This window comes from Sinohyriopsis cumingii, unplaced genomic scaffold (genome assembly GCF_028554795.1).
Source record: "Sinohyriopsis cumingii isolate HCF-2022 unplaced genomic scaffold, ASM2855479v2 utg000229l, whole genome shotgun sequence".
Classification (NCBI taxonomy): Eukaryota; Metazoa; Mollusca; class Bivalvia; order Unionida; family Unionidae; genus Sinohyriopsis; species Sinohyriopsis cumingii.
Genome location: NW_028315879.1, coordinates 3,310,567 through 3,454,745, shown reverse-complemented (window position 1 = coordinate 3,454,745; position 144,179 = coordinate 3,310,567). Strand labels below are relative to the sequence as shown.

The window sequence follows — 144,179 nt, the reverse complement described above, 5'->3', positions numbered from 1 at the left end:
GTGCAATTGTCAATGTTGCTGGTAAGGCGTTCTCGGCGATCAAGGAAAGACTAGCACGATTATTGCGACGAAAACAACAACCACCGGTGAAACTGGCAAGTACTGAGGTGATGCCCGCAGACGTAAGTAAAATAATAAATCAGGCTGCAAATCAAAAACTAGCGGCGATATCTGAAGAAGCAGAAAAAAATATAACAGCAAATTTAATAGCAGGAAGTGGTCTTCGTCGACGATGATCATCATTTGGAAAAATGGTAACTATAATAAAAATGTTCAGGCGCGAATCAGACCCAGCATTTGATATGGAGGCACCTGTCCTTAAGTACGAGTCGGTACGTGATTATCAATTTTATTCTTATGACGCAAGACTACCAAATCAGCGGGGGAGAATCGAATTACAGGTTCATGATACAAGTAGATATTTCTTGCCCGCTGAAGCGTTTATTGAAGTAGAAGGTAGACTTGTAACGAATGTTGTAGCTAATACGCCATATGCTGCTAATTTGCGTGTTGGTTTTGTCAACAACGGGATCATGGCATTATTTAGTGGCGCCACATACATGATTGATGGAAAAAATATTGAATCAGTTCAGAATGATGTTGACGTTGCTACAACAATAATTGGTCTGGCGAGATATTCTGACGACTTTACAAGATCGGCTGGTCCAACAATGATGTTTGCTAAGGATATTACTGACAACGCTGATCATGTTCAGTATACCAAAATACGGACACCACAAGATACTGCATCTGATCCACAGCCAGTTGACTTTGAACACGCAGCCAGACCAGCTGCTGCTTTTGATATTATAGGAACCGTTAATGCGACTTACAACCTGGGATTTGCAACACGCCGATCAGCTCTGTCGGGAGGTGATAGAAATTTTTCGTGTGCAATTCCATTATCTCACATCTTTGGATTCTGCAGAAATGTTAGAAAAGTCATCTTTGGAGCTAAACACACAATTGTGCTCGTAAGAAAAGGTGATGATAATGATGCAATCTGGCGAGGTGCTGGTGTTGCTGAGGGTAAAGTAAATATATCAAAACTTTCACTATGGATGCCAGTAATGACTCCATCTATTACTGAGGAACAAAAATTACTATCTTTTATGGATCAAGGCGGTAAATCATTGCTATCATGGTTAACAGTAACCACAGATGCTGCTCAAAGCAATATTAATGGTTTATTTACATGGCATATAGCATCACAACAGGGTGTTTCTGCACCACGACATATTTTTATTGCATTGCAAAATATTAACCGGATAAATGATCAAGAACAATCACATATGATATTTGATAACCTTGGAGTTAGTGAAGTATCCTTACGGATAAATGGACATCAAGAACCATCCGAGGATATATTGTTAAATTATGCACACAATCATGTAGCGCGCGCATATCATCGTTTAATGTCATTCATGGGACGTGATCAAAATATAGATACCGGGTTGCAAATATCACAACTAGATTTTACAGGTCTATATCCGATTTATTATTTTTCACTAGAACATCTTGATTTATCCAAACAATCTGTTGTTGATATACACTTTCGAGCTCATGTTACTAACCCACCAGCTGGTGGTGCCTTTTACAGAGCGATCGCGGTCATACTTAGCGACAAGGCCATGTTACTTGAAGGTGGTAGTGGTCGAATGAGGGTCGTTGATGCACCGGTGCAAAATCTTTAATCGTGTTATTTAGAAAAACATATTTTATATAAAAATGTCGTATAGTCATGTTAATGTTACTCTGACCCCGGGTCAGGTAAAAAAGCTTCAATCAAAAACCGCCAACAAATGCGGAACTAAAATATCACTAAAACGAGATCATATTAGTGGTGGTCCAAACAAATTATCGTTGACAAATAATCAGATTAAACATTTCAATAAAGCCCTAGAATCAAAAACTGGAGTTCAATTCCATCTCTCCCCGAGCGCCATCAAAGACATGGTTAAAACGGGTGGTATATTCCCACTACTTGCGGCCATTCCGGCATTAATAGCTGCAGCTGCTCCAGCCGTAGCAAAAGCGGCCGCGTTAGGTGCTGTTGGAACAGCCGCTGGAATGGCACTAAAGAAGGCAACAGGGCGAGGATACAAAAAAAAGGGACGCGGCTTAAGATTACCGGGATCTCGTTGGGGGAGAGGCCTAAGGCTTCCAGGGTCATTTCGTTAGACGTTCCAGCATCAAATTTTGATTTACTTAATGCCGCTAAAAAATTAAAAATATCTGCCTTTAGAGGTGTTTTTATGCGAGATCAATTACCGAAACAACCAAACAAACTAGAAACAGGTATTATTAATCTTGACAAACGTTCCGGACCCGGTACTCATTGGGTATCATACGCGGTTGATCCGCGTGGAATTGTTTATTTTGATTCGTACGGGTTAGCTCCACCTGTTGAATTTATCAAGTATGTCGCACCACTCCACGCAACAACCAGAGGTTCCAAAGTTTGGTATTCAACGCTACCCACACAAACAATGACAGATCCGCCAATATGCGGCCGTGAAGTAATTAATGTACTCGACGCTATATCAAAATCATCCAAGCCGCCACATAAAGTCGTGCACGATTATACAAGCAACCGATTTGTTGCGCGTAAAGCATTTTAAACAACGGATCTTATTATAATGGTTGACATTTACGGAAGATCTTCTTCACGCGTTAAGAAAAAGCCCGGCGACGTTGATCTGTCGAAGTATGCGACTAAGGATGACCTCGCTGATATCATGAACCTGGCTGGAGTTGACCCAGATGAAGTTGTTATTTTTCAAGATCGATATGGTAAACTAAAAACCAGCAATATCAAATGGAATGATATAGTCCGGCGAGTACTTGGTGCAGTTACAGATAATATTCCCGTGTTTACTGATAGCGGCAAAATCAGAGATTCAAGTATGTCACTTAAAACCATCAGAGATGAAATTGCAAAAAGTGTTGCTAATCGCGTGAGAAACACCGGTGACACAATGATGGGTGAACTTAGCATGAACGGGAACAAAATAGTAGTTTTAAGAGATCCAACATCTGACGAAGACGCAGCAACAAAAAAATACGTCGATGTCAACTATGGCACCGTAGACGGTAAATTATCCACGTTACGGGCTGAGTATGACGTTCACGCAGGAGCTTTTGGAAGATTTCGAAGAAATTTTCAAAAAATCGATGATACCATAGATAAATTCTTCGGTACTCCACGCGCCATTGACATGAAACTCGTTGATATCAAAACTGACCTAGACACGATCAAACAAAAACAGCAAGACATCGTAGCGGGAATTCCTGAGATTGTCAGCAAAACCAATTTGATTAAAATTCCAGCTGGAATAACTCCCGGGCATATCACAAACATCGTATGCACGGTATCATCGGGATTTGCAACATGGTCGCAGCAAAATAATACCATCAAATATACCGCAACAGTCACTGGCGTGTACAGGCTGTCTGTGTTTAGTGCTGCAAAATTTGAAATATTTACAACGTTTCCATGGCGTCATTCCACCGACAGGTTTTCCGGGGTTGTATCTGTTGTATTAAATAGCGGAACCGAAGAAATATTTATTCTGGAAGCAGCTGATAAGAAATTAACCGCAACATCCTTCTGGTGGTGTTTGGAATTTGTAGCTGAAACACCTCAATTGGTTACTGCATAAAAATATATATGGACGGTGCACAATACAGATACAATCAAGCGCGTGAATGGCAGGCGGCGCTAAAAGATCAAGTTGATCAATATACAGTAAAAGTAAAAAAATATCGACGACGATTGGTTATCGTTGATGTGATTGTTTATTCAGTATCCGCTGTTGTTGCTGGAACCGGTGTAATATTATCAGCGTTGACAACGATGGCACCAGTAGCTGTAACTATTTGTATTTCAGCAGCAACAACTATTGCAGGTGTGCTTGGTATCATCACAAAAAAAATATGTACTTGTACGAACGAAAAATTATCCGATTACAAAATAAAATTACATACAGCGACGGTAGCATACTCGAAATTATCCTCGTTGTTATCAGCGAGTCTCAGTGATGGAATTATATCTGATTTCGAATTTTCAATGATAACCAAAATATACGACGAAGGTATCGGTATTAAAGATACAAGTATCAATAATGACAGAATTACTCCAGCAGATCGTGACCAACACAACTCCGCCAAAGATAACGATGATCTCGGTAAGTTCAATTAATCCTGAATTTAGTATTAACTTTCCCACTGCAATTCCAGTAAAAGAAATAGCACTAGCACAACTACGAGTATATTACAGCTGGCCAAATATCAGATCAAAATCATTTAATGGTACACCAGCAAATAATTCGCTCGTATTTACTAACAACAACAAACCCGATGGAACACCTGACTGGGTTGTTGTTGGAATACCAACTGGCAGTTACGAGATTGAAGAGATCAGTGAGGAATTTGCGCGTAGAATAAAATCAATAACGGGAAAAGATTCAAAAATATCAATTAATGTTCATGAACCCACCCTGTCCTCGACGATTGAAATAAACTCGCCTGATTATGCCGTTGATATTTATCAATCCACGATAAGATCCGTACTAGGTTGGCCTGAAATATCACCACCGATAACACCGATACCACCAGAACCGAAAAAGTCTGATTATGTCACGGATAGACAATCATATCATGAAATTAATCCATCATACGGGGAAAAACTACGTATTATAAAAAATAAATCAATGCTTCACATTTTTTCCTTCTTCGGTGAAATTGAGGCATGGGCTTTTAAAAATCCGGGGGAAACAGGACATTTTAAGGGTTTTTATCGAGATGATATTATTAAATATTTTCAGGAAATCAATCAAGAGTGTAAAAAACAACTAGATCAACTAAATCAATATTTTAACGAACATATTTTTGACATATCAGCGTCATCGCGTGAAAAAATCATCACGCGTGTGGAAATATTAAATCAGCTTATATCAGATATGGAATATATTAATAACCGAATAGTTCAGGCGATGCTTAGTCTTTTAGAATCACCTAAAAATCCTGATGCATATAAATGGTTAGAAAAATATAAATTAACAGAAGCCGATGTACCAAATTATAAATTTCCCGGGTATAGTGTAACCGAGTTAAGAAAATCTATCAATGATGTCATTGATGAGTTTTTTCCTAAACTACTCGATGCATGGAGAAAATTAATTCCACCAGCAGCTGTTCTTAGACATGATAATGATCCACACGGCGGCGGAAAACACGTATCTCCGGGAATCGTTAATATAACACCGACTGTCGCGGTCAATCTGGTTTGTGACGTAATCGATGGCAGCTATCAAATAGATCTCGGAAGATCAAATCAAGCTCAACAAGGATACATCCTGTACACGTTCACACCACAAGTTCCCCCTGGAAGTTTAATCGTGCAAGAACCAACTAATCCTGTGTATTTACGGTGTCACAATAATATGTTAACGCGAATCAATTTTAAACTCACAGACCACCTTAATCGCTTAATTGACATACGTGAAGAAGAGCTTGTAATAAATCTGTATGTGAAATCTTAAGGATTTCTGTCCTAAGGACTTCCGTCGTAAGACTTCCGTCGTAAGGATTTCTGTCTAAGGACTTTTGTCGTAGATCTTTATGTAATGGAGGGTTTTTACACGCGAGGATTTCTTAACAGTTAAAAGAACATTTGTAACAGAGATCAGAATCAAATTCGATCAACTTAAAAAAATAAATAAAAAAATATTTTATTATTACTGGCACAAATTTGTGTTTGGTACAAATTAATCGGCCCGGGCAACTAAAAAAGCTGGTCGATGAAAGTAAAATTAAAATTTCTATCACAAAAAAAATAGGATTTATTAATTTTCCTGATTTTTACTGAAATTGTACAAATTACTTGATTTTGACTACCAACTACCCCGTCAGAAACATAAAAATGCACGAATTACTTGATTTTGACTACCAACTACCCCGTCAGAAACATAAAAATGCACGAATTAGTTGATTTTGACTACCATCTACCCCGTCAAAATCAAGAAAGTTCTAACCTTGTCAAATTGTTCCTAATAAATTTTATTTATTATAAATTAATTTTATTTATTAATAATATTATTTTTACTGAGATTTTTATTTTTTTTTTACTAAAATACAACGAAATTGCTCAATTTTCCTGATTTTGACTACCAACTACCCCGTCAGAAATCAAGTAATTCGTGCATTTTTCTTTGATTTTGACTACCAACTACCCCGTCAGAATCAAGTAATTCGTGCATTTTTCTTGATTTTAGTAAAAAAAAAATAAATCCTCAGTAAAAATAATATTATTAATAAATAAAATTTATAATAAATAAAATTTATAATAAATAAAATTTATTAGGAACAATTTGACAAGGTTAGAACTTTCTTGATTTTGACTACCAGTACACGTGGTCAGCGTTGACATGGACCCCAGTTACCAAAACTTTCATTTTCATTATCACCAGTAACGAGGTTACTCTGGACCGTTTCACCAGTAACGAGGTTACTCTGGACCGTTTCACCAGTAACGAAGTTACTTTGGATCGTTTCACGATCTAACATTATTTTTCTTAATAGTCTTATGCGAGTACTAATCGTTTTCTTTGCCTCATACTCGTGGGATAATAACGATTTAATTCTTTCTACGGCGGTAGAAAGAGGAACGAACTCCTTCACATGATCATCTTCTACGGTAGCTAGCGACTGAAACATTGCCGATTGAATCCGTTTCATGAGCCTGTATTCAGATGATAGTGTGTGTGTCCCCATGGTTTTACGTTCTTGTAAAATCTCAAAGTCAGAAACTATTTTTTCAGGATTAAGTTCATCAGATATATTAATTCCATCTTTTTTTCAATTTTTTAATAGCGACAATTACATCATTGATATTTTCATGGTTCATTATATAATATATGAATCTTTAAAATAAAAAAATATCCCTAGAACACCTATCGAGTGTATTAGCGAGTTCGTCGGGATGTTTCAGGGACAGCACAACCAAGAACTCGTAGCTTGCCACCGCAATCTACCAAGTTCATTAGGCAAATATTCCCTCTACGAGAGCCCCTAACCCGCCAAACAACGGTCTAGAGGCCCAAGAGGGAGGACAGCACAATCCTCATTAAACTCGTAGCTTGCCACCGCAATCTACCAAGTTTAGAGGATATACATATAACATATAACTAACTAAGGACAGCACAAGGACAGCACAATCCTCATTAAACTCGTAGCTTGCCACCGCAATCTACCAAGTTTAGAGGATATACATATAACATATAACTAACTAAGGACAGCACAAGGACAGCACAGTCCTCATTAAACTCGTAGCTTGCCACCGCAATCTACCAAGTTTAGAGGATATACATATAACATATATACAATGAAATGGTTATATACAATGAATGAAGAGCCCCTATCGAGTGTATTAGCGAGCTCAGATTATGAATGAAACGGCACTAACTAAGGACAGTACAAACATGTACGCTCAGCAAAATCCCACCCACAATAATTAATCCAGTGGGTGATACGAAAATATGTATCAACCACAAGTCAATATTGTGGTTGGGAATTTTGCTGAGCGGGGGGGTTTTTGCGGTTCCCCCCACTATTATAAAAATCGCAATTATGCGTACACCACCGACAAATTGTCAGCCATGGGGGTTTGATCCTGGACCGCGAGCGTCACAGTCCAATACCATACTGATTGAGCTATCAAACATTGTTACGAACATATGTTTCGGAAGTTAATATATAGCTAGCTATATAGCTAAGGAACCAATATTTACAGTAAACAGCGGTTTCTGAATAATAACAGTTTCTGTATTTATAACAGTTTCTGTATTTATAACAGCGGTTTCTGAATAGTAACAGTTTCTGTATTTATAACAGTTTCTGAATAATAGTTTCTGAATAATAACAGTTTCTGTATTTATAACAGCGGTTTCTGAATAATAACAGTTTCTGTATTTATAACAGCGGTTTCTGAATAAATACAGTTTCTGTATTTATAACAGTTTCTGAATAATAGTTTCTGTATTTGTAGCGGTTTTCCTAAGCAGACTGAGAATCAATAACAACAGTTTCTGTATTTGTGGCGGTTTTCCTAAGCAGACTGAGAATCAATAATAACAGTGGCATGAACACACAACTGCAGGTCGATTACCATGACAACGGTTTCTGTTCCCACACACAGCTTCCTACGGATCAATAACATTATCATGATCTCTCGTAATGTTGTATGATGGGGAAATATTTAAAAAACATAAATAATACTTCTACGAGTAATTAATTACGATGTAATTAGTTACGATGTAATTAGTTAAACTGACTAATTACGATCATAAAAAACCAACCATCTACGAAGAAAACTATATATTACAAAGTAATCTCCCCTTATATAATCAAAAATTCAGTAGTGTATGGAGGGCCTACTGTGACATAAATTAAAAAAATTAATTCAATGTGGTGATGATAGTTAATAATGTGGTGATGATAGTTAATAATGTGGTGATGATAGTTAATAATGTGGTGATGATAGTTATTGATACTTAAAGATAATTTTCTGTTTATATTTTTTCGAGAAAGTGGTTTTATATATATTTTCTGCTACTTTTTGTACTGAATGCGGGTGAATATCAAAATATTTCGCAGCAGAAGATATTGAACGCAATTTTATTTCTTCACCAGTTTCCATGTTTGTGGAAATTACCGCCCTCTTTCCGCTTGTCTTACATCTTCCTGTATTTCCACGTGTATTATTCTCGCTGTGAGAGATAGCTTGTAAATTGGATAAATTATTGTTTTGAGTGTCCCTGTCAATATGATCAATAACAAGACCGTCTTTGATCACTCCGAAGAAACATTCATACGTAAATCTATGACATAGATAATGTTTCTTTCCCCCCCCCCCCCGCATGTGAACATTAGATAACCAACATTAGTAATATAACCAACTTGTCTCTTCAACTTGCAGTGTCTGATGATACCATTAATATTTGATTCATAGTTTGTTATGACAGGATGTGGGACAAATATATTTTGCTCCATTATAATAATATTATGCGTTTAAATCATTGTTTGTCTGAAATCTTGATATATATAATCCCTCACGGATTTTATAGCGTTTTCACCGCTATTATTTTTTTTGTCATAATATCTTTTAAGCTCTCTGAACCGTTTCCCGCCGCACTTCCCACATAATTCTGTCTTTCCTCGCACTCCAATACCACACCGTAGACATGGTATTGGTCCTAGACTTCCTCGTCGTATGTTTTGTGAGTGCATCCAACAAAATTCCTTTCTACAGGATTTGTTGCATCGATTTACCGAGCCGATCATCAACCATCTGCATTGGGACATTGTATATATATATATAATTTTCTTTATTTAAATATTTGTTTTAATTATATGAACGAGTTTGAGAGATTATCCCAAACTAGGCCTGTTAAATATAAATTCAACCTTGACAGATTATCTTCTGACTTGCCAGTGCGAGATTTGGTTGATCCGAAAAATAAAAGTTTGATCTCGAAAATTCACGACGCCAAGAAAGAATTTTACACGGATGGTGCATCTCATACATGGTCAACGTTCAAGATTATACGCACTGACGTAGTCAAGGAAGCTGTCAAGGACGCTACAATGAATGACAAGCGAGCGGCAACTATCATTAACTACATCGCTGAATACGAAGGCAATCAAAAATATTTCTTCAGAGTAAAATTTATTGTATTAACAGAAACAGGTAGTTGGATTATCCGTGACAAATATGATCCTGTCCTTGGTAATAATAAAACTATCATATTAAGTAAAAATTCCAGACCGGGTCTACTGACGGGTATTGACAAACCGTATTATGAGCGAGCATATCCTGTAACGGCGGTTATTTATGGAATTTATGAGATAAATAAAAAACCCAACGTTGATAAACTAGCGCCGATGAAATTTTCAAGGTTAAATTGTGTGGCTGAACGAGTAATAGAACACTTTACAAACGCGATGCGTGGAAATGGATTAACCGATTTAAGGCGTGAAAAAATAAACTCGTGGGCTGATTCAGTTAAGGATACCGGTGCTACAATAAAAGATGTTGCTGAGTTAGGAAAAATATTAAAATTTCCAATAACTGTGGCGACAATAACGGGAGAAGTACTGTACCAGTCGAAATATAAATCGAAGGGAGCTCCAATAAATATTATCGATCATAACGCGCACGCATGGACTAACGCGGTAACAATATTTCCACGTGATCGTACTGTTAGATTTTACCCCCCGGATAATTCTGGGGCAGATAATTCTGGGGCAGATAGTATGTTTGATTTTATCAACGAAATAAGTAAAACCGATCCTGTATCGGTATGGTTATTTAAAAGTAATGAGGAGGGTGAATTTGATCAGTTTGTCAAACCGAACGGTGAAATATATCGCACAGAATCCCTCCATGACGAGATGAAAAATCTTGCGACGTTTTTACAGTGCAAGCACGCGGAAAATACTGACAAATTACTAACTAATTGTTTTACCGTTCCATCTGTTGCGGCTCATTTCGCCAGAGAACGAAATTCATGGAAACCAACACGATTTGATTTACTCGAGGACGTACGCGCAAGTTGCGTCGAATATGGACATGGCGGATTATGGAATACCAAATACAATTACAATGATGTTATTTCGGTTGATATGGTTGCATGTTATCCAGGAAGTTTTCTGGGATACGGAGATTGTTCTACGTACTTTGAAAGATTCGGTCATCCTACAAACGAGATGACGCGAGTGGCAATTAATGGACCATTACCTGCTTTTGATCTAACTGGATTCGCCTGTATTGAGTCGTTCGAGTTTAACGAAAATCTTCACAAGATTTGTTATGTTTGGTTTGGCAGACATTTTTGTGAAAAGCGTTGGGTGCCTATAGTTTTGTTGCGATATATGCTAGATTGTATGATACTGACATCGTTGGTGGTCAGTGAGGCAATTATATCATATCATGCACAGACCAAAGTTTGGTTGCCCATGTCAGATTCTGAAGTTATCAGCGAGTTTAAGGAAAAATATCCTGATATTTCCGAAGATGATATTCCTAATAAACTCAAAACCGCAAAAGATCTCGGTAGAAAAATTATAGGAAAATTTACTCAAGGTGGTGCATATGATTATAAAAGACATCACGCACGATTAATTCTAGATGATGCCGAGTACGATTTTATAATCGCTGATACAACGGCGAAAAATACGTTTGTAAATCGAGAGAGTGTTTATTTATCCGACGGAACAAAATTAGGTACGATCGTTAGTTACATAAATGACGTATCCCCACAATATACTCATCTAAGATCTTCCATGTTGGCTTATGTTTCTATAAATTTATTATCGATGATTAATAGATTTCCTGAGACCGCAGTCAGAGTCGCAACGGACTCATTTTATATTTCAAGTAAATATTTAGAACCTGTTATGAAATTTACAAGTAATGATGAACGATGGGGTTCGTGGAGAATAAAAAAGGAACTATTACACAATTATGTAGAATCAGCAGATGTTCCAATGAGAGATTTTTATCGTGAGGGTAATAAAATATCAGAACTGTCGAAGGCACCATCGTTGAGTGATCCAATAACGAGATATAAGACAGTATATCTCAATGGACCTGGTGGATGCGGCAAAACAACTCGAACGATTAATGTTTTTAGAAATTCAGATATAATCGTGCTGACACCCACACATAGACTTGCACGTGAGATGAAACAGCGGCAAGTACAATCGTGCACGTATCATAGTTTCTTTCGGTGGCGCGGAGATACATGGACTCCTGAACGGATGGGAGAAAAATATATACCTAAAATAATTATTTGGGATGAGATATGCACGGTGTCATTGGATACATTAAAAATGTTTCTTGATTGGTTGTTGACGAAAAATACCGCCATAATAATGTGTGGCGATCATGGTCAACCGCCGCCCTTTGTTGGACCATCTCCACATGATTGGTTAAAAAATTTCGTTGATTATTACGAAGAAATAGATGATGATCATAGAGCTCTTGATGCAAATTTGAAGGAGTTTAAAAAATTAATCAGATTACAATCAAACAAAATTCAGTGTGAAATAATACGTGGAGTGATCTCAGAGACATCAATGAGTGATTTTTTGAACTCATGGAGACCCAACGATTTGATCGTAGCAAGTAGAAAAATAATCAGAGACGCTTTACAACAACAGTTATTTCAACTACATAAAGAACAATATTCAGAATTACCCGTTCCGTTGTGTTATAGACCATCAGATACACGAAAACAGAATATTAATGTTGATATTCCAGGACCCTTGACAGAGTCAAGGAAACAGAATCTCGTATTAAATGATATTGTCGCCGTTGATATCAGTGTGGTCGAAGATGCAATACACGCTGACAAATCTCCATGGGTGTTGGGATACGCTATGACGATCCACTCGTCTCAGGGATTAACTATTTCTGACACACGAGTCTGGATTGTAGACGATCACATCGAGTGGTCAAATTTAGTTTATTTGGCGGTATCGAGGGTCAGAAATATATCTCAATTACGTAGAATTATAATTCCTGAAATTGCTGATAAATTTAACATCATCGATGATGATATAATAAGAAAAAAATTAATCGGATACAAACAATCTGATAAAAAAAAATAAACGTGACTTTGATCTTGATGTTGAATTTATTATTGAGTTAAAACAGCAGCAGAACAATCATTGCACCAGTTGTAATTGTATAATGTTATGGCGGTATTCGAGTAATGATTCAAGACAATTCACCGTAGATAGAAAAGATAATAGTCGCGGTCATACACGAGAAAATACCATGTTAACCTGTCTTGAGTGTAATCGACGTCGGGGTGCAGGCACCCTTGGCGCTAACGCCTTGGGTGCTAGTTAAGTGATCGAAATCACCGGAGTGATCGCGGTGGTAGTTGTGTATCCGCGGGAATTATTTGTAGTTGTTCACGTGTAAATCCACGTTGAGGAGCGGCCGAATCTAATCTGTAGATTGCGGGTCTGGAAACGCCTACATTTCTTCCAGTGGATCTTGTCACGGTAGATATTTTGTGTGTGGTAACACTCCAAATAGGATCAGTTGCTCTCGCTTTACCACCTTCAAGTTCACCAGGCTCATATAAATATCTGACTGTGACATCACCTAATATTTTTTGTTTTCCAGCATCTTTTCGTTGTGTTGGTATATTTTTTTTGTGACCGCGCTAATGGGTTTCATGTTGGTTGTTCGTGTGATCTCATTATTTAATGCAGCTATCACGCCTGGTAATCTTGCCACCCATTCGCGAGATCTTTTATCCTGAATAAATTCCCTCGCGTATTGATATCCAAATAACCGTTCAGCAAGTGTTCGATTAAATCGCTCAACAATTGCCTGATCACGGTGAATTGCAGTATGACCTCGTCGTATTTTGGTATTATGTTGTTTCATCAACGATGATACTGGACCAAGAAATTCCTTGCCAGGATCAACCTGTAGTAGCTGTGGCCATCGTAGACCACCTTGTGGTCCGAGTCCTCGTTGATAAATTCGTTCAAACGCATCGGCTACTTCAGATGATGTTTTCGCTGATAGCGGCTCTGCTTCTTTATATCTACTTGCAACATCAACTACGGTTAGCGCGTATTTGTACGTTTTTCCACGCACAGTATCATGCGGTAAAAACAGAATATCAGCTTGATGAACTTCATTAGGAACACTGACATCGAAATACGAGTACTGAATTTGTTTAGGACGTGGTAGATAAATTTGCCATATTGCCTGCCTGGACAACCACGCGCTAGCAGTAGAATGTTTAACCGCCGCTGCATCAGCGAGTTTACCAATTGCTGCTTTGCCTCTCCAGTATCCTCTCGGTGAATAATAAATTGATTCCATTATTAATTACCAGCCCCAATCGCTAATTTACCTTTCATCGAGGATCTTACTAACCAATTAGCTAATGATTCTCTAATATTTTTATTTTTTATAGAATTTAATGAATGAATTAATTTTACATCTGCAATATGCCTATCTTGTAGATTTTGACTTTTATAAGCTACATCATGAGCATGACAAGCTCGATCAATAGCGTTTACTGGTTCCTCGCCTGGTTTTGGTTGATCTTGATCATCGAGCCTGATATCGAGTCGAGTACCAGGACCGCAATAATTATATCCTGGTAGATGTTTTTCTCCGCTGTATTTAGCCCATGGAGCACCTGGAAACTTTGACATCAAATTAGCAATATCACCCCCCCCCCCCGCTTATTAGGTAAAAACGAAAATTTCTTTCTACCGCATATAGAACATTTTCCACCGTACGCTATTTTTTTGTTTTTTGTTATAACTGTGGCTAAATCAGTGGTTGGAGTTTTAACTTTACAGCGTAAACAATATAAATTCATATTATAATATATATGGATATAATTGATTTCTCAGCAACTCGGCAACGAGAGCCAGTTAAGCATCATCCTGCGCTACCGAACTCCATCAGAATGATTATCATAGGACCATCTGGATCGGGTAAGACGCAATTATTACTTAATCTGATAATGAGATGGTTGAAATGGGATAAATTATATTTAGTAGCACCATCCGTTGATGATCAGCGATGTTATGATGTACTTAAAGATTTCAATGAAAACGCGCGATTACTGGATGAAGATAATGATGTTATAGAGTTTATAACCGACATTGATGAAGCACCATCCGTAGATTCCATAGACGGATTTATTAATAATTTAGTTGTATACGACGATGTGATGCTAGATAAACAATCAAATCCAGCCAGAATATTTTCCCGAGGGAGACACAAAAATACAGACGTGATCTATGTTACTCAACGATATACACAAATTCCGAAGGTGATCAGAGACAACTGCAACATTTTAGTTGTGTTTAATGGCGTAGACACACACACGTTGCGAAATATTCATCAAACTTGGTGTGGTGGTGACATGGATATAATTAAATTCAAAAATTTCTTCTCACGAGCGCAAGCTACTCCGCATGGATTTATAACAATAAATTTACATGATCCAAGAACAAGATATCGTGTGGGTATTGATAAAATATTTGGGTAACAGGGGGAGCAGCAGAGAGGGTGCCTACCAATGTTGGTCGTCAAAAAAATAAACAAGAAATAAATAAACACGTAGAGTACTTTATTTTTTCAGCTACTATTTCGAACTGAGGTTTTATTAGTACAATCGGTCATTACAGAAATAAAACATCTCAAGGAAAAGTTTATTTGTAAAATCTTGACCTTTCTACGAGATGATTTTATTTGTTTGTTTTATTTGTTTTGTCGGAATTCTATGGTCTGTTCACCCTCTCTGCTGCTATTTGTATCGCCCCCATATGATGTATATTGTTCTTGATCCAAGCACTTCATACATATATCTTGGTGATCTATAACTTTTTTTAGATATACACCAGACGGTGCGAAAAGATTTATCCCTGGGACCGAAAGATAATGTAAAAGGGAAATTATTTATGAAGAAAGAATATCATCATGCAAGTTCGAGAAATTTTCATTCGTTCTCTACTAAGAATAGAACCCGGGTCTCTGCCGGTTATGGCTCCATTGCCTTGCCTGAAGGTACCTACCCCCATACCGTCTTGATTAAACCCATATCAATAACACGAATGTAAGCTAGTTGTAAGTGTAAGCATTTATTAACTTTCATCTTAAAACACTGTTGCTGCGGATTCCTCTGCCAGAAATCAAGACGTACAGAAATAAATATTGTACAAATACACACCAGACAAATCAGAGACTGCTATCCCATAATACTATCAGAGGATGTGTGATAATACAAAAGTAACATTACCTAAAGAGATGGATCCAAATCATACAGATTCAACAAAACTAGGGGGATGGGTGAAGGTTGGCGTGTGCAGGCACGGCGATGGTTGCCGTAAACCGCTTACATTTTCAGTATTGGACGAATTGCAAATTACCCAGCTTGTATGATATCACTTCCCCTTCTCTCTCTCTCTCTCTCTCTCTCTCTCTCTCTCTCTCTCTCTCTCTCTCTCTCTTATATCACTTGTTTAGGCTCGAATAAACGGTAACACAAGAAAGAGTGAAAACGACAAGCTTTTAAAAATACAATAATTTGTTTCCCTGGAAAAATTCTGTAAAAATAACAAAAATATGAACTTACGGTTTTGTAGAATCAGATCCAAAAATTATCGAAAAATAATCTGAGAATAAAATATCCGTAGTTCTAATAACAAAATGTTCAAATGATTTCACGTTCGAATCCGGACGAAGAATCCAAGATGGAAGACGATGACGTATGCTACAATCTGTAGTGTTGAAGTCTACACTTCCTTGTAGAAATAAGAATTATCACTCCGGTTTCTGATAGCTGAATAAATTTTTTATAATAAAAAACTGTTCTTGTTCCACAATATTAAATGAGAACACGTATTTTCCAGAAAATTAACAGAATTAATCCTTTTAAATCCAAGTAATTTGAAACAACTCCAAACCAAGTAATTTGAAATAACTCCATCACAACATACAACGAACAGCTTAACGGCCCAACTTCTACTGATTAATTCTCCAAAATATGGGTTATATGCGCTTTCTAAAACGTAAACAAGGGTCACGTTTTCAACTTCTGGAAGTTTATTGAAATAAGTACTTGTTACAGCTCACGTTTACCCAGTGTGACCCTGATGAAAACCAATCATTTTTACTCAAAGAAATAAAAAATAATAATAAAAATTGTTTATATCTTACAGACAAGGTCCCATCATCACACTGGCAACAACCAATCATTTTAAAATAAAACAGAACTTGTTTACGAAGGTTTCTGCAAATTCTGAAACAAGGTCAGGATTTAGATCAACACCTGGTGTTTATAAATTAACAGTCAAGGTCAAACTATTTTCTAAAAATTTTTTTATCTCTAGTGAATAAATTTACATTAAAATATCAGGTAATGAAAAATAAAAAAATTAAAACTGACACACAATTAGATTGAAATAAATATATATTAACTCAGATATAAATAATTCAAATATACATAAATCTCTCTGTCTGTCTCTCTCTCTCTCTCTCTCTCTCTCTCTCTCTCTCAAAAGACAATTACATCCCAAATAATCTTAAGTGTCCTATCACAAGTCCAAAAGAGAAGAATGTTCTAAAAAAAACTCCAATATTTTGAATGTGCTGTTATGCCAATAGTCTTGATGTATCCAAGTGAAATAATCCAGACTATCTTGAGACGAATTCGCAATAATCCCAAAGTAGTGTTTTAGTTCAATTCCAATGAATAATTTAAATAAATGATTGCTCTCAAATTATATCTGAACAAGAGACTAAACGATTCCACAAAATGAACTTAAAAGAAGAATGAACAAATATTTACTTAAACTTCTTTACATACAGGCTGTCGCCTAACCTATGACGCAGTAGTATTTTCTGGTTTTGTCCATTTTCGCTTCTACAATTCCTAAAGCCTTGTTGATATACCTCATATACCAACTCATATGCCTTCAAGATATATTCCTTACCCACAATAAATTTTCTACAATTTTCTCAAAGTGGATAAATTATTTAGCTACTTTACTTTTTAAAAGGGAGCACCATCCTAATATATCTTTATATTTCTGGTAACATCAAAGCATGAAATTGCGCATAAAGAGGGCAGGGGGAGGGGGAGGGGTATGTGCTCCGCCTGCCATCTATATTGCATTTCCCTTTGTTCTCTCTCTCTCTCTCTCTCTCTCTCTCTCTCTCTCTCTGCTTTTGCCTCTCCTCTTCCTCGTTCTGAATTTGCATTTTTCTCTAAATCTCTATTTCCTTTAATTTCCTGACAAGACCAGAGACACTCCTATTAATCAAACCCAAAGCACTATCGTCCAAACTTTCATTTCACCCCAAATACTGAACCGTTCTAGAATTTCCAAGATGTAAATCATTCCTAATCGAACATTCAATCAAATTCTTAACCAGCTCGCTTACAGAACATTCTACGCTCGTAAACAAGCTTAGGCCTTGAACTCAGATTTAGTAAATATCTTACAAACGGCTTGTTATTGAAATATCATCAGATAAAGCATTCCCCATTACAAAAGGGTTATAAAGCAACGAATATGAGCTACTCACTCGGGTACGCCATTCACGAACTTATATCCCATCTACTTACATATGTACACTTATTTATATAAAAGCCTGCCTGACCCTGTATGATATTACTTGAGCTGGATACCAAGACAAATGTTTGTATCGCGGTATTTCTGAACGTACCGCGATACGTACATGGCTATAACGCGGTATTTCTGATCATACGGCGATAAGTACCATGGTCTAGCACAAATGTGTTAGAGATCAACGATTTAATGTTCTGGGGAGGGGGCCTGGCACTTTTTCAAATCGTTTCGTCTTTCAGTTGCCGGAAAAATATCTTTCCTACGATTTATCTATTTATAGAAATTAACACTATAGTATATCCATTTAATAACTTGAAATCAAAGGAAACAGAATCTCACAGCTCAAAAGAAAATCGCATAACAACCCTGAAAATTAAATTTAGTGGATTTTCGAAATTATATAGTATATCCATTTAATAACTTGAAATCAAAGGAAACAGAATCTCACAGCTCAAAAGAAAATCGCATAACAACCCTGAAAATTAAATTTAGTGGATTTTCGAAATTACATAAAGTTCAAACAAAACACAACTGCTTTCCTGAAAATCTCATGGAATATATGTACTAAACACACTAACATACACCAGTAAATAACTATAATCCGAAATTTGTCCAGTGTTTGGATTTGGCCCAAAATATCTTTCATAACATGTTATTTGACCACATGTCATTAAAGGATTTTAAAAAATCCAACCCAAACTATATTTGCAATATTCTAAACTTAAGTTGTGATAAATACAACTCTTTAATAATAATAATAATAATAATAATAATAATAATATAATTTTAATAATAATAATAATAATAATAATAATAATATAATTTTAATAATAATAATAATAATAATAATAATAATATAATTTTAATAATAATAATAATAATAATAATAATAATAATAATAATAATAATTGTCAATGAAAATATGATGTTTATATTATTCAATTTGTAACAAGATTATTCTGGAATTTACGTACATTCCTTGCAGTCGGAAATTACCGAAGTACCAGTAGAGTGAAAAAGTTCGGTCGTATTGTGTACTACTGGGAAGAGAAAAAAAAAAAACCGCGGTAAACCGAGATATCAATAATACCGCGCACTTCTAAATTTTAGCATCATTGTGTCAAATCAGTGACCTAAATACATTAAGAATGTGTCAAGGTGCCCATGACCCAGTCTAAGTTATAAAAATAAGATAGGACTAAAGGTTTTCATGACACAATTAAGGCCATGTTTCCAGTTTCCACTACCCGTGGATCATCGGACCTCACATGCGTTTTTATGTCTTGCCTCATATTACAGCATGTTTGTGAGAGGGGGATCGAAACCTTCAGACAATATTTGTTTGGTCACAAATTCACGGTAGTCACAGATCACTGTCTATGAAAACTACTTATGGGAATGAAAAATTCCGAGTAGTAAGGCTAGCCAGATTGTCCTTGACCCTTCAGGAATATGACTTGCAGTTGACTACAGGGCTGGAAACATTCGTGGAAATGCATATGATCTTAGTCGTACAGAACATGGTGAGGGTGGCTATTTCAAAAGAAAGGACAAAGAATGCGAGGTACGAATGAACAATTACATGCCATTAAATCAGGCTTATAGTTAGAAAGAGTGCATGAATTACAGGATAACGATTAAATTTTAAAACCAGTGATGAGTTTCTTTTGTGAAAATATCTTACCGAGAATACAATACCGGTAAATGTCAAATGGCGGATGCCATGGCTCCTGATTACGAACTGATAGATGTTGTTTTGGTATCACCTATGACCACCATTGTTCAACACCTGTAAGAAAACAGCGATAACTGGTGTCATGATAACGTACTTGTTGGACATCTTTGATTCAATAAAACATACCAAAATGTACAGGATATGCTCCACCGGGTTGGTATGTTTATGATCAGATATGTGTAGATTGTATAAGCAGGTAAACTCCCAAAGGCAGGAAGCCAGTCCCATTACTCTCGATATCCGTAGGTGGACCTTTTGACCGTGTCGCCATGGACGTTGTAGACTCGTTAACACCGAGTGCAACATAGTGAATTCTACAGATGCCATTGTAAAATATAACAGTTTTAATTTGGTGTATGCGATTCTGTACAGAGATAAATCCCTGGAATGTTTAAGGGTGGGAGTACTCGAGTGCATCTGACTGGGACTTGACTGTCTATTAAAGAGATTCCGTTTGATACCTATGTCAGCAGAAACTGGACAGGGATGAAGATTGGGTTTTGTTTATCGAAATGGCCAAGAGTTGAAATGTTGCAGAAACAATGTTTGTACTTGTTGAAATATTTGCCATACGTTGAAACTTTGCAGAGACTAGTATACTAAGCAGCGGGAAATGTAAATTTTCTAAACCCTGGGGGGGGGGGTAATAATGGCGGTTAGATAAACCTGACATCTGATGAGGTAGCTAACGGTTGGGGCGTGTTTCCCAGGCGAAGTTTTATGTTTAAAAATGAGGTAGGCAGTCTAGTGTTTGCGCGAAGCTAAAAGGTCTTGACTCCGGGGGTGGGTGAGACCCTATGAAGGGTTGACCAAGGGACGAGTGGTTGAGATTGTATGAGATACACGTAACGAGAGGACGTAAGGAGACGGTTCTGCTAAAGGGAAAAGAGAGCTAACCTCAAAACAGGTAGGCAGTGTGTCTTAATTTCATACATAGTTTTTCCTTGGTAAGAATCAAAAGATAAGGGGTTAAATTGATTTGTGTTAAATGATATATGAATCATGTATGCTAAGAATTGATAATTATTCGGTTTTTATGATGCTTTCTGCCGAGGAATTGTTAGTATTTATTTGTTTAACTAAGATGTGAGTTCTTTTAATCTATGAATTGAATGTTTTAACATTTGAGCATCGTGTGTACTGATCAGCTGTATGTGAGCATTTGTCCGACATTTAGTTTAAGATAGTGATTAATAGTTCACACTGCAGGGGCTTGATTGTCATTAGGGGAGTGCAGTTAGCAACGGTAATTAGTTTTATTGGAGAAATCTATTAATTTTCCTTGACTCTGTTAATTGTCTCTGGAAGGAGATAAATCTCGAGTACATGTAGGCAAATACGAGATTGTTTATACTGGATGCAAGGTTATGATCTGAAGCCAATTGACATCAGAGAATCCGTTCTGAACATGATACAGGCTTTTCTGAATGTACCAGAGGAATGTGTGTTCAGCTCAGGAAGTAAGGAACGAACAAAGAATTAAGCCGCGTTTATTTTATTTACGACCAGTATAAGAGACTGGACGACCGAGAGAAGCCACTAAAGACGGTGTGACGCATAGGCCGGCCAAATGGAATACGAGACTGTTCCAGTTCAAGTCGACCCCAACCAACAAGCTATGTTGATTATGGGATGTGAACAGCAGCCAGTTATCAGGCTAAGGATACCGGACAAATAAAGTTCAAAACAGCCACTCGCTTTCGTGATAAAATTTGCCGAACAAATATTAATGGAACTGCTAATTGCATTTTAGAACTTTTGAGTTTTTTATTTTCTGGTGGAAGTGCATCCTGTATATGGTCATGTATAATTTTAATCTTGGTGTATCTAATTTATTAAATTGTTACATCCTATATAAGGTGGCTCGTGTTGTTCTATTCTATAGCTCTGCTCATGTTTCCATTTATTCTATCCATTAGTTTCATTGTAATATTCGCTCGATCCGGGCTATAATATCGTGGTCGATCATCCTCGAGGCATGGATAACCATCGAAAAGCCACGACAATAGATATTTTGGTTTTATTCAACAGACTATCTGACAAAGTATACAGAAGCATTTGCAGTGAAGAATGCTGATGCAAACAGAATCGGAAAACTTCGTTGAATAAATTGTGGTTCGTCGTGGGGCCAGCACGTGCCATCCATCCCACCATGGAATACATTTTGCAAGTCGACTGTTGAATGACATATGTGCATTAGTAAATACGAAGGGAACACAATGACGTTTGCCACCGTTTATCACCCTTCATTTGTAAATTTTGATAGATTGTATTAACATAATAAATACATGTATTCCTTTAGTGTCAAACAAAGATGGTGAAAATTCAACGACGAGCATATTTTGTACACGAACTGAATATTATTAAAGACACATTCCCTTAACCTCTGGACTTATCATCAAATCTTGGTTGTATAATAACGCATTATAGATATCACGAACTAATGCAAACTGATATTCGAAGTCGCCCACACAAAAGTGTAAATAAATATTTGGGAAAAACAAACAAACAAAATGGGATGTAAATTACATGTACAATGACAAAGGACAGTCATTTAGTTTGCTGTTTTTTGGGGTTTTTTGGGGTTGTTGTTGTTGTTGTTGTTGTTGTTTTATTTTTTTTAATTTTTTTTTTATTGGCAGTGGGATACATCACGGTGCCTCAGATCAAACCCATTTATGAAGTTTATGGGGGCATTATCTGAGATGAGAACGCAGTCACAAAGGGGGTGTGGGCAGGCAGTAGAGTTAGAGGAAAGCAGCGCTTAAGATGAGTTTTGGCTGTGAAAGAGAAAGGCGTATAGGTCCATGGTTAGATGCATAATTTTACAATAGCAAATAAAAGAATACGATAAATGTACTCGGCAATTTACTCTTACTACGATGAATAGCATCAATGAACAATGAGGCCAACTTGATATACGTATGTATGTTAATATATCGTTTCAAGCCAGCCATGCCGCTGGAAAATCGTTTGGCTTTTTTTAAATCATATAAAACAAGTGACCTCTCATTATATTATTAATTACTATGCCTTGTACGACCCGATATGAATCTACACCAAATTTTCCCAAACAGTGTGATCATCTAAATACACGTATGAATTTAGGTCACTGCGATATACATATACATACATGCCGGAAAAGGTATATGTAAAATAAAATTCCCACACTCGTCCTTTACCGTGATGTTTCAAGTTCAATAGACAATTATATATATATATATATATATATATATATATATATATATATATATATATATATATATATATATATATATATATATATAGGCTGGGATAATCTGCAGAGTGTTATGGGTCAGTAAAAAATTTCAATCACCGTCCATCTCCTCTTGTTTATATCAAACAAATGTCAAATTTATATGTACTATACCGATCAGATTACTTTTTGGCGCGAAATATGACATATTTCTGTCTGTTTCTCATACTGTCAGTGGCCCATTTAACTCGAAAACGTATTAATATTACGTATATACAGTATTCTGCATACGATGTTGAAAAAGGACTTGTTTCCACAAACAAGTAACTCCAACGGATATTCAAACAGAGCAATATTGTTCTTTTAACAAATTTGGATGGAAGAATGGATTGACGGAATAAATACACTTAGGTAGTGTGGTGGTTTATTAGATTTAAGTTGTGATTGTCGGTGTCTACAGGATGATCGACCACGGTGTTATAGCCCAGATCAAGTGAATATTAAAATATGAAATTAATGGATGGAATTAATGGAGATTTGAGCAGCGAAACAGAATAGAACAAAACGAGCCCCCGTACATACAATATAACAATTTAATTAATTAGATAAACAAAATATAAACTGAACGAGATGAAGTATAGAATGCACCTCTACCAGAAAAAACCAGCATAGCTTTAAAATGCAATTAACAATTCCGTTGACATAATACGGCAAGTTTCATCATGAAATCGATTGAGCGTTTCGAACCTTAAGTATCCGGCATGTCTGCACAACCTGGTAACTGGTTGCGGGTCACTCTCTATATTCAACACAGCTAGTAGGTCAGAGTCGACTAATACTCTGTGCCATTCTCATGTGCTGATGCTTTTAATGGCCCCTCTCTCTCTCTCTGTTTCTCGCTCTCTGAGTACGCGTTTTTCTTTCTCGGTTTTCCGAATAAGTTATATCATATTTCAAAACAGATATTAACTAATTTACTACTATATGATTTCAGGTCAAAGCCTTGCATTCCATACCGTATTTGTTTCCATGCTATCGATTTTGATAGACAATCAACATCAGTAACTATCTTAACTAAGTGTCAGACACATGCACAGATAGGGTTGATAATAAATAGCCGTATATCCTGCCATGCTGCTCAAAGATTAATACAACCGTTTCGTATGTTGAAAAATTCACGTGTTAGCTAAACAAATAGTTTTTTTTTAAAATCATTCGTCTTAATTAGTTTATATGCTAACTAACAATTTATCGGAATAAACATCTTACATACCTATTAATGAGCACTTTTTAGCATACATGATTCATATATCATTTAAGACAAATAAATTCAAACAATTAACTCAAGATTTGTGTATAGGAGCCAATACATTTTTGCATCACGCAAAAACTTTACCTGGTTGCTCTATTATTAGAATATGATACGTTGTCTGGGATACACCCCCAAACCATCAGCTTACCCTATTCAGGTTTATCTAACAGACATAATTAGAACATGCCAAACCGTCAGCTTACCCTATTCAGGTTTATCTAACAGACATAATTAGAACATGCCCATCCAGAATTTGGTGATTCCACATTTTCCCGCTCACATTAATATACAGATAACTGCAAAGTTTCGATTTATGACAAATACTTCAGTACGTACGAACGCTGTTTCCGTAACATTTCAATCCTTGGCATTTCGATAACCAAACAGATTATTCACCTCAATGCAATTTCGCATGATACAGTTATCAAACGGAACCGCATTAATAATCAATCATAGCCTACTAATAAGACTGAGGTACAAAAATGCCACGGATTCAACACCGTGCAAAATCACATACATCAATTTAAAATTGGCATGTGTTAAAATGACATCTGCATATTCATACTGTTATATACAGAATCAAAGGACTGGCGGAAGACACATACACAATAAATGAAAAAACGATAGAACAACACGTTTTATCCTTTTTTGTGCACGTAAGCACATAAGCTTTCTTAGCAACTTACCTATTGGTAGCCAAATATAATATAAAATGTAAATGCAGTGTACCGCATTCATTTTATAAAACATGATCGCGTGTTTCAAGTTTCATATAGAGATAAGAGCACGCACATTAAACAATTTAATCTGACTCGTGGGATTGTATTACTTACTTTGCCGATGTAAAAGTACACGTCCACTGTATCAAGATAATTGTCAATGGGGTGGAGTTTACAGTGAACTGTAACTCAAATAGTGGCGAAAGAGCGGAGAGTAAAGCTAAATCAGTAGTACTCGAAGTTCCAAAACCAGGAAACTGGAGTTCGGATTTAAGGCTTCGTCTCATAAGTTATTCCAAATTAAGCGATTTAACGAGGTCTCATCATTAAAGTAAAATTCAGTGACCGTAATTTAGATACTAGTGAAAGAGTCGAGATTAAAACTAAAGCATTAATTCACTCATAAGGTAAACGATAAATACATTTTAATAACGAAAATCGAGCTTTTACAATAACTCCAGCATCTTCCCCTACAAAATGGATCCAAATTAATACATTTAGACACTGACAAAGAAAGAGATGCATTAAGTAATAAAAGACAAAATACAAGAAAATACATGGCGTATCTTCATGCAAAACTTTTAGCGTCCACATCAAAATCACCGTGATTTCGAAAGCAATTGTGATGTACCGTGTAGTCATATAACGACAACATATCAGATTACATTTACACTGAATCCTCCGCTTAGATAGATCTAAACTGCCTTTAGAATAGTTCATAATAGCTAATTATTATATAAAAAAGTTTTTGTTCCAATCTCATTAAATCAGATCTCCGCTGTTACAAATGAAGATCTGACAGCGACCGCTTAGGGGACATGTTCTAGTAACCTATGTTATTACCATAATCGCTAATTTTACCAACCAATCAGATGAAGTCTAATATCTTCGCGTTTGGAGACAAAGCACTCTGGATGGAGAGCATGAATGTGTTCCGAACGATGATTTACTTTCAACTTTTTAAAGCTGCATTTCCATTGACTAATTCAAAGGTCACCAGAACATGACCCTTAAGCGGTCGTCGTCAGATCTTCACTTTGGACAGCAGACATCTAACTTTAATCAGATTGGCATCTGTTCTTACGTGCACTAGTAAGAACATAATGCCTGCAAAATTCCATACACAAATAATATCCCACAAAATTTTACATCTAATTATCAACAGACCAACTATTAAGGCAAAGACCATTATAATGAAAATTAATCCACAACTTGAAGGGCAACTGCATTTCCATTGACTAATTCTGCTTCGTCATTTCCATTTAAGCATATGTGTACATGCTTTGTCTTTCACTTTTTGGCTCCAATGTTATATTCCACAGTTCATGACCAATAAAGTATCCTCGAATTTCTCGACAAACTTTTCTCGTTGAAACAAGTGTACGTTAGACATGATGAATCTATGTAACATGATGAATAATGGGTTAATGTCAAAGGGATGCCTTCAGAATTATGAGCTCATATTTCGCGCCAAAACATCCGCTGATATATTGGATTGAATTACGACAATGGTTAAAATTAACAAAAGTTGATATGCAGAACTTGAAAGTTGCACTGAACCCAATACAAATCATATCATAGAGAAAAGAAAGTAACTCGAAGGATGCAACTGGATAATACACTTGCCTAGGTGTCTATATATAACACAGAAGGCGAATGTGGGAGATTTTGCTTGAATACTCACGAGAAACACGGGAAAAAATGGCGGTTGCTCGGAAAGAACTGAAAGAACTAGAGAAAATTTTCAAAACAACGAGAATAGAAACAAATGAAGGATTGCTCCTTGAATGTTGATACAGAGAATGGGCACAAGAATTATACATGACAAAAATCCCGAGCGAAAAGATACCAAGTTCATCAGCATTAATGATAGCGTTTAAGGCGCTGAATCCAGAATATATACAATAATTTTACTCCATCAATCCAAACGGATATAAAGGCTACATAATAGGACCTAGAGGAAAACAACCGATACTACAGCTTGGAGAAATAAACGTAGCAGGAGAGATAGTTACAGTAAAGGTTCCCACACCCATATTAAGGAAAACAAAAAACGAACTGGAGAGTTACATCTGTCAGATATCCCCCTTGAGATGCCTTTGGAAGCAATGGTTGAAAAGTTTGACAAGAAAGTTTAACATAACGGTGATATCATCAAGATTAGCAACTATTCCATTAACTACAATATACAATGGAATACGGATACTGGAAATAGAAAATAGCAAAATAAGAGGCATAAAATGCGCATTCTTTCTACACGGCTTCCTGACGAAATCGTGGTACAATGGATGTATTTATGATTGGAAGTGCAACGGATGTGGAGAGACTGGCCACACGCCACACAAATGCCCAACAAACCAAGAGACCCAAACAGAGACCAGAGGACCAAAAGCGACGAAACACACCACCACCACCAAAATCAACAACCGCAAGACAAACAAGACCCCAAACAGAAACAAAAAGAAGAACAACAAGGACTAATTCAAAAGCAAAGTCAACAACAACAAGAAAAACATGGGAATCAAAAGCAGCAAAGAAGAATGGAAGAAAGCAATCAAGAACAAATAAAAGTGCCGAAGAACAAACAACAGGGAGAACCAAATAAGCAAGAACAATTACCCAGAACACCACCAACAGTAACTGGGACCAAGACAACAAAATCACCACAAAGAGAACCAAAAACAGCAACAAAGAAGGGAGAAACAACAACGGTAGAAACTAACCAGAAACAAAAAATAATGCAAGAAAATCAACAAGAACATGTATCCAAAACAGCTACAACAACAGGGACAAAAACATCATAATCACCACCTAAAAATATAACGGTAGAAGAAGAACAAAAAAGAAGAACGAGAAAGGGTCAGACTCAGAAAGAAAGAAAAAATTCAAAAGAGAGAAGAGGATGGGCGAATGCTGGGAAAAAAACCTACTAGACCTTGATGATTGTTTCGAATATAAAAACAATTATATATAGGACAGGGGTGCCTCACAAAATGGTCTGAAAAGATCAACCAGGACATAGTACCACCCCAATTCCCAAGAAAAAGTAATTTGGCGGAAAAACTTAGCAACAAATTGTAAGGAAAGACAAAACTTCGAAAAGGTTAGTGAGTTATTTGCTCGATATTTGCAGAATATTACGGCATCGTAATTGTAATTATTTGTAAGTAGTGATAAGGGATACCGTAGGGACTATAGGGCATACCATTAAAAACACCCTTGGGTCAATATAGGGACAATGTAAATTTAACATGGGAAAAATGGCTGGGTCAATATAGGAACAAGGGGAATTGAACATGGGAAAAATGGCTGGGTCAATATGGGGACAAAGGGAATTGAACATGGGAATAGAGTGTGGGTCACTCTAGGGACAAGGGGAATTGAACATGGGAAAAAATCTTGGGCAAGTTGAGCCTCAAGGGAAATGGAACAGGGTCGGGACCCTATTTTAATATGGTCCCGACCTGATGGGTCTCTATTTTTTTGTTTTTTTAAAAAATAAAAAAATAAAAAAATGGGGCTAGGCAATTAAAAGTCTTATTTCGAGAGATTGGAGTGGCCCTGAAAAGGGCCTTTGGGTTTCTTCTTCTAACTCCTCCACTTCTTCCACCAAGTCATCACTTTTTCCATCATTCCTTTCTTCTTCTTCTTCTCCTCCTCCTCTGGCATCCAGTCAGGATGACTCAAGGCTCTGAACTTTTCCTGGACTTTGATCCAATTCTGATTGAGTCTCTCAAACTCTGCCTGTTTCTTTTTGTTTTCCTGATCTTTTCTTTCTTTATTCCATCTCTCTTTAATCTTCTTTACCTCTACCTCCATCACTTTTCTTATTAACTCCTCTCCTTTCTTCAGTCTGTCCAGACCTCTCTCCACAAAATAGCACTCCGTCCCATGCGACATATTTTCAAGAAAGCACCTGACTTTGCTTGCATTGTCAAGTGCTTCCTTTAGGCTTCCCACTCTGACATAGGCAGGATTCATCATACCTCTCAATCTCTTTTCCTCCTCTTCTATCATTCCTGCTACCACTTCTTTGCTACGTTTTGGCATTTAGCGTGGTCCAGGTACTCTGCTATCTTCCATTCTTTTTCTAGTCTCTCCACTGCATATATACCATCCATTATCCAATAGTATATATTTACCAAGTTGTTGAACAGGTCAGATACAGCTACCATTTTCTTTCCGTTATTCCGTAGAATGGTGCGAACGACGAACACTGTGGGTTCTTATAGTTAAAGTGCGAACGTGAACGAAAACATCCCCCTAAAACAAAATTTATCTTACCTAGATCATGACCAAACAACGCGCGGACGTGAAGGAAAACATCCCCTACTTTTCTCATTTCATATTATCTACCATCCACATACGTGAAGCAGCAACAAATAAACCCCAAATCTACTATCCACACTAACCAACTTAAGCGCTTACAAACACAAACACATACACTCACACTAGGAAAAAAGAGTCAGTGTTTATATTCACACTACTCTACATACACACATTGGCAAATTGATTACTATTTCTTTTCTAAAGGTTTGGGTAGCCCTGAAAAGGGCTGTTTTTTGAACTCCAGGACACCTGGTTAATGATGGCACCTTCCAGGTCTGGCACCACACACACATCTTCTACTCCAATCTTTCCAGTTCACTCGTTTGACTGGGAGCGCAGAGGGAGGATGATTGGCTTCATCACCCCAATCCTCTGTCTCTGGTATCTTGTAAGCCATCCTCTCTCCTATTTTCTTTTCCTCCTCCTCTTCTTTTTGTCTTCTCTCCTCCTCTTCTTTCTTTATCCTTGCCTCTTCTACTATGGCCTCTGCGGCCAGTTCATTTACTATGCGCCTGGCTAATTCCAGGTGCATCTGGAGTTCTAGCAGTTTCACAATTCTAGTATTCATTGTCTTGTCAACGAATGAACAGGGTAGCTAGACTGTCAAGCGATTTTCAATTTATAGTGAAAGCGCGGACGTGAAGGAAAACATCCCCCAAAACAAAATTTATATTACCTAGATTATGACCAAACAACGCGCCGACCTAAAAGAAACACTCACTCACTTTTTTACTACCCATTACTAATTTAAAAATTTTCATTAATCACTTCAATATACTATTCACATACGCAAAGCAATCAAATCAAACCCCAAATCTACTCTCCACGCACGTCAAACAGCAAAATAAAATATGATCATTATCTACTATCCACACAAACACATACAATCACACCAGAAAAGAGTTAGTGTTTATATTCACACTACTCTACATACACACATTGGCAAATCGATTGTTATTTCTTTTCTAGAGTATTGGGTAGCCCTGAAAAGGGCTGTTTTTTTTTCTTGTGTGAAGTTGAAGCTAGGGCGATCTTTTAGTTTCTAAGAATGCGACGTCCTCTGATGATAGACTTTCTGACGATAGGTCTGCATCTTCGGAAAGAGAAGAAGAACTCTGGTGTCGATACTACAATCGACAAAGCCTCTGTCAGGTTCAGGTTCCTGCAGCTGCTGTTGTTGCTGTTGCTGATCTCTCTGCTGTTTCTCTCTCTGTACTTCTCTGTCCATTCTTCTTTCTCCCTGTTCACTTCTTCTCTGAAGAGCTCTTCTATCAGGTCTTCAGTGACTTTTAACATTCTCACATTCTCTATCTCTTCTGGCTTCGGTATCAGGCTGTGTCTGACCCTATGCAAATTCACTTAGGCTTCGTTTAGCTTAGCTAGTTTGGAGCACATCTTCGTAGGAGGATGAGTCGACAATGGATGATTAGACTGGAGGCTACCCCGGCTTTAAAGTCAAAGCGCGGACGTAAAGGAAAACATCCCTCCACGGTTTTTGAGCTGCAACGTTCAATGAGTGTCATGAGAGGGATAGTAAGAAGTCAAAGAGCATGAATCAAGATTCCTATAGCCAAACAAAAGACAAAGGCATTTTTTTCAAAACACAACATTTTTTTTATTCAAAATCACTTAACACTAACAAACAACTATAACATTTTTAACAATAATCCAACAATATAACATCAAACATTTTTTTCCAATCACAAACATTTTTTTTCAATTAACACTCTACTTTAAACATGGCTGACAACGTTGTGAATGAAATTGTGATTTCCACTGTTGGAAGTCATTAGGCCATTGATGGACACTACGTTTCCTAGCTTGAGACAAAAGATAAGCATAATGGTCACAAAACCATTGATCTACTTTCACATCGTTTCTAGAAGAAGAACGAAGATCAAAATGAGTCACTGAATGTTCTAAGGAATAGCCCAGGCTGCGATGGTGCAGAAAATACACACAATATTGTCCACACACCAAGGAATCTGTGCCTTGTAATTTCACATTATTGAATCGGGTGGTCTGAGCATTTCTTCTCATAAAGTCAATGATATCGTCTTCCAAAGGAGGCAATCCATACGAATCGAAATATTCCACACATCCTTCTTGAGGAAAGTAGACGGCTATCCAGTGGGTTCCTGGGAGATGACTGTCGTCCGTGTTGATCACATAAGCTAGATGGTCTTGAGGTTTGCGATGAGGGAGTTCATCTTTAGCACAGACGACAGGATTCCAAGAAGCCGTGTACGAACTGTGGTTCAAAAGGTAATAAAGCTCCCAGGTATCCATTTTTTTTGTGTTTTTTTTTTCTTCTTCACAGGTAATAATAAGTCATCAATTCGATCCTGACTTTTTGCTTGAAAATGTCTGACAAATAACCGTTTCTTCGTTTCGTCTCCTCACTCTGATTCAGGAGAGCTTCGATACGATGGATCTCTTGAGTGGTTAATGGTGGACAAGAATGTTCACGCAAGTCTTTATACCACTGATGCAACACGACTTCGTCCGAGATGAGACTCCAAGCTTCGTCCAGATACTCGTCCAATTTTTCTTCTTGACTCAGCATCAGGCATTTATCGTGTTGAATTTGACCGGGATGATCGTTTTGACATCCATAGCAATTTTTCTTGATCAATTCCGTAATTTTTTCGACCAAGTGTTTGGCAAAACAGGAGATTAAATGGGCTTCTTGTTCTGGCCATCTTGACTTCATCATGATAACTTCTTCTTCCACAATCTCCTCACATTCCATGTCTAAAGTTTCTCCACTAGGTAAAGAGGGATAACAGTCTTCCATGGTTTCTAATAGTCTAGAATGACTTCTCTCAAACTGTTGATTTCTATCGTATTATCAAATTCTGCATACAGGATGATGTTCACCGTTTCATCAGGGACTCGGTTTGCAAACTGAATTTCCACACGAATCTGACCGGATTTTATAGGGTGGAAATGTCCCTCGTCGCTGCCTTGGTCTGGAGTGAAATCGAAAGCCCACAAAGCATAGCGTCCTGCATAATCGTCGTACGTAATGCCGTGACTGGTATTGGTTCCTAACTGACCGGTAGCTTCGTACAAGGACAAGTACGACCTAAAGTAATTCTTCTTGTCAAAGTTAGGTTCGAAGGGTCGAGTACACAAGGTCTTGCCATCGCGACTGACTTCGATCTTGGACACACCAAAGTGTTGAAAGTAGAAAGAATTTTTATCGGCAGCTCCGTTGAAGGCTGTATTCTCGACGATACCAATGATCAAACGTTTGGGTAACTGTCCTTGGAACAGATGATCTTCGATCATGGATCTTTGCCCCTTGGGAATAGTGAAGGTTTTCATTTCCACGCGTCGTATCGGATACTTGGCGGTCGTTCTGCTCAACGTCTGACTGATGTCGTTTCCCACTTTAGGTAACACTTCCACGCGGCGTACGTAGAGTCTGGCTTCTTGGATTTTGGTTTTGTAATCGTCAGCACCAGCCATTAAATGGAAAGCGGTACTGCTACGATTCAGTCTAAGGCGGACATCCACCTCGTTCAACAAATACTTTTCTTGCAACCACATGTCCAAATGCAAACGATCCATCAGTTCTAAACTCTTTCCATCTTTGATTTTGTTTCTTCGTTCTACAAATCCCTCATTGTATTCTTTATTTTTATCATTTGTAGTAGTTTCCAATATTTCAAACTGGTTTGCATCGTCAGCTTCCCATACCACACAGGCATTGAGATGAGTGTTCTTGGCGTCTATTCCGTACGTCAAGAGATTTTCCAGGTAGGCACGATAAGGGTAAGTATCCATGCTGCTACTGACTAGTTTGTTATTCAAGTACAAGTCCACTCCACTAAACAAGGAATGCATGAAATTGTTGACGGGAGCTACTGCTTCAGTGTCTATATCACCTCCTGTCTTATCTTGAACTTTGACTTTCAGGCACAAGTATTCAGATCGATGTAATCTTCGGGCTGTCCTTTGATTTCAAACTCGATGGGAGCGGAATCGGTCAATGAGGAGACGGGATGAAATTCCACCCATTGGGATTCTTGCATCGTCATCATAGTGGGTGGCATGGCAAACAGATCCAGTTCCGACTTGGAACAAGCGCAAGACTCTCGGTGCATCATTTTTTTTCTGTGTCTCAATACCTTAATAATCGAAAACGTCTAAGTCTCGAACGGTTCTTCTTTTCTTTGTCTTTCTAGCTTTAGACGTGTGAAGTCTGGTGAAAGGGTGTTTTCTTCGTCGTCTCTTTCTGCCTTGTCCATGCTGAATACTTGACTCGGTAGCGTGCAGGGCATTTATAGATGTTTCTCGTCGGCCTAAAATGTCTTTACCCGTTTGCAACAAAACATTTTTGCCTGCCCTCAAGAAGGCTTCTTTAGTGCTTTGTTTGTCGATGATGACATTTTGGAGAAATTCTTTGCCTTGCGTCAATGCCGCATCTTTCAAGGCGTGCAATCCGCGTGTTACCATCGGTTTCAAGACTGGGGTCACCGAACGAAAGGCCGATTTTAACATATCTCCTAAACCGTGTCCTCGCTGTCGAGCAACCCCTCGGTACACTGGATACATGACTTACGAGTCGTGAGAGAACCGTTTTCGAAAATGGAGTTTCACCGTGACTTTTCCTTTGGTGAATGGAATATTTTTTCCCAGATCTCCTTTTATAGCAATGTTGACTGTGTCCAAATACGACTTGCTGACAGGCAAATAGTGAGGATGTACAAATTCGCGGTGGACGTGATAAGTGTTTCCACCTTCCTGGTCATTGGTTGTGGCACTATCCACTTTGAAACGAATGACACGCAGTAATGGTACGGAGGTGTGTCCCACCACGTTATACTTCCACCAGATCGGAATACACAAAGATCAAATTCAGTCCTTGGTTCAGTTCTACCGGGTTTCCAAAAGCTTTGTAAAAATCCATATTACTGTTGATCTTGGGGCTCCAATTGTTTGCGACCATTCCTGCATGTCCACCTAAAATTTCAAACAAACTACCATTGAACCTGAGGGACAACGTTTGGGTATCCTGAAATTTCATCAGTAAGCGACGAGCCACTTTATGGAACTCCAGGGTGACACTTTTTTTTTATTCTGTTCAGGGCTTTGCCAAAGGCTGACTCGAACCTGGAAGCAATGGTATCCACCAAATGTTGACCACTAAAATAAAACCCTGACGGAATTTTCAAGGTGTAGATACTGAAGGGTGGATTGTTGGCTGGTTTTACGTCGCCTGAAAACACGATATCATTCATGGCTTGTTGCAATTGTTCGTTCAGGATTTCCACCTCAAAAAAGTTTTGAGTTTCAGTGATGTTTTTGATTTGTGTAGGGTGAATCATTTCTACCAAAGCCACTTCCCAATAGGCTTCGTGATCTAATGGGATGGCCTGAGGTAATTTGGCCGTGTAACAGCACAACGTGTTGTGGGGAAACACCTCCATGGAACTGTCACTGGGTAAGGTTAAGTAAAATTGGTTAGTGTGACTCATAATTCCAGAGTTCTGTGGCTGTCCGAGGGGTTACTGGACGTCAGAGGCGTGTCTCCGCCCAAAATGGGATTGTTGTTGGAGTGGTGACTGACACTGGCACTGGACACAAGGTTCCCATTGTTCCCGCTCAAGGTGAATTTCAGGGAGGGATTAGGAACCAGGTAACCGATGCAACTGCTCAATAAAATGGTCCACAATTGTTTGTCTCCTTGTTGCAAACTCAAATTGGCGATGGCTGCCCCGATGACAAAATACACCACGAAGATTTGGCAGAAAAAGACGATTTGCGTTTTAGGCACACGTTCTCCACACCACACCCACAAAGGTTGTTTTTGTAAATCTTGCAGAGAAGAACTAGGTGAAGGAGTGGTCGACGTAGCTGCGTCTGTGTGAAAAGGCATGATGGTCACTTCTTTTTATAGTCGATGACTTACGAAGCGTCGATCCAAGAATCAAAACTGGGTGGATATCCTTTCCAACGTACTTTGACTTCTTTGACACATCGTTTGCCCACTTTACGGGTTCTGCGTTCGAGAATACTTTCGATGTCGTACACGTCGTCTTCTTTTTTGGTGACACGTTGTAACTCGGGCAAATAAAACGTTCCTTTGAGCACTTCTCCGTTCATGTCTTCCAATTTATAGACGGCAGGATGACGGCCATGCACTCGTCCAGTGACACGAAACAATTCGGTAGTCCAGTTAGGTAAGTAACCTTTGTCGAAAGTACGTTTGGTTTTGCCAATGCGTACCCAATCTCCAACGGCCAACACTCCACTTTTCTTGGGGACAGCACTCGTCGGGGACGTACCAAACAGGCGCTCAAACACCAACACTTCGTTCTCGGGAGTCACTTCTTGCGGGGCACGTCCAATGCTTCGATGGTAAGATTGGTTGTACGCTTGCACCAGGTGCGGTAAGATGTAGATGTACTTCAGAGTGTGGTCATGCGTAAACTATTTCCACATGCGTTCTTTCAAAGTGCGTTGAAAACGTTCCACGATGCTGGCTTTGGTTTCGGGATTCTCGGTGGTAAAAAAATGAATGTCACGTTTCTTTAATTCTTTTTGGAAAGCTTGGTTCAGAAATTGGTACCTTTGTCCGTTTGCCATCGAAGAGGGTGACGACCGCTTTGTTTCAACACCCGTTGCAGGGCTCGCACTAACTCGCTGCTCGATTTGGAAGTCAAGGGCACGACCCAGGCAAATTTGGAAAAGACGTCGATGACACAAAACAAATATTTGTAGCCACGATTGTAGCTGGCCGAATGAGAGACATCGCCTAAATCGGCTTGCCATTGATGATCGATGCCTTCCACTCGGGTGCGACTTCTGGAAAACTTGCGTCGAATGGGTTTGTGTAAAGTGTAGGTAGCTTGTTCTTGTAACCATCGTTGCACTTAAGGTAAATGGAGACTTTTCAGTCGAGTTTTGTCAGCACGATACAATTTTTGAACTCCTGCGTAACCTGCAGGATGGGAGGGATCGTAGGAAATGCTGACTAACACCTTCTCCGTTTTTTTTTGGCGTGTTAATAAGTCACCCACTCTTCGGTGATGCTACTTTGGGTGGGACGAAAGGGGTGTTTAGAAACGGATTTACGTGTCCGATGGGCTACGGGAGTAGAAGTCGAAGGTAGTGGTGGTGGAGGTGGCAATGGAATGGCTTTGGTCTTCTTTTCTTTTTTCACTTCTGGTTTCCCTTCTTTCTTTTTCACTTCTGTCGAAGGAGGAGTTGACATCATCTTTTTAACCCAAGCTTTCATTTCTTCTCGTTGGGGTGTGGGGGACGTGGTCAACAAGGATGCTGCAATCTTACTTGAAATGGGAGCTGCTGACGGTGTTTGGAACACTTCTCGCATCTCCTCTTCCTCAGGTCTTCGTGGGGTAGCATCTCTGGTGACCCCTGGAGATGGCAGTAGTGGTGGTGGTGGTAGTGATGATGGTGCTGGACTTTTCATCAAGGTCTTAAAATCTTTCAGAGTGGGTAGAGCTGTTTCGTCTAAAGCTTTCTGGTGAAAGAGTTGCAGTCTTTGCAAGAGTTGACCGTACTTTTGCGATTTTTCTGTTTCGGACAAATCTTGGCGATCCATCAAGGACTGCAATTCGTGTTGTAACTGGGACATCTCGTTCAAATTGGGATTGGGAGGTAAATGCGGGGTTAGTTGTTCATGCCAACGATGGTATTCCATCCATCGTTTGTAAGGCACTAAAGCTAGTTTTCGTCCTTCCATGGGGTTGTCAGGGGTCGATTCTGAGATCTTGGGACTTCAGAGGGCCTTTTTCTCTTGCTCCCACCAGTCCTCCCAACATGGTTCCCAAGACTCCTTTCAGCAATGGACCTTACAAGAGGGGTAAAATACCTCCACGTTGGACCAACATCTTCTTCTTTTGACGAATGGGAATTTTCTTTTGAACCATTTGGCGAAGAACGTGACGATGTTTGCCTAAGCATTGTTTCTGGTGTTTGGACAAAGGGATCGTGCCTTTCAAGACGTTCAAACAACATTCGCACACGGTATCGATGACCTCTTTGGAGGCTGAATAAATGAGTTTTTTTCGTAGAGGTGGAGAAGCTTTGGACAGGACAGATAACATGTCCCCATGTTTGACTAAACGAGGAGGCAGTCCTTTCCTTTTCTTTCCTTGGGGTTGTTTAGAAGAGGGATGTTTTTTGGAGGGTGACATCTTTGAGTCTTCAGCACCAAAAACACTGATACCCCTCCTTAGTCACAGGCCTTTTTTTATACTGGAACGTGTCGCCACTGGTTGTCTTTACGGCGTATCAACTTCAGGACAGGCATGACACGTCGTGCAGGGGTACGTAACGGACTAAATCGAGCCAGTTCTTGCTTGGACAAATCCAGTAAACTTTGTAACATGCCCGATCTCTCTTGAACTTTGATTTTGGGACAAGGTACTTTGTGAGCAGCGGCCACTGCCGATAAATTGGAGGGACCTGCCACTGGGGAAGTTCTTGGGGTCATCAACGGAGAAGTTCTTGGTGTAATCAACGTCTCCATGTACTCTTCAGTTCTTGGTGACATCAACGGGGAAGTGAATGAACCTGAGGCTACCGGAGACGCGGTCACTGCCTTTGCAGGTCGTGCTTTGCGAGTGTAAGGTTGCGTCTTGGCCGAAGTCCCTCTCTTGCGACTAGTTTTCTTCTGTGGGCTTTTCTTTTTCTGGGGACTTTTTCTCTGTTTCTTTTTCTGGGGGCTTCTTTTCTTTTTCCGGGGTGGTGTCTGGTAAGAGGAGGGTCCCTCCACTGGAGAAGTTCTTGGAGACACGGTTCTCCTTGGGGACTTGGCCTTGGCACCGTGGCTCATTTTCTTCTTCCTGGAGCTTCGTTTGACTTTTTTCTTGGGGAGAATTTTGGGAGCATTAGGATCCCATCTTAAGAGAGAGCGAATGATGACCCCTCCTAGAGTACCGCTCCCTCCAGGTTTGAGTGTCGATGCGAGGATCGGCCAGTTGGGTCAAAGCGACTTTGTTTCGATCAAAAAAGCGTTTGGTTTAATGATGAATCTGAATGATCCCTTGTAGTAATTAACGTGCCGTCACTGTGAACCATCGTAAGACTTCTTTGAGACTAGCTTCTAAGACACGAGCCCGTATTTGTGGATTTTTTTCTCGACTGATGCCATACAAGGCACGAATCAATTTGACGGGAAGATGCGACTGAAGGGACGTCATGTTGACGCTGTGTGAGACAGACGAAAAGGGTCTGAGGTTTTTATAGATTTTTTTGTTGAGTGAAGTTAAGTCGAGGACGGAGACGTGTACAGGACAGGCCCTCCGTCTTGGCACCAGTGGTGAAACAAGTGGGTACGAAATCGCAAATCATCGGGGGTCGTAGGTTTCAAATCGACGAGTAAATAGGCGTGTGGAGTTTGAGTGGCATCGTCGTACGCCTGAGTCAGCCAAGGCGTTCCTAACTGTTTGGCTAAGACTTGCACTTGCGATTTATCTCGAGGGCTTTTAAACAAGACCACGTAATGCGCATTGAGACTGATGGTGCGATGGGCTTTACTTTGTTGAAACAAATTTTGGGTGATGTAAACGACACTGGCATTACGGTGATGCCCTTTGCGCGTGAACCACAGTTTAATTTCTTCTTCGTCTTCTCCTAACATATCGTCGAAAATGACCAAATGGGTTTGACGGGAGTCAGAGACGATGCCGTCGTCTTCTTTAGGAATGCCTTCCACAAACACGATGGAATCGCCTTGACTTTCTCGCAAGAGGCTGTACGCCGATTGCCACTCTTTGTAACACCACACGATGCGTTGAGGTGGTCGATCGATCAAATGATGTTTATGTTCAATCAAACGTTTGACGAATTCGGTTTTGCCTGAACCGCTAGGTCCAGCAATAAGCATGTTAAAGGGATGGCGAAGATACAAAGCCTCCCAACTGGCACGATCTAAGTGTTCGTCGATGACTTTGACAGTAGGGGAAGAGGGAGCAGAGACAGCAGAGTTAGTCATAGTGTTAGGAATGTCACTTGTGACACGAAAACAAACAAGATGAGAGTTTATAAACTTTTTTTCAGGACACGTTTATTGAATGTTTCAAATATGAACAACACGAAAGACAAAAATACATAAAAGCCAAATAGTTATGTACAGGAATCAAAAACACATCAAAACGATCAAAGTGGAATATAAACAAGTCTCTGTACAACATGTTTTGGGTAACCAAGATGTCCTAGGGACAGTGTGTAATGTTCTTACAGTCTCTACATGAGGTATTGTCACACAAGGGTCCTCCCGGAATGACCTTTCAGGAATGTCCATGACAGTCCTGTCCTGAAGCGAGTGGTTGTTCTCGGTGATGGGTTCTTCTGGCACTGTCACTAACACAGGTTGAAAAGTAACTTTTTTCCTTGAACAACTCTTGTGCATACTGGGCCACTTCTTGGGTCCAAGCCTCAAAACCCCCCTTTTTCCAGTCATGAACATCTGTCCAATGGGGGTGTAAGTCACAAGCTACACACACATCGTCATACACGTCTTCGGTAGCTAAAAGTTGACGACTCTTTTTTTCCTGTTGAGGTCGAGAAGTATCCAGATGAAAACGCAAGGCTTTGAGCAAAAGGAGTCTTTCGTGACCATTTAAGGCCATTGGGGTGGTAAGTACTGTTCGTAAAGAGTCCACAAGGAATCGGCTGGTAAACGAAATCCCAGAAAACAAGTCACTAAGACACACACTATGCGTCGTCCCAAATTGAATGGATACAGTTCTTGTAATAATTGATGGTAATGATCCACGGTTTGAATATGGTCATTGAGTTCCTTCCACGGAATCTGTTCAATCACTTGTGACATAAGCCGTGGCATGGATTCCTGATTTTATAGTCTCTTTATTTCGGAAGCAATAAAGGTACTTTCTAACTAGACATCTTCGTTCTCCAGTAGGGAATCTAAATATTGCATACTGTAACCTACACTTCAGAGTTTGTCAAGATGTTTCGTCTTCCGCTAAGCAGATTCCACGTAAAATATGTTGGTAATCCTTTAACTCGTCTTCCTCAATATGTTGCTCTAGGTGAATCTCGAAGTAACCAAAATTACGAACATTTAGTTCATTCACTAACTGAAAGTGATGAACAAGGTCTGACCACTGAAACAATTTCTGACGAATCAGTTCTCTTATACCATTCAGGTACCAGTGGTTAAAGATCTGGTGACGTAACGGATGCAATTGTTCTTTACTTTTGACTTGTATTTTGACCAGCTCTCGATAAATGCGTTCTCTCAACTCCACAGGCAAAGCACGAATGTTCTCTAGCAAAGCATCCATGAATAGGTCAGTCCGTACAATTCACAACCTTCTCCTAGAGCAAAAGTAATCCACATAGTGAGTAATTTCTGACCACTGCCATTCAGGGTAACGTCCAAGAATCTCACTGAACTCTTTTGATGTAAACGGTCTAGAGTAATATAATAGGACGAATGCACACTTGACCCAGAGAAATCTAACACACTGGTTGACTTTTTTCACTTTCCTCTTGTGAATTTCTCGGCACAAAAGTTCTACAGTCACCAATTGAGATTTCACTCTGGCAAACCCCTGCCAAACTTCCTTGTAAATCTTCTCTTGCAGTTCTTTAGGTAATGATTCAATATCGTTTTTGAAATGAAGTTTAAATACTGGTCTCGGTGATGTCCAACATTTGACTCCTAACCAATCTGGTTTCTTCTTCTTCGTCAACGACATGGTAAGTTACTTCAATGTCTCGGTCCCACTAAGGGTAGGTAATGACAATTCGGTGACCATCGAGCATGTTCTAGGTAGGCCGAATCTTGTGGTTCCCAGTGGTGAAGTGACACACCGCAACTGAAGCACTTGACTTTATCCCCTTCGCCCAAGTAGAAAAATCCAGCTCTGGCTAATTCTTCGGGGGTCGGTCCTCCCAGATACTTAGGCCATTTTCCTTTGAACGATTGAAGACGATTTTCAAAGTCGCAGTATTCCGACAAACGCACAGGAAACGAATATTCGTCTTTCACAGGTTCGTTTCGATGAGGGTTGGGTGACATGGATAGGAGTTTGCTCAGGGCTGGATGACATCCGCAGGGAGGTAGACGTGAAGGTGGACATCCACCTTTAAAACGAAACCCAGTAAAGTGACCAAGAGAACGAACGGCATCGCTTTCGCATCCCTAAGGTTTGACACGCACAGCATCACTTTCCATGATAGGGGCAGTGAGAACAAAGTTCCCATGATGCTTTACGGCATCGCTAAGGTCACAGCGTACAGCATCGTTCCCATAGCAAGGCTCACAATCGCATTCCACTTCAGAAGCCCCACACTTGAATTGTGCCTGTCTGAACTTGTTTTGTGTTTCTCTGAAAGTATTCATCTTGTTGGCTTGGTCTTAGTAGTCACAATGAACTATCGATCTTGCCTAGGGTTACTTTTTATATACAGACCAATACCGACGTGTCCATACGGTAAAGTGAAATGATTGGGAAGTCGCACTCGCTTCTGGTACACGATTTGATAGATTTTTTCCAAGGGTCGAGTGACGACGTGGTGAGTGGGTAAACGTACAATCTTGTTGGGCTGATAGGTGATCACTTTAAAGTGTTCATCTTCTCTAGACTTCAAGGCTTCTTTCAATACCCCAAAGTTGACCACACGACTGGTACGATAATTCAGAGTCAATCCTTTCACTTTACACGTCGTGTGCACTTCTCCTTGTTTGTCCCGGTATTCGTAACCGTAATTTTTGGGACCACCACTGACGAAACTTAGAATCTTGTCGTCGGGGTGCTCGTCTGTCCAGGCTCCTAAACGGTCTCCTTCGATGTCAGGGTGCTGTTGACTCGGGTGATGGATGTAAATGCAACTGTCCGTGTCAAAGTACAGGACGCGTTCCCCTAACAGTTCTAAAGCTTCGTACAATTTTAAGCGAGCATGAGCTGTCACGTAAGCCGCAATGATGACATTTCCAAAAGGGTCGTCTTGTACAAAGTCCAGATCTTCTTCGTAATTCACTAAGATCAAATTTTCGCGAACGACGTCCACGTGTTTCATGAATTTGGTTTTGTCGTGAATCATCTGGAAGTAGCGGGAAGGTTCGGTCAAATATTCCGTCTTGGGTAAACACGGGCGTTGTGCCATTTTGCCTCACAAGCAATTTAACATCACTTTGGCAAACGATCGCCTGCCTTCGTTTTTCTCGATGTGATCTAAAGTGATGCCTTCTTGTGCCCAGTATTTCTCTTTGAATGTCTTTTGGTCTTTGGGAGAGCGACACCAGGAAGGATAGCCGCTGGCTTCTTGCTTCAGTTTCAAAAAGGCATTCACCTAGTCTGCGAAAATGCCTTTCTGCGTGGGGTCACCCTTGTGGTATTGTTGTGTCTTGGGAAAGTGACAAATTTCGTACACTTCTAACAGTTGGTATCCCATGTCCAAAGCTTTGAACAATTCTACGCTGACCCACGTCCCCGTCAAGGCCCGTTCTTCCTGGGTGTGATGACAAGGTTGATCTTGGTTGCACGTTTCGGCACAAGTACGACACAAAGGAAACATCAGTTTGCCTTGGCAATGGTGAGGTAAGACGGGATGGTACAAGTCCGTGGGAGGCAAAACTTTGCACTTGATCAAGCCTTCGTATTGTCGAATGTTTTTCAAGTCGATGTATTCGGTGAACAATTGTGGGTGCCCTGCATGAAAGCGACAATATTTGCACATGTAGGGATACAGCGAACACACGTCCAAGTATTTGATTTCTTCTCCTTTCTCTTCGTCGGCTTGGTACAGCAAACAGGTGGCATTGGTCCTTCCTCCGTACAAACTATCCCTCGGGTTCAGGGGGTCCATGAACTGGTAACTTTCCACGAGGCGTTTAAACTCGGGATCGGTTTTCAAACGGTGATCGTATTCGTGTTCCCACATTTCCACCACTTGGTATCCTTCCTGTTCTAACTTTAGGCGTCGCTGACAAGTGGCCTGGTACAAGTCTTCCATGGTTCGTTGTAGAAACTGATTTTTAGTGCCACGGTCAGGGTAACAGACGGGACATCCGTGAAATAAGCAACCGTTAAACTCGTACACGATCTTGGGGTTTTCTAAGTCCCAACCATCGACCGAATGCGTTCCAATGGTCTTTTCTTCTCCTCCGTTGCGGGCATGCTGAATCCACTTGTCTTCCTTGTCGCACAAGTAACGTAACCAGCGTAGGGCTTTGACCGAATATTGACGTTTGACATAGTTGGTCGTTTGAGGACTGATGACAGCCACGGTGTTTTCAGGCGTGAATCGTTGGCGGTACACTAAGGAACACGCTTTGGCAATGGTGCAAGCTTCTTTCAAAGGATCCACCCTTCCGTGTTCCATGAACAGTTCTCGAAATTTTCCACAGCAACGTCGTAAAATGTCCACGTCGGAACGACAATACTTTAGCATTTCTTCCTGAAAGTCGAAAGGGTCCGATGCGTGAGCCTGGTACCAAGCGTAGAAAGCTTCTCGTTGTTCGGTACGCATGTTGTCGGGTCGTAATAGTGAGCCTCGGGCAAATTGGGTAGAACGGCATGTTGATTGGCTTCCGTATTGAAAAAGTAAGGAAAATAACCTTTAGCCATTTCTGTCATTCCAAACGTTTTAGGCATTCGACTCAAAGGCATGGCCAAGTAACTCATCGAATCTTTAAACTGTACTTGTCCCACTTGCATGAAAATGATGTTGGCTCCGTTCAAAGTGACTTTAGGACGTTCGGTGCCATGTTCCATATAGTATCTGAGAAGAAACTGTCCATCGTATCCGGAGAAATTGTGAGCCATCACCGTGGCATGGCAATGACAATCTCCGTAACGTTCGATGTCCTCTTGGCTCCACGTCTTGTCGATGGGGTCTAAGACCCATCGAGCGAAATCGGCTAGCGTGTTCGGTTCCCGAAAGATTTTTTCACGCCCTCCAGGAATCTTACTGCAGTAAGGGCAATGACTCACGATAGGTTCTTGAATGCACTTTTCGCACGCTCGATGAGCCACGCAGAAATTAGGAATGTGAATACCAGTCTCTTGCATGCATTCGAAATCGAAAAAGATGAAATTGCCTTTCTTCTCGTGTCCATCCTCTTTCTCTGGTTGAGGTTGGTACTTTTGCACGTAGCAATGGTGTTCCAAGTCCACGATGTGATGACAAATGTGACATTTTTTCTTTCCTAAACATACGTGTGCCTTGGCATTATTGGTACATATGTCTTGTCCACACGTAGGGCATAATGTCAGCAGTTGACAAGCGCATTTCTTCTGTGAAACTTGTGTTTTCAAATGCTGTTGGTAACAGGCAGGGCTGAAAAACGTGCGCAGACAAGTGAAACAATGCACTGGTTCTTGTCCTTCGCTCAGACAGGGTGGAGAGGCCAAACATCTTGAGCATTTCGATCCACAATGCTTGTGTTGCTCTCGATTGTTATAGCCATAGTCACATTTCTCACAATAATAACCGTATCCCAGGAATCCGGTGATACTGGTAATGGTATCAAAATGGTCATCGTGATGATAGACTTGAATGTATTTTCCATCCTTAAAATCTTGGCCTCGAAACAACAGAGGCCCACGCACTTCTTGAGGGTGCACTTTCAAGGTGTAGCGTGGAGCTAGGACATCTTGCAATTTTTGCATTTCAGAAATGCCACAGGGTGTGTCTTTGGGCAAGTCGGCTTGTTGCAACAGGAGTTCTGCTTCACTTCGTTGTTTGGCTCGATCCGATTTTCGAATATTCTCCCAGGCTCTTTTCCATTCTACCGTGTCGTTTTTGTTGGCATAGGTTCGTTCCACCACAATAGCCCTGGCTAAACACTTCTGGTCTTGAGGGTTGTGAATTTGGACGAGGCTACGCTTAATGCTGCGAAGGTCGTTCATCAATAACATCTTTTTGCATCCAGTCCCTTGAGGAGGAGACACGTCGGTCATAAACAGTGTGGCTTTTCCATCGGTGATGTCAAACTGGTCATTGGATTGTTGTACGTGTTGAATTTTGTCCATGACTTTGGAAGGGGTCAATTCTGCAGGGCTACTAAACTCGATCCAAACAGGGGATTTCAAGCCGTCGTGTTGTATGGAAAGTCTCAAGCGATCGTCTTCTTTGGCTTGACATTGTAGCTTGAGTGTGGTGAGCAAAGAATCCCACATCTCGGTGATGAACCCTTCTGCTTTCTCTAACGGTACGTCGGACTTGAAATTTTTAAACTTCATCGTGTAGGTGTAAGCCGTGGTTCTAAATTTTCTAGAGGAGCGCTTTTCTGTCTCTCGAATGTGATAGTAGTTTTCAGGGTTGACTAAGGGTGGTGCACTTTGTTTAGAGGAAGACTCTCTGGATTTGAATTCTGGTTCACTCATGTCCTCTTCAAAATCACTGGCATGAATTTGTGCCAAGACTTCAGCTCTGGTACGAGGCGATAGATCACGTTTCTGCCTCTTACTTTCTTCTTTCTTCTCGAATGAATTGAATCGTTTCATCTTGACTGCAAAAAGTCAAATGACTAAAATTTAAACACCATGGACTAATTGATAGTCAAGGCAGACCAGCGTATATAAAAGGGTGTGTGTCTTGTCCTTTCACTATTCATTTCACTCTCTAACCGAGCACAACGATGGAAGAGACTACCCAAATCGAACGTTTCATCAGAGCTTTGCGAGGGCTCATTAGAAAAATCTCTTCAGACCAGCCGACAGACTACTCTCCTTCCTTGCGAGATAAAAGTGAAGATACTTGCTATATCTGTCAGAAGAAAGGGCATTGGTCTTCAGAGTGTCCAGACCGTCAAAAAAGAAAAAAGGGGCTAGAAAAGACAAACGTCAAGATACCTGTTATTATTGTCAAGAAAAAGGACATTGGTCTCCAGATTGCCCAAAAAAGAAACAAGAGGAGTCAGAAGAAGAGAGGGATTCTTCAGAGGAAGAAGAGGAAGAAGATGAAGAAAACAAACAGGTGAAGAAAAAGGAAAAGAAAAGAAGAAGGGAAGAAAGTGACGAGGAAAAGACTGTGACAGTGAAGAAATTGAAAAAACAGAGAGAGTGAACAATGAGATAGAAGAAGTCTGTGAACTTTTTAAAGTGATTAGTTGTGAATTGTGAATTGGATTGTAAATATTTATAAAAGAATAAATTAGATATAAAGGTAAGTGTCTTTGGGTTTTGATTTTAAAATAAGAACGTACACTCACGCACTCATACACAGACACGTACTATAGGGGTAAAATGTTTTTTTTTTTTTTTTTGAGTTATTGGCAATTGAAAGTCTATCTCTTTTCGAGAGACGTGGGTGGCCCTGAAAAGGGCCTTTTTCTTGGTGTAGGAGTGAGTTTAAGCAATCAACTTTAACTGCCTTAAGCCTTTGCCACGGCCAAGGCCTACTTCTGGACTGCGTACTGTTGATGATGATGATGATGATTTGGTTGAAATCACTAAGGGTGGCACGGTAGGCTTAGTCACAGGGTTGGAGTGTTTAGCTCGGGAAGGTCGTATTCTCTTCGGTCGTAATAAAGAAGTCTGATACATTTGTTTCAAACTTCTTAACTCCGCTAAAATGTCTAACAGTACCGTGACCGTTTGATTTTCACACCCTTGTTTCTTTGCTGCTTCTTCTTGTTGCTGTTTTTGTCTTACCTCTTCTTCTTGCTGTTGTTGCTGTAGGAGAAAAGCTTGTTCCGCTTCCTTTTGCTGTTGTATAAATTTCTCCAATTCTTCTTTCTGTCTCTGTCTAAAATTTTCCACGTGCGGTAATGAAGAAGGTGACGAAGGTTCCGGAACAAATTCTTGCGAGGTAAGTCCGGGTTCCCTTGGGTGGTCTCCACTGCTGGTGCACCCCAATTGATCGTTTTCTGAGTTTCCGTCATGTTGAATAACTGTCGCATGAATTGACTGCGCACAGGTGCTAGCAAATCTATATAGACCACGTGACGTCACAGACTGCTCTCTTCGGATTGGATGCGAGCTGACTGAATTTTGTAACGCGTGTTTGGATTGGCCAATGAACTCAACCTGTTTTAATCCTTCCTCTACCTATAAATAAGCGCAGTTCACTGCATTGATTCACCTGTTCTCGGTGCCTCAAGATGTGGACCACAGTCGAATCATCAACCCTTGTTTCTTCGATGATGTTCCGGACGGACATACCCATGTACGTCCGATCCAACTGGGCAGTTATCCATAGGACAGACACGAGTCTATGGATACGTAGGATCTATGTAGAACGTCAAGGATGTCTCAAAAGAGTGTTAATGTATGGTCCTACAGTGAGACGTAGCCTAAGGACGAGAAGAAGACCAATGCGATGCCCTTTATTTTAATATATCTTAATATTAACATAAAACCCAAAGGCCCTTTTCAGGGCCACTCCAATCTCTCGAAAAGAGACTTTCAATTGCCTAGCCCCATTTTTTTATTTTTTTATTTTTAAAAAAAAAAAACAAAAAAATAGAGACCCATCAGGTCGGGACCATATTAAAATAGGGTCCCGACCCTGTTCCATTTCCCTTGAGGCTCAACTTGCCCAAGATTTTTTTCCCATGTTCAATTCCCCTTGTCCCTAGAGTGACCCACACTCTATTCCCATGTTCAATTCCCCTTGTCCCCATATTGACCCAGCCATTTTTCCCATGTTCAATTCCCCTTGTCCCTATATTGACCCAGCCATTTTTCCCATGTTAAATTTACATTGTCCCTATATTGACCCAAGGGTGTTTTTAATGGTATGCCCTATAGTCCCTACGGTATCCCTTATCACTACTTTTGTAGTATGTATACTTAATTACTAGCATCGTTTAGTACGTAGAATTACCTTTGTAGTCTTTCATTTACATGCGTATTTGAGAAATGTGTTTGAGCTTATACAGAGAATTATGTAGATTGTTAACTTGTGGTCAGAATTAATTTTGTAATTCGCTTTTAGGTTACTTCGTAGTAAACTAGTGCATTTATTCATGTGCTATGTTAGAATTTACACGTGCTTGAATTGTGACTTTGGAAAATGGTTGACGTGTGTAAGATTAGTTAGTCTGGATGGATGGATATATCAGAGCATGGATATTTGAATATGTGTGTACTTTGTATGATTTGTAATGTAAAGAAATGCGTCTGATTGTTGTGATATTGTTTAGTATAATGGGATTAGGAATATGTACTGATGTGACGCAATTTTTTGATGTATGTATGAGAAGTAACTGATACCGTGCTTTTATTACGACGTTGTTTTACCATACAAGAACATACTTCGATGTGAATGAATGCATGACCGAATAAATTTAATAGCCATTATCTTATGATAGACCGTGTGTAGTGTGAGATGAGAGGGCTAAGGAAAAATATTGTACCGTCCTTGTGTTTTCACAGGAAGCTTTTTAGTGGACAGAACTTCGGGTTCAGTTGAGTCCAGAGTCTCCAATAGTTGAAGATAGAAGTGAGACTAGCAGAGCAGTCGGAGTGGACTAAAGTCTAGTCGGTGGAGAGAAGGTGTATAGAAGGTGGTGGAGGAGGAAAAGGAGTCGAGGAGGAGAAAGTGGAGAATGAGGAGAATGAGTATTGAGAAGTCGAGGAGGAGAAGGAATTTGGAGAAAGTCGGGAGGAAGAGAAGGAATTGGGAATAGGAGAGAAGAATACACAGATGAGTAGAATACAAGGACAGGTGGAAATCTATCTCACACTACTAATCAAGTGATGCAATAGACTATTACATGGTCGAGCGGAAGTAGTGTACTTGGGAAACTTGAATAATTTGACTATTGAATGGTTATTAAATTATTAATCGTTGAATTTCACTTTTTTGTATATTCAATCATTTAACGGTCGGCATTGCTGACTGGGGGCTCCGAGCTTTACATCTCTTTCACTAATTTAACTTCCAACCAAAATCGAGCCTGGGTGGGACATCTATATTAATTTAAATAAAATATTGGGAGCACCCCAACCATAACAACCCCCACACCCAATGTAGGTTATTTTTTCTTACCCAGTTTCTTTCACTTAAATTTTCTGCTCCGGTAGCCTAAGCGGTTAGAGCGTACGCTTCGAATGCAGGAGGTCGCAGGCTCGAACCCCGGCCGAGTAATGTCAACTACTTAAAAACATTGTACTATCAGCTGCCTCACTTGGCGCTTAGAATAAGAAGGTTATTGTTAGGACTGGTGGGTCTGGTATCAGGATAATGTGACTGGGTGGGACATGTCTGCAGCATGATGCCCCAATTCTAGACATCGCTATAAACTGCCACAATGCAGACATCGTATCGATATGACCAGGGCTGACATGGGGGGGGGGTGCAACCGGGGATATAACTCCGGGACCCGGGCCAGTAAGGGGGCACGAGCCGAACAACACTTTTTAATTTTATAAAATAAAAATAAAAATTGGACTAGAACTAGGAGAGGCCGGGGTGTATATTACCCCAGGGCCCGTGATAGCTCTTTACGACCCTGGATATGACTGGAAAAATTATTAAAGCTACGTTAAAAATCCAAATCACACACAAACACTCAACTTAAATTAAAAGTACCCTTAATTTTTTATATTATTTTGGCAATATCGTTTAGCATATTGAACACATCATGCATTATTCGTCAGGTTCTGTTTTTCCCCACCTTTTCCTATATGTCATTCAGGTTTTCAACGTTTCATGAAAATCTTAATAAGCATATATGTAAAAGATTAACTATATCCGCCGCTCTTTCAAAACAAATTACAGTTTAACAGTTAGAATCTGCATGTTTCTGTATTACACGACCAACGTCGCGAGTTACTCGATCTTGGTTTGTAATGTAAATACGAATATTTTAAATGAGATAGTGGTCTGATCGGTTGATTCAAGTTACACAAGTTCTGCGCGTGAGAAACTAACAACAACAACAACAACAGCACCAACAACAACAAAAATTTGATAATGGCGGCCTTCTACAGTTTCGTATTTTGCATAGGGGTTAGATTGTTAAAGAAACAGAATTTCCACGGTTTTCCTCACTGGTTATACTGGCTTTTTAAAAAGACGTTGCACATCTTAGGCATTGTTTAAAGAACATGTAATTCCCTTCAGTTTGGTGTATGGTTGATGGGTATAATATGGCTTATAGAGTATACAGTTTGACTTCAGATGTGCACCTTTCAAAAAATTGCTAACACCGCTTGGTCATTTTCACTTCTTGGAGATCAGAGGTAAAAAAAAAATTTAAAAAAAGAACCGATAACTTTTTTTCACATTTTATACATTTCGAAATTCATTCCTTGCACTTTCAGAAGCTGGTAATGTGTAATCTTGCAAAATATATTTTCCCTATTATAATAACCAATAAACATAGTGTACGTCAGACTAATTCAGGCTGGTTTTTCGAGCACATGGGAACTGTCATTTGAGTTATTTGTGTTGTCAGATTATTACATTTTCCACGAGTACAATATCTACAAACACTTCAGCCAAAGTACATGAAAGTAATATAGAGGTTTGCCAATAGTCTATCCACTGTTGAAAATGCAAAAACTTTATATTACACCGGTCACTCTCTCAGAAGTTTATTTTATTTGTAGAGCGCCCCAATCCAGCAGGAAAAGAAAATGCACAGCCGAACTGGGGATCGAACCAGGGAGCTTACTATCGCAGCGCCAAATGTAACAGGACAAAATGCACAGCCAGACTTACGTTCGACTCAGTGGCCTACCTAACTCTAGACTAGCGCTCTATCATCTTGGGCTGTCTGAGACAATGTGTCCAGTCTTACACCTTACACTTTCTTTTGCCTTTTCGATACACGTTACTGTACAATTGTATCAAAATAGAATCACATTTAGTCAATGCATGCCATAAAAAAAAATCAAAGAACATTTTTTTTGGATAACTTTTAACATTTGAAGAAAAAAAAATAGTTCTTTCAACTGTCATGGCTATCAAGTGAATACCATGACTGATACAACAGGGTTGATTCAACTGGGCCGAGATAAGAAAAATAAGTAATAACAGCAGCTGCAACAACAACAACAACAAAAACCTGTTGTTATAAAAAGTAAGTTTTGCATAATTTTTTTCCATTAATTTTTGTAATGTGGTTACGTGTAGAATTAAAAAAGATTGAACTTTGATAAAGACATATAAAGGATCTTTAAACATCTTGCCATATTATTATTCTTACGTGAAAGAGAATATATGAAAAGAAACTAGCAATGAGGAAAGAGACCAATCATACCTAGAGATATGAAATTAAAAAGAGCTCTAAAAACAACTATGTTCTCTCTCTCTCTCTCTCTCTCTCTCTCTCTCACACACACACACACAAATGCCAACCTATAATCTATATTTACATTTTACTATCATTATATTTCAACGATACCAGAATGGAAGTAAATCGATATATATATATATATATATATATATATATATATATATATATATATATATATATATATATATATCCCCTTCAGATTCTCGATGAACGAATTGACTTTGCGCAAGTTTGCTCTCAATTTATACGCAGTACTTGTGGTCGACCATTTCGAATCAGAACAAGACTCCAGTCCTTTGCCACAGGAAACGTGTGAATAATCTAGCTTACTCATCCATTTGAGATTTAGGAATTTTCCTGTTCAGCGGCTTCCCACCAAGTCTAAATTGCTGATCTCTTAATACAAGAGAAATATATTTTATGCGGTTTTGCACTTGTTCGTAAAGCGCAATCTTTATTAAAATAGCATACAATTGTAGTACAGAAATAAATAAAATTAATCTCAGTATAGTGGAAAATTACTTTCAATTCAATGAAAATTTACTTTTAATACAATTTAGCGAAAACTTCAATCTTAATACTTGTGCTAAAATAATATTATGTCCTAATATATATATATATATATATATATATATATATATATATATATATATATATATATATATATATATATATATATATACAAAAGGACGCAAGCATAAAAGAAATTAACCAAAATGTACACTAAGACATTTCAAGACTTGTGACAAGTTAATTCCTCGTTACCTCCATTCCCCCATTGTTACGAATCTAGATCTTAAACTATGCAATAGAAAGAAGCGAAACCACCAAGCTTTGTACAATCAACAAATTATTTTTCAAGTTACAAAGTTTGGGATTGTGTTAATTATGGCGTTTAAATATAATAAAGTCTGATTGGATAAATAACTGTTTGTATGTGTTTCCACAGTTGAGTGTTTCTGCGGAAGGCAAGAAATCTTGACAGCGTGAAGGACAGCGAGTATTTTCTCGTAAAAAAGGTCCAAGGGATGTGTATTGGAAGACTTGAGAGACTATTTTGTACAACGGGAGAAGAGAGCAATGTACCATGTAAAAGTTTCACACACATTTTCTTTGATATGAGTCTTAAGATAATGCTTAAAATTCATTTGTCCTAAATTATTTATGATTCATCAAGTAATCTAAACATTTCTTAAATTATTTTGCTGACAGGAGTCTTGAGATAATTATTTGAATTTATTTGTTTATATTTTATACGAATCATGTATAATAGGAATTGATTATTATTAGGTCTATATGATGCTTATGCTTGTTAGATAAAAAAAATAACGTAGTCAGGACAAGAAGTGAATTTTGTATAATGTAGTCAGGACAAGAAGTGAATTTTGTTTAATTCATATGTATAGCTAAAACATGAATTCTCTTAATCTACGAATCGGTGTAGTAGCATTGGAGCAGCAATGGAGACCTTGCGGATATTTAATGTCGGTCGTATGTGTACATGTGTCCGACATTAATCAAGATAGTGATTAATAGTTCACACTGCAGGAGCTTAATTGTTTATTATGTGAGATCAAACTATGCTATAGATCAATTAGTGATGATAAAAATATAAATACTTTAATTTCCCTGTACTATGTTATTCTATCTATAAAAAGAGTTACGAGGGCAAATACGACACCAGCTTGTGACCTGAAACCATATTAGCAATTAAAGACTGTTTGTAATACAATACAGATAAACTACGAAGTTCACGAGAGAGAGAGAGAGAGAGAGAGAGGGATTTTATCTATTCGGGAGGTTAGACCAAGTAGAAATTTAATTTGCTTCTTGTATATATCAGGCAAATAACTTCCACGTCCACATCAGAACGCAAGAACGACAAAACTTGAGACCGTTGGATAGAAAGATTCCACCGTGAATAAAAGCGATTCCTGGAGGATTAGAGAATCCACGTATGAACGGAGAGCCAATAGCAGAGGTAACAAGAGTGTTGCTGTACAAGTCGACTCCAACTGACAAATGACTTTGAAACTGGAATGGCCATCAACCACATCAGGTTATGCAGACAATCTGGGCAATTAAATTCGAAACGTTCACACGATTTTATGCTGAAATATGTTATATCTATGCAAACGGAACAGCTAATTGTATTTTAAAAAATTACTTTTGGTATCCTTCAAAAGTCTTGTACAATTTTATTTTGTTGATCTAATTATTGAACTTGTTACATTCTGTATACGGGGGCTCGTGCTGTTCTATTATACATCTATGCTCAGATCTCCATTGATTCTATCCACTATTTGTTATATTTATTCACTTGATCAGGGTTTATAGCACCGAGGTCGATCATCCTCTAGATATCGATAACACACACACACACACACACACATATATATATATATATATATATATATATATATATATATATATATATATATATATATATATATATATATATATATATATATATATATAGATAGATAGATAGATAGATAGATAGATAGATTCTGAAAACTTATGATAAGAAAATGCAAAAATGACTGACATGGCCACGTTTATCATAAAAATAATTTTCAATGTAAAAAAAAGCATTCACAATTCTTTACTAGCCTTGGTCGCATATCAGTGCAAAAAAATAAATAATAGAAAACAGGGAAACAAAAAAAAAGAAAATGTTCAACTGAAATGTCTAAATACATTTATTTACGTATCACTCTGTTGACGAGCATTCCGATGATTTAGCAAGTTGACAAGGTACCCCTAATTCTAATACCTATGACAATATCTCAATGACTAGAAAATCTCATTATGAATACATTAGTGTATATATTTTCACATGCGTTGTTGATTATTATTTTGCCACCTTGCAGCATTTTACGCTGACTGACATGCAAAAAAAGGAAATACTTAAGATGCGTAACGATTTGAGAGATTTTCTTATACCAGTTCAGTTTTTAGTTATGTTCCCAATATTGCCCTAATCACCTAGCGTTCACCATCATACCGAGGATGACTGGAACATCGCTCAGCCATTTCCGTCAAGTGGTGTAATAACTTTCTCGCCTTAACGGAAAAGGCCGAGGGCGTTCCAGCCTTGACTTCCGCCCTTGTAGTTCACTGGATAGTCAGTCTCCAAAGCCAAATCAACACAATGCAGTAACATTATAACATATTCTCTGACCTAACTTGTTATATGCAATCACAGTAGGATGATGCATACTATGTTTCATGTAAAGTTGACCGCTATGGTCTCAATACTGGTTATTAGCTAAACCGTTTTAGTCAGGGCAAACGAGACATAATGAGAACTGTTTACGTAAAAGGTCCACGTCAGTAAGACCATGAACATCGGGGTTGGGGGGGGGGGGGGTACCTCCCCGGGTTAATATCCTTTCATTTAGATTTTGCCCATATAAACACATCCGCTCCCGGAAATATCCGCGGACGCCCATGTATCTATCCTCAGGATAAAATCAGAAATTCGAATCGCATAATTATATATAGATATAAAAAATAGATGTAAAAAGATGGTTTCCGCGGTGTGTATATGTGTATATGTGTAAAGTATACAGAAACAACTTCTATAAGACCAGCGTTTATAATAAGCGTATGATATATGCTCGACTAGCGTATTTGTGTCAGTTCAAGGCACACAACATCGTCATGTCTGGGTCAAACTACCTGTGCCTAATTAAGTAGACATTCATTCGGCTAGTCAATAGTACGTGACTCGCGACAATGTCAAGCCTACGTTCATGTATTATCAGTGGCGGCTAGAGGGTTCGAGGCGCCGAGGGTGGGGGTTGTTGAAATGTTCTTTACAGGTGACCCTACTTTGCCACAAAGAACAGTTTCTATGACAGTTACCAATCCCCTGAAGTGATGTGAAATACTATGTAGTAGTAGTAGTAATAATAATAATAATAATAATAATAATAAAAGAACAGCAACAGCAACAATACTAGCTTATCCTATTTGCTACTGGAAGAAGAAAAAAACCAAACAGAAACAATGTTTGATTGATGAAATTTCAGTCTTTTTACAGACTTGACTCTGGAGAAATTCTTGACTTTGGCACCTGCTTCTTTAGGTAAAGATTTGGAAAAACGTTTTAAATATAAGTAGATCAACAAACAAAATGCCGCGGGGCATATGGCTTTTTTCAGAGAACACTGCATCAAGGATGGGTCTGCGCTGAGAAATATAGGTCTGATCGTGAGAATTCAGAAAGTTAGTTACTGTACTTTTAACCTTGTGGGGATTGCATGGGGCTTACTACGTAAATGAATTAGCATCGCGAGTCACGCAGAGAACAACAGACCTACAGTGATTCCACATATGCATTTACAATCAAGTTGGCTGTAGATGCGAAGGTTGTTGTTGTTGTTGTAGGGTTTAACGCCATTTTTCAGCACACGATAGGCTATACATGGCGGCCAGTATTAATGGTGGAGGAAAATCAAGAAGCTACTGGCAAGCATTCTCACATTCCTACATTGGCCGAATCCGAGACTCGAACCCACGCAGACAGAGGTGAGATGGCAGTAATCCGTAACGAAGAGCGCTTTAGACCACTCGGTGCGAAGGTCTGGCTCTCTTTGTGGCAAAAAGTAAAATGAATACATTTGTCTACCTCAGAACTATTATTCAGATGGATATTAAAACACTTTTCGATATTGCAGCCATTACTATACAGGTGTGGGGGGTGGGGTGTTGGCGTTTGCATCGTGTGTTCATTTAACTATTTTGAGAAGGGTGTTTTCCACATTGTTTAAAATATATGTAACCAAATATGTAAACTTTACACAGGATGAGTAATTATGGTCAACAGTTTGATATATCTCAGCTGTGTTTTGAAACATTGCGCTTCAGATTGTACCAATTTCGTGTCAATCATCTGGCTTAGGAAGATGACCCCTTGTGATTTTGCGTCCAACCAATTTCATTCAGTGAATGTTTTGGAACTTCATAATTTTTATCTTAATTAATAATTATTATATAGAAAGTGGAGTCACGCGTCCGTTGTATTCTGAGTGGAAGATAGAAAACACGTTCAAGTAGAACCTCCAAATCTATTGATTCGCAAATAAACTGCTATTATGCATATCTATATTTTTTTAACTCTTCGTACGTGACTGTATCTACAGTGTGTGTAATTTTTGTTCATGACTGTACCAAGTAAGGATCATCTATAATCAAGATATTAGATGGATAACTTTTGTAAATGGGCATAAATACTATTTTAAGACATTAATAACGTAGATTATGTAGGATCTATAATTAGGTGTTTACGATCAATAATAACAATAATAACAATAATAAACATGTTTACAATTTTGGGGTTATTTCATATTGGATAGGTTGTTCAGGTGGGTTCTTAGAAGATTAAATTATTTCCCATTAGATGGGGTGTTGCGAAATGTCATGTAGTATGATAAGATTACGTTTTAGGTCCGTATACGTATATATAAGGAGATAAAAACTGAGCAATTAATTCATTTCTATCTTGGATTCCTTTATCAGATTCTTTTTTTCATATGTTCTTGTGTTCGTATCAATCTGCATGTGTGTTTAGTGTTGTGTTTAGATATAATTTGAGAGGAGACATTCATCTGGATTATTTATTGGAATTACAAAGTGCTCATATCTAAAATACTGTCTGGGACTATTGTGAATTTATTCAAAGGAGTTCTTGACAATGTTATTGCACGTCAGAACTGTTGGCAGACCAGCACACTGAAGGGTCTAAAATTCATTCGGAACATTCAATTCTTTAAGACTTGTGATAGACCTTTTGGAATTATTTTGGATTTAATTCATAATATGCTAAGTTCATTTTTTCATTTTTTTATCCGTTATGTTTTACAAAACTCTGTTAGTTTTTGTAACTTAGTTTATGACCATATAGTCGTAACACTATATATATATATATATATATATATATATATATATATATATATATATATATATATATATATATATATATATATATATAGAGAGAGAGAGAGAGAGAGAGAGAGAGAGAGAGAGAGACAGACAGACAGAGACAGAGACAGAGAGGGTGAGGTGCGTCGTTCACATGGAGTGGACAAACGTGGTGTCATCCAAGATGATTTATCGTATGCTCTTCAACTCATGATACCACCAAGATCACATACACGATTATATGGATGAGAAGAGCGTACGTAGAAATGGAGGTGTGCCTCGTGAGAGCATTGGTTTATGAACCAATATTACAAAGAACGGTGTAGCGTTGTGATATCTGTTAACCACTCTGACTAACAAATCGAACAGCTCTCTTCATGACCATCCAGTTCTTTGAAAAAAGACACTACTCAACCATGACCAACAAGTTTTGCTTGTTTGTATGCTTTTATGTCTGTTATAAAACTTACCCACCTACCCCACCCCGCTTGTTTGCGTTCATGGTGTGTATGCACGCCTTCCCTTGCCTTTTGTACTATAAAAGTATATTTGATTCCATAGTGTGTGATTTCATCACCTTTTAATATCCTATTTTGTGTTGGTTAGTAATTTTAAGTGTTGGCCAGTACATGACTGGATTTCTGTCAATCAAACGGCGTATTGGTTAATACGTATGGATGGATGATGGTTGGTTGATATCCGGATGATGTTCTGTCAAATCGGCATATTGCTCACTATATGCGTGTGTTGGTCGGCCATTGTCCTTTTAATACATTTCCCATTTGTCTTCATACAAGCCCATCTTATTCAACAAAAACGTTTATAGTGACTAGGGGATATGTCATGTTAATTTTAACATTATAGTTCTCCCTTGTCGCCATTACAAATCATAATGCTAATCCTATAAACATTTTGACATTAAATTCACCTTGTCACCTTAACGGTCCACCTGTCGTCAAAGAAGCCTCTTACTACCTGTGTACTTCCTTATAAAGGCAGATTCAAATTAAAACTCCGTTCTTAGATCCCTAATTTTGATTTAATGTAAGGTAATGCCGAAATCGATGTATTTTGCGAACTTTGTAAATACTCTGTAAATACTTAAAGAAACAACAACACAGAGCACTTTTGGGTAATGTTGCAAAAAATAATTGCAAAGTTCAGCAACTAAACCTTTATTCCATTAATTATCCTTGCTGACATATTTTTGTCAAGATACTGAAAGATATTACTAAGTGATCGAAAGTCGGAAACAACTTTTGAACAAAACATTCTCGCAATCTTCAATCCAGGCTACCAGACTATCGTTATATATATATATATATATATATATATATATATATATATATATATATATATATATTTATATTTATATATATATGCATATGTGTGTGTGTGTGTGTGTGTGTGTGTGTGTGTTGAGGTATCGTATCCAATCATCTATAACATTAATGACCACTATGGTTTGATTACATGAACACTGAAAACACCCGTCCAAGTAGGGTTTGTTTCAAAATAGTTTTTAAATATTTTTTGCCTTCGTCATCTTTTTCGAAATTTTGGAAACTATGAAAATTGCTTGTCTAGTGGCACTTGACTGAGCATGCGTAAGTCTACTTGCAAATACAAATGCTATAATATTTCATTAAAAGTACGTATACCTATTTACTATTACAAATATTATAATAGTTGATTAAATATGCGTTTGCATAATGCAGTAACAATGCTACAATGTGAGTACTACTATCTGACAAAAATAAAGTATAATGTGGAAGGTTTGCTGTGTTAACTGAAGTCACATGCCGAAAATAATGGTGTAATGACCAAGAAAGAAACATAAACTTAAATACAGCTTCAATAATTGCTTGACGAACCGATACACCAACACTGCTGCATTTTCATTCATTATTCAAGAGCAAAACTAAACGTTCGTGCAGTAAATTTTCAACACAAAAATATAATATCCCGTGTGTCGGACCTAAGGACTATTTAAATAAATTTAATAACAAGGACGAAACACTTTCACACACAAACACTGTGTGTGTGTGTGTGTGTGTGTGTGTGTGTGTGTGTGTTTTAAACGTTCAACGTAGCTTTACAAACTTTTCAGTCATGTCGCTACGTTGTCTTCATTGTGGCCGTTATAGTGATGTCTAGCACTGGGGTATCGTGCCGCGGACACGCAACATTATGTCCCACCCAGTCACATTATCCTGACACCAGACCGACTAGTCCAGACGCTAACTTCATAAATATTGCTGAACGCCAAGCGAGGCAGCTGCTGTACTATTTTTATAATTCTTTCGGTTATCTCGGACGGTGTTCGAACACGCGACCTCCCGCATCCGAGGCGGACGCTCTATCCACTTAGGCCACCGGAGCGGTCCCACAATCAAAGCAGATTTAATGACGTTTCCTCAAGATACAGGTGAAAGAATAAGTAAAGCATCATATAGTATGTGCACCACTTGTAGCACAGAACCATTTTACCGCTCGACTGTTAATTGTTCTAGATTATATGTGGTAATATTTGCTACCTGTATACACAAATGTATCTTGCAGTACAAATTAATGTTTCCCTCTGCAAACCTGAATATATGCTGCAAATATTCAGGAGAAGAGGTGCGCTGTACTATCGGTTGACCAGTTTACCGCGGTATTTATTTTTACTGGTGGTATGTACCACGGTATTTTTCCACTATCACAAATTAATGGTGAATATTACATATGTAATTTATGATTTTTTAATGACATGTATGCCAACGCGGTGGCCAAATAGAATGATGTGACTAGAGTATGTTAATGTGTTATATTATGGTCTTAAACGAAGTAACACAAAAATATACGAAACCAACATGTTTATTAAAAGCAACAAATAACTTTTTTTAAGTTACAAAGTGGTAATTGTCAATGAATTAAATCCGAAATAATCCTTAACATTCTATCATATATATATATATATATATATATATATATATATATATATATATATATATATATATATATATATACTGTGCTGATGCGCCAATAGTCTTGAATTAGCCGATGTAGCAATAGTCTTAAATAGGTTAATGTACCAACAGTTTTGATGTATCAGAATGATATAATCCAGAATGACTCTGATTGAATTCACAATAATCTTAAAGTAGTGTATTTTTAAAAATATCAGTGAGCACTTTGCAGTTCGAATCTTTAATTTTTAAATAATTGATTCCTCTCAAATTATAACTGAACACAACTGAAAATGATTCCACATACTGGTCTTAAGTTAGGAATCAAATAATTTTGTTTACCTCAACCTTAAATAAAAACCTAAGTCACATTCAGGATTTGATTCGTAAGTTCACGTCCAGAACATTCTAAATTGGTAAATATGGCTAGACCTTGAAATCAAACGTCATAAACATTTTTTTCTCAGAAAAAGATTATAATAGTCAGGTAGGCTAAAAATTACACAACCCTCAACCACGGACAAAAGTCAAGCAAAGATAAATAATTTAAAAAAACTAATAATTAAGTATATGTATTTATATGGAAGACTGCGAATCAGCATACGATTTTCGGGATCGCGCTTGTTTTCTCTCTGAATTGTACGAAATTACTCAATTCGACTAAATACATTTTCGTTTTTGAATTAGTGTTTTATGTCTCTTGTCCCGCTCTGCTAAATATCTTGCTCAGATGTTGGCATCCTACTTAAAGTTTCCATGCCTATCATATGAATAGTACGGCTAGTAGATGCTACGCTTCAGTATGAACACCTATTTTTATCAACAGGATGGCTAATGTCAACATGATGTCTTCCACAGTATCAGCTATAGTGTAAGCTTCATCTCCCCACTTTAATTACAGGTTTTAGATTACAACACACATCCATAGCAAATTCATCTGCTATAATGTACTAGATATTTAATTTTCGGGAATGGGGTTGTGATTTTATTTTGAGCTGAAATATTCTTTTACTTCAAGGTAATTAGTATTTGTTTCCCAAATAATATATGGATAATATATGATGTAACTTTGCTGTAAGATTTTTTTTCTTCAGATACTGACAGACAGAAGTTATACCAAATAATTGTGAAGTGCCTGTCCCATAACATTTAATTATTGGTCTTTAATATATCTGCGGTATACCGCGGTACGTATTGCTCACTACGTTCAGAAATAACGCAGTATTCCTCTGTACAAAATTTTTCATGGTAACCATCTCAAGTCAGGATTGAGTAACGATCTTGCGGTAACTGTTGGATATTCTCAATAAAATAGGCCCAAATTAATGTTCGTCGTCTTTGTCCCTGATACAGGTATATTCGCGATAAGTGGTACTTCGAATGCGCACCACTGTAAATATACAATATTTACATACCAGTTAAAGGCAACTCATTCATTTATATATATATCAACAAGGACATGTGACCAAGTACATATGTGTAACTATTAACATTACGACAAAAATACGACAGCGTAATCCTACATGTCCTCTCTTACGAATATTAGTTGTCTTCTCTCTCCAATATTAGTCACTTTAAATTTACTTATACGCTGTGTACTTCTCCTATAAAAAAACAACATACAAAATAAAAAAAAAAAACATAAAAAAAATTCACAACAACCTGAGTAAATTTTCTGTAGGTGCAGGTGCACTGAAGTATGATACCGCCGCCCTCGTTTGGGTGTCTGGAATGTAAATACTGGCTAAAAGCATAACATTTTCACGTGAATAACTCATGGCCACTTGTTAACAATGAACCAATCAATTCACGAGACCGAGTTATCTAACTTTTGATTGGATGTTTCTTCCCATGCATCGTTTCCATGTGAAAACTTTCCGCTCATTTACAAAAAGATAAAATATGAAAAGAGGGCGATACACATTTCGATGGATATATGCTTGAAGTTGCACTACACCTGATTCTTTATGGCATCTAAGGAAACTTATGGGATACATTTACTTGCAGGAGGGTAAGTTGATCGTTAAAATATGGCAATAATGTTACAGAAAATGACCTTCGATGAGTATTAGGGGACCTGCCGCTTCAATTCAGGTCATCATGCCTGCCACTAGGGCGAAGTTTTCATTAGTCGTATACATGACGAAACTGAAATACATTCAGATCTGTAGTTAGTGGAGTTAATCCACTTCAGGTCAAATTAAAGTTTCAAAAGCCATTAGGTGTTTATGAAATATTTGTTATCCTACGGTTTGCACCGTGTGTGTGTGTGTGTGTGTGATCCAGATGATTTCCTAATATCCTTTTTGTGTGTCGTGGGAGGTTTTATATATATATATATATATATATATATATATATATATATATATATATATTACATGCACGTAAGACTTGGTTCAATTAGGATTATACTCCAGAATGTGTACTGCACATCTTGCAAGGCAATAAGTAGTAGAGCTGTGTACATAATTGTTATCATTGTTTACAGTTAGCCCGGAACGCTGTATTAACCACAGGGGCTCGTATCCTTGCTTAAAATTGACTTGTCATACATGTACTATATAATAACTACAAAGGGGGACACTTGTCTCCTTTCTCGCGCAACCCATTTAAGAATAAACGCTGTTATTTCAAGCCACATTTTGCGTAGCCTAATAAATTATATAGTACATGTATTAATGCGGTACTGAATGTTGTTATTACTGCATGGCCATACATTGTAAAGTTACTTAACTTATCTTCAGTTTATTTATATTTTAAAAAAATCGCTGTCAATCGAAGTGCGTGAATGTAAATACTGCTGTATATGCTGGCTGACCCAGATGTACGGTACCATGGGGGGACAACTCTACATTATTGCAGTATTTGTCAAACATGGGTATGGTAACAAATGATCAGAGTTTCCTCCTACTTGTCCCACCCATCTTGTGAAATCTTGACTTTCATATTGGGGTGTAAGGTCAGTGTCATTTGCCTATCGAAAAGATGCGGAGTAAGCAAAGGGGTGCTGCTTACAAGTGGGCCTAGCAAACTTGAACGACCTTTCATATACCTGCATGAACTCGCATGGGATATGATTTATTTTCTCAGAAAATGTGAGTTAGGCATTCATTATGCCTTGAATCCCCTGACAGACGAAACATAACAACAGAGTTGAAGAAATGAGACCTACAACTCTTCCGTTGCATAAGTAGTCATCTCGCAAGCTACATGTCATTAAATCAGATGTTTGTGAGGGTTGTTATGGTTGGGTGGGGTGCTCCCTATATTTTATCAAAATTATTATAGAAGTTCCACCCAGGCTCGATTTTGGTTGAAAGTTGAATTAGTGAAAGATAGATGTGACTTGTAAGGCTCCGAGCCCCCAGTCAGCAATGCCAATGTTTAAATGATTGAATATATAAAAAAAGTGAAATTCTGTGAACAACAATTTAATAACAATTCAATAGTCAAATGATTCAAAGTTCCCAAGTACTCTCCTTTACATTACATCACTTGATTAGTAGTGTGAGATAGGTTTCCACCTGTCCTTGTATTCTAGTCATCTGTGTAGTCTTCTCTCCTATTCCTCCCAATTCCTTCTTCTCTTCCTCCCAAATTTCTCCAAATTCCTTCTTGACTTCTCTACACTCCTTCTCCTCCACCTTCTATACATTTTCTCTCCACCAACTAGACTTTGGTCAACTCCAACTGCTCTGGCCTCTGCTAGTCTCACTTCGGTCTCCACCTCTTGGAGACTCAGGACTCTACTGAACTGGAAGTTCTTTCCCCTAAAAAGCTTCCTCTGAAAATGCAATATTTTTCCTTAGCCCTCTCATTTCACACTACATCCAGTCTATCATCAGATAATGGCTATTAAATTTCTTCGGTCACGCGTTGATTCACATCAAAATACCCAGTTTTTGTATGGTAAAACAACGTCATAATAAAAGCATGGTATCAGTTCTCATACATACATGAATAAATTGCATCACATCAGTTTATATTCCTAATCCCATTATACTAAACAATATCACAACAATCAGATGCATTTCTTTTCATTACAACTAATACAGAGTACACAAATATCCATGCTCTGATATATCCATATGTCCATAGTAACTAATCGTACATATTTCAACCCTTTTCCAAACTCACAATTCAAGCATGCATAAATTCCAACATAATGCATTAATAAATGTAATGGTTTACTATGAAGTAACCTAATAGCGACTTACAAAAATAATTCTGACCACTAGTTAACAATCTACATAATTCTCTATGTAAGCTCAAGCCTATTTCTCAAATACGCATGTAAATGAAACACTACAAAGGTAATTTTACATAATAAATGATGCTAGTAATTAAGTATACATGCTACAAATAATTACAATTATGATGCGGTAATATTCTGCAAAAATTGAGCAAATATCTCACTGACCTTTTCAAAGCTTTGTCTTTCCTTAGAATTTGTTTTACTGCCAGATTATGAGTGGCTTTCTCAAAGCAATCCTATTTGCTCAGCAATCTTCCCATTAGAGCTACTGACTTTGCTTGTGAGTTACGAAGTTATAATTCAGATCTAAATTGTAATCACACCCTCTATCTCAATTCCAATTGGATATCGCTGGGAACCGATCAAATCAAACTTAGTGGACAATGTCCTTCTCACGGTCTGTCCATGTGGGGATGGATGAGAACAAGCCCTATTTACCTGGCGGGTTTCCTTTGATCTCAGAACAAACCTTTAACACATAGGTGTGATACGGCAAGGCTTTGTCTAGTTGGCACGATCTATCGCTTGTGTCGATTCAAGATTCTGCTCTCTATGCGGGTCACAGTAACCTTATGTAAGAGATTAACTTTAGCCCACAGCAATGTTTAGACATCAAACACATGGGCACGGCAATTATACATGTCTTAATACTTGGTCTTAGCAAACGTGACAATGTTGTACATAAAATTTGAAAATATTAAATAATTGTCACAATGTTTGTAAATGAATAGAATGCACTTAATTCTGAAATATTTGTTCTGAGAACAGTAACTAGGTTATTGTTTTTTAACATTCTGCACTTGAATAAACGTAATTCAAACTTTACAAACAATCAAGTGAAACTGTTATTACCTTATGGCTATTGGAATGTACACATGCTTGAAAAATCAGAAATTCATTTTTGGTTTATGCATAATAAATAAAAGAAATGAATAGTGTAGCTTAAATTATTAATCAAATAAAAATAAAATGGTAAGCCTAGATAAAAAAGCATACTTAGTAATATAGTTTGGTCTGTTTCAGATCTGTCTACAATAAGACATGAAAAATGAAAAATCTCCATCATTTAAATCTTTTGCGGATGTGCTAGAATTTTTTTTCTCTGCAGGTTACATGTTTTAAAAGAAAATATGTTATGCATTGTTTGAGTGGCATCTGTCTTAAAATTCTTTGAATTATTATTCATCATTATTGATAGTCACTTTTTTTATTCATTCACAATTTCAACCCGACTATTGCCAGTGTGTGTGAGAGGATGGGGCTAACATTGCAATTGTCCATGCATTTCAAACCAGTTGGGAGTTTTTATGCCAACACGGCAACCATATTTGCATGGGTGAATCAGTTTTTATGAATTTTTGTTCAAGAAAGTTAAAATTCTTTTCTCTACTTCTTGTGCATATTTTTTAAGTTAAGGTCACATGGCAGTATAAAAATACTTCTGAATGACCCGATTCACAATATCCCGTAACCGGTTTATTCTACTCGTTTTACAGTTAAACAGTGAAATTTAAATCTACATTTTTTATTCACAGTATCCTATAAATGTCACCACCTAATGTCAGCAGGTATTCAGTCTCATTGTCTGATAAAATTCTGAAATCTTCCATCGTTGTCCAGTAAATAGTTATGGTCTAGTCATCATAAATATTGTCTGACTTTCCTTAGCCTCACTGGCATGTGCAGGTGCTTACGTAGAGACTGAGCTTGGGGTTTCAATGGAACACTTTCATCATGCAGTTTGTGAAATCCATTAAAAGGATTGGGGGCCCCGAGTGGTCTAAAGCGCTCTCCATTACGGATCACTGCCATCTCACCTCTGTCTGCATGGGTTCGAATCTAGGATTCGGCCGATGTGGGTATGTGAGAAAGCTTGCCAGTAGCTTCTCATGGGTCGGTGGTTCTTCCCGGGGTTTTCTCTGGTTCTTCCTCCACCATTAATACTGTCCACCATGCATAGCCTATCATGTGCTGAAAAATTGCATTAAACCCCACAACAACAACAACAAAATTAAAGGATTGCATCTAAACACGTGTTAGCTCGCAGCAAGATCAAGTAAGCATTCTCCGTTCCTTGCCACCAAGCAAGCTTCACTGCTGGCTCAGTTAAGTTTTGTCACCCAGGAAAACAAGCAGAGAGGTTAAGGTGAAAAAAATTGCATCTTGATGACCCACTTTGTCTGGTAGCATTGTCTTGTGTAGTCCAAAGTCCTGAAGCCCCTTACTGAAAATGGTTTCTTCCAGAAACTGGAATATTGCATACTTTGGAAACTTCATTTAGTTTTGAAATGCTAAGAAGACTACAGTGTTAAAAGACACCTGGAAGTAATTGGGTTAGAATATGTAAATGAATGAATGAAGTTACACAAGTTTTTGTACATTTTTTTGAATGTTATGTTAGAAAAAAGAAAATTGAATAAAGATAATCCTATGATTCTGGCTATTTTATGGCCTTTAAAACCCTAGTTATATGGAATACCAATTTGTTCATCCATGAGGCTTGATTTTTGAAAACATGTTCTAAAATGATGTTGATTTCATTCACAAACAATCTTTGAAAAGAAAAACTGGAAAAGACCCAAAATGTTTTGTTTTTAATAGAGGTTGTTCGTCGATTTAAAGCTGACTGTCCAGGGTAATTGATTGTTTGGTAAACCAACAAGTTATTCTGTGCTGTCTTTATTGTTGTCTGACACTTCTGACTATGAAGGAGAAACCCTACAGTGGCAAATTTTATGGTAGACACTCTGCTATTAGAAATTCTTGATTTCGTCTGATGACTTACCATTAGAGAATCGCCGACCTTTTGTTCTTTATTGGAGACTGGAAGTTGAATCTTTTCTATTTTAGAAACTGCTTATGCATGCTTGCTTAATTGAATTAGTATTGGACATAATGAGCATTTTAATTGATGAATTCCCAAACTCCACCTGTCTACCTCTGGTTGATGATCAGTTGTTTTCATTCAAAATTGCATGAAAATATCAATATCATCAGTGGACCTCGAAAATATCTCTAAGATGATATTAACCCTTTTGGTAAGACACTTTAAACTTGTAGAGTTCCGATTTTTGTGGTTTTCGTGGCTGAACTAGATCACAAATTTAAAATCATAACAAAATTTCTACCAATCTGTGGGGCCTTGAGTGGCCGAGTGGTCTAAAGCTTTCTCTATTATGGATCACTGCCATCTCACCTCTGTCTGCGTGGGTTCAAGTCTAGGATTCGGCCAATGTGGGTATGTGAGAAAGCTTGCCAGTAGCTTCTCGTAGGTCGGTGGTTCTTCTCGGGTTCTTCCTCCATCATTAATACTGGCCACCATGCATAGCCTATCGTGTGCTGAAAAATGGTGTTAAACCCCACAACAACAACAACAACTATCTACCAATCTGCAATCTGCCACCCTGTTGTATGAAATGGAAAGACTTCACCTGTTTTTTGTTTGTTTCAACCTGGCTGTCTATAATGCTGATAACATGAAATATACATTAGGATAAGTACATAAATGACACAGAACACGGGACCTAATTGATTACAATTTAATTAGCATGCAACATTTCATGAACATGAAAACTTGTGTAAGGTTATGACCCTGTCTGATGTATAGTAATAAACGTAGATTTACTCTTTGTCATCCTTTATTTCCCAAAGCACATGCATTTTTGAACATATCAGCCAACTGTTCAATAAACTATTATTATTATTAGTAGTAGTATTATTAGTATTATTCCACAGCATTGATTTGTTGTAATATTTGTTTTGTTCATTGTTGGCTGCAATTATGTGAATTATTTAAAATAAAATACTTCATATTGACATCCTGTTAATGTACAAGGTTGCAGAACATGGTGTATTGTTTTTACCCAGCCATGTTGTAAGTGGTCCTGAGGACAGGCAGTTTTCTTTGAATTACACTTCATTCCTAGGCTAGATATCTATATATATATATATATATATATATATATATATATATATATATATATATATATATATATACACACACACACACATACATACATACCTTTTGTTACTTAACTGCTTTAGCAGGGTAGATTCCTTTTAATTAGTACATGTAGTACCACAAATAATTGTTAGGGCAAGCTGATTATTTTTGGACAAGTCTTTGCACATAGCATACAGTCAGATCAATTCTTCTAATAACTTTCCTGAAACTTATTAAAATCTTTGTGGCTTTAATTTTAGGATTCATATTTTGTTCCATCTGCCATTTTCTCCTGTTGGTAAGCAGACTCTTTGTTATTATGATAGACCAGCTTTTAAAACTGAACTCATGCAAGAATATGTGTGCCGTATTCTATTCATGCACATGCATGTTGCTATTTATGGTACAAGAGGCACAAGCCTTAACGAAGCAAAATCGGTTGGAACAGGTAGAGATTACCGTAATGCTACATGGTAGTTCCTTGTATTACAGTGTGTTCATAAACTCATGATATTTGGGAATAAATTCTTGTTTGAAATACATCCTGTACATATTTACATAAATGGGAACATTGCGCATGCAAAGTTTTTGAATTGTTGTACAAGAAAAGAGATTTAACAAAATATCAAAGTTATTGAAAACACTGACTTCTTGTAGACTTTTTAATATTACATGTACTTGGCACTTTAACTTATTAACCCCTGGCGACAAGTTTACATGGCAGGAGGTAGTAGCCTACTGCCGAGCTCTATAGCGTCAAGGTTGTGTATGATACACTAAAGTGGGTGGTATTATAGAAAGGCAGACAGATGTAGCTCTGCATTGATACCAAATAATCTGGAAGCTTTAGTTGCACTACAACAAACCTCATTTTTTGGGCCCAATTTTTTTTCACCCAAAATACGCTCGTGGTCAGAATCCAATTTTATGTCAGGATTTTAGACTTTTTGGTCTCAGATCTAAGGCAGACCAGTATGAACTGCAAACAGACAGATGAATCTTTGCATAAAGTAGGATAAGAGGGGCATTTCGAATAAAGAGTGGTATCGCTATGAAAATGATGGGTCTTTAAGCAAAAAAAGAAAAAAGAACTCCAACTTTTACCCTTCTGTTCATGTGGAAGCAAAATAACCAATGAAAAACAATGTTTTTAACAACTAGGCATTAGGCTGTTGGAAGATCAACTGGAAATTGATGTATTAGGATGTATTCAGAAATTGCCTACAACATGTATGTGTTTCCTACTTGCATTTCAGGTGAAAACAACAAAAACCTCCAGGGGTTAATGAGTTTACTAGATTTTCCCAAAACATCAACATTTTGAAGAAAAAAAAATTGATACCCATCCCTACTCGACATATTGCAACTTTGACAAAAATGTTTCTCTTTTGCAGTATTGGTGGCACAGTAGGTGCAGTCTTGACGTGTCCACTTGAGGTGGTGAAAACTCGGCTGCAGTCTTCTGTTGCATCATTCCATCATCCAGTTTACCTTCCTTCACACAGAGCAGTTCACTATGTGCCTGGTGGACCTAGTTTAAACTGGAACATTAACTGTTCCGAACACAACTTGCATGAATTTCATCATACAACACGTGCAGGATCTCTTGCAACACACAGTGCAATTTCAGTAGCAAGGAGGCAGTCTGTGGGACTGTACTACAGTCTTAGGTATGACTTGTGATGTAATTTTCTCCATTTTCTATATACTTACATATACTTGTATTTTAGAATTCTTTGGATTGGATGAGAAACACATAGCTCATGCAAGTTCGAGACGTGGTGGTAAGCATACAAGCAGTTTTGTGTCGTAATTGCCAAGTAGTGTGGTTTCCGAAATTTGCTTATATAATGTGTATCATTGTATATAATTCCAATCCAAGTGCACGCTGCATAGATTTAGATATGCCATTGCATAATATCTTATCTTTGCATTTTATTAAGAGTAATCAGTAGCAGAGACAATATACCGGTAATCCCTGGTGTGTCGGCGCATCATGTGACAGCTGAGTTAATGTTGTTTGCAGTCGGACAGGACCTGTATATACACTGATTAAAACTTGCATTTTACAAATGTTTAAATTAGTCCACAAGAATGGAAATTCTTTGGGACTGTACTAGTCTTCGGGAAAGCTCAAGACTTCATTTTATCAGTTTATCATATGCTTAAATGTGCATGTATTTAAGGAATTCTTTTGGATATGTCAGGAAACACAGCTTACCTTGAACTTTGTCACATTCTTGTGGTAAGTGTATTATTATAAGTTGGACTTGTAATTGGTAAGAAGTCAGATTTTGTTGGAACTGACTGGTATGTGAATATACATGGTAATTAGAAATGTTTTTTTTATGTTCAGATTAGTCCACACAGATGCAGTCAGCTTTACTGTACCACACACAGTATTTGCTATGATTTAAAACACAATTTAGTTCAAAGTAGTTGAAAGTTTAGTGTATTTGACCTTTAACCCATCTTCCAGGAACCCTGTTAGTGGGAGCCATAATGTGTACCCTATTCAGACAAATCATTTGACTTGCCAGTCAGCAGATTGATATGTCGGTGGCATCACATTATTTCTTAAGCTAAAGACCGCTCCGGTGGCCTAGTGGTTAGAGCGTCCACCTCAGATGCGAGAGGTCATGGGTTCGATCCCCAGCCGAGTCATACCAAAGACTTACAAAAATGGTACTAACAGCTCCCTCGCTTGGCGCTCAGCATTAAGAGGTTAGTGTTAGGACTGGTTGGTCCGGTGTCAGGATAATGTGACTGGGTGGGACATCATGCTACATGTCTGTGGCATGATGCCCCAGTGCTCGACATCACTATAAACTGCCACATTGCAGACATCGTAGCGATATGACTGAAAAATTGTTAAAGCTACGTTAAAAATCCAAATCACATCACAACTCTTAAGCTAAAGCATGGAGTGAGGAGTCCAAAGCATGGAGTGAAAGAGTCCATATTCTGTATTCTAATATTTTATTACCTGATACATTGATGCCTTTCTAAGAATACTGTACATTTTTATAAGCAGTTTTTCTGTTAACTACTTCACAATGTATTTATACCTCCACATCTCCAGGCATCCAACACATGACCACTTGACAGTCTACTGATTGTGTGTTCATCTAGCTGTATTCCTAGATAATAAACCTCTGTCATTCCAAGTGTTTGCAAGTTATTTCTTCCACCAGAGCTATTTAATTGTGCTTATCAGCTGATTTACAATGTCAGTAAACAAACACTTCTAACAATTGTAATTTCCTGCCTAGTCACAATTACTGTGCCATCATATAATATGTGGACACTTTCAAGGGAACAACTGAGTCTCAAGTGGTAGACATTGATTTAGGCTCCTCTTACATTGTCCCAACTATTCCCAGCTAATATATCTACCGTTGCTAGTATTCAGGAAGTGCACTACTGTACCTCGTAGCTCAAAATGAAAGCGTGGCTGGCAATTAAACATGTATATTTTACAACCATGCTCCATTTGGACATCTTAGCATTTCTGTGAGACAAGAATATGCCTCGGATGGATGTTCACGCAGCAATTTACAGACAAATAATACTTAATTTCGACTACAAATTGCTCCTGAAAGAAAAAAACAGCCTTGTGTACTTCTAGTTTAATTGGATTGACTGTAGGAGTGACTGAGAAGTTGCTTCTGAGAAAAAAACTGTGTATTCACAACTTCTTAGTCAATTCTTCTTGAGTAAATAGCAGAGGTTGTCCACATGGCAGCTATATTGACCTTGAAGTTGCAAATACTGGTGGCATACTAACAAGTAGACACACCAGGTGTTTTCCTAGTTGTGCCTGGTACTGCTCAGACTGTTGAATAGCTTGGCATACCATCTAAATTAGCTCAGCAAATTGTGCAAGAAGTAGAGCAGAGCTCTACAGGGCTGTGTTTGGTAAAGATGAGAAACTTTAAAAATCATTGAGAGTAAATAAACCTTGGTCAAGTTGTCCTGAACCTTGCTTATAATCAAACCTGTCTAGAGCAGCCACAAATGAGAAAATGCACAAGTGGCTTTGTAGACAGGTTACCTCCGAATGATAGGTACAGTTCTCAGAGTTAGTTAAGACAGATTTATGCTAACTGAACAGTATTTATTATTATTATTAATATTATTATTATTATTATTATTATTGGTTCACATGTATGATAATTAGCAATGGGAGTATGCTACTAAGATAAATGTAGTTTGTTTAGCTATTTAGTAGCAGTCAAGAAAATTATAACTGTGTTACATGCCATCCTGTCTCTTTCTCTCTCACTAGTGCAGTATACCTCCTGTATGGTTAAAATCTGCCTTGCTTTTGAAGCTGACGTATTGATTCCTTTGAATTTCACGGATTATAAAGTGCAGTCAAATTTGAACCATTTAAACATCAATCTTTATCTATACCATGCAGCGCTCATCAAACAAAAGTTTAATTTGCATACTTGGAGCAGTCACTGCTGATAGACTCCAGTGTTTATGGAAGTCAGGGTGAAGCCACTGTTTGGTTAAGAAACACCTGGTTACTGACCATGGAAAACCGGTGACCACTGATTACCTGATATTTATGTAGGAAATTTGTGGGGGAGGGGGTCAGAATTTAGAATGGCTGTTGGGCCAGGTTACTGCTGACCTTGGGTGACCATATGGATAGGGTTGACTGTATTCATAACAATTATATCAGTAACAACACTATGGAAGGTCTGATTAATTAATTTCTTTATTTTGGATCTTTTATATGATCCTAAACTGTTAGCTTTATAAATTGTAAAAAAAAATAATTAAAATCTGTTAAAAGTTCATGATCCATTCATATATATTCAAGTCTATTAAGAATTCATCATCTCCATATATATCTAATATGGCTAATGACTGTCTTAAAATCTTGTTGTCAGTATTCTTCCTGATTATTATGACATGGGGATTTGAACAAAAGACTTCTATTGATATCACTTGGCCCTAAAATTAATTTTTTGCCAAGTTGACATTCATTATGTGCACCACAGTGGCTAATTTGAAAATATTTTGATTGCTGAAGAATGTCAGAGATGGTTTCAACACTTGGCAGTTAAAAACTAGAATTAAATTCATGGAAATTATTTTCATCCAGTAGAGTGTCAGTCCTTTAGAGGGACTCTTGATTTCTTTCTTGTTATGGCAATATCTTTTTCGTTACTGAAACCCCAATGTGTGTGTGTGTGTGTGTGTGTGTGTGTGTGTATATATATATATATATATATATATTGTGTGTGTGTGTGCAATGATAGGACTTCAGGCTCTTAGTACAAGACCTCACGAGCATGGAAGTCCAGAACTACCAAAAGTGACCAATTTATTGAACCCATTATAAATATTGTACTTTTTGTTTCAGGCATATCATAGAAGTCGAAGGTGTCAATGGATTATTCAAAGGATTAGGGCCAAATTTGGTGGGTGTGGCTCCTTCCAGGTGAGTTCATCGTTATCACAATTAAAATAATGATTACCAATTTGCTGTAATGTAATTTTGCCAATAATCACCCTTTGTGCATGTCACATGGGCTGATTATTTCTTCCCCGTTTTAACAATTTACTTATTAAATGTTTTTTTTTTTTGTTGCAAGGAAACGATTGGTCCAGTCCCCATTCACAGTCATCTTGCCCATGTTAATTCCAGAAATAAAGAAATGGTGCACAAAGGCCTGTTCAAGGTTGCAAACGGGGGTCATAAAGGTTAAAAAAAAATTGGGTTCGTTAGCAAGAAATGGGTTGTCATTCAGTGTCAGATCAATTATAGATATCTTTTATGTTTAACTTCCTTTTATACGTTTTAATGTGCCTGCTATAGAAGCATATTTGTTGCAGTGTAGTTTAAAAATAATGGTTTTGTCGATGGTAGAACAGGCTACTATGAACAATGCTTCATACATGTCAGCCATTACACTTTTGGTGTAATCATTATGCTTTTTTTCACCTGACTATATCTGAAGCCTGTCTGTTTTATGTACTTTGCTTTCTTGGTGCATTTAAAAGAATAATTAAAACAATAAAAAGTTGTCATTTTTATTATATCTTTATTCCACTTGTATAAAGTTGGGAATATTCTAAAATAAAGAGTGCTGCATAAACACAAAATAAGAGTACATTTTTCCATCCTAGACATATGCACTTTTGTTATTTTCTGTTTATAGTGGCTCAATTTGACACATTTCCAAGAAAACAGGTTTCTTCAATTTGAAAACTTGCTTCACAGATTCATTATACTTTGATAATATATTTGGCAGCAGACAAGTCTGTACTTCAAAGAAATCACGCTAGATGTTAAGCGAAACGGGCTTTATCAATATCACTGATGGATGTTATGTAACTGAAAAATGTTAGAGGAGAGGGAAGTGTTTAAACCACAGAACACGTTGGATGAGAAAAAGGACAAATCAGTAGTGTTCTTTCCAAATTTAGAAAGAAGAACATAAAAAATGATGTAATTAATATAGCACTCATGTTGAGCACATCATCATGCTCATTTCAGAATTTGTGGACTTCATGATCAATAACTGAAAGTTGGACATGTGGACTAGTTGAAGAGTTGTATATAAATTTTTCACTGTGTTATGTTCTTTTTCATACAGTAGAACCTGTCTTGATTGACCTCCCCTTATGTCAAAAAATATTGGTCTTTCAAGACAGGTGGTCTCTCATGAAAGGTCATAATATTATATAACCAATAAATCTTTTCAAGGAGAACGTGGTCTCTTAAGACAGGTGGTCTTTCATACCTGTGGTCTCTCAAGACAGGTTTTACTGTACTTGTATTAGCATTAATTCTGCATACACCTTTCCGGGGGTTAGCATGTATGCTATTTTAGACAGTTCACTCAAATAAAAAGGAAAAATAATATACTTCCATGGATCTCGAATATAATATACAGGCTTTGAATTTAACTTAAATTTCTTTGTAGCCTGAGGGATTAATAGATTGAGAAATTTACTCATCCTGCTTAATTTTCAATAATATTTTCCACAAAACAATGTCAGACATGTATCAAGAATTTAAAAAAAAAACTTTTATTTCTTGAATATCATCGTCATATGCGGTACAGATGTTTCTTTAAAATTGTCTGTCATATGGTTGATTTATAGTACATGCTTCTCGAGATAATCTGGATCTAATTCCAGAAAGGGATCCATGTCCCCTCCTCGACGTTCTCCATTCTTGGTCCACATGAATTTACTTTATGTCTTATCAAAATGACCATTAAATTACAGACTAACAGAATAAAAGCATAGATTGCAGAAATGTGATTGTTTGCAGTAAAATCTGGACACTGACTTGCCCATTCTTTTGGATCTGGGTTTCATATTAGATTCAGTTGAATTGGTCAGGGTATCAAACTAAGTGAGCTTTGTTGCCTGGGATGCTTTAAAACTGCATATTTTGTGATGCAAAGCATTGGCATGATCAAGCAGTTGCTAATTTCTTTTTTAAATGGCATCCAACAAACTGCATGTCAGGATGAAAGGGATATTAAACCTCTTGAAAGTTTTAATAGTAATGAAGAAGAATAAAATGGAATATGCAGATTCTTGTTGGGGGGCGGGGTCATGAGGGTAATTGTTATGCTTAGTGGACAATATGTGTTGATTTGATTATGTCACATGGCAGGAAAGATGATTTCCATCGCCACTGAGAAAGCCTTGTTAGGGTTGACAGGTCTAGAATAGTTCTGCCTGTAAATTTATGACAGTATAATATATGTTAAGTTCAATATAAATTGTATGTATTTTAACTTTTTTGTACATGTTTGATATCGATAATGTTACGAGTCTATGCTCTTCAGATAAGTAACAGAAAGGAGTGAAGACAACAAGCTTTGTAAAATTTAACAAATAATTTATTTCACTTGAATACAAAGTGAAAAATGAGAGAGAAAAATAATTAAGGAATGGCAAATTAAATCTGAAAATAATCCTAGAATTAAAGACACAAGTCTTAATAATAAAATGTTCGTTAAATTCAGTTAAAGTCCCAAAGAGATCCGAAATTGAAGGTGATGACGTCTGTTATAGCCTACAGAGTACTGATGTGTCAACAGTCTCTTGTTGAATCACAGAAATATTATGCCAGGTTTGAATTCAGTATAAATTCCAATGAATGTCTATATGCAAGAATTTTATCAGAGCACTTTTGTATTTCCAGAGAAAATAATCACTTGAATTCAGTAAGTTGAAGAAAATAATATTCAGCCCAAACTGGTCACAACATAATACAACTTAAAGTGCATGATGTTAAAGCATGACTGGTAAAATCCTCACAGTCACAAGATAATATAGTTCTCTGCTTCCCCCAGATAACAAATTAGCATTTTCTAAAAACAACTATTACCTAATGGAAAATAACCTTCTAGAATGATGTAATGAGCCTTGTTTACTTGCAACACTATAGGTTTTAAAATTCACTTTGTAATCTCTAAAACCCCGACCCAAATTAACTTAATTTGGTTAATAAGCTCACTCACATAGAGAATAATGAAGCTATTATTAGCTGTTTACAGAAATGAAATAAAAATTAAAAATGAAATCAATCAGTTCTTGCAGAAATTAACTCAATTTTGGACAAGGTAAAGTCCAGCAAACAATGTTACATTACAGTAACATAAAATAAAAAAATTTAAAACTAACAGAAACAAATTTAAATATACATAACAGTAGATATTGTTAAGAGTATAATATTTATATAGTTGTATAATTATTTTTCACTCAAGATTTTTTAAAATATGCTTTAAAGTTAAGATGTGAGAAAACTTGTTCAAACTCATGACTGAGTGAAACTGACGTACTTTAGCTGACCTTTCTTAACCCCTAAATATTTCAATTATTTTTCTCTGTATTGCTAAAATGTCTTAATCTGATAAATTCATTGTTGCCTACATCGATATCTATGTCTGACTTGTTGAAGCCTTCATAGTCATAATTCTAATCATCCAAACTCGAAGTGCTGAACAAAATCTTCACTTCCATTTTGGAGTTTGGAGAATCTGACCCAGTTACTTTAAATAGGTTATGACTGTTTTCATCAGCATCCACATGTTATGAAATAATTGTCATTTACTTCAGTGCCTGTAGTTTCTAATAAGGGTTCTTCTCTGAAGGTGCTGCTGTGAAATCCAGTGCAGATTGGATGATGTTTACTGTACATGTCAATATATGCTCTAATATTTATGATGCACAAGCATCCAAACATGGCTATGGGCAAGAAAAAACTGAAAGATGGTAGTTAAAAATTCATTTTAATACAACATTTTGGTAATCAAACTTCAAGGTATTTTATAGTTTGCCGAGTACAATGTAGAGTCTTTGACGACAGCTAGTGTAACATATATTCAAGATTGAAGACTCAGCTGTGGCGACAACGATATACTTTATTTCTGGATTGAATTTATGATAAATCTGAGTAAATTTATACAGATACACAGTATTTCATTTCATCAATAAACTGATTATTTGAGAGAAAGAAGTAGTTGAGGAAAAGTGAGAATTTTTATAATATAGTAATTAATGAGTGACCACTAAGTTAAATGATCTGGAATGGAAAATTCATTTGTTCATCTAATTTCTGGTGGTCCTGATATTCAAATATTTTGATGTTTCCATGAGTTCATTGGGCACTTGATACAACATTTATTGTTGTTGTTGTTGTGGGGTTTAACGCCATTTTTCAGCACACGATAGGCTATACATGGCGGCCAGTATTAATGGTGGAGGAAGAACCTGGGAAAACCCCGGAAAGAACCACCGACCCTTTAGAAGCTACTGGCAAGCTTTCTCACATACCCACACAGGCTGAATCCGAGACTTGAACCCACGCAGACAGAGGTGAGATGGCAGTGATCCGTAATGGAAAGCGCCTGGACCACTTGGCCGCTAGGGGCCCCATACAACATTTATATGGTGTCCAAAAAAAGATGTAGACAGTAAGGGTAAGGTGGCAAATATGGATTTGCAAGATTTTCTCATTTTTTTTTATTATTACAAATGAATTAAATATTGTCCAATACTTTCCTTTGTCCTTTTAAACTGTGCCACCTCCCATCAGTTGACAGCGACATTGACTTTGGGATTCTATGTGCAACGCAGAGTTGAATGCAAAAGTGACGTTAATTGCCCTTCATCTGAAAGGCTGTTAGCTTTATGTGGCCAAGTCATGTGAATCTTTAGGAATTTGGAATAACCATCAGAAGAAAATACAGCAGCTAAATACAATAGGTGCATGTAGGTAGAATAGGTACACCACGTGTATTGTGTATTATGGAGGAAAACCATCATCCCAGTAGGAAGTGATCATCAAACCCAGAAAATTCTAGTACACTATATATTCATGGCAAATGCAATAGTTTAGTCATGAGCTGGATTGCATTGTACATACAGAATAATGCTGTAGTATGCCAACACCATGCCGTATGTGCTGCATTTCTTGTGCTCCAAAAGGCTATTCTTAATTCTCACAGGGATTATAAGTTTACAACATTTTTGATTGATTTTGGTTAAGACTGCTAAAATGTTGCTACATTAATGTGAGAGAAAAAAAACTGAATTCAGTACATTTAATCAATCACATTTACTGAAATGACAAATGGTTTTTGGTTTCTGTTATTGATGATGGTAATAAGGTAATAAATTTAAAAAAAACGTGTACTCTGTTCCTGCTATTTCAAAGACATTACTGCTTGAAAACTAGTCCCAAGGTTTTGGTGAGAAATATCATGGGAATATACTAATGCTTCTTAAATATTAGTCCCAAATTTGGTAAGCAATATTGCGACAAAACCTGCCACGGACAGATCAGGTTAAGTGTAGCTGGGGTTTCCAAAATTTCAGAAGGGCTCTGACTTACCTCGCAAAAGCACCAGAGCAAAAGTCTACGTGTCTATTTACTCAAAGTGTGCATAATACCTAGTAAACTTGAGCAAGTATAAAATGATGGCAAAATTTAAAGTGACAAGTGACTGTACATTTGAGTGTGTACTTTTTTTTAGTTATGGGGTGGTGGTGGTCTGGACACCCTGGAAACCCTACCCCAAACAAACCCTGTATGCTACTTGAAAACTAGGCACAGTTTAGTAAGAAACATTGCAGACAAATACTAATGCTACTTCAAAATGAGTCCAGATTAGGTGAAAAATATTATGGAAAAATACCAATTCTACCGTACTTACACGGTCATAATAATAATAATAATAATAATAACACTGGTCAACAGTGAAATCATTACTGACTTGAAAAGGCCCTAATCTGTAGTATTTTGGTGTGCCGAACACGAATATAACCGTGAAAAATTTGTATTGGCTCTAGTTTTGAAGATATTTATATACCTCATTTTCTATGTTTCACTGTGTAAATTTCTCCAGTAGGACTGCAGCAACATCCGGAATAATGATGTAACATTGCATAATACCATCATGCTCACATCATCCACAGTTGATTGCATCATTTTCTGATGCAGTGCAATACTAATGCCATGCGGCTGCTGAAGTAAGTTGACGTCAGCAGTGTACTATACATGTGTAGGCCTATTATACTAATGCCAGGCGGCTGCTGAAGCTGACGTAAGCAGTGTACTATATAAAGCCCAATCAGATAGGTTCAGCATTTAAAATATTTTAGACGTTGTGCGAGACAGTTCAAGCTACTGTTACATAAAACTTATTATTTTATCCATTTACGTACAATAAAGAACAGTAATGCCTCGAAAGTGTGTTAATACCGCGGACAATTTTTGCTATATTTGTGGGGAAGTGACATTTGCCAACCAGAAGAAAAGTATCAATTCTCAAGTGAAGAAGGCATATCATCTTTACTTCGGATGCAAGGTTGGTGACCAAGACAAGCCTTGGGCTCCGCATATATGCTGTGCTACATGTACAACACAGCTTTCACAGTGGTTGAATTGCAAAAGGTCATCAATGCCGTTTGCAGTCCCAGTGGTGTGGAGAGAGCCAAGCAACCACCTAAATGACTGTTACTTCTGCTTGGTTCCTCCTCTTTCCGGCGGAATAACGAAGCGAAAGAAGTCGAGAATAGTCTACCCAAACATTCCGTCTGCATTGAGACCAGTTCCACATGGTGAGGGACTTCCTATTCCAGAACCTCCAGCAGAATATTCTCTTGATTCATCTGACGAAGACAAAGGTGAGTCGACCTGTTCTTCTCCTGGTCCATCAGCATGCAGTGATCCAGATTTTCACTGTGGTGCATCATCAACCCCACACAGAATAACACAGGAAGAACTAAATGACCTGATTCGTGATTTGGACTTATCAAAGAACAAGGCAGAATTGCTAGGATCAAGACTCCAACAATGGAATCTTCTAGAAGAAGATGTCACAATTACTGCATATCGAAAGCGCCACCAGCAATTGGAGCCTTTCTTCAGAAAGGAAAGTAATCTGATATTCTGTTCCGATATTGAGGGCCTCATGAATGCTTTAAAAATCACTCATGACCCACAAGAATGGAGACTGTTTGTGGACTCTTCGAAACTGAGTCTCAAGGCTGTGCTTTTGCACAATGGAAACATTCTTCCATCTATTCCAGTAGCGTATGCTGTCCACATGAAAGAGACATACGATAACTTAAGGCAGCTACTGAATTCCATTGAGTATAACAAGTACAGCTGGCACCTCTGTGGTGATTTGAAGGTAGTTGCCCTTTTAATGGGACTGCAGCAAGGATATACAAAATACATGTGTTTCTTATGCGAGTGGGATAGCCGAGCAAGGGAAATGCACTACATGAGGAAGGAATGGACTCACAGGCAGAATGTAGCCATTGGAGAGAAGAATATCCAACACCCAGCTCTGGTTGAGGCTCAGAAAATCTTGCTACCACCCCTTCACATCAAACTAGGTTTGATGAAGAACTTCGTGAAAGCCATTGACCGGACTTTGCCAGCATTCCGATACCTGCATGAAAAATTCCCTCGACTCAGCGAAGCAAAGATTAAAGAGGGAGTTTTTGTGGGTCCTCAGATTCGAGAGCTTTTCAAAGATGACCGGTTCAACAACTTGCTGGAAGGTGACGCGAAACAAGCATGGAATGCTTTTCGCCTAGTTTCTACAAACTTCCTCGGAAATGTTAGGGCAGAAAACTATAAGGAACTAGTAGAAGACATGTTGATGAAGTATAAGAAACTTGGCTACAATATGTCTCTAAAGATTCACTTCCTTCATTCCCATTTGGATTTCTTTCCTAGCAACTGTGGTATTGTTAGTGATGAACACGGCGAACGTTTTCATCAAGATATCGCAACAATGGAACAAAGATACCAGGGAAAATGGTCCACTACAATGCTGGCTGACTACTGCTGGACACTCCTCAGAGATGCTCCCGAACAGCTGTACAAGAGACAGGCGAAGAAATCTAAGATGTAGTCAATGACTTGATTTTTTATAGGTAGGCTATTACAGTTGACCTTTTACTATTGGAATGCATTTCGGTATGTAAACATTAATTTCTTGCAGATTACAAAAAAACTAGAGCTAATTTTGCAATTTGACTGTCATATTCGTGTTCAGCACATAAAAATTGATAAGAATTGACTAATTTTATTTCAGTAACATGACTTTTGTAAAAATTTGTTGTCCAGTGTAATGAGTACTTTGTATAGCGCCTAATCTTTAGAAGCTCTAAGCACTTTACAACATTAGACAACACCTATAAGATCAAAAAAACATATAATGATATGATTACAAAAACAAACACCATAAAATTAGAAAACATTAAAAAAGATAAGAACATGAAAAACCAATGTTCATTTTATTCCATGCCCTTAACCCGTATCACAGATGATACAAAAAGGTTGCCTCTGTGGTATCCATAAAGCACATAAGCAGCAGGGTAAACTGATAATGAGATGCATTTTTCGCGAATAAACAAAAAATGGGTATGGATATTTGCATCCACATTTTTCTCTACATGACTTATCAGGGGCCTTTGCATCCAAAACATTTTCCATTTCTTGAATAATTACTGAACATCCATTACCTTTATTTTTAGACCATCTCTATTATTATAATTTATAGATAAATTACAATTCCTAGATGAAACTAACTTCGACAGGTAAAACTTACTATTGGTCGATTTTTGTACAAAACACCTTTTTAAATTCAGAGATGACTTTCCATACATCCATGCTAGGTTAATAGGTCACACATGTAAACTAAAAATTAGCAGCAGTCCATTAGCCTTAGGCTATAAAAATGTCATGTTCGACTGGTAGTTTACATAATGGCCTAATGGCTGTTTAAGTTTCACTTGCTGCGAGTTTGCTTGTAGGAAGGATATGGGAAAATTCAGCAGGACAAGTAAATTTCTCAATCAGTTATTCCTTCTGGCTACATGGAAATTTGTTAAGTTCTAGGGCTGATATTGTGAATGTTGTCCCACGTCTCTAAAGAATGAAAAGCTGCTTCGCATAGCCTATCATGTGCTGATAAATAGTGCTAAACCAACAAAACCAAAATAAAATGAAATCTATTAGAAATGCCATTTTTCAGTATATGATAGGCTGTGCATGGTGTCTTGTAGATCTTATAAAATGTATAATCTTGTGGTGGAAGAACCAAAAGAATCTTAGGAAAAACCATGAACCCACAGAAAGCTACTGTCAAACTTTCTCACATACTCATTTTGTCCAAGCCCAAAACAAACCCTCATGGACAGAGTTGAGATGTTCAGTGATGTGTAAAGGCGAGCTTCTTTTACCACTTGGCCACATGGTGCTATAAGATCTACTAGCTCTGGTTAGAAGGAAATTTGTTAAATTCTAAAGAGTTTTATAAACTGCATTTGGAGGGTTTTAAAATGGCAAATGTGTCATTTTCTGTATCCAGTGATCATGTCTCTGCAGTTATAATGCATGAAATATAGTGCCATGGATACTGTTTTCATATAAATACACCCATTTCCCACCCCAACCCCCAATTTGAAAATCCTCTGCCCATACAAAGACTCCAAAGGAGGAAATCAATGGATCAGTTAAGATCTGGAAACATCCTTTCCCCCTCGTGGGATAGTCTAGCAACTGTCACTGATAAGCATGTTTACCTGGCATGACTATGTCCAAGGTCACAATGATTATTTTTACATCATAAGACGGTGACAACCTTATCTGATGAACTACCTGCACACTCCTACATACCTGTGTGGTTACTATTTCATTCACCTGTTGATAGTAACAATGGAATTTTTTGAGTGGAAAAAATGTGTACTGGTTTGCTTAGGAAATTTTCTATTTATACACGCCTTCTGGATCTATACACATATTTATTTCAGTATAAAGTATGAAATATTTGTCTTTTTGCAAGCCCAAAGATTGAATTTTTTTGGCATTAATTTCACAAGACATGAGCATGGGGTCTTGAAATCTGTATTAGATGTTAAGAATAATTTATTAAATAAACTTAAAATTATTATAATGAAGTTGCTTTTCAGTTAATTTGAAATGCCCTAGACATTGTGCTTTAACAATTCTTTCATGAAACCATCACATCGAGTGCACAATAAATTTTACAAATGAGATGGGTCTATGAAAGGTAATGTATTGTATAGGGAGTGGATCACAACTATACATTAACATGTTCAGTCATCCTTGATATTCCCAGTCAGATGAGGGTGTCAGTCCAACGCTGCATCCAGTGTTTATGCATTATTGTGAATTGGTTGAAATTTAACGAACAGCGATTGATTCGTCATAGCTACTCAGTTGTTGATTTTAATTCGTTAGAGATATTTTTTAGCAGGACAATTTATGAGAGTCTTATTTTCTCAGGCTTGGTAAGGTTATGCTATTTTTATCAGAAAGAGTTTTACGCTAATATGCGCTCTGCCATGTTATTGGCACATGGATTGTGCTAAAACAGTGGAAAAATGCATCGTGTTAAATGGAAACTGTTATTTACATAACTAAATTGGCTGGGATGGAGTTGTAAAGATAAGCAGGACATTTCCAGTTGTATATTTGTAAATTGGTGCTAGTGAGGAACCTGCACTTTACATGTACATGTACTTATGCGTGTATAAACATAAACAAGTTAATCACCTTTCTTAGCCTTGATTTGTTGACTTCTGCTGAGCAGAATTAGAACTTTTGATACTCAGAACAATTTTTTAACATTAATATGGTTGTCAACATTTTTGTGAAACTTAGATTGTTGCAAATTTATCTTTTGACACTTAGTTATGCTGGAAACTTGTTTAAGCCAACAGAGCACTCTTTTGAGAAATGTTGGAACCTTTCTAGGCCAATAAATCACTCTTGCCAGAAAGGTTCAAAAAATTTCTAGACCAACAGAGTACTCTTGGATTTTATCACCTTATTTACATCATAGGGTGTGGGTTTAAAAAATCGCTTATCTGGCCCATGTGCTGGAGGAAGTTGCACATGCCTGGATTAGCATAACGATGATGGCTGTAAAAGATGATGGATCATAATGGATTTGAAGCCCCTCCAGCTAATGGCAATCTGTTTCAATGTCTATACAAGACTAAGTAGTAATTGATGGTTCTTACAAGGACTGGGTGACCCCAACATTATTACTTTTCAGGTCATTCAAGTTTGACCTTGTTGTTTTGTGTTTAATGCCATTTTTCAGCACACATAGGCTGTAAATGATAGGTAGTAAAACTGTTGGAGGAATAGCCAGGGAAAAATCTTATTAATGTTTCTTAAGGTTTACAACAATCATCATGCAGTTATAAGTGGAAAAGAAAGGTTGTTGCTTATTCTTTGCATTGACATTTGGCACTCTTGCTTGTCTTGGCAAATAAGAGTACAGCTTTCCCCTGTTACAATGTACCTCCTTATCATGCGATCCCGAAGACAAGATAGTATTTACTAATATGGACCCTATATATGGTTTCGACACTGCCCTGGATGACTTCATTGCAATTTTTGGGGAGAATCTCTCTTAGAAAGTTTAGTAATTGAGGTCAGTGACCATTTCATCACATCACATCATTGCTATTTAACACAGTTGTAATATACTGTTCAAAGTAACTGGGTCAGATTTCCTCCATGTCCAGCCTGCAAGCTACAGGCTTCATTAGAATTATTTCTAGGAAGGCTTTACGAAGTCGGGTTTAGGCAACACTGATTTTTGACAATTTATTAGGTTTGGATAATTTAGGGTATGTAGTCGTAGATAATGAACTAGTTTATTTAGAGGTTGAGACAGATCAGTTACTGTTGATCATGCACCTCTACTGACTTCACCATGAATCATTTCTCTCAAGATTTTAAAATGTATGACAAACAGTTCAGTGAAAAATAATTATACAGTCATCAAGATCAGATTATCCTTAACACGCATGTAAATTGATCTCAATTTTACAATCACACCTATTCATGTAGAATCATCTAGGTATAGCTGGTGTTCTATATATAGAACACTGTACTGCAGGGTTTTGGCACATGTATATATATTGACAGTCTGCACAGAAACAAACTATGAGAGGGTTAAAAGTGATTATCAATTTCCAGATTAGAAATGTCTATGTTTATTGTCATTTTAGCTGTTACAGTTATTAGAACCCACACAGCAAGCCATCATCCATTCACCATAGTGTAACCATTTACATCCTTCATTTACTGAGCTTATTTCTTTATGTCGTCTGTGCATACAGTCTTTGGCTTTTGTCTCTAAATAAATTAAATTCATTTCTGGATGGCTTTATTCTGCATTTTGATTTCATTCATTGGTACTTTAACATTCCATATTTAACCCAAATGATGCAATTCATACAAGGAAGTGTTGTAATAGATGACTGCAGTTCCAGGGTCGCTTTTAATTTACTCTGAAATTAATGGACATGTAAAATGAACTGATGGAAATGATATATAAATACTAACCTGTGTTAATTCATATGCTAATACATGCAGATGTAATCTTAAAATATAAATGTGAAAGTTTAACAATGGACATAGATCTTCATTGAAATGAATGCAGTAATTTAACATGAACTTTGACTTTTAAAAAATGAGATCTTGTTATTGTGGCAAGTTTTTCATCTCAAACTCTGTTTAGTTTCTACCTGTAAAACTTGACATCTTGCACAAACCGGTTTTGAGTGACTACGTGTCTTGATGGCCTACATTTTGTTAGCAGAATAAGTGGTCTCTCAAGACTTGTTTTACTGTATTGCATTACATATGCAACTTCAGGTTTATAGTGTTTTGCATTATATATTTATCCTGATAGAACCAGTTTGAATGAGTGTTAGAGTGTAGTATGTAAAAATGGATAATGGGGACTTGTTAAGTCCATGAGTGTTCAGTATTCCCCCCTTGGGGGCGGTGGGATTATGGGGTGGGGGGTGGGGGCACTAATGCTGAATAATGCTTGTTACAGGGTAAGGTAGGGGGCACTGAGGATAACCAAGGGGGTGGTGGCCCAAATAAGTTAGAGAATAAAAGAAAAGAAATGAGAACAAAAACAAAAACTTGTTGGATGTAACCAGAACTTGCTGAAGTTGAGAGCTCCCTGCAAACTGTTCTTTTAGATTTTTCATTTAATTACACAGACTAAATTTGTCAATTAGCTATTTTCATACTAAGCCCAATCAGTGTAGAGATGGAAATTCGTCTAGTGGTTGGTATATCAGCATGAGAGAATGCATTGATAAAGGTCAAGTTTTTGTACAATATTAAAAGCATCAAATATTATTTGAAGTCTTTTTGTTTTTGCTAAAAATGTTCATATGTAAAATGAGATGAAAGTAAACTAAAACATAGCATGCTTTACATTTTTTTGGTATATTTTACTTTCAGTGGAATCTTTTCATCATAATGCTTCATTTTACCTCCTACCTCATATATGCAAGTCTATGAAATGTGGGGAAATATTACACGGTTTAATAATAAGAAGGTGAACCAATAATAAAATCCCATCAGGAATGTCAATGTTATTACAATTTATTACATTTACTGACATAAGAATTCGTACATTTCTGAAATGCTGCTGAAATAATACATACTGTATTTGTGCATGGCTTTGGGCAGCAAAAAATAGCTACTTTTATCTCTGTTGCAAAACATCTTAAAATATTGCACTCTGTGTCAGAAGACATAATAATGAGAAGTTACTTTTCTGATTTAAGTTGTTTAAAATTGGGAAACAAATTGTACTATTCATGAGGTCATGGACACTGATATAATGAATATTTTTTTTTAAACTGTTACTCACCTGCAAAAGGAAAATTTCAGTGGTAAAAACAGAAGAAGAATGGTCCACTCTTTATTCATTTTATTGATGTTGGCAAGCAAATGATTTCTGAACTGTGTCTCTCCCACTTTGTTAATTTGGATCCTATGTGTAACGTTCATGAATATTTCTATTACAAGCAAGCTGCTTCATAAGATTCTAGCAGTTTTTTTTCTCTCTGTGTCTTGTCCCATCTCAGAAAAGCTGCATTTATGGCAGAATATGTGTGTATATAAATAAAATTTGTTCAGAATGATATCCGAACTTGACAAGGAAAGAAAATATGATGTTGGCCAAAATAAGCCAACTTGGTGTCCTGGCGGTATTGAGAAACTATGGTAATTACACTGAAATAACACATAATTACAATGAATTATCGCATGCTTTTTTTGTGTGTGTGTGACCAAACCATTAAGATACAATTTGTTTTTAATAATTTCAGAGCAGTCTATTTTTTCTGCTATGCTGGGACAAAGCAGAGGCTGAACCAAATATGGACACCAGATACACCTCTGGTTCACATGACCTCAGCAGTTACTGCAGGTGGGTAATGCTATTTATTCCTTATTGTTGGTCAGCATTTTAATTAGTTACTCAAAAGTTGTATGCAACAAACAACATAGACCCTGATCTGGCATCTCATAATGTACTGGCAGATTATGGTCTGTGTTTTTTGTTTACTGATTACTACTAACTCAACTACATAGACCCAGATGTTGGCACATGAGGTGATAGCAGATTTGGGTCTGTGTAGTTAGGAGTTGGATTTGATATAGTAGTTATTGATTTCCTTCATAATTTATTAGCAACATGTTGGCAAATTTCAGTTTTTGATCGAGATTGGTCAAATTAAATGTCACATCTTTAATTTGTTTTATACACACATATCCATGCAACATTGAAAATTTGGTAAAGAAAGTGCAAACATTTTGGAAATTAAATGTTGATTGTTTTGTGGATAGGTTTATTTTGTTTATGATTCTTGTACATCTGAGAAAAGACTTGATTTGATGAAAAGTTTCTCTACTCCAGAATTATGGAATATTTTGAAAAACATGAAAATGTACTGTATGGTGCTAGATTATAATACAGTGGAAACTGTCTTGAAGACCACCCCTTCTGCCAAAACATAAAGGTCTCTCATGACAGGTGGTCTCTCATAACAGGTCATAACACTATATAATCAATAAATATATACTTGGAGAACATGGTCACTCAAGACAGATGGTCTCTCAAGACAGGTTTTACTATATATGTACTTTGTTCCGAAATATATGACATAAAGGTCTCTCATAACAGGTCATAAAATTATATAATCAATAGATATATACTTGGAGAACATGGTCACTCAAGATAGGTGGTCTCTCAAGACAGGTTTTACTGTATGTGTACTTTTTTTCTGAAATATATGTAGTGTTCAGTTTTTCACTCGGTCCAGAAGGATTTGTGATAGAGCAGTAGTTAGCATGCCATATTTGTGACCAAAAGGGTGCAGCTTTGATCCCTACCATTCAGTCAATCAGACTGCTACTGTTGTGTCTGTGGACAAAGTATTTAGTTCCAGTATCCTTGGCACTAAATAACAGCCATTTGTTGCAACACCATAAAACTCCAAACCAAACCAGTCTCTCGGTCAGAAAGTATTACGACAAATTTCAAAAGGAAAAAGGTTGGAAACAGATGCCTAATCTGGTCATATAGATGCATGGAAATTTTGTTCTAAAGTATTCTAAATTCTATTCGGCTGTGGATTCCTTGTATATCATGATAGAGTTGCAAACAATTTGTTTCCTTTTTATTTTAAGAATATTCTAACTTGGTTATTTATAGTTGTTGGTGCATTACATATAGGAGATGTTAACATAGTTTTAGGTTTTGTTCCTTTACATTGTTGATATTTTATAAAAGAGTGTTCAATGTACTGCAAATAGTCCAACTATATTGGTGTGTGTGTGATTTGGATTTTTAACGTAGCTTTAACAATTTTTCAGTCATATCACTACAATGTCTGCAGTGTGGCAGTTTATAGTGATGTCTAGCACTGGGGCATCATGCCGCAGACATGTAGCATGATGTCCCACCCAGTCACATTATCCTGACACCAGGCTGACCAGTCCTAACACTAACACTAACCTCTTAATGCTGATCGCCAAGCGAGGCAGCTGTTAGTACCGTTTTTTTAAAGTCTTTGGTATGACTCGGCCGAGGATCAAACCCACGACCTCCCGCATCCGAGGCAGACACTCTAACCACTAGACCACCGGAGCAGTTCCCAACTATATTGGTTGCTATTGACACCTATCTTGGTAAACCAATTTAATTTTAGTCTGCCAATACTGTTTCAGTTCCATTGATAGATTTGATAGTTTTCCTTTATTGTTTAAAGTGTTAGTTGCAAAAGATGTAATGCCTCCTGTAGAGGTCTTGTACTGCTTGACACAACTTATTTTTCAGGTAATCAATGGTTTACATTTTCACTGGACGTCAGTGGTTGTAAAAAAAATTTGATTGATACATTGGGCCCCTTGACAAGCATTCTATAATTGTTTTAACCTTGTATTCATCAAAGAAGTATATAATTGCATGTTCATAATAGGGACTACCTAGAAAACCATACATGCCAGCCAATTTGTTTTTGTGTGTAATCATGTTTTTTTTTAACATAATTGCCTCATGCTTGCTTGTGTATTGATTCCACTTTTTTGGGGGGTAGACTAAGAAATAAAAATAATGCAATAAAAAGTTGGGGTTTTTTTTCATTTGCATTATCATCTCTTCATTGTTCTTGTGGGTTTAACACCATTTTTTCAGCACACAGTAGGCTATACATGGCAGCCAGTGTATAAAATGATGGAGGAAGATCCCGGGAAAACCCCGGTAAGATCCACAGACCCAAGAGAAGCTACTGGCAAGATTTCTAACATAACCACCTTGGCCGAGCCCGAGACTCAGACCCATACAGACAGAGGTGAGATGGCAGTGGTCAGTAAAGGCGAGCTCTTTAGACCACTCAGTCTATTCTTTTAAAGAAAATAGTGCCAGATGCTAAGCAAAACTTGCTATTTCATTGTCTCTCATGAATTTTATATGACTGAAAATTTAGAGCAGAGGGATATTTTAAACTTGAATGAGGAAAAGGACGAATCAGTAGCACTTTACAACTTTGAAAAGAAGAATACGAGTGATGTAATGAAGGATTCTGTTTGAGCGCATCATTATGCTCCTTGCCGATTTTCTTGAGTTGACTCTATGATCGTTCAGTGAAAGACATGTAGAGAGTTAAAGCAAGTGTTGTATATAAATAATTTGTCAGTATGTTTTGCGTTTGTACAATGGTACTAATCGATTTGGATTTTGCCATTTGTGACAAGATTTTTAACCAGCATCAGATCCAGGTTAGTAGTAAAAAATAAATGTACTTCTGTTGGCATTAAATAAAAAAAGGACCAAGCTGACATACAATATATCAACCACCTCAGCTAATGTGATAATCTTGTTATTGCTGAACAATATTGTAGATGGTTTTGACACTGCTGTTTAAAGCAGAAATTGTTGTATATTGAATTCCTAAAAATTCATTTCAGCCAGTAAAATGTCAGTCCCTTCAAGGGATTTGTGTTTACAGGTTGTGGAAATTAGGTCAGGACAATATTAATGCACTCTGTTTGTCTATTACTCTTTCCACATTCAACTGTGAAAGATTTATTACAATCTACTTAATAGCATTGATCTAAGGCTGGGTTTGAAATACATGCTTGGCACTCTTCCATTTGCTTAAAAAGGGAAAATTGTTTAATATAGTAGGGATTTAAAAAAGAAATTAAGTAAAAGCGTGCAAATATAATGCATGGTTTTTGTGCATTTATTGAATTATTTTGCTGAAAGTATTTACAAATAAGCACATATTTTGCAAGAATGACGCAGACTAGACCCTACGTATGTAGCAAATGTGCTAACTTTTCTTGGTGTTACTGCTTTGTGAAACATCCACTTGAAAACTTTTGCTTCTAAATGTTGAAGAGGAAGAATCCTCAGTGAAAAGTTTTCATCTTATTAGTCCATTTTCTTTCTGGGTTAAAAAGTTGAAAGCAGTAATTTGCAACCTGTTACTCCATTATTAATTTCACCACAGGTACAGGGTGACCTTATTCACAGAACTGGATCGGTCTTTTCTGGCAGTTTAAATGGAGCTAGTAGTAGATTTCATTCATTGAGAACATATGGATAATTGATACACACTCGGCTCACTTCCATGATTTGTGCTTTGGAGAAATTGACCTTGAATTTGTTATGGAGTTGATAGTGAATGAAGCTGAAACGAGCATATTTGTCAGGTCTGATAAATTGGATAAGCTATGTATTTATTATTTTGTACAGTATTGGGTTATAAAAGGGTCTTGAAAATGTAAACTAAGAATTAGCAAAGTCTTGTACAAGATGGACAGTAGATTTAATTTTTGGTATGCCTCTAGCCTTGTATAGTATTGTTTAAATTCAGGTATAGAACAATAGCTTGGTTAATCTTGCATTGTATAATGTACATTCAGATGTAGAGCTATAGAGTTGACTGAAATCTTGCATAGTGCAGTGCAGATTCAGATGTAGAGCTGTAAGCTTGGCTTGGGTTGTTGAGTTGTACAGTATAATGTATATTCAGATGTAGATCCACAGGTTAAGCTCAGATCTTGCATTGTATAGTGTACATTCAGGTGTAGATCCACAGGTTAAGCTTAGATCTTGCATTGTATAGTGTACATTCAGGTGTAGATCCACAGGTTAAGCTTAGATCTTGCATTGTATAGTGTACATTCAGGTGTAGATCCACAGGTTAAGCTTAGATCTTGCATTGTGTAGTGTACATTCAGGTGTAGATCCACAGGTTAAGCTTAGATCTTGCATTGTATAGTGTACATTCAGGTGTAGATCCACAGGTTAATCTCAGATCTTGCATTGTATAGTGTACATTAGGTGTAGATCTGTTACATTGGTTCAGATCATGCCCTGTATAATGTACATTCAGGTGTACATCTTTAGTTTTGGTTCAGTTCTTGCCTTGTATAGTAAAATGTACATTAAAGTGTAGATCTGTAGCTTTGGCTCAGCTTGCTTTGTCTGTTATAATGTACATTCAGATTAGATTAAGCTAAGATTTTGCATTGCACAGTGTACATTCTGGTGTAGATCTATAGCTTTGTCTCGGCTTTTGGTCTGTAAAGTATAATGTACATTCAGGTTTAGATCTATAGCATTAGCTAGGATCTTGAATTGTACAGTGTACATTTAGGTCTTGATATATAGTTTTGGCAAAGATCATGCATAGTACAGTGTATATTCAGTTAGATCTATAGCATTGGCTAACATCTTGAATAGTACAGTGTACATTCAGGTTTTGATTTATAGTATTGGCTAACATCTTGCATAGTACAGTGTACATTCATGATTAGATCTATAGCATTGGTTAACATCTTGCGTAGTACAGTGTACATTCATGATTAGATCTATAGCATTGGCTAAGATCTTGCATAGTGCAGTGTATATTCATGGTTAGATCTATAGCATTGGTTAAGATCTTGCATAGTACAGTGTACATTCATGGTTAGATCTATAGCATTGGTTAAGATCTTGCATAGAACAGTGTACATTCTTTGTAGAGCTATGACTTTGGCTCAGATCTTGCATTGTTCAGAATAATGTGCATATATAAATAATAAATAAGCTGTTTGTAAGTTTGCATGAAATATAAACTGCTTCATACATCATCTACCATCAAAAGCCTATGGCATGCTGCCTGCTGTTTGTTACTAAGAATAATTTGTTTCCTATAATTAGGTACTTTCTATATTTGGTTTTCTGTCTGTTAACCTAGAAAGGCCAGTCAAGATAAAAGGGACAAATCCTGACACTAGGAGGAAATATCCGAGTGGTTACCGCCCATAATATGGTTTGACAGCATCTGCGTAATAATAATAGAATAGTATGGCGGGTTACAAATTCGTCCTTTTTGCCATGGATAGAATTTGATGTCACTTTCCCCAAATATCTAGGCACACACTGCTGTGCTGGTCTCTGACAAACAGAACCATTGGATTCTACAAAATGTGATGCTTTCACTGAACTGTATCTTGCACTCCATGAACTATTTTGGCTCGTATCAATGTGTACAAAATAACACTGAGATAAAATAAAAACCAGATTGAGTAGATAAAACAAATACCTGTTTTGTTGTCTTCAAGTCCTCTAATTTGGAGAAATAGATGATTTTATTGTCTGGGAAAAGATATTTGTTTTGTTTTATTTTTGGGGGGTAGGGTTGGTCTAATCATAACAATAACTTTTTAAAAAAAAGACATTCAATAGTAAGCACCATTCATTGTATTAATTTCATCTTTTATTTCCATTATTGGTTTTAGTAAAATTATAATGTCCATTTTGCGGATAGGAGGGTCCCTTGAATCCTCTCAGTTCCATGTGTCTCTTTTCATTTGCTGTTTATTCATTCATTTGTTTGTTAATTTTATTGGCCTGCTGTTTTGCATAACAAATTATGATGTGTGCCTATCTCTGTTTGTTCATCTGTTTCATTGTGTATTCCTTTTAATTTCAAGTCTACTTATTTATACCCCTCTGAAGTTTTTCTGTATTTAAATGTTCTGGTGATAAATTTAGCCCTTAATGTGTTATATAGTTCTGTAGCACAGATCCATCAGTGATAAGATCTTCGAGAAAAGAAATGAAATTGCCTGTATTATAATTATTGTATTTAATAGAGACACAAACCTTATATGAATAATAATTATTGATGTCTGAACTTTATTATAAGCATCAGTGTTTGTGTGTCCATACATCTTAATATTCTATACCTTGATTTTATCTTGAAGTCCACATATTATATCCATTTATTAGCTTGACAAAAACCTGTACTTGATGTCTGACAGTTGTATTATAAGAAGTGCATTGTGACCCTTTTGTATATGTTACAGGACAGTAGCCTAAATTTTTGAAATGAAGGTTATATAATTATTTTGATTTTCACATGTGAGATGTCACTGTAACCACCCTATTGTATAACATTGACTTTTGAATCGGCTGTAAGATATTTTTGCCTTGGGCTCAGCATCGTATTCATGTGAGCCTGCATATTCAAACTTTGACACCATGTTACAAAATTTGTTCATGGGGTTTTAAGACACTGCCCACATTGGCTATTATTTGGCATAAAGTCATTGTGTGTAGCATCACATCCACCCTTTTCATAACCGGCCCAATTTTGGTAGAAAACACTTGAAAGAAGTGATTACTTAAGATTTATTTTCATTGTTGTCATTATGCTATGTGCTTCAGTCACATGAGCAGACACCTTACATAAAAGTAGTTAATTCTAGCTGCGTGTAGTACCAAAGTTTTATTATAGTAATTAGTAATAGATTAAAATATTTTACAAACTTTCACTTGAACAAACATTTGTAGAACAGAAACATTTTTACTTTAAAAAACCACTACACAAGGACAACAGTAAAATATAGTGAAAGCTGTTTTGAAACAACCCTTTTAAAAGTACAAGAGAGCACCTGTAGAAAATGTCTTCATACTCTAGTGATTGTCAGAACATAGTGGTCACTTATGATGTGGGTCAGTACCCTAACTTTACAACTACACTTTAAGAGGTCAATGAAAAACAAAGATGAATTTTGATGAAATTTGTCCCAATGTCTGTTGATCCATTAGCACAATTTTTTTATCTCTACTTCGAAACTACTTGGAGGTTTGTCATGAATCTTTAAACAGTTGTGCCAAGGTCTAGTCAGTCCAAAATGAAATTGGTTGTGCTTAAACAGCCAGTATGGTTTCTACAATGGCCATCTTGGAAATCTTATCATTGCTAATGGAGGGTCATATTAACATGGGATTTCGTGAAGAACTTTTTATTATATCTTGTGTATCCTAAATGGAAATGTTTACATCATTCAATATGTCTGCATTACAGCCATATTGAAAACTTGTTATTGCTACTCCTCCTTAACAGAAAGCCATATCAACAGTTTCTATCCGAAGACTTGTTATGATGTCTGATCCTAAATGAAATCCAGTTTCGTCACCACAGCAGCGTCTTCAAATTCTTTTTATTGCTGCTGCTGAATGGATGGTCATATCATCATGTTATAGGTTTCATGTGGATCTTGATTAGCTTAGGTATTGAGATGATGCATTGAGGAAATGGCTTAAATAGTTTAAAAATATTGTAAAGAATATTGTTTTATGATTGCAATATATTCTTTTAAAATGGTATCTTTTACTGATCGCAACTCGTTGCCCCAGTAATCCTACACTGACATAGTAACATGTGTCCATGCTCATCTTGAATATTATTTAGATTTGTTGTTTACAGTATGTTATGCATGCTTGTGACTTTTGAACTGTATGGCTTTTGTTATTATATTATGATCATTATGATTGATTAGTTCAAATGAATGAAGACATCAACATCCCTGTGTCATCATATTGATACATGCCCAAATCTAATGTGTCTGCATTTTGCCCTTCAGGTATTACAGCAAGCACACTGACCAATCCAATATGGTTCATCAAGACACGCCTTCAGCTAGATATGAAGTAAGTAGCTTTCCTTATTAAGCTAATTTTGTGTCCTCTATATTTCTTTGAATGGTGCATCATATGTTTGTCCCTCCATCCATCCTGTTCTTCCATCTTGTATTCTTCAGGGATCCATGTCTGTCCATCAATCCTGTTTTTCCATTCTATATTTTTAGGGCTTGATATTAATGTTTTGTTTGGAGGAATTTTAATCCTTCTTAGTCAGTGACTCACTGGTAGGCTTACAAGGCTCATGTCTGAACAGGTGCAGGTTTGAATCTGCCATTGGATTACACTAATATTCGGCTACCAGGGAGTGTCCTTTGGCAAGGCACTTAACTCCATTTGCCTTGGCACTAAATAACCTACAAGTATTGCTTTGTCATTAAACACCAAACCAATCCATTCTCATTTACCAATTATAGTTTGTATTACTAATAATTGTAATGAACTTTATGGTCTTAGAAAGACTAATAACAAGGTTAGATACACCTTCAGGTAATTTCTTTATCAAGGGAGACAAATTAGAGCTGTTGATACTCTCCCTTGGATAATGCTTGTAAATAGAAATCAACACAATGATTCATTCCTCAGATAAGAAAAATTCTCTAGATGCATATACATACAATTAATAATAATACAATTCTTGTTTAGAAAAGTCTGTTAATAACCTTTCTTTGTATGTAACATATCTAATTACATACATAAACCAGAGGAAGGGATAATAACATGCACCTGGTAATAGTATTTTATCATGTTAACATAGTTCTGGTTCATGAAGGTAAAATATATTTTGGGGAGGTGTTGGTAACTATGGTGGTGATTGGATTTTCACATTACCAGCTTTGTTTTTTGTTGTTGCTAAGTGAAGACAAATTAGTATGCCAAAAAGGTAGAATGATGTTCAGTTTCTGAGCATACAAGATTTGGTATTTGGGCCTGAAGACAGCGTCATATGTGGGGTAGATGGGTTAGAAGATAGTTTGATATCACACGAAAGAGACAGTTTTGTTGGTCTTGGATAAAGTGATGGTTTATTTGCCTCAACGTAGATGCTTTCTGAAAGGAAGTTATAAATACTTCCAGATACGTTTGGACAAACGATGTGAATGTGCCATCAGATAGGAAGGAAGATACAAAACACTTAATTATTTTCCTAACATCAAGAGTTTGGGACATCAATTTGTTACAGAAAGCATTCCATGTAGATTTCTTGGCAAATTGTGTTTGTGTTTGACATCAGGCTTCATGTTCATCATTTAAGAAAAGAATGGATGAGAACAATACATTTATTGGCAAATTTAATTGGCCAGTTTAGTCAAAGTTTGTTCAACCAAATGTATCTCTCAAGGAATAATTGTCATTTAACCACAATTCTTAGATTAATGAAAAGAATTCCAAAGGTGCTTATATAGTTATGTTTCTGATGGTTTGGGTTTGAATGAAAGTTTTGAGATCACACTCAAATACTACATGAATTTGTGAAAAAACTAAATTCTAGTCCAAAGTACATGTAACAACTTCATTTTCAGGACAAATCTTTTAAAGTAGATTTCTAAAGCTTTCAGATATTTTTTGGGGGGGTGTCAAACCTTGGGATATAAATTATTTAGTCTTTTTACTTTATCTTTGTAGGAAAGATAATCACCTGACATGTCGACAGTGTATTCGAAACATCTACCAGAAGCATGGTTTAAAGGGATTCTATAAAGGAATCAGTGCCTCTTACTTTGGTGTAACAGAAACGGTCATTCATTTTGTTATCTACGAAGCAATCAAGGCCCAGTTACTTGCCAATAGGAGTGATAATAATGGACAGTCAGTTGATAGACAAGCATCTGATTTCTTTCGGTATATGTTGGCTGGTGCCATTTCCAAGACTACTGCGACATGTATCGCCTATCCACATGGTAAACACATTATTCTGCACTTAATATTTTGTTTTAATGCATATATTGCCACCTTTGACTAACACTTCTTGTCAAGTTTTGCATTCACATCGCTGTGATGAAATATTTCTTTTTCATGAACACAGCTCTCTCTGCTCTCCTGTTTTTTTTATTTCATCTTGCTATTGCAAGTAATTGATCTCTGGGGTTGTATTAAATTTTGCTTGAACTCGTTAGGCCAACTCCTAATGATTGACTTCGTGAAAGAAAATGGGCTTAAGTCAAGTGTTGGGATGGTTTGGTTGATTTCGTAAAAGAAGTGGGCGTAAGCCAAGTGTAGTAATGATTTTGATTGATTTCATAAAAGAATGAGCTTAAGCCAATTTCTTTTTGTAATGATTTGATTGATTTTATAAAAGAAATGGACTTAAGCAAGGTGTCGGACTGGATTGATTTTGTAAAAGAATGGGTTTAAGCCAGTTTCTGTAATGGTGTGATTCATTTTGTAAAAGAAATAATCTTAAGCTAAGTGCAGGGATGGTTTGATTGATTTCGTAAAAGAAGTTGGCTTTAGACAAGTGTAGAAATAATTTGTATTGATTTTGTAAAAGAATGTGCTTAAGCCACTATTTTTTTTAATGATTTGATTATGTATAAGAAATGGACTTAAACCAGGTGTCAGACTGGTTTGATAGATTTTTTTAAAAGAACAGGCTTATGCCAATTATTGTAATTGTTTGATTCATTTTGTAAAAGAAGTGCTAAGCACTGGAATGGTTTGATTGATCTTGTAAAAGAAGTGGGCATAAGCCAGGTGTAGTAATGATTTGATTGATTTTATATAAGAAATGGGCTTAAGTGATATGTCATAATGGATTGATTGATTCTGTAAAAAAATTGGCTCAATCCAAGTGTCTGACTGGTTTGAATTTAGATAATCTTAGTTAAATTATTATGGTTATATAATTGTATCAAACCAATATTTTGAGGAAGGAAGTACCACTGAAGGAAACAAGACTCTTGAGTCAGATTCAGGATCGAGGATATAGAACAAGCTTGATTCGTCCTCATGCATACTGTAAGAGGTTAATGGAGGTAGGAGCCACAATAGCAAAGTGGTTAATAAATTGGACTCGTGATAGAAAGGTTGCAAGTTACAATCCGACCAAATTAAACTCGTGGACAGTAAAACACGTGACAGAACAAATTTTGTTTAGCCCATCAGCTTAAATACATGTAATTGGTGAGGCTTACTTAGCATGTCTTTGACATTTCATTTCATTAATATTAGCATTGCATCATTATCATTGTTAAGATTTGTGTCCCACTTGGATCAAGTTGAAAGAAAGTTGTAATTGTTGCGGTCATTCAGATAGTCTCACCTTGCTGTCCTGTGATACTGCTAGTTCATGAATGACTAGGTTCTCGATCTTGCTCTCTTACGATATTGCTAGTTCATGTATAACTAATTTCTCACCTTGATGTTTTACAATATTTTGCTAATTCATGAAATGGCTATGTTCTCACCTTGTTCTCTTACAATATCTCTTGTTCATGGAATGACTAGGTTTGCAGTCTTACAGTATAGCTATTTCATGAAATGACTAGGTTCGCACCCTGAAATCTGGTATAATTATGAAATTCAGCCATCAAATTTAGCTATTAGCAAAAACAGGACAAACCTTTAAACAGAAAAAATGGTGCTGCATAATTTGACCCAGCTTGATAAAGCATTTGAGCACGAAAAACTTGCAAACTTGTACAAATTTTAATGATCCACTGTTAGATGTGGCTGCTATTACTAAAATAGGAAAACCTTTAAGCAGCTCTTTTTAAGTACTGATTGTTAGAATTGGAACCAGTTTGACAGAAAGTGCCTTGGTACAAAGTCATTGCAATTTTTCCAAAAACTAGATATGGCTGTCATTACTAAACTGGAAAAATCTTTAAAACTAGTTTTTCTCAAAAACCTTTTTATAAAACGTGACAAAATTTGATGTAAGTACTTGGTAATGAAGGGTTTTCAATTTTATGTATTTGCAAACGATACTGATCCACAGTAAAATATCATTAGTAACAACACTACAAAAAAGTTTAGCCGAGTGGTTTAAAGCGCTCTTCGTTACGGATCACTGCCATCTCACCTCTGTCTGCGGCGGTTCGAGTCTAAGATTCAGCCAATGTGGGCATGTGAGAAAGCTTGCCAGTAGCTTCTTGTGGGTCGGTGGTTCTTTCCGGGGTTTTCCGGGTTCTTCCTCCACCATTAATACTGGCCGCCATGTATAGCCTATCGTGCTGAAAAATGGCGTTAAACCCCACAACAACAACAACAACAACAAAAAAGTTTAAACTTAAAAGCACCCTGGCCTAGAAACCTTTCAGTGGCCATCTTGAAAATGTTTTTATTGCTACAGCTTCTGAATGGAAAGTGCTATTGACATGAGGTTTTCACCAGAAGTCTTCTTGTGGTCTCTAATTGGTCATAAATGAAAATGGAATCAATTTAGATGGCCAGCACAGTGGCCATGTTGAAAATCTTGTTATTGCTACTTCTTCTGAATATTACAATTGAGTTTTCACCAAAAAGACCTTTCATGATGTTTAGTTGATCCTAGAAGGATGGTATTTTATCTGATGTCTAATGTGGCTACAACAGTGGCCATCTGGAAAATAGTGTTACCATTACTACTGAAAAATGGATGGTCATATTATCATGGGGATTTTTACTAAACAAATTCTTATTATGTCTAGTTGTTCCTGATGGTGCCATTTAGACATTCAGTATGCCTGCCATAGTGGCCATCTTGAAAATCTTATCACAATTTCTCCTAAATGATTGGGTATACCAGCATGAGATATTCACGGAAAGATTTCTTGTAATCGTAAATGGTCTTTGGTTGTAAACGAAAATGGTGCCACTCCAACTTAAGACATGACTAGCACAATTTCCATTTTGAAAATCATATTATCACTACCTCTCGCAGCTGGCTGATTATATCAACATGACCACTTGGGCCTCTTGCTGGTTGGAAACCTCTCCATGAATTTTAAATATGAAATTAAGGTAAATGTTCTTGACAGTAAGTGAAGTTAATTTCTGTATGTGTTTTTTGCATTTCATTGTTAGGATTTGGAGAAAATAAGATTCTGTAATATGTAAAGGTTCTTGCTTTGTCCTGACTTTGTTCACTAAGTAGTCGATTTATTAGATATTGAATTTTGTTGTGCAAAAAAAATTGTAAGTGTTAAATTTGTTTATTATAATCTTAAAAATAAACGTATTGATTCTTTTATTTTTTTTACAGAGGTTGCAAGAACCAGACTTCGGGAAGAGGGCACAAAGTACAAATCATTTTTTCAGACATTGTTTCTAGTAGCTAAGGAAGATGGTTATCGTGGATTGTATCGAGGACTTGGAACCCAACTCGTCCGTCAGATTCCAAACACTGCAATAATGATGGCAACTTACGAACTTGTTGTATATTTGCATTCAGGTCCTATTGGAGAGACTTGAGTCCATACCTTGAAAGACATGGTGTGTGTTTCATTAGTCGGCAACACGCTGACCTCATGCGGAGTTCTCAGATTTGTTAATTTCCCAAGATTGAAGATGCCGTGTCCATAATTTGAGGCAGAGTGCAGACAAGGCTGGCAGTTTTGTTACAATAAATTGCCCATATCATTTCAACAGTGTCTTGTATTTGCCTCCAGTAACATTGGTGCTAATGTTGTTTAAATTGTGACTCCATAGAAACTTATATCTGTTTTGTCACCATAAATCAGATTCCACTAGTACCACTGCTGTAATGAAAGAAAATGTTGTAACAGATTTTGTAAAGTAGGACAGTGAAAGATTATTAAGTGTTCTAACGTTGCATTTGATGTGACATCTACATGTGATGTTTCTAATATTATATAAGCTCTTTAATTGTGTTTTTTATTCAGAATGCATTGGTATAAACTGAAGAAATATAATTAAATACTGTCTGGTTGAAATTACTAATCGAACATATTTAGATTGTGAGAATGTTTCAAGAATGTATTTCTAAAAAAAACTCGTAATATTATTGAAGCTTCAGTGTAAAGGCACATGTATTTACAAATTTAGCTGAAACAAGTAAATTCATTTGTTCAAAGGGCCTAAGGTCATTTTTAAGAAAAAATTTCAAAAGTGGGCTAGTGAAGAGTAAAATATTAGCAAGTCAGTGAAAAAGTATCAGAAATTCGGTCTTCCAATTGGAAATGCAGTTTTATGTATCAGTGTATTTGGACCATTTCAAGACTCGTGTGTGACATTTAATTCATTGTTATAGTTTTGAACCTCAGAAGATCCCACTAATTGAAGAAATTACATGAGGACTTCTGAACATTTTTTACCTGTAATTTTGTACTTGATACAAATCAATAGGTCTGCTGACACAGAAGAACTAGTGACTTTGATTTTATAAATATTTTGTATGATCTGTGTTAAGTATATGGAAATGCATTTATATCTAACTGTACAACAATTTAAGGACTAAATATGTATAGTCAATGAGACTGTGATTTAGGGATAATTTGATAATAATCCCCCATGTACAGACCTAGAATTTGTAATGTTACCAGTGGAATGAAAAATGAGTGCTGAGTGAATGAAGAATGAATGTAAATGCGATGCACAATGCATTTTGAATAACATGGAGAGTGTTGATCGAGAATGGTGAATAATAAACATGGACAGAAACAGAGATTTATTTCATGAAGAGATTTGAAATTTAATTCTTTTCATGCATGCTGCTTGATATCCATTGTGGAAATCCCATTCCATGTGATAATCCTAATCTATAATCAAAGTCTTTTCTCTAACAGAATTTCCATTTCCTCACAAGCCATGACGTTGATGTGATGACATCATAACAGTGGTTATAGTTCTCTCTCCTTAAAATTATCTGAAATGAAAAACCCAACTTGATAAATGCATTACCTTTTGTTTCTAAACATGTGAATTGAAAGGAAACAATGGAAACAACACAAAATATGAATTAATGTTTGAGATCATAAAAAATAAATGACACGATCAATAAAATATAAACATAATTGGAGTCCAAATGGGATGCATATGTAAGAAAACTTAACAATGCAGATGAAATGTAGAGTTTGGAAAATTGCCCCTTTTTGGTTTGTCTATATCAAGAAAACATTTGGACTTTTAAAAACTTTCATGCTTATCAATGATGTGATATTTGTATATAGAATTGTTGTTTGGATAATGAGTATATTTAGGATAAGAACAAGCCTTTGTTCTGTGCCCTGTTCAGTTGGTATGCAGGTGTAAAAAGTTATTTTTGTGTTCACTGAATATAAGTATATAGGTGACAGTAATGAGGCAATCCTCCTTGCAAAGGAAATGTTATATCAGCTGCTGTCTACACCATCACAAGTGTTATATGGTATACACATCTGTCCTATATAAGATGGACAAAAAGTAAATCTGTCACTGCCTCACATCATGAGAAGTATTGCAACCATTGATTACCTGCAGTAATATTTCCTTGTTTCTCATGAATATGCATAAACCTACTTAACCAGTCACTGCAAGTGCAAGTAAACTTTTCTTACATTGTTGACCCAGCAATATCATTCATACTGTTCGAATGAGCCAAAGTTTTCCTTCCAAATATAGTCATTATTAATCAATGAAAAAGGCATATTGATGTGTATGAAATTTTTACATTGTGTTGTTATTGAAGTACGTTTATGAAAAATGAAGAAATCTAGTTGCAGGCACACATGTGTGATTTTGATTTTTAATGTACCTTTAACAATTTTTCAGTCATATCGCTTCGACGTCTGCAGTGTGACAGTTTATAGTGATGTCTAGCACTAGGGCATCATGCTGCAGACATGCAGCATCATGTCCCACCCAGCATCATGTCCCACCCAGTCACATTATCCTGACACCAGGCCAACCAGTCCTAACACTAACTGCTTAATGTTGAGCACCTAGAGAGGCAGCTGTTAGTACCATTTTTGTAAGTCTTTGGTATGACTCGACCAGTGTTTAAACCCACGACCTCCCGCATCTGAGGCGGATGCTCTAACCACTCAGGCCACTGGAGTATTCCATGAGTGAAAAGAGCATAGTGTATTCTTTCTCATGGCTTGTAGGCACCCGTGAGTGAAAAGAGCATAGTGTGTTGCTGCCCATGACATGCGATGATGAATATACAAATCGGTAGACTTTCTAGAATCTTGTGTCCATTGGTAAAGCCTATTCATTATCTCATACTGCACGCAGAGAAATTTGTATGACTCTTTTTGAAGTTATTTTCTTGGGTTTTGGTCATGCCAGAAATTGAGAACATTACACAACGTGACATGAATATATTTTACATGACACTTGTACAAGTAAGGAGTGCAGAAATTTAATAATGAGCATTACATTTTTGATAATCAATATGGATCTAGAATAGTGGGACTTTAAAACGCTCCACTTGCAAATAAATAAAAACTACTTATCTTTCGATTTCCATTTAACAAAATTTATGTCCATAATGCTACATGTATAACTTGTTTATGACTTAAATTTATTAAGATGTGTCCAGATTTGCAACTTTTAACCTTGCTTACAACTTAAATCTGTCAAAACATGACCAAGTTTGAATCTCTTGACCATGTTTATGACTTAAATCTGTCAAGACATGTATTGGTTTGCATCTTTTGACCATGAAAAGTTATGAGAAGTAAAAAGATCAAGTTAGAAGTAAAATGTTCAAGTTCACAGGCTTGCAGCTTAAACAGACATTTTGTTTTGCTTAGCTGGTCAGCATAAATAAAATTTTCCAAGACTGCCATCCTGCGAAAGAAGAAAACAATTACATGCCTTATGGGGGGATATAATAACTGAGTTGGTTAGACTGAGATAATGTCGAAGAGATAAGTCAGTGAAATATTTCGGTGTGCCAAACATACACTGCTGCACCTTACACACAATGGTTATAACTAGGTTCACTGTACACTGTCAATACACAATGGCCACAGTAAAGGACTAAATGCTAAACAGTGATGTTACAGAAGGGAATGAATGACAAAGTGAACTGCATTTTATGTTTAAGAAATTACAAATCAATGTCTGCTGAAATGTATCAAAATGGCTTTTATCAATGGATACACAGGATTCAGTCAGGTCCTTAAAAACCTATAATGTGCTTGAATGTTTGGATTGTGAAATCACGGGCATGAAAGTGCTTGAAAATTGTGATGTTAGCTAAAGGTGTGCTTGAAAGTCCTTGAAATTTTAGGTCTCGTCCAGTTGCATAATTTTATTAAACCATTTCAGTCATGTTTATTATTGGCATTAATTGAAACTGAAGAGATCCAAAATTGAAACTAAATTTAGTTTACTTGGAGTGGAGTTGAGAATAACGGGCACATAATGAAGTACAAAAAGAACCCCTTTATTCCACTTAAGGGCTTGAAAGTAAGCATCACTGTTATATTAATGAAAGCAGTACTTAACTTTAATTAAAATACAAGTCATACAGGTCATGTATGCATCATTACTGACTAATTTCTTGATTTTATGGGAGTTACTTTTTAGAATTTTATTACAAGATGCCTTTAAATTTTGATATTCTCTGTATTTTGATTCTCATACATCCGTATTCCTTGGAAGGCAATTATTTACACAACCCAAGAAATACAAAAATGGCAAAATTGGTGTTAAAGTATCTTTTTGGGATGAGATTGACCTAAAGGTGTGATCCAGTACAAAAATTGATTGACATGCGGAATGATGTCAAAGTGAAAGCTGCAGGGGTTGAGAAGATTTGTACCCTGTAATTTGTTATTATTTGACCATCCTCACTTCTTGATACATTTTAGTACCTGCCCATCATAATTTTCATCTGGAAGATTTTTATGATGGCTAAGGTACTGAGCATTCACCAGTCAGGAATGCAGTGTCTTTGGTTAAGCTATGTTAATATCAAATTTTAGAACAGTAATTAATATTTACAATGAGTAAATATGCATACACTACCCCATTGACATGTATTTTACATATGATTCGATGTGATATGTCATAAATGAATTTAATATTTTTTGTGGGTACCAGTTTTCATACTAATTTTTAGGAAGTTTATGGCTGCTACAAACCTCGTACTTAAAAACAGAACAAAATGTTTCCATGGAAAACAGTCGGGCCTCTTCTCAAGTTGAAACACCAGTTACAATGCAACTACTCGCAAAAATAAATACCAATGGAAATCAGTGAGAAGTATCACAGTGAACAACTGTTGATCATACACCTGGAACATCATGCCATGAATCGAAAAATTTAATAATGTTTATGTAATCAAGAATTTATAAAACATGTTAACACATTTTTGTAAAATCCAGCTTGCATCTGTTGGTAAATGATGTTATTTAATGAATTTCAGACATTTCACGTTCAGTGAACACAAATTAAAGATTCTGCCTATAAAAAGTAAAAGTGGTGTCACAGTGACTTGGTGGTTAAATTGCTGCATTTGTGTCTAAAAGGGTACAGGTTCCAATCTACTATTGGATCGGCCTGGGTTGGCAACCGTAATGTGTCCTTTGGCAAGGGGCTTTATACCAGTTGCCATGGCACAAAATAACCCATTTGTGTTGCTGTATCAAAGCCAAACATAATGTTATGGATTTTGCATTGCTCAATAATGTTGCTTGTTGTCATGTTTTTTTTTTATATGATGTGATCTTGTATTTTTTAAGGTGAAAGTTCTTTGATAAACAGTTGATTCACACCAAGCTGTGGGTATGATCATTGTTTTGTGTTTTGAAGTACAGCTAATTGATGTCTTTGTTTTTGTTATGATTATTGAAATATCTGTATAAATTTATACGATTCTTTGCTTTACTTGGCCAGTAACTTACCTTTAATTTGACGTAAATTGTGTAAAAATATTTTATTCTGCGAGAGCTAAAGCTTTCTATGAAATGTTGATAGAATGTTTGCATCTTGTATTATAAATTAAAAACAAAATTCTAAACATTTCATTTGAATTTTCACTTTGCATACAATTGTACCTACTTAGTAAGTTTCATAATTAGTTCATAAATACTTTAATTAAGTCAGTGAAAGGAAGTAATTCATTGAACCTTAATTAGAAAACTCTAAGAAAACAAAAACATCAATAAGCCTGCATTTTATTATGGAGTTCATTTATTGGACAGTAACTCGGTTATGTTTGATTTCTGTTTGCATTTGATATGTCAATGTATGCAGCCATATATAAAGTAATTTAATACAAGCTGTGTGGACTAGAGACTGAATGGTCATTTAGTATTGATGTGGATTAGAGATGTAATAGTCTTTTAGTCTTGTTCATTGCTTGTATAAACCTGAAGTATTTTTAGTTTGCTGATATGAATCCAATTCATTTAGCAGTTCTGCCCTAGTCATAGACAAATATTTTTGAAAACAATATGAATAAAAACCAGTAAAAATAAATTTGAATCGTGTTATTGATTACACCCATTTTCATTACTTTTACCAGTCATAGACCTGACGAGTTTATTGGATGACCTGTTACCTGTCATCCCTCCATCTTTTACAACAAGTTTTGTTATCACTGCTCTCACTAAAGTACTTGGAGTATTACCATGAAGCTTTGCACACACACACACACACACACAAATAAACCACAAGGCTTAGTTGATCAAGGATGAAAAGGGTGCTGCTTGGACATCCAATAGGCCATTAGTAGCCAATTTCAAAATCTTGTCAGTACTCTTAAGGAATCAATAGTCACAGCAGCACGGGATTCATCGTGAAAAGATGTCTAGTCGAGATGGTACTGAGAGAAAGAAAATGGTTCAGTGATATCCAATATGGCCACCAAGGCAACCATCTTGAAAATCTTATTGCTGCTTGTGAATGGACAATAAAATTGATGTGGGAAAAGGTTTCTTATAATACCTGGTTGGCCATAAATGAAAATGATGCAGATCTGACCTCCAATAAAGCACCATCTTAAAAATCGTAACGCTATTCCTCATTGAAGGACGGCCATATCAACCTTGGCTGTTTTATGGAAATAGTTTTTTATGAAGTCAAAATGAAAATGAAAAAACTCTTGATCTGACCTAAATAAAATTGCCACTGCGAGGACCCTGTTGAAAATCCTGTCTATCCGATCCAATTTCTATCACACTAGGAATATGGATTTATATATTCAAAATCTCGTACAGTTTGATGATAAGCAGGAATGCTTATTAATGAGGTCATCTTGACTGATCGGCTGACGTTTTTAACACTTGGGGAGGCCATATTTTTTAAATCAAAATCTGAACAACCTTGTAGTGTAAGCTTCTATCATGACTCGGACGAATTCATTAATAAGTGAGATTCGCGTATATTCTGTGGTGATCTTAAATCGGATTGGCCGTCAGGATGCGATATTTCTTATCTGACTTTGATCAAACTTGAACTATGGGATTATATCAAGGTCTTGGATGGATTCGATGAATGAGATACATACATATTAATGAGGTGATATTGAATCTAATTGGCTGAGGTTTTTTTTACAACTCTGAACCCATATTTCGGATCGGATTTTGATCAAAATCGGAATAGAGGCTGGTATATTAATTTAATAGTTCTTGAATACAATGTTTTCTCAGTTACAGCAGTTGACGTTAAATTTTCCCGACCAAATTCCAATGTTTTTGGTATTCCAAAGGCTTTATTATGACGTTGTTTTATTATAACATTTAATTGGTACGCCTGAGAATATTTGCTCATTTAAAACGTTTTTATCACCTGACCTCCCAAAGTCAGATAAACAATGGAGGTTATTTAAATAACAAAGGAACCGGGAATCAAAAGCGCGATAATCACACGCAACGTTCTCTCTAAGTGAATGGTAGATGCGCGCTGCATTGTGCAAGCATTACGGTGACATTAATGTTGGATAGAATATTTGGTAATTTTAATCTGCTGCGCGGAGATGTCTGAGCAGCTGCGCGGCCACACGCGTGCGCATCTTAGAGGGAACGTTGATCACACATCATTCATAATCAATAAATAATAAACCTTAAGAGAGACACCAGGTAGTAAAGGCGTGATAATCACACCTAGTTCATAGACGTTACTTTAGAATAACCGGTTGTTTGCCTAATAAATGTAATTAAAGCATAAAAAGAAATGTTTATGTTCTTAATTTCTGACTAAGTGATTTAGAAATAAACTTGTGCTATCGTTCGATACGTGTATGTTGACTAATTGACTAAAGCTTGAAGAAAATCTCTCGTTTCATTTTTAATTATAACTGTTGTGAACTTGACTGAAAATTTGCCGTCAGAAAAAAAAGAAGAAATGTCTCGTTAGTAAAAACAAATTACAAATAAAAATATGAACCATTTTGTATCTCAAAGTGCCTACGTGCTATGATCCAAAGATAGCTTGCGAACCATAACAAAATGAATTGGACTTGAATTAAATGTACTGTCCGCAATCAAAGCTAATGACACGTGAAATTAGTGTTCGCTAGGAAGCAACCGAGTTATTGAACATTTTCTTTTTCACATGAACAATATTTGATTTACCCGCTTGTAGATGAACATGTATGTCGACACTTTTATCGGATGGTAACGGTTTATTATTTCTTCTTGCTATGACAACATGTATTTATACAAATGTGTTTTTGAAAATTTGGTTACTATAGCATACGAGTTCTGAAAGTAATCATATCAGACTAAATCGTTTACGGCAAGTATGTCTTACGTCGATAAATGGGATGCGTACATAACGATTTGGTCCTTCTGCGGGTCTGGGGGTTGAATAATATGTCTGATGCATCCTCTTTTCATGTCGTAAGAGGTGAGTGCGCGGAGGCAACCTATTGACAGTGGGTTGCGACCCGTGTCTAGGGAGAAAATTATTCCTTTTAGTTGAGTGACCAATGAATGGCTTCCCCGATTCACTGCTTTGGCCTCTACGTTTTACTAGAAGGGGGTCGTTGAGATGGGCCTAGTCTCGGCTTGTTACGTCGAGCCATTGGAGGTCTTCTTAATTTGCTTCTCTCACATTATCTTTTTAATACTTTAACTTTTTCCATGTATCGCTCCTGATACCATCGCTGCTCCTGCAGCTTACTCATTTGTTGTTCCATCTTAGTAGACTTCCCGAAAGGCTGTGGCTTGACGGGTCAATCGGGAAGTATCTTTGTCTGCTGAGTATACCATCTGTGTCTCCCTGGCATTTAATAAGTGTCCCCTTGTTGGGCACCGTAGTGGGTGAGTGAGTACAGGTGATGAATATAAAACAAAACATTATGGAAAATCCAAAATAAAAAAATAAAAAAAATAACAAAAATCAGCTTAAAAGAATGAAACATTTATTAGATTCTGACGATGGACCATCTGGCATGAAATCGTTTCCACGCTTCATGGTCATCCAGTCAGAACGGCCGCTTGCCATACTATCATCATTTGTAATCGAAAAGACTATACTTTGTCTTGTCGGTACACCAAAAAGATTTTTTTTTAATTAAATAAAACCCCTTAAAATCAGGTAGTTTGCTTGTGGAGTGTGAGCGAAGAGGACAGACTGAAAATAATTAAGACTTTCTTTGTTAAACTAGTAATCTCGTTAGCTAACCCATTACTGAGTTCATCCAAGAGCGCGATTCGCTGCCGTGACTTGGCGGGAGAATTTCATCGAAGGCGCGAAGCACCAATGTGTCACTGCCATTGGTCGAATCTGTATTAAAGGTGACGGAAACTTACAGGAAAACAAATACTATTTTACGTACGTTCAATACACCAACACTATCCAAGTTAGTAAAAGTCGGATTTTTCCAGGTCAAAGTTGTGGTATTCATACAAAATCTTTTTCGATGTTTCAAGTGTCAGACTATAGTCACCACGAAGACAGATGCTCCAAATACCAGTGTGTGGTCGATGCAGCGACTCTTCCCATCGAGAACCCGAGCGTAAAGCCACACAACATTATATAAACTGTGGAAATGAGCACCACGCTGACTCAGAAGACTGCGAAACCTGGACACAGGTGAAGGAAATCCAAATGGTGAAATACACCTCAATTATCTTCATTCCAGAGGCCAGAAAGATGTTAGAATCAAGAACATCCATACATGGTTCAACCTTCTCAACTATAGTAAATTCCAACCTGAAGTTAAAGGAGGCACAGTCCCAAACAGATCTACCTGATACAACAACACTTTCAAATATTTCACATTATAAACCTCAGAAAAACGTAATCTCCACACATTTATTTATGCCCCAACACCAAAATCATACAAAAAATAGAACCCTAACAGGTAGCACAAGGGGTCTGATGACCCTATACAGTTGTATAATAGGTTTGGCGACCTAGAATGCAAAGAACTGCTCCATGTATTCTAAGCAGCTACAGACCTTCGAACCAAAAATGTCACCCCGTTCTTCTTTCTGATAAATAAAAAGCACATAGAAGATTTCCCTTGCGAAGAGTCTAACCTAATTACTACACCATCTCTTCCTTTAATTCAGAATGAAGCACTCCATCATACAATGGAATTGACGAGGACTTAAACAAACGACATAGGCATTCTTCTGCTTTTGCGTGAACATGATCCTGCCGCGTTGTGTCTGCAGGAAACCTTTTAGAAAGATACAAACAGCATTACACTTAAAAATTACTCCTTTTTAAACACCTACCCTAAAAACGTTCGCAGTGTCTCAGGAGGAGATTCCATTGTTGTGAACAATAGGTGCTATCATAATGCCATTCCTTTAAGCACCAATTTACAAGCTATTGCTGTAAGCATCGCTCTTCATTCAGCCATTAGACTTTGTTCCATTTATGTACCACCAAAATCCAACTTGCAACCAAATGAATCAGACAGACTTATTCAACAGCTGGATACCCAATTTGTTCTACTCGGGCAATTCAATGCCCATAACATTTTATGTGGCTCAAATAATAATAAGAATGAGGACTTTGTATAGCGCCTAATCTTTAGAAGCTCTAAGCGCTTTACAACATTAGACAACACATATAACATAAAAAACATATATAATATTATTACAAAATTAAAAAACATAAAAAAAAAACAAACTGAAAATATTTAAGGTAGGGAATATTACTAGGTCTTTAAGTTTGTTCTTGCAGTCGAAACAAGTGAGTTTTAAGAGCACTCTTGAATGGGATCACTGTCCTTGTGTCTAAGTTCAGTGGGCAATTCATTTCACGTTGCTGGGCCCTGATATGCAAACGAACGTTGTCCATATGGCTTCGTTTTCGTAGTGGGAATAATGAGTATACGATTCTCAGAAGAGGAGCGTAAGTATCTTGCTGGTGTGTACACATGGGTGAGGTCGGATAGGTATGTTGGACTGGCGTCCGTCAGTGAACCGTAGCACAGAGAACAAATTTTGTGTTTGATTCTGGATACAGAGTAGCGGGGAGGTGTGCTCTGATAGTGGTACTCTAAGTATGATCCGAGCAGCTGTGTTTTGAACTTTTTTAAGTTACTGAAGTAGATATTGAGATGAACCAGACATAACTGAGTTACAATAATCCAGTCTTGAAAGTACTAATGAACATAAAAGTGTTTTAGTGGCATCAACTTAAAGATATTTGCATAAATAGAAAATTGCATAAAGGAATGAGTACATATATATGCAACGATCTGGCAATTTGTTCTCCATCTCTGCATTTGGATTATGACTGGAATGTTGCTGATGCACATCAGAGACCACTTCCCAGTCTCCCTGAAGAACAGTAACTCTGCCATCGATGAGTCAGTTCCAAGCTAGAATTTAAAGTAGGTCGACTGGGCCAAGTTGGACAGACTGTAAAACTAGACTTAACATAAATACCTTTTTAAACGTCAATGATCCTGTTCAACATTTTGCACTTATTTTACTCGAGATTCTTGAAGAATCCATTCCTACGTCCTTGCCTGACTCTAAATGAACTCAGAACGCACGGTTCACTAAAGACCGTAGGGAAGCCATTAGACAACGCCAAGAAGCATCGAGAAAATTTAAGAATTGTCCAACGCCCGAAAATTTAAATAGATATGGCATATTTCGGGATAAGGCTCTCTGCGCAATTAAAGAATGTAAAAGAGCACAATGGAAAAAATTAAATTTCTTCTTTAAACTCTCGTTACTCTCTAAAGAAAGTATGGGACACCGTCTGCAAAATAAATGGCACGGGAAACAACAACTGTTTTCGTCATCTAACAAAAACAATAAAAACTTCCATTTCAAACATAACATGGCAAATTTACTTGCTAATAGCTTTTATAAAAATTCACCATCATCTCATGAACTGCCAGTTGTTGAAATACCTACCAGAAAACCCATTAATAGCTCGTTTGGAAATTTTCAATAGTTTATCTACCACTGGTAATATATTAAAATCCTTGGAAAGAGTCTATAGTAATACCTAAACCCAACCAGGTAAGGATAGCACAAAACCTATCAACTACTTTCTTCTGTCTTTTTGCATTGACGAGCTGTTTGTATAAAACGATTGAACGAATGATCAATGCGAGGACTTTTTTGATAGTTTGAGACGGACAATTTAATATGTCCATCAATTACATACAAATTAATGGCAATTTGTAACAAAATGTAAACACGATTAAAAATTGATGTACTGTCAATGGTATAAAAGTCATCAAAATCAAAACCAGCATGCAAGTATTTCTGTCAGCTACGAAGACAACACGACGAGAATGAAGTTACACTTGTTGGAACACCATAGACCTACTGGTGGTTGAGGAAACAAAATTGCTAGGTATTGTTTTCGACAATAACTAACCTTCATTCCACGCATTACGAAATGGAAAGCACAGTGAGTGTGGTGCTTATAGTACTAATTTTAGTACTCCTACTTCTTGCACGGCGTACTAACATGAGACTGTGTATCAATGCAGACTTCGGTTGATACACACCCGGAGCTTTTTCAGCCCACTACCAATAATTCTGAACATGTTACTGAAATAAATTAAATTAACTGCATATCATTGTAGAAATATGTGAAAAATATCGTTTGTATTCTTAATCCGATATTTTGTTTTAGAGCGCCCGCCACATTACTTGAGCTGATAACTATTTCCATTTTTAGCATCATTTTTTGTGTGCCGTATTAGGATATTACTGCCTTATTTGGAAACGTGAAAAGATCGTAGCAAATATGGTATACCTGAATAACGTATCGTAGAGTATCCATATATCGTGGCATAGCAAACCTTAGCTGGAAAAGGAATTACCGCGAGAATCTCTTGTTACCTGTCACGGTTTAAAAAGTTCAGCTTGCGTAAACATATCAATATAATTTACCTGATATAAGCTTAATTAATAACTTTATCATTAACCAAATTTCTTGATAAACGTTACTCTACTTAGATAGTAGATTTTAACTTCATTGATCTTTTTGTCTTTGATTATTTAGTTTTATTTGCTCCATTGTAAGATATACAGAATCATATCGAAGCCTCGACCACGTTGAGGCTTCAACATCGTAGCTAGACCTCTGACAGAAATGCTTCTTTCAACCGCTATAGAACGTGTATGCGATCCAAACTGGACTATAATTGTGTTGGTTATGATTCATCTAGAAAGTCATACTTAAAGATGCTTGACTCAACTCACCATCAAGCTATACGAATCGATTTGGGAGCATTTAGGACATTCCCACGCGAAAACCCTTTGGCTGAAACGAATGAGCCATTTCCATCATATCGTAGGGTAATATTATCTGCACATTATGGCCCATGCTCATTAAGACCAACCTTATTAACCCTGCTTTAATGTCCATTTTCCAAGCCAAATACCAAAATAAACCGAATTACATACATACCTCTGGCATTAGAACATCATCCAACCTGGACAGTACACAAATCGACCTTTCAGAAATCCAAAAGTCTTTTATTTTTGTAACACACTCCTGGCTTTTTAAACAATCAAAAGTACATTTTACGCTGCATGAAGGAAATAAACGATCAGAGGCAAATCCTTCTATTTTTCATAACTCCCACAAGGAACTTCTCTCCAAATTTAAGAACTATGTAATGAAATGGACACTGATTATTCAAAGGATGACGAAAAGGTGGCTGCAGCCTTCATTAGTGGAAGTGACACTAAAAAAGGTTCGCTTTTTCAGATGGTGGATCGATTTCTTCAGCCGAAATCAGGGCCAAGGAATTGTTCTGAAATATATCGAAACGACCCTCAGATTTTAAACACTACCAACTTCTCTGATGCACTATCAATACATCAGTCACCACACAAGTTAGAAAACCCATCAATGACCAATATTTTCATTAAACATATCGAGCCGTGTACCACTCATAATGTAGTAAATGAAAAAGCAGACAGCACTTCTTAAACAGCAATAGCTCTAAAACCACCTGATTTTAAAATATCATGCACTGATTTTAAGCCTGGTATAAAAAAAATCCTTATTTAGTATGTGGCAGTTATCATGGAATGATGCTGTCAATAACAAGCTCCGTGTGATCAAACCTACCTAAAGTAAATGGGCTCTTTACGACATAATCCATCTGTTGGGTTGAGGTAGTCATTGCAAGAATTAGAATGGTCTTTTTTTATATAACCCAATCCTACATATTAAAGGGTGAAGACCCATCCGAGTTACTTGCGATAAACCCTTCACCATGAAGCACTTTATGATTGATTTCTTTTGATCTCCAACCTACACGCGATTATTACTACAATGTTGAGCACATGAAGAAACTTTATGGTGTGGTAAATGTGTCGTGTATTTAAATGTCTTGAAAAAGTGAACACTGAATCTAAAATATTGCTTGTGTACAACCATATTTCCTTTGAGTATTTTTAACCAAAATGTTTTTGTTTTATTATCTAATTACCCTTTATGCACACCATTTACATCCCCCATTGATCAGGAATCTTCATATATTTTCATCATATAGTTACTGTGTTTTTCTTACTTTCATCGCCTTTTGTTAATGAACCTTGTCGAGACATATTTGTTTTTGAAAAATTATATAACCTTTTCTTGTGGCACTATACATCCTTTCAGTACTGGTGCGTCGTAAAATCCAACCAACCATAAACATTTGGGAAAAAGCCCCTGGTAAATTAGGAAATAACATGTCTTGGTTATAACGTTTAAAGAAGTCAGTCTACCATGAAATATTATAAACAATCTTTACTGTATATGTTCATATCTTTAAAAGTTTTGGAACGTGAGTAAAATGAAGGTGACCAATCATCAAATAACGGCTTATATGATGATGATATCGCACAGATAAATAATATGTGTGATCCATACATATTGATGAGGCAATCATGCATGTGATTGGGACGGCTTCTTACCACCTTAGAGACTGTAATTTTAATCCCCGATTTAACCAATCTTGGTACATGCGCTAACACATTAATATTTTCTAGGAGTTGGACGATTACATCATTAGTATCCTACTAACATCCCGTTTGCAATTTTAGGACGTGATCTCACATTTAACATAGATATATATTTTACCACTCTAGAGATTGTAATTTTGAAAAGATTTTGACGAGACTTGGTACATAGGCTTATGTCATCAAGCTCTTGGTTGAATATGATTTTACGAGTGAAATGCATCCATATTAATAAAGTGACCTTTAATTTGATTGGCTGAACTTGTCAATAATCGAGCAACTACGTTTCTGATCAGATTCTGACCAAGCTTGTTAAATAGTCTTAAATTATAATATCAGTTAGTTTATGAGAAATATTTACACATATTAATGAGATAATCTTGCACCTGATTGCCTGAGTTTGTTTCCATTCTGGAGACAAAAATTCCAATCTGTTTATGTTATGATTGTGCCGATTATATGATAAGTGAGCTCATCACGTATTAAAGAGATAACGCATTGCATCTGACTGGCTGAGCTTGTTACCTCTCTTCCATTTCAGTAGGTCAATATGATTGATATTTAATACTCCAGAAAGACCGCTCCGGTGGCCAAGTGGTTAGAGCGTCCGCCTCGGATACGGGAGGTCGTGGGTTCGATCCCCGGCCGAGTCATACCAAAGACTTCAAAAATGGGACTAACAGCTGCCTCGCTTGGCGCTCAGCATTAAGAGGTTAGTGTTAGGAATGGTCGGCCTGGTGTCAGGATAATGTGACTGGGAAAGACATTAGGCTACATGTCTGCGGCATGATGCCCCAGTTCTAGACATCACTATAAACTGCCACATTGCAGGCATCGTAGCGATATGACTGAAAAATTGTTAAAGCTACGTTAAAAATCCAAATCACATCACATCACATACTCCAGAAAGAGTTATCCTGACATGTCTGACCATTAGCTTTGTTTGGTCTAAATACTTAATATGTATGTACATTCTTAAGCGGGATTTCTGCACAAACACTCTAAACTTGGTCACTGTGATTTATATTCCGCTTAAGGCAGACTATTTGCATGCAGTGTTTAGTTTATAGAAGAAAAGGCTCCTGTATTTATCCTACATGAGGATCTGAAATCTGAGACTACTGAATTACCGTATTAATAAAGGAAGGAACGTATTAACAAAGATACGGAAACAGAGCATATTGCATATTGCCTTATTAACATAGGATCTGGAAGATGAGACTGTTAAATGACTTTGCTAAAATAGGACTCGGAAGCTGAGCCGATTGACTCACCTAATCAGCATAGAATTTTGAAGCTGAGCCTGGTGAATCACCTTATTGACATATGGTTTGGAAGCTGAGACTGGTGAATCACCGTATGAACATAGGATTTGGTAGCTGAACCCGGTGAATCACCGTTTTGACATATGATTTGGAAGCTGAGCCTGGTGAGTAACCATTGACATATGATTTGGTAGCTGAGCCTGGTGAATCACTGTATTGACGTAGGATTTGGTAGCCGAGCCTGATTCACAGACATAGTATTTGTTAGCTGAGCCTGGTGAATCACCGTATTGACATAGGATTTGGTAGCTGAGCCTGGTGAATCACTGTATTGACATCGGATCTGGAAGCTGAGCCTGATGAATCACCGTATTGACATATGATTTGGTAGCTAAGCCTGGTGGATCACCGTATTGAGATAGGATTTGGGAGCTGAGCCTGGCGAATCACCGTATTGACATATGATTTGAAAGCTGAGCCTGGTGAATCACCGTATTGACATAGGTTAGCCTACTGGAAGCTGAACCTGGTGAATCACCGTATTGACATAGGATTTGGTAGCTGAGCCTGGAGAATCACCTTATTGACATAGGATCTGGAAGCTGAGCCTGGCGAATAGCCACTGACATAGGATTTGGTAGCTGAGCCTGGTGAATCACTGTACTGACGTAAGGTTTGGTAGCCGAGCCTGATTCACAGACATTTTTTGTTGTTGAGTTTAATTATAGTGGCGTGCGCACAATTGTGCATGTGCCACTTTTTTTCTGACTGCACCGCAGCCTGCTAGTTGTTCCTGGGGAAGGGGATGGTGCCACCTCCCCAAGGCTTTTATGGATTCAAGGAACCCTGATAGTTTGGCCTCAATCTGTGGGTCCATAAAGGTCCCTACAGTTGAATGGTTGGCTGTCATTAGTGGGAAGGAGAGCTCGGGAACGGTCCTGCTTGCTTTACATCGCTGGTTTCTTGTTGCATTTGCCTGGTGTTTCTTGCAAATTTTTTAAATTTTTTTTTCTTCTTCAAAATGTTTTAAAAGGAGGGGGGGATGTTCTATGCTGTTTATAGAGGTTCTTAGTAGAAATCATGTATGAAGAGATATTTTCAAGGTTATTATGGTATTACTAGTCGAGGTGTTTACGGTGTGTTTCCTACGTTATGTTATTTATAGGTTTTTAGATATTACCTCTTTAAGTTATTTACTAATTAATGATTTTAGAGATTGAATGTTATTTATACTTTATTTAACAAGAGACCGGAGTCCTAGCCGATTACACGGTTCGTTAAGGACATCTAGGACCGGAATCCTAGCTGATTACTCGGTTCGTTAAGGACATCTAGGACATCCGACTTTGCGGTTTCCTTAGTTTTTTATAGGTACTTCGTAAGTGAATTATTTATTAATACTTTTATAAAATTGAATGATATGTTATGGGTTTTTATGTGGTGGCTTCTAAATTTATTTAGCTAGTTACTGGGTCTTTTGGTTTTGTGGGGATAGTAATTATATTTTGTTCCTAAGTCCTGCTGAGTCTATGAATTGATTTATATTTTTATATGCTGATTGTTTATTTTTATTAGAGTCCATAAGTAACTCTGGGTATGTGTGTGGTGATCCAATCTCTTTTTGGTTTCTGATAAATATTTTCCGAGCGGGATGATATTTTGGGCATATATTGAATACGTGGTGTAGATCTTCGGTGGTGTGGCAGTTAAAGCAGTTAATGGTTGCTGGTTTGGGTCCTATAAACCTTCCAAAACTGCTTGCTAGTTTAGTTTTTCCAGTTATTATCCTGTTTATGGTTTTCTGTTCTAAATAGGTACCCTTAGGTAGCTGTATGTTCCTATCTACGTTTGTTTGGGTTTCATGGTGCTTTTTACCTTTTGTGGAGGAGTTCCAAAAATCTTGCCATGTTTGGTCTATATATGTTTGTGCGAAGCTTATTGCTTCTGTAGAGCTATAGTTAAGCTTGATAGAGTTTTGATCTCCTAGTTTGGTTTTTGCAACTTTGTCTGCTGTTTCGTTGCCAGAGATTCCAGTGTGCGACGGTATCCACATGAGCTCGACTAATTGATGTGCTGTGGTGATATCGTCGATTAATTGGCATGCTCTGTCGAGGAATTGTTTAATAGAGTGTGTATTGCGATTAGGATCGATTTGATAACGCTTAGGGAATCGCTTATAATGACTGCTTTAGGTATTTGGTTGTCTTTGATCCATTGTAGTGATTCAAGTATAGTCCAGAATTCAGTGGTGTAAATGGAGCAATAGTCAGGTAATCTGGATCCCGTTTGTATATTGAATTCAGGGATGACTATTGCTGCTGTTGTTCTTGGTGGGTTGTTTGTTTTTGATCCATCGGTATATATTTTAACATAGTCCGGGTATTTTTGGTTTATTTCGTTTACCTCTACAGGTTTTAGTAAGTTTTCTTGTCCTTCTTTATTGCCTAATTTGGTAGCTTCAATGTTAATCCTTGGTGGTTTTTGTAACCATGGTGATTTGTTCTGGTCTGTATTGTTTGTTACCTGTTTTTTTAGTAGAGGTATCTTTTCTCTTAGTTCAAGGATTACTTTGCCACTTGGTGTGATGGGTATGATTTTGGGTTTGAAGACCACTTTACACTTATTTATAGCTATTTTGGTGGGATGGTTGTCTGGGTGGGTATCTAATCGAATGGAGTATCGGAGGAGCAGTTCTTGCCTACGTAATTTTAAGGGTAGTTCTCCTGTTAGTGTTTGTAATTCTTCTAATGATGTTAAGGGGAGTGTTCCTGTGCATAATAGTAAGGCTTTTCTCTGGATAGTGTCAAGTTTTTGTAGTACAGGTTGCTTAGCCGAGTTATATGCTTGGCAACCGTAATCCAGTTTTGATCTAATTAGGCTTTTATATATCGTGAGGAGGGTTTTCTGGTTGGATCCCCAGTCAGTCCCTGTGATGTTCCTGAGTAAATTGAGATCTTTGTTACAATTCTGGGTGAGTTGTTCAATGTGCTGTTTCCATGTGAGGTGGTTGTCAAAGAACATTCCTAGGAATTTTACTGCTGTTACGTATTTGATTAATTGATTTTGTATATAGAAATTTGGATAGACTAGGTTGTTATTTCGTTTGGGGGTGAATATGATTGCCACAGTTTTTTCATGAGATATTTTGAAACCCCATTTGTCCGCCCATCTCCCTATGTTGTCTAGGCTCTGCTGGATTTCTTTAACTACTGTGTTATTGGCAGGATTTCCATTCCTCCATATGCCACTATCATCTGCAAATTGTGACAAGTTTATTTTTGCGGAGGCTGCATTGAGGTCAAGGTCGTTTACCATTAGGTTAAACAGTAAGGGACTTATTACACTGCCTTGCGGTGTTCCATTTTCAAGTGAAAATTCTTCCGAATTCACAGACATAGTATTTGTTAGCTGAGCCTGGTGAATCACTGTGTTGACGTAGGATTTGGTAGCCCAGCCTGATTCACAGACATAGTATTTGTTAGCTGAGCCTAGTGAATCACCATTGACATATGATTTGGTAGCTGCTCCTGGTGAATCACTGCATTGACATATGATTTGGTAGCCGAGCCTGATTCACAGACATATTATTTGTTAGCTGAGCCTGTTGAATTACCGTATTGAAATATGATCTGGAAGCTGAGCCTGGTGAATCACCGTATTGACATATGATTTGGTAGCTGAGCCTGGTGAATCACCGTATTGACATAGGATTTGGTAGCTGAGCCTGGTGAATCACCTTAGTGACATGATTTGGTAGCTGAGCCTGGTGAATCACCTTAGTGACATAGGATTTGGTAGCTGAGCCTGGTGAATCACCTTAATGACATAGGATGGAAGCTAAGCTTGTTGAATCACATTATTCATATAAAAGTAATAATCATGAGCATTCACAGCTCATGACTCAAAATGTCAAATTGATGTTACAATTGATACTATTGAAATAAAAGACTCGTTGCCGTCCTTTCATTATGTGACACGATGCTAATCTTTTAATAAACTCTTGAGTTTCTGTTTGGAAATGTGCGCTATAATGGCTGTCCTGCCTGAACTACAGACAAGACATGAGAGATTTTCAATTTACTTGGATTTCCTGACCAACCGTTATTTTTCTTCCCACCAAGGACATGCCAAGAGCTTTTCAGTTTACATGTACATGTACTTTGATGTTCTGACCTAAGTTAAAATGATGCCATTTTGACGTCTAATATGTCCACCACTGTATCCGTCTTGAAAATATTTAAATCGCTACTTCTCATGAATGGATGATAATATCAACATGGCTTTTCACTAAAAGTCGTCTTATGGTGTCTATTTGGCTTTTAATGAAAACGGGACTCCGATCTCACTTCCAATATGGCTACCATTCAAAACATTTTGTGCTTGTTATTTATCCTGAATGGAAAGTATTATCAACATGGGGTTTTGCTAAAAGGCCATGATTTCTAGTTAGTATCAAAAGAAAATGGTGCCAGTTTCAACTCAATATGGTCGCCGTGGCATCCATCTCTAAAATCTTGTGATCTGGACTTCTCCTGAATGAATGGATTTTCACTTACGATGTCTGTTGATGCTAACTGAAAATGATGCCGATTGCGCATCACACTCAGGTGGCCATCACTACTCCTCCTACATGATTGGTCATATCAACATGTGGTTTCCGGTAAAAGACTTCCTAAAATATCGTGTTGGTCCTAACTGAAAATGGTGCTGATCTAAAGTCCACTATGGCAGGCATCTTGAAGCTCTTGTTATCATTATTCCTCCTAAATGGTCATATCAATATTGGGGTCACTAAAAGTCTTCTTATGATGTCCAATTGGTGCTAAGTAAAAATGGTGCCGATCTGACATCCCTCATCATAAATATCATCTATCAAGTCATTTAGAACATACTTTTCCATGGCACTGTTAATTGTGACTTGCATTGTGTGTGAAAGGAGTCTCTTGATCTCATTTTTTGTCATTGTCTTCTACACTTTGATGAGGTGTATCTGGGTCAACATGGATTTGGAGAGAGGGATGTGTTAGTGGTATTTATATTTAGGCATGATGTTTCTTGTGCCTGCCTGTACAGGTAAAGGTGCAAATAAGTGGGGACTTGCTTGGCTGGCATTACTTGGAATTTCATTATCTTCATTAGTGGCATTGTCTTCTACAATTATGAAGTATTCGGCTGGCGAGTTTGTAGCTAAGAATGGCTGCAGTGACATTATTCTGTTGCTAGATCTATTGTTTATGTTTTCACACATTTCAAGATATTCATTTTAAATCCAAGCCAAACATTCATTGTCCTGAATTAAAAAGGTATTAGTTGATTGGAGTTTAGTACAAGTAACTTTATTTTTCATGTGAAGTAGTGATTTTGTACACGTGCTCATGTGCTCTCAGTATTTGTAGTGTTGGAAATTAGTCATAGGTTCATTCATTTGCTTCACTGGTGAATTGATGCTGTCATTGTTAGTAATACTGTCTTGATTTTCTGGGATTGCCTTTCTGTATAAATTTAATATTCTCTTTGGTAAATCCAGGAAACTCGAAGCGACTGGATCCTTTGAAAAGTTTCTGCAGTATTGACATTGTTAGTTCTATTGGTTATAGACTTTAATAGCTTATGGGATAGTCCATCCTCCATCTGTTTGCTAGCAGAATTTTGTTGTTGTTGTTTTATTTAGTCTTTTTTATTTTTTTTTTATAGATAATCCTCCTAAACTACTTGCAGGATTGTCTTAAAACTTTACACACACACACACACACAGACACACACACCATGATCTTGTTGGTCCTAAATGTATATCACCTTGTTCTGGACATCAGATAGGGCCACCACATTGACCGTCTTGAAAACATTACCACTTCTACTGCTCAATGTTGTCATATCAACTTGGAGATTCCAGTAAAAGACTTCAAGTTGGTCTGCAATGAAAATGGTGCTGATGTGATGTCCAATATGGCCACCACTGCTGCCATCTTTAAAATCTTGTTATTGCTACTCCTCCAGAATAGACGGTCATTTTACCATAAACATGGGATATTCCCTAAAAGACTTCTTACTTCTTGTTGGTCCTTAATAAAAATGGTGCCAATCTGACATGCAATATTGCAGTCATCATTAAAAAAAATTGTCACAACTCTACTTGTTCAGGAAGTCATATCGTGGGGTTTTCACCAGAAGGCTTCTTATCATGTCCACTGTGTTCCAATGAAAATGGTGCTGCTCTGACATCCAATATAGCCACCATGGCAGTCATCGTATTACTGCTACTCCTTCTTGAAAATATATTACCTGTGCTCCCATGGAAAGCAATGGCTATGTCAACAAGGGGTTATTACCAACAAGCTTTTTATAACACCTAGTTGATCCTAAATGGCCAACACAAAGAATGTCTTCTTTGTTGTCACTACTTCCCTTGAATGGATAATCATTATTACATGGGCTTTTCACAAAAACACTTCTGATGATGTATACTTTCTCTTGTATGAAACTGATGCCAAGCTGGCATCCAGTATATGTACCACTGCATCTAATTTGAAAATCTTGTTAACACTAATGAATATCATGATTGATTTAACACCTGACAGTTAAAATGGAAGAAAATGGTCCTATCTTGGAATCATGGAAAATCTTTTTGCCCATTAGTGCCTCAGTCCCTTAGTTTAATCTGAACTGAGTTTTTCAATTTACTTTGGTTTTCTGACCAACACACATTTTCCGGTCATCAGCATTGATGTAACAGGACTTTTGTTGTTGTTATTGTTGTTGTTATAGGATTTAATGCCATTTTTCAGCACAAGATAGGCTATACATGGCAGCCAGTATAAATGGTGGAGGAAGAACCTGGCAAAAACCCCCGGAAAGAACCATTGACCCACGAAAAGCTACTGGCAAGCTTTCTCACATACCCACATTGGCTGAGCCTGAGACTTGAACCAATGCAGACAGAGGTGAGATGGCAGTGATCCGTAATGGTGAGCACTTTAGACCACTTGGCCACTTGGGGCCCCATGGGACTTTTGACCTTGGTTGCTGTGGTGCATGTTTTTCATAAAAAGGAAATATTCTAAAATTGATTAAAACACTTTATTTTCATATATATCTGTAAATCAACAATAACACAATGGATATAAACGACTGAAAAATTACAAAGATATAAAGTATTATATATTGTACAACATGAAATGTTGAATAACACTTGAATACATTCACACACTAGCATGCTAATTAACTGAATGGATTTACCATAAAAAAACACATCTGTTTGTTCTTGTTTTTGTTATTGTGGGTTTAACACCATTTTTAAGCACCTGATACATGAGGGCCAGTATATTTGGGTGAAAAAGAACCTGGGAAAATCCCAGGAAGAAACACTGACCCATGGAAGCTAATAGCAAGTCTTTTCACATACCAATGCTGGCAGAGGTCGAGAATCAAACCCATGCAGAGAGAGGCGAGCTGTCAGTGATCTGTCAAGGCGAGCTCCTGAGACCATTCAGGCACTATGTTTATTGAATAAAACATTTGTTTCAAAATTATGATTGAAGTTATATATTACTATCTCCAAGAAAAATCCACTACAAACAGCTTTGAATAGTTTTCAAACTACCTGTTTTTACATTTTCCCTCTGATGAGACTTAGTTTTTATGCAGAAAGTAGCATACAGCATGTCAATTTCACTTTGAAGTGCCTTGAATTTAGAGTTGTTCGAGTAAGGTATTGACTTATGTCAGGGGCATCCAACCTTTTCTGCCTGGGGGCCAAAACAGATCAAATGCTTGAGGTTGCAGGCCTCATGATCAAGAACAGTTCATTATCATTAATTATGCAAATTAATTAAAAAGCATATTTTCAAGAGGACTGCCTACATTGCTGAGGGCAGCACAATGTGAAGGAATGAGCTGCATTTGGTGTGTGGGTTGGCCATGCCAGACTTGTTTGTTAGGGAGAAACTTTCATTTCAAACAATTATTTATATTTATTCCCAAAATGAAAATTGCAAATTTAAATGAGTGCTATAAATGGGACTAAACAGTAGCACAAAAGATAAAGACCACAAAAAAATGTTTGAAATATATGGTATATGAGCATATTGGTTGTGCAACACATTATCTAAAAGACATGATGTTCTATGCTAAAAAATAACATGGTTAATAAAAATGGTATAAATTAGAATAAAAAGGTGCATTTTGAATAAGACCAGTTTAAACAATTAGGTTTTACACAACAACAAAAGAAGAAGAGAAGAATGGCTTTTGACAAAGTGTGTTTTCAGTGAAGTGTTGTGATCCTAGGATGTTCATTAGAATGTTGCAAGCCATGATATTCCTTAAGAAAAATATGACAGATGTAAAGGATTAAGTGAGTATTTCAATTTAGCTTTATTTAACAAGAAACCAAAGCAGTACATAAATATCTACCACTTGATCCAAGGAATAAAGATGATCTGACTTGTCACAGATTGATGTTATGGGGAGAAAAGAGCAACCCTAACACTTAATGAAACAATTGGCAAAATAATAATGCCAATTTTCAAAATAACACAAGCATTCAAAATATTTGTTCTAGAAAGTGATGAAAACTGGTAAAACTTCATCCTTAATTCACTTATTGCAAAGATGGGACTGAAACATATCTTACTCATGTCAGCACTAAAAAGTCATGTGTTCATTTTCTAAAACAAGTCACATGATTAACATGTGACCAGTAAATGTATGCATTAGTCTTCAGGACCACAATTTTTAGGTTTGCATCATTCTTCATTAAAATTAAGAAATATTAATAAATTATAAATATGCAGTCAACTTCACTAATGCGTAAATTTAATTAATATGTGTATTTGAGTACAAGGGGAGGTAATTTAAAAAAATTATTTTTGAAGACAAGGAAACAAAAAAAATTCAAAGTTTAAATAGCAGGGTGGTTTGACAAAAGCATGGATCATGAATCCACCAGAAAACTCATAAGTACAGCCAGTATTATTAACAAACAAAACCTAACATAGTAAAAAGGAATAAGCAGGAAATAACAAGTGACTTTTCCTTGTTTTCTTTACTGTGTAAATCAATTATTAGGCAAAATTAACTAGCACTGGTGGCAAAAGATAAGCTGCATTTCTAAATGACTGGGATAAAAGGGGATTATTACTTGGCAGTAAAGGAGAAGAAAAATAAGTCCATCCAGTGGTAAAATGTTTGATGACCTGGAGAAGTTGGGTGTACAATATACAAGGACATCTGTTAACAGAAACCACATAAAATAGTATACAAGACACAAGAGCTTTCAAAGGATGATAAGTTAATATGTTTACCCTACCCCTGGTTTCATCTTCTGGTTTTACATGCTGTAATGTATCATACCAGGATATATTTTGATTAAAAATGTATCCACAAAATGGTCTTAATGAATGCTAGTGATAGACTGCCCTGCTCCCCCCAAAAAACATATCTCCAAGAATGGGAAAAAAATCTAGTGACTGGGATATACTCTGCCCACCCCACCCCTCCAAATCTCCAATAATATGAAAAAATAACTTGTGACTGGAATATGGTGACCCCCCCACCCCAAATCTCCAATAATGAGATAAAATATCTGTTTGGGATATACTGACCCCCAAAAAGACCAGATCTTCCAAAAATGGAAACACATCTTGTGAGTGAGAAAATCCTGATATAAGGAACTTCAAACAAGAAAGACATTAATCTTATAACAAAAAAGATACAAATTGGTAAACTTGAAAAAAACAAATTTAACCATACAGATTCAGTTCTATTAGGACTGGTGATTTAAAAATAAAATCAGATACTCATTCTATCCAAAACAGAAAAATGAAACAATGAATTAAATGTTTTTCCTTGTGGAATGAAATTTTACACTGAGGATCAAAATGTGAGTTCCATTAAATATTCTCTTGTATTATGCATCAAACAACTTAATAGCATTTTAAAAAGAAGCAATTTGCTTTTAATCTCATTTAAATTTTCTTTTCATTTATTAACATGTCTTCAAACCATCCATACAAGAAATGAAAGCGGACACATCTATACTGTATAATGAATGCCAAGAAAATTTACTTTTGCTGCTGAATTATAATTTGGGGTGATGTGGGGGTTAATTTAGTCACGAGTATAGCTATGGTCACTCCAGATACTCCATCACGTGGGTATAAATGATCAGCCATATTGCATTTCTCAGCATGATCCAATGAAATGAATACTTCGTTCTGCAGGAAGATTTCCAATCCAACTCTATCAACATATTCTACAGGAATATTTCCAATCCAATTTTATCAATATATTCTGAGGAATATTTCCAATCTGAACTATGAATTATAGAAAAATAAGTAAACTGGATTAAGTATTATATTTGTTTTTAAAACTGCAGATCTTGACTTCCATATCTTGCTAAAAAATGATAACAGATCCATAACATATATGTATAACATACAGGTATACATCTTAAGCTGTAATTGTTATTTGATATTACATTGTACATGCATATATATTTATAAAGTATGGATATAAGTTATATAATATGAAATGATATATATAGAAGACTCTCAGTTATTCAAACTCCTACTATCTAAATACCTGATATTAGCCCAACTATTCATCCAGTCCCAGCTAAACTTGCTCTTTGCTGATATCTTTTTGACCTCTATTATCAGAAAATAGATTATTTAAGTACACGCTCTTAATTGAAAATATTTGGTCTGAAATCCTCTAATCCTATCGAAAAGACAACACATTATCCAAAGTGTGAAAATTAGCATGAATGGTAAGGCTGATTTTTTTAATCATAACATCTGTTGGTCCAAACCGTGAGTACTGATTAAACAAAAAGTGAATAATGGTTACTGCTTGTCACTAATCCAACAACTGATCTGCCTTTTGATAACCCTGATATTAATTCAATCGTTGGCAGTAATTTTATGTAAAGTAGGTGTAATAAAAGAAAGTCTGAAAATCATATAAACCCTTCCAAAGCTACATTTGACTATGCATGTATTTTTTAAAAATAATCTATTGGAAGTCACCTTGCTTACTACACTGTATCTGAATCGCCATGGAAAATGGAAGCAGTACAAAGCTGAAGAGGAACGCAACATATAGTGCAAACAAATACAATTCTACCCTTAAAGCAGAACAGGGTATTAAAAGCAAAGCTGAGATCGCCAAGTAGTACAATGTTCTGGTGAACACACTACCAATATGGCAGAAAGACAAGGAAACGAATAAAGATGGCTATATGAGGTTCTGGCAGAAATATACGGCAATGAAATCTGGGACCTTCAATAAGGTTGAAGAGGCAACTCTGAAGTGGTTTAAAGTCACCTGAGACTATAACATTACATTTTTATGAAACAACACAGACGAGCTAAACTAAACAGAGTTATGTAGGAAAAGAAATGTGTTCAACTTGATGTATACTTGCAACTTTAAATATCTATAAATTGTTTGGAGCAATCAGTTGAACAAGCATCAAAGAACCTGATAAGCATCCACAATACATGACAGATCGTGGTCAATATTGTTTATACATGGATTTGATTTATACTGGAGTACATACCGTAGATATCAATTAACATAATAATAATCTAAAATGTTTGTAAGCACTGCTGTAGATGAACTTTTCATTTTACACAGGCACACCAATAATAGGTAGCTGTTATGTTTCTGAGCATAACTTGTCAATTGAACACAACATTTAGTACAGAGGCAGCATGACACAAGAGCAATTTAGAAATAGTGATTGAGTTAACTTCACAAGGCATCATTAAGAGCAAAATGCAAAATGTCTTCTAAAATATAAGAGATGAATCAGTCTTGCATGCTTTTGATACCTATAAACTCTCTGAAATATTAAGTTACTAAAAATTTCTTAAAGTGAGGGATGGCCTTATCATGTGAGAATTTAGGTATGTAACATAAGATTTGCTGAATCGGTTATATTTAAAGGACATGGATCAAGAAACCAATTTTTCATAGTAAAATATGTTTCTTCAAAAATACATACCCAGTCATAGTACCTTAGGTAGTAGAAGTTCTCCTAAGGTATTATGACTGGGCAATGTATTCGAAGAAGAAACCAATTGTTCCTAGTAAAACATGTTTCTTCTAAAATACTTACCAAATCATAATACCTTAGAAGAACAACTACTACCTTAGGTATCATGATTGGGTAATGTATTCGAAGAAGAAATCCAATTTAAAGGGTCAATAACTAGGGCAATAAAAGAGTGTGTGGAGTTACTGGAAATGTAATTCTAACACATAATTAATTTGTTTGGTTATTGCTCATTATAAATAAACATATTAAATTACTGCATAGTGTACAAAATTTGCTATATTAGTATTTGTTTGAAAAAAAAGCAACTTTCACTTTAAAATTATAATATATATATATTATATAAATGATGCTGATTAATATGTATGGAAAAATGCAAAATATTTCAATCAAGTGCATTTTAATGGTCTGCAAGTATTTCTAATTATTTATTAGTGTATAATTCAAGTTGTGTTAAATATATAGATATGATTGGTTTACTAATTGGTGTGTAGTGGCACATCAGTACATTAAAGACTTGTGTTGAGGAAAATGAGTCAAGTTTTTCAACTAGATACAAACCACACCAATTGCCTGCCTGGTCCAGATGTTTTAAATCTACAATGTGCTTACTGCAAGTCTGGCATGCTAGCAAATGAAGAAAGCATTACACAATTATTAAGGTCAGTCCAGTAAAAAATTTCTTGTATGTGATGTTCATGAACTGGGGCAGGTAACTTCTTACCCTGTTCTGATCATAAAATCATACTTTATGAATCTCCTGTTTTAAGAGTGTATAAGCTTGAAATAAATGGAACAGCAAGGATTGCAATTTAGATTTTTACACCGAATATACTTTCTTCCCTGGTTTACATAAATATATTGCTCTTAAAATAAGGATATGTCCATCCAAATATATACAATGATGATTTCTTACATTATGGAAGACATCTGGATACAGCATGCTGTATTCAAATTAATATCTTACTGATTATAATATTCAGTAAATTTTGTGAAGTTGAAACTCATTATATGAAATACAAAAACAACATTATAAACAATATCCCAAATTTGTGTATATACATAACAGAGTTAGCTCCCTCTACAGTTCTCCACTTTGGAGGTGTATTGCTTCTCTAAATATGGTAGCACTGAATAAAGCATGTGGGATTCTTTTTTTGAGGCCTGATTTAATCCATTCAGTTATGTAGTAATAAGACTTCAAATATGACGAGGGACAAACTTCAAGAAAATTGGGATGTTCTGGTTGGACTTAGCTCTGTCCTCAATGAGGCATGCAGACTTTGTGAAATGTGTGCTTAAAGTACATTTCTGGGCAAGGTAAAAAAAAAGGGGACTGCACCTGTTAAGGCATTGATCGTATCATGTTGATTTATGTTATTTCTGCATCAACATAATATGATGCCTTTTAAAATGTTTTTAAGATTTGACAAAACTAACATTTATTCCCATTGAAATAATCCTTTGTTACTGTCGTTGTTTTGGGGGTTAATGCCATTTCCCAGGGCAAGATAGGCTATACATAATGGTCTGTATAAATGGTGGAGGAATAATCCGGGAAAACCACCAACCCAAGGAAAGCTACTGGAAAAATAAATTTTGGGGTTCATTGTGCAGCTGGAAATTTCCAAGGACACTAGCATACTAAGTACTTGGAAAAGGCCATGATAACAGCCAACCAAATAGTTAATATAGACCTGACAGAGCTTTTCTAAAAACGATCTATGTAATGGTTGATATGTGTCTACACCGTATGCTAATCCTTAACACTAGTGTCATATGAGTCATGTAAGCTCTGTGTAATGGTTGATCTTCATCTATTTTGTTCACTGTTTCATGTACAATAAATGTAAGTAAAAAGCAGACTCATGTACACATTTTTTAGATATGCTATCATTTTTCATATAATCTCAATACCTAAAAATTCAAAATATTCTGTCTTATAACCTTTGGTACTAATAAAAATTAATTAAATTATAACTAAATTTTTTAAAAGAAATTTTTGGTGTATAAGAAAATGATCATTGCATTTTCAACATATAATTATTTGTAAACCTGAGACCTCAATTAAAAAGTATACCAAAAAAAATTAAATAGACAATACAGCACAAAAATGCTTGTGCCATATTATCAGTTTTTGGTTTGGTTCTAACTTAAGTGCAAATAATGGATGAGAAAGGAAGAAAACAAACAACATAAAAAACTGTCAACAAACAATACACAGAAGAGATTTAAAAAAAAAAAAACATTATCTAAATCTTTGACACTATTCCATTTCTATGTTTGCCCAGCTTTGTGAAAAAAGTCAGACTTTTCTTTGAAAGCAGCTTTTCGCAGTTTAGCTTCCTCTGCTTGCTTCTTTTTCTCCTCCTGCTCTTGCTTTATTTCCTCCTCAAACTTTTTACTTATGGTCTGCTGTTCAATCTGAAACGGGAGACAACTCTATTTTTAAAAATTACAAAATAACTCTGAAACTAGCAGTGGACAATTTGGTAAGTTGGGCGTGTCAAATTTTTCAAGTCATGTCCATGATGTGACTTTTTCAGTTATTACATTATTTATTGGTCAAATGATTGCATCTAATAACACCACCGAGCCTAGCAAACATGTTGGTGGCTTTTGTTTCTTGATGTTTATTAAATTGTGAGATTCGTTGATCAACCACTGCATTGTCTGTTGTTTGATTGTGTATGCAGTTAAAGAAGAAACACATATTGGCTATTGTTTGAGCAACGATTGTATTCAGATTTAACTGAAGACAATCACAAAGACGACTTACTGGCTTTACTCATGGATCAGTAATAAGTAACATTTCCGATGTTTATTTTGGCATAACACTTCAAGAACCTGGTGAAATTTTTAAATTTCAGAAGCTACGCCACAATAAAATTATATTAAAATTCATACGCGAACTCTTCCCCAAAATGATAATAAATGTTTTACACTCTATTTCTCATACTTAAAAAATATTTTTTCCCGTACGAGAAAAATATACATACATGTATTTAAAATTTCAGGAACCATGCCACAATTGTATTATATTTGAATTCATACGTAAAATGATAATACATTTTTTATATACTATTTCATTTACTTTGAACAAAAAATATTTTTTCATGTGTGAATGAATATACAAAATTTTGGGAGCCACGCCATGACTGTGTTATATCCAAATTTGCATTATCGTGGGGCACGTTATGGCAGGGTCACACTGTACAGTTTCTTTCCATCAAAATTATCACAGTGGTAAAGGGCTTGCAATTGCACCATAAGCATCACTTTGTATCAAAAATCACCTTTGGACATGAAAAATACATGTATTAATTTCTTAAACTTCTTTTTGTTAGTAACTTCCAATAATTTGTCAGGTCAAATAAATGATATTCTCATGTTTTGTTTCATTATTGCTATCAATAAATGTTGACCTTTTTGACCTTACTGGTGCATTTTACTTTGTACAAATTTTCATATTAACCAGATTGATGCTGTGTCAAATTTGGGCAATAAAACTGTCCATTGAGCACAAAGACATACAATGAAAATATCTGATACACAAATTTTTTTACAGAACCCATTGTCTAATCTAAATAAATATCTAACTAGGAGATATTTTAACACCAACATCACTGCCACTAAAATGACAGCATTGATGACTCACAAAAGTGAGACAGAAAGTGTGTGTGTGATTTAGATTTTTAACATAGTTTTAAACAATTTTCAGCTATATCACTAAGATGTCTGCATTGTCGCAATTTACAGTGATGTCTGGCACTCAGGCATCATGCCACAGACATGTAGCATGATGTCCCACCCAGTCATATTATCCTGACACCAGCCCAACCAGTCCTAATACTAACATCTTAATGCTGTGCAACAAGCGAGGCAGCTGCTAGTACCATTTTTTATAAGTCTTTGGTTTGACTTGGCAGGGATTTGCACCAGCGACGTCCTGCATCCAAGGTGGACACTCTTACCTCTTAGGCCACCGAAGCAGTCAAAAAAGTGCAAATGTACACCTATGCATGAATTGCTTCATTCTTTGTACACCAAAGAAATCTGCACAGTCATTACAACCAACGTCGAAAAAAAATGTATTTTACAGTTACTTGCCTTTAAAAATGCATTTGAAAACTTCCTTGAGACAACACCAAGAAGTAAGTCAAACAAAATGTACCTGGTTCATCATTCACAGCTTATCATTCACCCCTTATCATAATTGGGTCATCCTTTGTTGCTTTTTATATATACCATCTATTTTTCATTCCACATTCATTCATCTCTTTTCAATTCAAAGTGGCACTGGAATGATTCTGGATCTGTTTAATTATTATGTTATGGACTGTTACTCTTTCGGAAGAGAATTTTAGTGATTGGCACATGCCTGTTATGGCAGCAAACCCTTCTTACCTTGGCCTGGAAGAAATTCTTGGCTCCTGCGACACCTTCCTTGTCAACATCAATCTCTGTTACATTCTGGTATAATTCATACAGTCCACAGTTTTGACTAAGTTCCCCAGCTGCAGCTTTCCGGAAAATGAGCAAAAACTTTGAGAAAAAAAACAAAAAAAAACCAATTGCATCAACATGACGATAGTATCTGGGGAAGAGATAATTTTGGCATGTTCTGCGACACAGAATTTACACATGGCAGTACACTGTCTTGCCTGTAAATAGAGGATCTCAAATTGTAATGATTTAATACTGAATTTATGAAAATAGTTGAATAATTTCAACATTTTGCAAGCTCTTGGTAATGATTTGATATTTAACTTAAAAATCTCATTGAATAATTTCCAACTTTTGCTAGATTTCGTAATGATTTAACATTTAATTTATGAAACTCATTGAATAATTTTTAGCTAGTTTTGCAAGTCCTTGGTAATGATTTAATATTTCCAAATCAACAAAACATTTTACACAGGCAAAATTATTTTTAGCATTTGATCTCCAATGGAAATTTTAGCATGATATCACAACGTTTGCTCGCTTTCAGTACTTGATGTGCATATCCATGGATTCTGATAACACTGTTTACAATGTTTCCACCTCATGCATGTTGATTCCATTTGTGTGAAAGGATGATTACTGGAGAAGCTAGACTATAAAGTAATACACTGTAAACAGTGTACAAACAATGTGACAAATAATATTATGACACTGTGACTTTCTGCTTAGCCAGAAAATGCAACAAGGCTAGCACATCAAAATGTAAACTTGGGATAAAATAGAACTGAACAGGCTGGAAATTCACTTTGATCCTGCAGAAACTAATAATTCTATCCCCAATTTTTGAAACTCTTCAACACAAATAAAGATTTTCTAAACTATTTTGGAACAGATCAGGTTCGTGAAGGTCACAAGCCATGGGTAAACAAGTTGCTAATTCTTTTATTATTGTACAGCGGGGCTTCTCAATAAATGCATACCCATATTTAATGCACAGAAATTCTAACGGGTGCATTTTGTTAATTCACATAGATATGGGCCATAGCAGCAATCTTAATTACCCTTGACTGGCCTCTGGCTCAGTTTCCTACTGAGCATGCACTGCCCATAACAAATTTACTGTAATAGACAGTGACTGACATCTGCTCAAGAACACTTTACATCATGGCAGACAATAACATCTCACCACTGGGTGAAGTGAACAGGGACCATTCAATTAGTACGTACGCATGGAGAGGGGATTAACCAAATGCATACACTTGTATATGGGGGCAGGGGTCTATTGATAATGTATGTATGCATAGGAAACGGGGGGTGGGGTGGTGGTGGTGGTGTGTGTGTGAAACCTCGATAATAATTTGTCTAATACGTAACCTGTTCAACTGGGTTCAGTAGGCATTTGAATTTTAGTGGACACTAGACAAACTTTTTAAAGCTACACAGCTTATTCCTTTGATGCAACCAGGCATTCAATGTCGGTGGACTATCTGTTGTATTAAACATGTTAATATTATTAATCCTTGATTGTTTCTGGGTGGATTAAATATAGGCCGTTCTATAGAATTCAGGGGAGGGGGTGCATCAAGCGTATGTACGCAGGTGGGTGTGTGTGAAAAAGTAGGCATGTGTACAGGGAGGGGTAAGGGGTCAAGCTGTGCCAGATTTTTGCGTACATACTAAATGGATGGCCCCACAGGTCACTGATTCCATGCTTAGGTGCAACTGAATCAGACTGGGTTGTTTTGAGATTATGTTTAAAGTTAATGATAGAGAAAGAAGAACCAATTATGACATGAATGATAGAGGAAGAAGAACCAATTATGACATGAATGGATTGCCTTGCAATCGAATATTAGCATTCAGGGTTAGAAGTGAAACTGAATTTTCAAACTGTAGGTTATTTTTAGTTTTTTTCTCCAAAGTTTTAAAATATTTTTGAGGTTTAAAACACAAAAGTTAAAAGATTATCTACATGGTGAGAATAACATTTTTAGCTAGCTCCTAAATATAATGAAAATAAAGAAAACATGAAAATTAAAAAATAATTACAATGGCTGGATGTCTTTAATTTGCATAGGTCATGCATTTTCTATACTGCTAGGTGAACCCAGCAAAAACCATATGCAAAAAAGCACTTTTGTGGGGTCAGGGTAGAGACGTTCACCATTATTTTCAAATGTTTAGGTTTATATTATTCATTTAGGTTTCTTTCATGTTTTTTTTAGTTTTCTACGGTCAAAACGAAATTTCACGTTTTTTTAGGTCCACTTCTAATTATGACTGCATATCAAATAATAATCAATTGGTCAAAACTGGAACATGCGGCAGCCAGACCAACTTTAACTTTTTTATTGGCAATTAATTTGCTTCATTTGGAAGAACATTTAAAAGTTCTGAATCATTTATGACTTCACTGGATTCATTTCTGATACAAATATCGGCATTTGTTTGATTGCACTTTAAATTATAATCAGTTGGACAAACTGGGAATATATGGTTTCTCATAAAGCCAGTTTTCAGCATGGGATTGTGTTTTATCGGCAATTAATTTGCTTCAATCAGCAAACTGTTCAAAACTTTAAGCATTTTAATTAATGGATCATTCAGAAAATAACTGAATGGACATAACAAATTGAACTTTAAAATCACAATGGCACAAAGAAGTATATTTTCGTTTCTGTCTCAGTCTCAGAAATGACCGGTCAGTGATGCAAATATAATCAAGTATATAACAATCATTTGTCTTTTTCATAAACCAAATATACACAAAATAACAGAGTTAGAGAATGAAACACTTTCACAAAATCAGATTGTATGTTTCTTACAAAATATTGTACAAGAATTTTTCATTAATCAGCATGAGACAAGAAATCTAAAGCCTCATTTATTTGTTTCCACCAATAATGAGGAATCATAGTCGTTAGCTCATGATTGTTAAAAAGAATTGACTCATAAGATTTCAGTTTTAACTCTTAAAATTTTCATTTGGGCTCTTGATATTTTGGAGTCAAGGGTCAACTTACTCTTTAGTTTTGAAATCTACCGTTACTGAGAACACTGGTATAGTGAAAAATGCACATCTACCATAATTTTTTCCTTAATATTATTAATAATGAATGAAAAGAAACATGTTTTGGTATATTTTACTTTCATATAATCCAACCATTTTATATTTAAGTTTATTTTATATCGGTTTTCTAAGATTTTTAATTTTCCCCATTAAGGCCATTTTACACACAATACATGTACTGTCACAAGGTATATTATATAACTACAAACAGGATAATTAGCCATTTTTCATATATAACATCAACGTTAATGTACCATTTCCTTGGGAAAATCACACAGAATGACACAAAAAAGAGAAAAGTAATTGTACAATGCTCGTGTTTGTTTCAAAGTTCTGATCTACAGTCTTTTACTTTGCATACAGTTTGATTTTTAAAGATAAATAACTCCCCAGTTAGTTTTACTCTGGTTATCATAGTTATTTAATCAGATCTTGTACATCTTTTACGTATTGTTAAAAGAACTTTTAATTTCCTTTGTTTTGGTGAATGATTATGGGGGTAATTTGGGTTATAGAGTATAAAACGTGGCCAAATATCAGATGTGCATCTTTCAAAAGACTGCTAGCTCTGCTTGGTCATTTTCACTTCCTGGATTTCAAAGGTAAATTATAAAACATGAGCAGATAACTTCTTTTTTACTCCAGTTATTTTATAATTTCAGATGAGGACATTTTCTACATTGGCAACGTTTTTTCCCCCCAGGTACATTAATAACTGCTAAAGTAAAAGTACTTTGGTGTAGTTCAGGCACAAAGTGAGCAGCCATTTTGTATAACTGCGTGCTTACAACATGTATAATTTCCACAAGTATTTTCAGCCACAGTACATGAAAGTAACATAGAGGTATGCCAACATTCTCTCCACTGTGCATGTTGCCAATGCAAAACAACTTCACCATAAATTGGTTCCTGTCTCAGAATTATATAATACCTACAGAACAGAACCTAATGCATAGCTTTGCACAAGTAATGTATGGGACCCACTGTCTATAAAGAAATGATGCTACTGACTCAACGATAAATTAAAGGACTGAACAGCTGACATTTGAGACACAAATCATGTCTGCTAACCACTGATTATATGGAAGAATGATAGCTTCGACAAATGAAATACCTCTCTGAAACTAATCTTGTTGTCAAAATCTTCATCCACTTCACGTATCATCTCTTTCAGTGACAAATGGGTCTGTGGGGCTCCAAGCTTTTCCATCATCAGTTTCAGTTCATTGAAGTCTATAAACTGATCTTTGCCTGTGTCATATCTGTATTAACATAAAGAAGACAGTATGAATGCACTGTTCGAAGATTTCATTTGTGTTCACCCCCCCCCCACAATGGTATCAGTGATAGCAAGCCACATTCTGAGATCTCTTTATGTAGCTCGGTAAACCAGTGGGTCCTTTGGATGGACCAATGGTATTCTTATACAAGCAATGCAAACTGAAGGAAAACAACAAGTCACTTTAAACTCCACCAGGAAAGGTTCATGGACCAACATGAAAAAGTGGATGGACCAAGCATGTCTCAATATTGACACTGAACAAAGAAAAACAAATTTCAATTCATAGAGAATGTGTGTCTGATTTGGAGGTTAGTGTTAGGACTGGTTGGCCTGGTGTCAGTATAATGTGAATGGGTGGGACATCATGCTACATGTCTGCGGCATGATGCCCCAGGGCTAGACATCACTATAAACAGCCACACTGCAGACACCATAGCGATATGACTGAAAAATTGTTAAAGCTACATTAAAAAACCAAATTACACACACACACCAGCATTAAATGCACCAAAATTTCCATGTGGGATGCCTCAATTTGTGAGGACTGATATCCCAGTAACATCCCAAAATTTTGCATGTACACTCAAGTGAACAGGTGGATGGTTCCAATAAATGTGCACCAAAAGGTGCAACTTGTTTTCCTCATAATTGGTATATTACAATGATTAATCACACATCAATAAACCTTATCATGATTACTTACTCAGTCCTCAGGCTTAATAGTAAACATACCATAAAAGTGAATATTAAGTTTGGTTACTCAAGTGAAACAGCTAATGCTGTCAGATTTTTTGTGTGCTTAGTATGGTGACTCAAGTGCAATGGCTAACACCTGTACCGTATGATTCCCTTGATGTTAATTAAGCGGTATATATATATATATATATATATATATATATATATATATATATATATATATATATATACACACACACACACACACACAAACCTATAAGTTCTTGTTCTATCAATCGGTTTACAATATCATGGCTTAATGAATTTGAGCAACTTTACAGCATGGTGAATTGATGGTGAACTCTCCCCAGGCAAATTTAAACAATGAATTCTCCCCATACTCAAATTGTGGCTAAAGAAAAACATTTGGATATAGCAAATTCTGAACACAATCTTTTAATTATTTGTTCCACAGCTATAGATGAAGTGGTCCAAATTCTTGTACCAGCATCATAGCAAGAAAAATATCCTCAGTGTTAAATTAGTTGTTTTTATTTTTTTTTAATATAATAATTTTGTGAAATCTATTTTGGTAATGCATGTCTCAGGTGCTTATATAACACCAGTGAATTTTTTTAAAATATCACCCATTCCATCTGTATAATTGCAAAGGCTGTCGTCACTGGATAAGGCAGAAAAGAAGTCACCCAGCCAAGTTCTTTGAAATAAATAAGAATTCAGAACAGATTAGAAGGTAAAGTACTGCACTGGTCATGTAGTAAATTCTGTATGCCACCTACCATGTAGTAAATATTTTATGCCACTTGCCATATAATAAATATTTTATGCTCCTGGAAGATGGATGACTACATCATTAGGTGACAATTATCAGCAATTAGGATCTGACAGATGTTGTTTTTACATTACTCACATCTAATGTGATCATATAGGATTCATATGCATACATACCATGGTAATGAATCTATACCACGGAAATGTACCATGTACTTAGATGCTTGTGTATCTCTCTCTCCCATTACATGATCATCTCAAGATTAAATTTCTGCACATGCCCAATATAAACTTCACTTCTTGGCATGAACAAGTAAAACTTGTGATATCTCTCTGTGGCTATCACAAATACAAAAGTGCTTCAAAATGCTCTCATAAAAGAAATTTGAAACAATACCACTGAACATCCTGTTTCAGGAAATTAGTGGAAACCCTGAGCAGGAAGTGATCATAAAGACCGAGATAAGAGGGATTAGACCAAATGGAAACTTTATTCAAATACACACACACGGAGTGAAGTATATTCCAGTATTCCCAAATGTATCCTGATTTACAAAACTGATCTACACAATTACTATCCAAAGCTACCCACTATGCACTAACAGTATGACTGCTACATTGTTTTGTTCCATCAGCATAAATATAATTTAATAAATAAATCTTTACAATATTTTCTTTCTTCAAAATTGTACACTTTATAAAAATTCTTGACTCCAAAGTGTTAACTTTCTTTTCAAAACTGACACCACCTTCTGCAATAATAATAATAATAATACATACATACATACATACTGCTTAATTTGTTGATTCAAAGAATGGGTTACAATTGTATACTGGTAGATATTTAACTTCCTGTCCAGTGCTCATTGTTCTTTGTACTTCTTATAGTTAATTTGAAGTATTGTTAATCAATAAGCTAGTTTTACATGCAAGTGTATAGTTATTATTATGGCATATTGATAAAGATTTCAGGTATACATCGGTATATTTTTAATTTTAAAAAGATATAAAGGTTCATTTGGTTATGTTGACTCTCCCTGATTAGACCTGCAATCCGCAAGTAAAGGTAATTCCAAATACAGAAGAACCCCTCTTGAAAGACTGCCCCTTCTGCCAAAAAGATATGGTCTCGCAAGACGGGTAGTCTCTTGTAACAGGTCATAACACCATATAATCAACAAATATGAACACTGAAAATATGGTCTCTCAAGACAGCTAGTCTTACATGCCAGTGATCTTTTCAAGACAGGTTTTACTGTAATAGAATTTATTAGTTTAAAGCTTCTGAATATATTAAAACTAATATGGTCACACTCTCTCAGTGCAACTCCTAGCTGTTTCTGTTACAGATTTTCTTGTATAAAATTGATCCTAATCCATGCTTGGAATTTTCTTATTGAATAAAGTACATACATAGCCCCCTTTACACATTTACTGAAGATCCAGTACTACATACCCCTTTACTGGGACTCTTGAAGCTGCATGTCTAAGTACTAGTGCTCAAAGGAAACAAGTTTTAGACACAGGCCCAGTGACTTAAAAAAAAATTCTCAAATTCCACAAGAAGTTCCAACTCCCATTTCCATATGCCCAAAATTTCTGCCTTTTTAATACTACAATTTGTCATACAATGTTGCAGTTACTACACTTATAAAAGAAATACAATAGGGTTCAAAATGGGGTTTGATGGTAATGCAAATGTCATTAGTGTTGATTAATACACTCACTACAGACTGAATGGTACTGGTGTTCAAACGTCCTTGGAGATTCTAGTCAGAACCAAGTTGTTCTTGAGGGCAATAATGTTAGCACTGTCAGAACTGATACAGTCTGATCATGAGATATGACTGTGTTTAAAGAAAGATAAATACACATCACATTTTGGATGGACCATTTCATTTTTACAGGTAATAAAGCATTAATAAATGCCTCTGTCCAGTACAAGTCATAATGCTTTATCAACACAAATCAACTGTACAAACACAAGTGTGTGCTTATTATTGTAATTCATCCAATTTCATGACCAAAATCATTCTGACCAACATGGGTCGATAAATACTATTTTAACAAGATTAAGATAATGAATAATAATAAAGAGAATTACTCTGAATGTCCAATTCAGCATGACAAATATATTACACACAGGTGGTACTCCTATTTTGACAGACATCATACATACAGGAATGATGTCGATATATTGTTTGCATTATGTTCGAGAATTAAATGCCCCCACCCCCAACTCACTGGCATGCTTCACAAAGTAAAACTCTTTCAACTGGGAATTCTGAAATTTAGTTTTGCTGGGCTTGATGATAGTTAATTGGGTCCTAAATCACTTTCAAACTATTTTCGAACACTACTGAAAATTGTGTTTTTCGAAACACGGCCGTGTCAGGAGAGGTTTGGAAATATGAAACTGTGTTACAATCTGATAGAAAATAGATGTCCACTTCACGTACGGCAGTGTAGATCTTATTTTAATCTGAAAGAGTCATGTTATGGCATGTATGTTAACATACTGAAAATAAATTTTCCGCATTTTATCAGCGCGATCAAATTTTCTCAGGCAAATTAGATTTGCTTTTTTCGACAAAACCTCACTTTAAAAAAATGAAGGGGCATTGTATATTAATGGAAAATGGTTCAAATAAATCAAAGTGATGTTATCAAAGATTATATTAGCGACAGAATGGTGAAACATGCGAGAATATGGAGAAAAAATAATTAATTCAACGGTTTTAACACCAACTTAGATAACTGTCTTTCCTCTCTTTCAATAGTCCAAGTTAAGGCTGCTTTATCAGTTTATGCTATGACAGACGCTCTACTTACTTATCAAACGTTTTCTTAAAATCTTGGATCTGTTTGCGCGAGAATTCCTTAAACTCTGTGTAAGGGTTGAAAACTTGAGTGCTTTTCAAAGTTCCTTCCTCGACGCCCTCGTTAATTTTTTCTCGCCTTTCCAACTTTTTCGCCAACTCGTCAGTGGCCATACTTGTATCTCTGACTGTACAGTTAACGTATCAGCAATCTTCATAAAACACGTCACAGCTCCTTGCTTTAAACTTCGCTTTGGCAGTTTCCTAATCCTAGTAAAAAGTCACATTAGCAGATGATCAGACTATTTGTGTTTTGTATTTCCGGCTTCCGGGATGTCGTGCTAAAAGCAAACTTCTACGCAGGTGGCATACACACTTCCTTTGAGACTCGTCATTACATATTACAGTACGGTTTATACAACCATTCGGGAAAGCCCCCGTTCGTTTCCGCTGCAAGTCCAACAACTTTTTTCTTCTTTTTCTATCATGTGTTGAAAAAGCCGGTAATTATTTTGTCTGGTTCCATGACTTCTCTGTGGAGAGAGATCAGGGAACCAGACTAGAATTTATTCGGATCATGTTAGGGGGCAGGGGCCAGTTTTATGGACAAATTTAATGCCGCAATCATTGACCAAGTATAAAAAAAAAATCATAAAAAATGAAATACACAAGTGAGGTCAAAAAGGTCCATATTTTTGGATACCTATATTAAAACAAAGCAAGTGACTATTATCCACACTTGGCCAGTGGTCATTATTTACACCATGTGATGCTCACAGTGCAAACACAAGCCCTTTTCCTAGATAACGATTCTGCACAATAGTGTGTACTAAACAGGCTGATGCAGTTGAAAATAGTTGTCATCCAAGCCGTTTTTGATA

General features: G+C 36.7%; 2 protein-coding genes and 1 long non-coding RNA gene across 3 annotated transcripts; 1 reads left to right on the top strand and 2 right to left on the bottom strand.

The window, feature by feature from the left end:
- The first annotated feature begins 62,432 nt into the window (after positions 1–62,432).
- Positions 62,433–107,976, top strand: LOC149774450 (solute carrier family 25 member 36-like). The gene is made up of 7 exons (XM_089945198.1): positions 62,433–62,589; positions 70,171–70,446; positions 74,157–74,234; positions 88,463–88,563; positions 96,564–96,630; positions 98,248–98,522; positions 101,807–107,976. The coding sequence occupies exons 1-7, from the start codon at positions 62,546–62,548 to the stop codon at positions 102,013–102,015; spliced, it is 1,050 nt and encodes a 349-aa protein (XP_089801324.1). The 5' UTR covers positions 62,433–62,545; the 3' UTR covers positions 102,016–107,976.
- On the bottom strand, positions 64,000–72,768 carry LOC149774451 (uncharacterized). The gene is made up of 2 exons (XR_016416824.1): positions 71,763–72,768; positions 64,000–64,362 (listed from the first exon to the last, which is right to left on the bottom strand). It is a non-coding gene; the product is annotated as an uncharacterized LOC149774451 (long non-coding RNA).
- A 17,243-nt stretch (positions 107,977–125,219) lies between the features above and the next one.
- Positions 125,220–143,797, bottom strand: LOC149774449 (EF-hand domain-containing protein D2-like). Its single transcript, XM_089945209.1, has 4 exons — positions 143,312–143,797; positions 138,845–138,992; positions 134,622–134,759; positions 125,220–132,638 (listed from the first exon to the last, which is right to left on the bottom strand). The coding sequence occupies exons 1-4, from the start codon at positions 143,470–143,472 to the stop codon at positions 132,492–132,494; spliced, it is 594 nt and encodes a 197-aa protein (XP_089801335.1). The 5' UTR covers positions 143,473–143,797; the 3' UTR covers positions 125,220–132,491.
- Positions 143,798–144,179: the final 382 nt, after the last annotated feature.

Coding starts and splice junctions, on each gene's coding strand:
- LOC149774450 (XM_089945198.1), top strand. CDS start 62,546: ATGGCATCTAAGGAAACTTATGGGATACATTTACTTGCAGGAGG. Junction 74,235..88,462: donor GTGGGTGTGGCTCCTTCCAG/GTGAGTTCATCG, acceptor TAATAATTTCAG/AGCAGTCTATTTTTTCTGCT. Junction 88,564..96,563: donor GACCTCAGCAGTTACTGCAG/GTGGGTAATGCT, acceptor TTTGCCCTTCAG/GTATTACAGCAAGCACACTG.
- LOC149774449 (XM_089945209.1), bottom strand. CDS start 143,472: ATGGCCACTGACGAGTTGGCGAAAAAGTTGGAAAGGCGAGAAAAAATT. Junction 134,760..138,844: donor ACAAGATTAGTTTCAGAGAG/GTATTTCATTTG, acceptor TTTTTCTCAAAG/TTTTTGCTCATTTTCCGGAA. Junction 132,639..134,621: donor AGAATTTCTTCCAGGCCAAG/GTAAGAAGGGTT, acceptor CTCCCGTTTCAG/ATTGAACAGCAGACCATAAG.